The 110,183-nt window shown below is 34.4% G+C and overlaps 13 protein-coding genes across 15 annotated transcripts; 10 read left to right on the top strand and 3 right to left on the bottom strand.

Moving 5' to 3' along the window:
- Positions 1–286: 286 nt before the first annotated feature.
- LOC111778226 (DUF1499 family protein) lies at positions 287–3,528 on the top strand. The gene is made up of 8 exons (XM_023657924.2): positions 287–539; positions 611–667; positions 1,464–1,589; positions 2,519–2,597; positions 2,707–2,799; positions 2,884–2,997; positions 3,113–3,167; positions 3,240–3,528. The coding sequence occupies exons 1-7, from the start codon at positions 388–390 to the stop codon at positions 3,164–3,166; spliced, it is 675 nt and encodes a 224-aa protein (XP_023513692.2). The 5' UTR covers positions 287–387; the 3' UTR covers position 3,167; positions 3,240–3,528.
- A 9,075-nt stretch (positions 3,529–12,603) lies between these two features.
- Positions 12,604–15,190, top strand: LOC111778219 (LOB domain-containing protein 18). Its single transcript, XM_023657913.2, has 2 exons — positions 12,604–13,065; positions 14,383–15,190. The coding sequence occupies exons 1-2, from the start codon at positions 12,709–12,711 to the stop codon at positions 14,776–14,778; spliced, it is 753 nt and encodes a 250-aa protein (XP_023513681.2). The 5' UTR covers positions 12,604–12,708; the 3' UTR covers positions 14,779–15,190.
- A 1,493-nt stretch (positions 15,191–16,683) lies between these two features.
- LOC111778218 (uncharacterized) lies at positions 16,684–25,060 on the bottom strand. The gene is made up of 23 exons (XM_023657912.2): positions 24,818–25,060; positions 24,516–24,733; positions 24,315–24,420; positions 23,157–23,258; positions 23,015–23,074; positions 22,849–22,927; positions 22,624–22,771; positions 21,888–22,011; positions 21,621–21,801; positions 20,925–20,953; positions 20,698–20,846; positions 20,520–20,622; positions 20,340–20,435; positions 19,376–19,431; positions 19,083–19,269; positions 18,923–18,982; positions 18,669–18,836; positions 17,825–17,898; positions 17,663–17,756; positions 17,452–17,588; positions 17,140–17,220; positions 16,950–17,055; positions 16,684–16,846 (listed from the first exon to the last, which is right to left on the bottom strand). Exons 1-23 carry the CDS (start codon positions 24,977–24,979, stop codon positions 16,775–16,777), a joined length of 2,592 nt encoding a protein of 863 aa, XP_023513680.2. The 5' UTR covers positions 24,980–25,060; the 3' UTR covers positions 16,684–16,774.
- A 9,918-nt stretch (positions 25,061–34,978) lies between these two features.
- On the top strand, positions 34,979–36,234 carry LOC111779138 (AT-hook motif nuclear-localized protein 18). Its single transcript, XM_023659214.2, has one exon. It carries the CDS (start codon positions 35,210–35,212, stop codon positions 36,074–36,076), a length of 867 nt encoding a protein of 288 aa, XP_023514982.1. The 5' UTR covers positions 34,979–35,209; the 3' UTR covers positions 36,077–36,234.
- Positions 36,235–41,017: 4,783 nt separating this feature from the next.
- Positions 41,018–42,620, bottom strand: LOC111779137 (fasciclin-like arabinogalactan protein 10). The gene has a single exon (XM_023659213.2). It carries the CDS (start codon positions 42,543–42,545, stop codon positions 41,271–41,273), a length of 1,275 nt encoding a protein of 424 aa, XP_023514981.2. The 5' UTR covers positions 42,546–42,620; the 3' UTR covers positions 41,018–41,270.
- A 2,507-nt stretch (positions 42,621–45,127) lies between these two features.
- On the top strand, positions 45,128–46,366 carry LOC111778978 (early nodulin-like protein 18). Its single transcript, XM_023658997.2, has 2 exons — positions 45,128–45,329; positions 45,758–46,366. The coding sequence occupies exons 1-2, from the start codon at positions 45,128–45,130 to the stop codon at positions 46,198–46,200; spliced, it is 645 nt and encodes a 214-aa protein (XP_023514765.2). The 3' UTR covers positions 46,201–46,366.
- Positions 46,367–50,393: 4,027 nt separating this feature from the next.
- Positions 50,394–55,678, top strand: LOC111778841 (calcium-dependent lipid-binding protein). 2 transcript variants are annotated; one of them, XM_087119276.1, is made up of 12 exons: positions 50,394–50,700; positions 50,803–50,919; positions 51,321–51,422; positions 51,789–51,839; positions 52,134–52,254; positions 53,018–53,139; positions 53,237–53,335; positions 53,455–53,535; positions 53,623–53,708; positions 53,820–54,045; positions 54,129–54,293; positions 55,117–55,678. In XM_087119276.1, the coding sequence occupies exons 2-12, from the start codon at positions 50,815–50,817 to the stop codon at positions 55,468–55,470; spliced, it is 1,512 nt and encodes a 503-aa protein (XP_086975402.1). In that variant the 5' UTR covers positions 50,394–50,700; positions 50,803–50,814; the 3' UTR covers positions 55,471–55,678. The 2 variants fall into 2 exon arrangements, with proteins under 2 accessions (XP_086975402.1, XP_023514591.1); XM_023658823.2 differs by having other exon boundaries at positions 50,396–50,700; positions 50,786–50,919.
- Positions 55,679–60,454: 4,776 nt separating this feature from the next.
- On the top strand, positions 60,455–62,854 carry LOC111779295 (receptor-like serine/threonine-protein kinase At2g45590). Its single transcript, XM_023659416.2, has one exon. The coding sequence runs from the start codon at positions 60,598–60,600 to the stop codon at positions 62,434–62,436; it is 1,839 nt and encodes a 612-aa protein (XP_023515184.2). The 5' UTR covers positions 60,455–60,597; the 3' UTR covers positions 62,437–62,854.
- Positions 62,855–64,486: 1,632 nt separating this feature from the next.
- LOC111779294 (Nucleotidyltransferase family protein) lies at positions 64,487–70,840 on the top strand. Its single transcript, XM_023659415.2, has 6 exons — positions 64,487–65,910; positions 66,291–66,647; positions 66,953–67,176; positions 67,396–67,459; positions 68,277–68,476; positions 70,439–70,840. The coding sequence occupies exons 1-6, from the start codon at positions 64,669–64,671 to the stop codon at positions 70,647–70,649; spliced, it is 2,298 nt and encodes a 765-aa protein (XP_023515183.2). The 5' UTR covers positions 64,487–64,668; the 3' UTR covers positions 70,650–70,840.
- Positions 70,841–75,498: 4,658 nt separating this feature from the next.
- Positions 75,499–81,068, top strand: AGL20 (AGAMOUS-like 20). Its single transcript, XM_023659419.2, has 7 exons — positions 75,499–76,398; positions 79,668–79,749; positions 79,815–79,885; positions 79,982–80,081; positions 80,153–80,194; positions 80,283–80,324; positions 80,849–81,068. The coding sequence occupies exons 1-7, from the start codon at positions 76,217–76,219 to the stop codon at positions 81,002–81,004; spliced, it is 675 nt and encodes a 224-aa protein (XP_023515187.2). The 5' UTR covers positions 75,499–76,216; the 3' UTR covers positions 81,005–81,068.
- A 1,712-nt stretch (positions 81,069–82,780) lies between these two features.
- On the bottom strand, positions 82,781–84,873 carry AGL6 (AGAMOUS-like 6). Its single transcript, XM_087118852.1, has 8 exons — positions 84,448–84,873; positions 83,987–84,062; positions 83,725–83,786; positions 83,549–83,648; positions 83,407–83,448; positions 83,274–83,315; positions 83,034–83,179; positions 82,781–82,940 (listed from the first exon to the last, which is right to left on the bottom strand). Exons 1-8 carry the CDS (start codon positions 84,627–84,629, stop codon positions 82,877–82,879), a joined length of 714 nt encoding a protein of 237 aa, XP_086974978.1. The 5' UTR covers positions 84,630–84,873; the 3' UTR covers positions 82,781–82,876.
- A 6,562-nt stretch (positions 84,874–91,435) lies between these two features.
- On the top strand, positions 91,436–96,126 carry LOC111778305 (polygalacturonate 4-alpha-galacturonosyltransferase). The gene is made up of 10 exons (XM_087119253.1): positions 91,436–91,971; positions 92,350–92,384; positions 92,485–92,544; positions 92,668–92,796; positions 92,905–92,968; positions 93,052–93,098; positions 93,290–93,624; positions 93,760–94,117; positions 94,774–95,361; positions 95,486–96,126. Exons 1-10 carry the CDS (start codon positions 91,824–91,826, stop codon positions 95,759–95,761), a joined length of 2,040 nt encoding a protein of 679 aa, XP_086975379.1. The 5' UTR covers positions 91,436–91,823; the 3' UTR covers positions 95,762–96,126.
- A 2,279-nt stretch (positions 96,127–98,405) lies between these two features.
- LOC111778323 (phospholipase D gamma 1) lies at positions 98,406–108,913 on the top strand. Of its 2 annotated transcripts, none has more exons than XM_023658073.2 (11): positions 98,406–98,592; positions 98,688–100,624; positions 100,917–101,033; positions 102,139–102,333; positions 104,845–105,090; positions 105,239–105,307; positions 105,827–105,974; positions 106,434–106,582; positions 107,009–107,185; positions 107,743–107,940; positions 108,434–108,913. In XM_023658073.2, the coding sequence occupies exons 2-11, from the start codon at positions 98,951–98,953 to the stop codon at positions 108,725–108,727; spliced, it is 3,267 nt and encodes a 1,088-aa protein (XP_023513841.2). In that variant the 5' UTR covers positions 98,406–98,592; positions 98,688–98,950; the 3' UTR covers positions 108,728–108,913. The 2 variants fall into 2 exon arrangements, with proteins under 2 accessions (XP_023513841.2, XP_086975409.1); XM_087119283.1 differs by having other exon boundaries at positions 98,911–100,624.
- Positions 108,914–110,183: the final 1,270 nt, after the last annotated feature.

Raw genomic sequence — 110,183 nt, forward strand, 5'->3', positions numbered from 1 at the left:
TTATTTATAATTAAAATTTAAAAAATAAGAAACAAAAAACAAAAAGTAAAGAGGTTACCAAATAGATTTAGATGTAAAATTTAGAGTTAAAATAAATAGGAGAATTCCAAGGACTAAATTGTAATTTACTATATTTTTTTTTATCCCCTCGGCATTTTAAACACGCGTCCATTCTAAATTCTATGGCGTGGAACGCTTTTGCTCTGTTTTTGTATTTTTCCAAGGTCAAAAGAGAAAGACGGTTCGTCTGCGCGTCAAAAATTATGTGGGCTATAAATATTAAATGCCCCTTCATACCATAATTCAATTCAATCCCACAGTGAATGCCCACAGATTTCGAGCAGGTGGACGGTGAGAAACCAGTTTTTCCCTCTCAAGCTTTTCACAATGGCTTCAATGGCGTCTTCCAGCCCTTATTGTTTCTGCAATCGTTACAGAAATGTTCGTTCACGCTCCGTTTCCACTCCCACCTTCCCCCGTATCCTCCTCTGTCACAAGCCGGAAAACCGCGACAAATCGGCTGAAAACATCAATCGAAGGTACTCTCTCTCATGCTCTGTGTTTTGATGTGAACTGGAGTCTCTAAATGTTAATTGTTTTCGTCTTGTAGGGAAATAGTTTTGCGGAGCAGTGAGTTAGCTATCATTGGAGCGATTTTTAACTTGAGGTATGTCTCGCTGTTTCCGATTGCTGCTCATTTCAACATTATCCTTTTCCCTTTTGAGTAATCATAATTCGAGCGGCCATCTTTTTAATCGGACGAATTGCTGAAATTTGTTTCTGTTGCTCCTGTAATTGAAGCTTAATGATTTGTGCTAACTTTGTTTGTGGCTTTGAAACCTCATATTATCTAACATTGTGGTGTTAATTTATCAATTTGTTCATTCATGTTTCTTTTTCAATTAATCGCCCTTCTCTTTGCAACATTAGAAGATTTGTTCAAATTATACGCGTTTACTGTCCATTTCATACTCTTGAAACTTTCAATTTGCTAATTTTACTTACACTGGTCACTACAGTACCCGTCGAGCCCACATCACTGTTGTGTCAATCTTCAATACCAGACTTTTGAGTCTAATACACTAAATTATTGAGACCAAACTATAAATTTTGAGAGTATATGTTCTAGTTTCACACAAACATAAAAGTAGGAAGACTAAAGTTATCTTCTAAACCAAAACCTAAGACCCTCTTCGATCATGATTTTGTTTTTATAACTAAGATTGTTTCCTCAGCTCATTTCTTCCACAAAAAACAATTGAATTCTATGCTAAATTTCAAAAACTACTTTTAAATTTCAAAATTTGGCAAACGTTTTTGAAAAGTAGGTAACTAAATTAAGAAGAACATAGGTGGAAGTTAAGTATTTGAAAAAAAAGGGGAAGTAGATTTTGGGAATTTGGCTCTAGTTTTAACCAGGGATAAGAGTTTTGTTTGAGCAATGTAATCTGTGTTTGATGCAGTGGGAAAAAGCCTGAATATCTTGGTGTGCAGAAAGGCCAACCAAGTTTGGCCCTGTGTCCAGCAACTAGAAACTGCATCTCTACTGCAGAAAATGTCAGCGATCTCACCCATTATGCTCCACCATGGTAACTCCATCTTCCCACTTAAATACTGTTCTTTAAGTTTCATTCAAGTTTTGAAAACACTTCTTCCAATTAAGAGATATTGACCCTTTTGTTGTTATCATTTTTATTGATTGGGTAAAATACATTAACACTGTTCATCACATGTAATCATATGTTATGCTGTTTGAGACCAGCTACAGTGTCAATTTTCTCATTGTTTGTTTCATTTTAATCATGTAATGTAAACTGAAAAAATCAATTTCAACTACAAAATCAAAATTTGCGCCGTAAGTTAACGAATTTTCTCTTCCGTAGAACACGTTTTCTTACTTCCACCAAAAAGTGAATAAACTACTTGGTGGTTGATAGTGTAGTACAAGTTTGACTCTATTTTAGATAATGGACTCCATATGTCTGCATCAAACTTTTTCTTAAAGTGATGCATTTAAAATGTGATAATTTAAAAATGGATCTTGATAGGACCAGGCAGTCTATTGTCATATGATGGATATATTGGCCAAACCATACTAAAGCAAAGCCAAAATTAAGCACAACATATTAGACCTTTGTAGTCCATATTCTATAGGACGGCGCCACTTTCAGTTTTCACATGCAAGGAATTAGAATTCGCTTCTTTTTGGAACCCAAAACTCATGCCTTTTTATGAATAATAAGAAAAATTGGATGTGATCAATAGTGGTATGATGATGCACGTTTTTATTATTATATTCTGATATGTTTGAAAGGTACTGTGCTTCTGATACTGTTGTTAGATACAATCTCAGGCGAAGCCTAATGACGAACATTGAACTATGTGATCGGGAATTTATGGACTAGATTCTGTTGATATCTTAATAGTTCTAGATTGATGAGATGCAATCTTGTTGTATAATCGAGGATCATCTCGTGTTGTGATTATCAAATTCGTTTTAACTTTTTAATTTTGGTAGGTGCTACAATCCAGAAGAAGGAAGAGGCAAGAAAAACCCTGTTAGCAGAGAAGTGGCAATGCAGGAACTGATCCAAGTGGTAAAAACCAAGAATCTCTCCTTCCATCTTTAATATTTCGGCTTATTTTTCTGTTACGAAAATGCAAATCGATTAGTAACAGTATATGAAATCCTCTGTTTCATTGCAGATAAAATCAACGAAACCCGATAAGTTTACGCCGAAGATCGTAGAGCAGAAAGATGACTATTTATTAGTGGAATACGAAACTCCCATAATAGGGGTATGTTTAAGTTTTAAACTCATCTGAAGTATAGACAACCTTTTGGCACTTACTGAAAATGACCAACTTCTTTGAACAAATTAGTTTGTGGACGACGTCGAGTTTTGGTTTCCACCAGGCAAGAAGTCGATAGTAGAATACCGATCAGCATCCCGAATCGGGAACTTCGATTTCGATATCAACAGAAAGAGGATCAAGGTGAGTGAATCCCCGGCAACAAAAATGTTCCATCTTTTGTTTGTTTTTGTAACTCTGGGATCTAAAACAAGCGTTTGCTAATCCACTGATTTATGGGTATGCGTAATAATTTCAGGCTTTGAGATTGGAATTGGAGAAGAAAGGATGGGCTACAATAGACAGTTTTTAAGGTGAAGGGAATAACTCCTTTACATAATTCTTACAAACTTTCCATTCATTTCATATTGCAATTCATGTTTCAGGAAAATTTTATATTTCTTGAGGAAATGTTAAATGGAGGGTGGTGTTCTTTATGCAATCCCTCCTCCATCTCAATTTGTTTATATAATGGGCCCAAAAAATTGGCTCCCACAAGCTCGTATTACATATGTGCACCCTTTGATCTCCCTCTTGGAGGAATTTAGCTAGACTATGTATTTTGAGAATCGAGGAGATAAAAGATATCTAGATAGAATCTATGGATATACATGAGAAAATTAATCTCCATGATGAATTCGAGTATAACTCAATAAACAAAATATTTAGATAGAATTTATGAGTATCTTGTCTATCGTTTTATGGTTGAGAAAAGTAATCTCGATGATGAATTCAAGCACAACTCAGTGAATAAGATATCTAGATAAATTTTGTGTATACATTGTCTACCATTTTTAGTTTAATACTTAGATCTTGATGATGAATTTGAGCTTGACTCGGTGGATAAGATTTCTAGATAGAATTTATGTATATCATGTTTACCAGTTTTTAGTTTTATATTTGAGAAAATTAATAATGATGATGAATTCGAGTATAACTCAGTGGATGGTCCCCTTATTTGTGGTATTATTATTATCTTTTTTTATTTTTTTCTTTAATTTGGATGATTTTGTTTTCTTTCTTTTTAAGAAATCAGAATTTTCACACCAATCAAACCTTTCTCTTTTTAGTTTTTTTAAAAAGACAAAAATTAAAGTTTGTTTGTAACCCTCCAATTTATTCAAATTGAATTTTGGCAATAAAGTTTGAAATAAAATAAATTGCCTCTTTTAAAAATTGGATTTTTTTTTCAATTTATTCAAAGTGAGTTTTTGAAATAAAATATTCAAAAATTGGATTTTTGAAATAAGAACCTTTAAAAAATTTTAAAAATTGAATTTTGAAAATAAATTTTGAAATAGAACAAATGCCCAAAATTATATATATTTCTTTTAAGTAAGGACCCTCCAACTTTTCAAAATTGCCTCCTTTCAAAAAATGAAGTTTCTAAATAAAAACCCTCCGTTTTTAAAGTTTGATTTATAATAATAAAAATCCTCTAAAAATCAAGATTTTAAATGGAAAAGTTTGCTTGAAATTAAAAAAAAAAAAAAAAGAAAAAAGAAAAAAAAAGATTTTCTAAATTATTGAAAGAGGAGCTTTTCTTTAAATTTTAAATAAATTCCAAGATTTTTATAATTGCCTGGAGACCACTCATAATTATTAAAAATAAAACACAAATATTTTTAACTAGATCAATAATAATAATAATAATAATAATAATAATAATAATAATAATAATAATAATAATAATAATAATAATATTATGGGATAAATTAAAAATAAATGAAAGTGACGTTAACACTTTTTTTTTCTATAAGTCTGAGTCTTAAATTTAGTTTGGTAGATTTTATTTTAAAGGGGTACCAATCCACCCTAAGATAATTGGTAGCGATTCTAAATCTTTTATCTCAAAAGAAAACTTTAGAGAGACATCAATTATTCTATGTCACGATGACGTTGCAATATCTAATCAGTTCTACTCAAAATTTAGGGAGTCAAGTCGCTGAATTTGTCTCTCTCAACATGTCCATAAATTTAAAAAATATTCATAAGGTTGTCTCTCCTAAAAAAAAATTGTTGTAATATAAAATATTTTAGTCATATCTTTCTATTGAACAAATTAATATTAAACTATATCCCAACCAAAAAAAAAAAAAAAAAAAAAAAAAATTATGAATCTATGCTTATCTTATTGTGTATGAAATTTTCTAATATTTAATATTGTATTAAAATTAATGAGAGGAAGTGACATTTTAAAAAAAAAAAATCAATAATAACTTGAGTTACGCTCGAATTGAAAAATAAGATTATAATGTAACCATAATAATCAAATTCATGTTTTAATTACATGATATAAATATTAGAATTAATAATCAATGTCGAGAACTAACAACTTTTTTATTTTTATTTTTTTCATTTGTGTTGGTGAGAAAAACAAACAAGAACACAATATCAAATCTTAACATTAATGATCAATGAACCTCGAGAAATCTGTCACAAACCAATTCTTCCCTCCAAAAAGAGTACATCATCTCAATAAACTCTTGAGCTTTCTTCTCTAAATCATCTTGAAACCTTTCATTACCGTCTTCATCGCAACTATCATAAACATAAATATGATGAGTGATCAGTTCATCGTCACGTCTATCATGATCTTTATAGCTCTCTACCTGTTCTCCTATCTCCTTTTCTTCACTCGGTGACTGCTTAAACTTCTCGCCAAAGAGGATGAACATGATGGCGTTAAATGCAAGAAACGCCGACCCACGACTTGATTTCACTACCCGAATGATTTCGTACAGTTGAAGGACGGAGTTTCGATGCTTCGAACTCTCATAGAAGAAGAGGAAGAAACTTAGTGTAATAATGATTGAAAGAAGCATAAAAAAGAATATGGGAAGTTTCTTCATGCCTCTCTTGAATACAACATACAATTGGATCTTTGATTATGGCTGTTGGGTTTCAATTTTCAAAGGCAGATATATTTATAAACATATTTTAATACTTCATTTTCAATGTCAAATAAAACCTTCACACGCAAGAAATAAAATTTCCCACAACGTTACGCGGCTTTGGAGAGAACCTAATGACCAAAACATTGCTGTTTTGGAGATCAATTGAATGCAGCTTTGGATCGATCGGGTGGGCGGGCACTGGCCGGTCTTTCGGTTGAATCCCTTAAAAATCGTACGTGCGGGTCTCTCTGTATGCAACTCACGCTATGAATGTAGATTTGGAGATCAATCGATGACCGAAACATTGCAATTTGGTGCAATTACAAGTGAGACGAATAGATTCTGCAGAAAAACTATAAAGTTTTCGTGTTCAAATTTGAGTTAGGTTGTGTTTTGATGTACAAGTATACATGTGAACTTCTATTTATCCTACCATGTATACGACACTAATAAAATAAAAAATAAAAAATTATATATTTATTATTATAATTATTCCTTAAAATTTTAACATTTTTTTAAAAATCTTCTTATTCAATCACAATTATGCCTTTACAGATAAACAATTTTAACTAATTATATTCGTATTAACAAATTATTAATTAGTTTATAAGACTCCATTTTTTAAATCTAAAAAAACATTATAGACTAATTATCTATTTAGTCTAGAAATATTAATACGAAGAAATTACCATGAAAAACCAAAACAACAATTTTAAATTATTGAAATGATTTAGTCGGTGTTTTGTTGTTCATGACGATATTGACTTGGTAAAATTCAACTTTAAAAAATTATTATTTATAAAAGTAAATTGCATTGAAAGTATATTGTTCAAGTTATCTTCGACTCTTTCACTATCACCATGATTTTGGTAGCATTTTCGAGGAAGTTTAACATTGATTCAAATAAGTTAAATATTTTATAATATTTTGAATGAATTTTAAATACGTAAAATATATTTTTAATTAAAAATATTATTTAATTTTTTGTAAAAATCATTAAATTACTATCAATTTGACTTTTTTGATCGAGTCAAAGAATCATCGTACACATCTTCTATAGGAAAAAAGGAGAGAGAACCACCAGGCCCAACCACTCGATATTGGGCCTCATAACTGAAAGCAATTGTAGGCTTGGACCAAGCCTGCCTAAGGGTTAGCCCACGAAGCCCAACAGCCACGGCCCAGCCCATTTACACATGGTCCAACTCGCTTAACCCATGATCTAGCAGAGTATCTCGCTATCTCGTACGGAATTCATGTCATGAAAATTATGGCCCATATATGCCATGATTTTAACTATGGATGTCATGCATGTTATGTGTATTGAGCCTTAAATATAACTAATAATAACATGATGGTGAAGCCCATCTTAGACAATTTAGAGAAACGTCAAGTACCGATATACTAGACTTAGGCTTAGGCCGAGCAAAGTCAAGTTGAATAGGGTCGAGTCTATCAAACCCATCGTAGAACAAAGCCCAATCCATGGCTGAGGAGCGTTGAACTAGCCTAAGCTCAACCCTTCTTGAAAATCCACTCTCCCGAAAACGCTAATTCAATAGGATGGGAGGACACCTCTCGAAGGTATGCTCACAAAATCCTAGATGACTTAAGGATCGAAGCGAGTGGGGTTGAGCATCAGTCTATTTTGGAAGTAGTCTCATACATTTTGTAAATTGAGTTCGTGCATATCTAGGTAAGTTAGCTCACGCATCAATAAGAGCTAAAGATTTTTCGATACTCCCAATCAATATCAACCTTAAAAATAATCTCTATTAGATAATTCAAAGTTGTACGGTACGTAGGTTATATGGTGTTGATTAACATTGTGAAAGTTGCATATATCTGACACAAAAGCAACGTTGGTTTGGTACTCATGGATCACAAATAGATACCCTATAGGGTCTCTAATATATATGTCCTAACTCTAAGCTTCACAAATAGATAGCCTGCGTCACCTCAAACAGGTACCCAAAACAATCATAGAACTACTCAATTTCAATTTCGTCATCATTTAAATCAACACAATTTAGTGCTCGACACAAATTTATTATTTTTTTTATCATCGAGTTCTTCGTTGGGGTTGAAAATCAAAAGAACAATATTTTATAGTTTGATAAAAATTGATAAATAGGCTTACGATTAAAAAATTAATAGCAGATTAAATATTTAGATCGTATGGGTTAAGTAGCACTAACATATTGAAAATTAGCAGCTCGATTAGGTTATTATCTAGTAAACGACTTAGCTCATACAATTAACTATAGACAAAAATTTACTTCATCGACACATAGATAGCTAATTAGCATGTACTCAATCTGTCATTGATTTCTGACCGTAGCACTTATTATAATATGTCATTACTTGACCTGTACCACTCAACGAGATTGATACAATACAGTTGTTTCTTTAAAATCGTTGCGTGTAGACCTTAAATTCTGTTGGTCTTATAATAATTACGAGAAATAAAAATTGTCAACCGCCAAAACTATCAGTTTGATTGTGTCAACCTCCTCGAATAATTTCTCCCGACCATAGACCCTTCACTTTTGCACCATGCAACATTGGTGCAACCTTAATTTCCCTCCTTTGAACCAAGTTAATCATTTTGGTTTCGATATTTTTTATCAAAATGTTCGATAAAATTTAAAATTGGTCTCGTTAGTTTTTATAAAAAAAAATTAGATCAAACCTTGGAGCCTACTAGATATTGTTCGCTTTGGACCATTACATATCCGTATGTATAAAAACACGTCATTCTAAGTTACGCAGCGAAACTAGTACTCATTCCGACACTGTCCTCTTTGATTTCTCCATACACGTCTATTAGAGAGAAGTTTTTATACCGTTATAAAGAATGTTCCGTTCTCTTTCCAACCGAGATGAGATCTCTCAAACCTTTTCATTTCAAATTTGTAACGTTTTGTTTAAAAAATGTGACGGAGGAGGTGACGAGTTTTAGATTATATTTGGTAAGTTTTTCTTTACGACAAATTGCAAATTCAGTTCATGCACAATTAATTAATCTGTCAAACTCGTTGAAGGAGTTGGTAAATCACGTCACTTCCCAAATTTTTAAAAAATATGAATGTAACGGCTACATTTTATCAATTGGTGTTCCTAATAAATTCCGCTAAGCTTAATTACTAATTAAATTAATTATCTAAAAAAATTAATAATTCAAAGAAAAATAATAAATTAAATATATTTGTGCTAAAAAAGTAAGAAATTTGATTTTTTTTTTCATTTTTATATTTCCATTTACACAAAAACACACATTTTAATGCATGGAATGGACTAATTAGCAAATTGGCATTAAAAAAAGCAAATAATAATAAATAAAAAAATCCAAGGGACCTTTATGCAAACATGCACAATAAATATATTTGCAAAAAGTTTTGACCAAAAGGGACTATTGAAGTACTAAATGAAAAATGTAGGGGTTAGATTTAATTATTTATTAGTTTAGGGTCTAAATAAATATATTTCATTGACCCCTTTCCCATTTAATTAAACTCAAATTAATTTTAAAAAAATTATTGTCTTTTTTTTTTTTTTAATTTATTTTTGGAAGTTTTTATTTGACTTTTATTAACTATATTGGGAGCTGAATTTGCCGTTTGCTTAGGCGACATGGTTTAATTTAATACACATTTCTTAAGCCCTTAAATTTGGGGAAGTAATCATAACCCAAAGTATTTTTATTTTTACATGCATTTTAGGGACCATACTTTATGAATTCTAGGTTTTGGTCACACGGTTTGGGAACTCGTGGGGGCGAATTTTATTTATTATATCTCAAATGTTTTGTTGAAAAACATTTTTAGTCTATATCGATTCAATCTTTGAATTTTAGATTATAACGTTTTAATCCTATACGTTAATAGATAACTGTGATGTCCCACATTGGTTGGAGAGGAGAACAAAACACCGTTTATAAGGGTGTGAAAACCTTCTCCTAATAGACACGTTTTAAAGCCTTGAGGGGAAGTATAAAAGGAAAGCCCAAAAACAACAATATCCACTTGCAGTGGATAGTTGGCTAAAGCATTAGATAAATACTCGATAATCCCACATGGATTAGAGAGAGTAGCGAGTGCTAGTGAGTGTTGGGCTTCAAAGGGGGTGGATTGTGAGATTCCACAGTCCCACGTCGGTTGGAAAGATGAACGAAACATTTTAAAAATTTTGAGTGGAAGCCCAACAGTAAAATCACAAAGAAGATTATCTGATGGGCTTGGGCTATTGTACTGATCATCTAACCTAATTGATTTGGGTTGAGTTGAGTTTAAATAAATTTTTGCAAATTTTAATTCAATGTTTAAAAATAAATAAATGTTAATAAAAATAATGAATAATCGACATGAACAACCTAACGAACTCGACTCAAATATTTTATAATTAGGTTGAGTTCGGTTCATTATAGGATAAAGATTAAAAATTTACCACTTTGAACATCAGATTTGAAATATATAATATTATTTAATCTTTTTAAAAGTTTAAAATATTAAAATTAATATTAACAAATTATGACATTATAACAAAATACACATAATAGGCTCATAAACTTATAAAGGATTACAATTTTTTTAAATTCATGTATAATACCTAAATCAAAACTAATTTATATTTATTCTCTATTTAAATTGAGTTTTTATTGGATAAATTTTAAAAAATTAAAATTTTGAACGTTAGGCGTTTTTTCCTTATAATGAGCTTAAATTATGGCGTAAAGCTACTTTAGCTGGTCTAACTTCAATAATAGCAAGTTGTTCGGGTACTGATATCGATATTAAATGATGCGCATAACTATTGGGATAGCTTCAAGAACAGTAAAAGGAAACCAACTTTATTGAGTAACCGTCGCAAAAATTCAAACTTTCTGAGCCTTCACGCTTTCATTACACATATTCGTCATGGACTTGTTGCATATTTAGAAATTTGTTTCAAAACCTCCACCAGAAAATGCTCGGGTGCAATTTTCTCGTGAGTCCCAAAAAATTATTCCAAATGACGTATTATTTATGACATTCATACGTCTAAATATGTTAATAAAATAATAATTTAATAATACTTTAATGTAAATTTTCAATTTACTGTAAATATATTAGAAAATTGAGACGGTGATTAAATATAATAAAATTTAAATTAAAGGTAAACTATAATTTTAAAATTAATTTCTGAAAATTTAAAAATTTAAAAATTAGGGGTTAATTTTAAAAATAAAATATGAAGATTTTTGTTAATATTTGATAAATTAGAGAAATGGAGATTTTTCACATGTTGCGACGTGGCGTAAATAAAAGGAGTGCGATGACGTAAGCGAAATGAAATCAGAGAATGGAATTGAAGGCATGAGATTGTGACACGTGGAAATGATCTGATGGGATCGAATACAACATGTCTGTCACTGCTTCCTCTTCACACCGCACGGATTGGACAAAAGCCGGACAGCGCGGTGATGCGCCGTTACGAACTGTTTACATATTTCTTTTTCCTTTTTCCTTTCCAGAGATAATGATGAAATTAATTATTTTTTTTTTATTTTTCACCATATATATAATTCCTAGTTAATTTATTTTTATTGAGTTAAATTATTAAACTAATTCTTAATTTAATTTTCATTCATTAATAATTATTTTCAAATAAATGATTTTATAAAATTATATATTTTAAAAATTAAATATAATTAATTTACTTGTATATGTCTTTTATATTTATATTTGACACCTTTTTTTTACCATATCCCTAAAATTGATTAGAGGAGTGTTAGAGAATTAGGGGAGCATGTGTATAAAGGCTAAGCTTTTTATATATTTTTTTTTTTTATATTTAAATAGAAAGAAAATGATTAGGTCAAATAGTCGCAATCAATATGTCATATAGTTGCCAACCTTGCTTTTAAGTCTAATAATAATAATTATTAATTAAATAGAAAAATATATAAAATTAAGAAAAATAAATTATAGTTTTTAAGCGAATTTTGTTGTTGAACTCAGGTCAACCACATTATAGATAAGGTAAGACTTAAATTATATATTTTTACTGATTATTGTAATAAAAAGTAAAAGAAAATAAATAAAATAAATAATTAAAAAGAAGAGAGACGTTACATTATGCATATATATCGTTTAAACGGCGCGTGGGGCCCTTACTCTGAATGTGAGGTAATCAAATAACCCGGCCGTTACATGGTAGTCACCGACTCAGACGTGGCGTCCGGAAATTGGTACAGCCTGTCTTATGGACCCCACTTTGAACGCCGAACTTCTCCTATTTTGACCTTCTTCATTGGCCCCCTCCTCTTAAAATATTAAAAAATAATAAAAATATTAAAAAATAAGAAAAATAATAAAAAAAAACAAAAAATGTTATTTTCTTTTCCCTTTTTGGCTGTTTATAGTAAATGAAAATAAAAAAGGTGAGTCATATTCAATTCACCCCATATGAAGAAAAATAAAAATAAAAAAGAAAAAAGAAAATAAAGTTGACGTCTTTTGCCCTCCACGCAGCTTAAAACACGCAGTGTGGCAAAAAATAGACAGTCTGTTAGACACGTCGACAAACCTACCAAATTCAGATTTTTATTTAAATAAAAATAATAATAAATTAATTTTTATAGGCCCAAAAACTCACGAGGGATTTCAAGCTAGAAAAAGAATTTAAAAAAAAAAGAAAAAAAAGAGAGTAATATTTAGTAATAGGGCTTATCGCATGTTTGCTTCACGCAAGCAGCTAAATGTAGGAGTTAAGGCTTTGCTCTCTCGCGTGGCTTTAAAGACTTTCTTATTTATTTATTTAAAAAAAAAAAAAAAAAATTGCTGTTTTTAGCTCTTTATAAGTCCTCCAGTTAATTTAAAACATTTCTTGTGCAAACACCACAATTTACCACCAAACCCTAAAAAGCCCTCTTCTTCTTCTTCTCTCTGCTCCTTTTCACTCCATCTCCTCCTTAAAAATGAGTGCCAACCCTAGTACTAGCGGCGGCGGAAGTGGCGGCGGAGGAGGAGGAGTAGGTCTGGGGAGTGGGAGTGGGAGTGGCGGCGGGGGAGGGCCATGTGGGGCCTGCAAGTTTCTTCGAAGAAAGTGCGTTCCAGGGTGCATATTCGCCCCATATTTCGATTCGGAACAAGGCGCCGCCCATTTCGCTGCTGTCCACAAGGTGTTCGGAGCCAGCAATGTGTCGAAGCTCCTCCTCCATATCCCTCTCCATAAGCGCCCCGACGCCGTGGTCACAATTTGCTACGAGGCCCAGGCTCGCCTCCGAGACCCTGTCTATGGCTGTGTCTCTCACATCTTTGCCCTTCAACAACAGGTAAGTAAATACTACCCTACTCTACCCTTCAATCGGTAAAGGATAAAGCTACTTAATTCTACTACCCTCCCACTTTAATTTATTATTATACTATTACCAAATCATTTCCCCGGCGGTTACCACGGTAATATACCATAATTAAATTCCTTTTTTTTTCTTTTTCTTTTTTCAAATAAACATTTTCTGCCTATTTATTTATTATTTGCAGTTATTAAGGAAGTGGTCGGGCTATTGCCTTAAACTTAAGCTTTTCATTACAAACAACACTCATTTCCTACGTTTCCCCCAATATTCAGCTTCCTGTCAGTGTATCTTCTAAACCAAATCATAATTTTTTAAAAATAATATTCTCTACAATTTTAATTCTTATAAGTTTTGGTCAAAATTTGAATTTTATAATCAATTAAATGATTTTTTGGAAACTTTTTTAAGTAAAACAAAATATTTTCCTTTTTATTCTTTTTTTTTTCTTTTTTTAACAACCTTTTCTAAAAATTAAAAACCAAAAATAGTTTTTATATAGTTTTGATTATTTAATATTTTTATTTTATTTTTCTATTTTTTTTTTTAAATCTATGTATGTATACTGCATATATAGCAATACCTACTACGTAAGTATCTTTGTACTATTAACAGTATGGTTGGTAAATGTTTGTTTGAGATGAAATAAAATTAATTTTAATACTTTATAATTTCCATTTTTTAAAATTATTTTAGCTTAAACCACAATAAAAAATACCTAATTTTACTAATATTTGTTTCTAAAAATAAAAAAGAACCTTGGCGTTAAACAAGCCCTAAGGGTATTTTTATATATTTGAAAAGAATTCTAGTAAAATAGAAAAAGCTAAAACTAGTTCAATTTCCACTTTAATTTTGTTGTTTTATTATTTATTATTTATTATTTCTTTTTATTCTTATTTTTAGTTGAGTGTAATCTACTCTCAATAATTTATTTCATCTTAAAACTCTATTTATGCTTAATTTAAACCTAATATATATTAATATATTAATTAGTTGAATTTTTTAATTTTATTGTTTATCATAATACTAAAGGAGTGACATGTATTTCTTTACTTGAATTATGAAATTTAAAAACATTATGATTAAGATTTATATGTTAGTTATGTATTTTAAAATTTATTTATTTTTGTCGTGTAGTTAAATTAGTTTATATTTAAATTTATTTTAGTCCTTGTATTTTTTTTAAACTTTGATCTATTTTTGTAGTTTCATAATAATTTATGTGAAAATAATAGTAAATATAATAAAATTTAAATGTTTATAATGTTAATATGTAAATTAAAAACTTTGCAGGTGGTGAGTTTGCAAGCCGAGCTGTCGTACCTCCAAGCCCAACTAGCATCACTGGAACTGCCGTCGCCACCAAACCCGCCACCTCCACCTCCACCACCAAGTTTCCAAGGGCTACCGCCGCTTTCCATCTCAGACCTGCCATCCCCCCCCTCCCTGCCAGCCACTTACGACCTGTCGTCCCTCTTTGACCCAATGGCTCAGCCTGCCTGGGTCTTGCCACAGCAGCGCCTCGACCCTCGCCAGTTTACCGGGGGTGGAGGAGGCGGCGGCGGTAGCAGCGGCTTGTCCACTGTGGCCGGAGAAGGCGATCTTCAAGCCTTGGCCCGTGAACTCCTGCATCGACACGGCGCTCCACCAAGCTCCGGCTCCTCATCGCCGCCGTCCGTCTCTAAATAAAATCAAAACCCTTCATTTTCTTTGAATTTCTTGCCTCTTTGATTTCTCTTTTGTCAAAAATTGAAGGGTTCCTGAGTTTTAAGTTTTTCTAAAAAAAAAAAAAAAATTAAATTTTTTTTTTTTTGATTGGAGTTGAAGGGCAAGAAAAAAAAAAAAAAAAACACAGTAGTTTAGACATGTAGCTATATTAGTTTTTCAATTTACATGTCAAAACTGTTGCTGTTTTTGTCGACCACAGTTAGGTTAGTTGGTGAGTCTCAAAAATAATGATCTCAAGAATGGTTCAATTAAATAAATGTTTTATAAAACATTACTCAAGACTGGTCTATGTTACTCTATTTCTTGGCATTGATTGCCTATAATGCTTGAGATACATTGTTAAGTTCCGAGATTACTCGGGATAATTTATGTCTCTTGTTTGTTGAATTTTATTTTATATTCTAGTTTGAAATGGTTTTTGTTGATAATTTTATTGTGAATTGTTCTAATTCTAATTAGTAGGAGCTCAACTGGACCTGTCCTCGACGAAGGAAGCTGAAGTATTTGGAAAAAGTATTTGGAGAAATTTGGGATCGAAGGGACTTGATTTTTTAGGGTTTGATTAAGTCAATTAGGGTTTAGGAAAGAAGAAGGCATTTGGTTTTAAATGTCTCAATCAGCCACCTCTCTCTCCCTTACTCCGGCCACCGTGCTCCGCCCTCCAACGGTTGGCGGCGTGCAACACCGTCCTTTGATTCCTTCTTTGTCATAGAACCCTAGTGTTGCTGCCTCCCCTAGTTTACCATAGGTCGGGTTCGGAATGAATCATCCAACCCATACATGTCTCCAATGAAGCAAGAAGCCTAAGCCCACACGTGCATTCAGCCTTGGTGTATGCACGACCCGACCCAACCCAACCTATGCGATGACTCGCCTAACGAGCAACCCTCGTCCATGCCTCAGTCCTTGTGAAACATAGGCCTAAGTCCATGACGACACTAGCTCAAATGTAGAGACTTGTGAGCTTGTGACTTAGGACTAACTCACCTCTTAAGTAGTCAGTGAGCATCTGACTCGCCTCTAGCCATGGCTTCCTTAGTAGCTCAACAGCTTCGGTGGACTGAGTGTTCAGCTCACCTTGGCTTGTGGTCGGCTTGACTCCAATTCACCTTCGGTTTAGCTCGATTCGAGTTTTCAGCCTTTGTTCAGCCATTTTTGGGCCGATTCAAGGTTTTTCCAGCTAGTTCAGCCATTTCAGCATGTTCTAGACCATATTAAGTATGTCAGTCTAACTCATCTTTTAGGCAATTTAGTAGCATATTTCACTATTTAAGGCTAGATTACGAGTCGAGTAATTAGGTAAGGCTGCAGTTAGGAACGTCAACCAAAGAGAGCTTACGAGCACTAAGTTGAACTTCAGCTATAAGTGAACTTACTGTTGGAATGCTTACGAGCTAGATTGGATGAAATTAACTAAGACATGTTATGACTTTTATGTATGTGTTATTAATTTTTAATGATGACGTACGATTATTTGATGCATGTGCTTCTATATATACTTACTGTTCATGACTGTTATGATCATGTATATGATTTACAAGACACCATGATGTAAAATGTGTTGTGAATAGGATTGAAATGCCTAAAACATGTATGTACTTCTCCTAAAGAATTTCGTCGTGTTATATATGAAAGTATTATGTGTATTATATTACTTAACTATAATTTTATGTGGACCATCATGCATATTGTATATTCGTATGATCGTGGATTACTTCTCGAGTTATATAATATATAGATGTCTACACTTAAGATATTATTCTCGTTCCTTTCTTTTTTACTTGTTTTAGCTGCATGAGCGTGCACTTACCCATAATTAAGTTTAGGGGTATGTTATCGAGATTGTCGATGTTATGTAATTAGATGCAATTTATTCACCTTTTTTTTTTTTTTGTGCGCCAAATCCAACCAAATTATTTCCAATAACAGTAGCCAAAGTAAAAAAGTAAAACCAAACTCAATTTGCTGAAGGTACTCCTTGATATGGATTGGTGAAAGTTGTAACATTACCAGGTCTTGAAAACACGATCTGCATATGTCGACGTATAATTATTGGATGAAGCTCATGATCGAAATATGTCGAAACAATAAAAAAGAATTAAAAAGTATAAATGCTTAAGATTCTTCCGTACCTGATAATCTCTCATACACCGAGATTTAAAGCCCGCAGCACAATAATCAAAATAGTATTCCCAAGTTCGTATGAAACGTTCATCAAAACCCAGTTCAAGAATCTTGCTGAAACAAACAAAATTTACAATGCCTTAAAAGGGATTGAACTTCAATATGAACCAACCCACACTGATTAACTTGGCTTCATACCTCTTATTCTCTATGAAATTCTTCTTCCAACACCTCAATGTTTGATAGTAATGAATACCAATGTTTTCCACATGTTCCACGCTGCAAATTAAGGGATTAATCACGGATTTATAAGTAACAAATACTATCTCCATTAGTATGAGTCCGTCTTTTGGAGAAATCAAAAGCAAAGCCACGAGAGTTTATGCTCAAAGTGGACAATACCATACACATTGGTCAGAGTAGAACTAGACCTTCTCCATAGTAGACGCATTTTAAAATCACGAGACTACAATATCTCCTAGCAGTGAACTTAGGCTAATATTTGCTTACCAAAGCCTGGATGCTTTAGCCATGGCTGTCGTTAGCCTACTTATTGATGGTAGACATCCTCCTGGAAATATATATTCCTTCATAAAGTCGGAACTCAGTCGATGCTCCTCGTAACGCTCATCCGGTATTGATATAAACTAACACGAACCAAAAGTTACATGAAATCAATGTAAATGCTCACCAAAATTCGTGCATTTATAAATTTTCTAACCTGTAGAACGAGAAGACCATTCTCTGCTAATACTGATTCACATGAACCAAAGAAATCTTCCATAAACTCATGACCAACAGATTCTATCATCCCGCTGAATATATAAAAAAGAATCAAACAAGTTCATAAACATAGCTAAATGACTTCCTTTCACTCACTCACCATGATATAATGCTATCGTATTTGATATTATTTGGCAATTCCCGATAGTCGCAAAAAAGAAACTTGATCTGATCCTGAAAGAAAAGTTTGACCGAAATGAATGGTTAATGAACGGAATGAGTGTTATGCTAGGATCGCACAACAACACACTCGATCTAGATGAACACAAAGGATAGAAAAGAGAAAATGCAAGGAAGAATATTGGCTAAAATGATTTAAGTATGTATGTTTAGAATACAGAGAATGCAGAAAGAAAATGCTAACAGAAATATTGACTAAAAGTTTATATTAATTAGACTTCCAATATATATATATATATATACCGAGAAAGCAGAAAATAAAATTTCAAAGCAGAGAATATATATACAGTTCAATTTGCGGTATATAATTTTACCAAATATAGTCATCTACTTTATATAAATATATATTTGTATAGTTGAACCGATATAACTTTTTATTGTATATAATTATTTATTATACATAATATTACTATATTTACTGTACATCATTTTACCATGTATAACCATTGACTGAGCTACAAATAAGCATCAGCGTCCATAACCTAACATACCCATTTAGAAAAGTTTTTTTTTTTCTCGTTTTGGTCTAATAGCTATATTCACTCGAGGTTCTACTAAGACTAAAATGAGAACCTAAAATAACTTGTAGCTATTACACGAGACCTTACCATCCAAACCTGAATGCAAAAACCATATTCAGGGCATTTGAAGCATCAAGTGAGAAAACTGAGTTACGATCAATATTTTTTAACAATTTTTTACTCTGGAGCCATTATCGAACCATTTTCGATAGAGGTAAAACTCAAATTACTGCATATTTTTACCTGAAGACCCAGATCCAGATATTTGACTTTCTTCTCAGCATATTTGAATTGTTCTTCAGACAAAGTAATGCCAGTGTAACGACATCCAGTTTGTTTCACAGCTTCAATAGCAAGGCTTCCCCAACCACACCCAATTTCTAGGATGTGATGATTCTTATTAATTCTTGCCTACCAATTATCAAAATTAATTAATGAAGAAAAAAATTCTAAAATATGGTAATAATTGAATTTAATATTTGAAGCTAAATAATTACCTTCTCTATAAGAATTGAAATTTTTCTAAGTTGAGCAACACTTAAATCTTCATCCTCCCTCTATTAAAAAAAATGTTTAGAAAAACACGACACAAAAATTAGCATATGAACACATTATTAAATGTTTAAGGATGATAGTGTCTGTCTGTCGTATAGAAACCTTAAAGATAGCGCATGAGTATGTCATTGTGTGATCCAAGAAGAGAGAAAAGAGTTCATTGCTTAGATCATAATGTCGAGAGATGTTCCTACGAGCTTGTGTAATAGTGTTTTGTCTTAAAGAATGTTGGAAGAAGTACTTTGCATATGCAATACTAGCTGTGAGTAATGGAGGCGTCCACCATCCCCTAAAATGTAAACAAATGTTTTTGATTTAAAACACTTTGAAGTCATATCGAACGGGTTCTTAATAGTTTAACGAAACGCTTCAAGGATCGATACAAATATGTATACCTTTTCTTCTTTATAGTTGTAACCGATGAGTTTGCATCTCTATTGATTATGAATATCTGTAATAGACATTAATACGAAAGAGTATTATGAGTATATTGTAACAGTTCAAGCCTAACGCTAGCAGATACTTCCCTAAAATGCGTACACTAGGGAGAGGGTTCCACATCCTTATAATGAATGTTTTGTTCCCCTCTCCAACCGATGTGGGACCTCAAAATCCACTCAAGGTTTTAAAATGCGTCTACTAGGGAGAGATTTCCACAATCTTATAAGGAATGCTTTGTTCCCCTCCCTAACCGACGTGAGATCTCAAAATCCACTCAAGGTTTTAAAACGTGCCATTAGGGAGAGGTATTCACACTCTTGTAAGGAATGGTTCGTTCTCCTCTCCAACTAACGTGGGACCTCAAAATCCACTCAAGGTTTTCAAATGCGTCCACTAGGGAGGGGTTTCCCCACCTCTATAAGGAATACTTCGTTCCCCTCTCCAACCTATGTGAGACCTCAAAATTCACCCCCTTTTGAGGCCCAACGTCCTCGCTAGCACACCGCCCAATATCTAGCTCTAGTACCATTTGTAACCGCCCAAGCAAACCATTAGCAGATATTGTCATCTTTGGGCTTTCCCTTAACGTTTTAAAACGCGCTCACTAATCAAAGATTTTCATACTCTTATAAAGAATGTTTTCGTTCTCCTCTCCAACCGACGTGGGACCTCACATGTAGTAATATTAACAATTTCTTTTCAACTCTTTCCACCATAACACTATTCTATACTCATACTTGTTTAAACAAGAGAAATAAACAAACATAAAACTCTTTAGATATACTAAAAATATGATTCCTATAATAAAAGGGTTCATGAATTATACACAAATAGTACGAGATAAATTGGTCAGACTTTCATGATTACTTTATCCCATGCAAATCGTTTCTCGGTAATTATTAAAAAATATAAGCTCACCAAAACAAGATTAAGAAGACCTTCATTTTTATCGACAAAAGAAAAATCTCCATCGATATATGAATCAGCCAAGCCTACATCAGCTCGTGTCATAATCTGTAAGCCAAAACAAAATCTTTGAAGAATTTGAAACTAAATAAACATTCCTCTAATCATAATTAATATCAAAACAATTCATACCTTCCAGTAAAATTGGGGGTTATGAACTCTCAAAACAACCTTGGGAAGGGATTTATCATCAATTCCTTTAATGGTAAATATTCTACCACCTTCCTCCATTATACTATATGATATATAATAACCAAAATTAGTTGTTGATTTATTTTTATGGGACATAATTAGAATGTATATAACTTACGTTAATGATCCGATAGATATATAACGAGCAAGAAATGTAGTGACTAGACGACGAGCTCCAGTTTGTAGCAAAGAAGGCACCATATGGTTTGGATTGCTCAAAAGAGTATAACTTTTACCAACCATATGTTGTGCTATCAGGCTGCTAGCCTGCAAATGTTTGTGTTGAAGAACTTCATTTAAGTTTCAAATGAGTTATCCAAATCCAAAAAGGCCCATATTCATTACCTTAAACCCATCTTCATGGCAGCCATAACCTGAAAAAAAAAGAAAAGAAAAAGCAGCATTATCAGCATAGCATCGAATGAGGCGGATCGGGAATTTGGGTGGCGATGGAAACAGAGAATATAATTGTAATGGCTCAAGCCCACCGCTAGTAGATATTGTCCTCTTTAGGCTTTCCCTTTCGTGCTTCTCCTCAAGGTTTTCAAAACATGTTTACTAGGGAAAGGTTTTCACAACAATGCTTTGTTCTCCTCCCCCAAATGTCACAATCCACCTCTTTCAGGGAACAGCATTCTCGGTGATACTCGTTCCCTTCTCCAATCGATGTGGGACCCCCCCAATCCACTCCTTTCATGGCTAGTGTCCTTTGCTAGCACACCGCCTCGTGTCTACCCCCTTCGTGGTGTAGCCTCCTCGCTAGCACATCGTCTAGTGTCTGGCTCTAATACCATTTGTAACAGCTCAAGCCCACTGTTAGTAGATATTGTTCTCTTTGGGGTTTCCCATCCGAACTTCCTCGGAAGGTTTTTAAAACGCTTCTACCAGAGAGAGGCTTCTACACTCTTTATAAAGAATGTTTCGTTCTCCTCTCCAATGGTGTGGGATCTCACAATAATCCTTGTCCCCGTCTCTCTTCCCTTTTAGCTAACCGAGATAAATTTTTTTACTTAAAGTGAAGTTGGAAGCAAGAAATCTCACCTAGATATGCTCCACAAAACCAAAATTTTCTCTTCCCTTGAATGCTATCAAGCTCATTTAAAGCTTTTGATGCAGCAACCGATGGAATTAGGCGACCAATTGAGGACTTAAACAAGACATGTTTTGGCTCTTCTTCTGGATTAATAGTTACAAAGAAGGGAGGACTCGTTTGCCCAAGATTCTATATTCATTCCAAAGTTAGGCACATAAAATTAATACATATATGATATTAGATTCATGCATCACTAAACCGTATAAAATATCAACCTGAAGTACATTGAGCCAATATGTCAAACAAGCTTTATTATCTGTATTTTGAAGAAAGTTCCATGAACTCCATGCAGCTTGATTTTGGGGCATCAAATTTTTGTCACGATGAAGGAAGATATCACTGCCAATACACCAAAAATATAACAGTTATATGCATTTTGAAGTTGTTGTGCGATAATGCCACAACCTTCCAATGATCTGATACCACTTGTTGTACCTTAATGCCACAACCTTCAAACACTCTATACCAATTGTTGTACCCAAATGCCACAACTAAAATGTTCTGATACTCAATTGTTATAGTAGAATGCCACAACAAAAAATGCTTTGATACCCAATTAGGAGGAATTTTGTAACGGAAACTTTGTAGTGTGAGAGATACACATTGTAAACATTTTGGTTAGAGTGATTGGCTACCACTCATGGATGCAGGAGTCCGAACCACGTAAATCTTTGTTTAATTTCTGTTTGTGGATGTGTGAGTGAGATCCATCTTACTTCTTCTTCCGCTACAACAATTGGGTATCAAAACATTTTTTGTTGTGACATTCCGCTACAACAATTGGGTATCGAAGCATTTTTAGTTGTGGCATTCCGCTACAACAATTGAGTACGATAACATTTTGATGGTAGCATTTAGGTACAACAATTAGTATCATAACATTTAAAGGTCGTGGCATAGGTACAACAAGTGATATGAGAGCAGCATTTGAGCTTGATATTCATCTCTTACCTATAAACGTATTGAAAGGCTCCAAGTACTCTTACTTCTTCTGGGGTTGCTTGATTCCCTAATAGTTCTAGAGTATCAGCGGCAGGAATTGCTAGCACGCATTGATCAAATATTTCTTGAGAATCGGCCTCGTAGCTTATAATGCACCCTGTTCAACGTTATATCAAATGTTCAAAATCTTTAACTAAAACAGCTCAAGAATCCTTCATCTTTTCAATTGCTCACCTTTCATGGTTGATGAGATTGAATGAATTTTAGAGGAAGTTCTTATTTGACATCCTTGAATCTCAAGAGCCTTTTGAATCTGATGTTTTGAACACCAATTTGAAGGTGAAAAAGGGTGGAAAACACAAAAGAAAATTAATAAAAAGCACTTATAATCAAGGATCACCTTGTTTAGATATGAATCTGAACTCCGTTTAATGGTAAGCCATTGTGGATGTCCAAATAGCTACAAAGAAAACAAGGCCAAAAAGGCTATTGATAAGCCCTAAAGATTAAAAAGGGAAAGAAAAAAGTGGTGTGAAAATCACCTGAAGCAGATGATGATTTTGAAGAAATGAAAGAACTGAGATAGCTGAAAAGTTGAGAACTTTTTCTATGGGGTGACACCAAATTGAACTGCACATTGGAGCCTGAAGAAACATTATGAACATTATGAACATGTGTTTAGTAATGCATTCCATTGGTCTTAGATTTTAGAAAAATGGGTTGTTACAGAAAATTTGTGAGATCCTAAGTTGGTTGGATAGGAGAACGAAATCTTTATAAGAGTGTGGAAACCTTTTACAAGCAAATTTTGAGGGGAAGCTCGAGAGTGAAACTTAAAAGAGGACAATATCTATTAGCGGTGGGCTTGGGCTGTTACAAATTATATTAGAGCCAAACACTGGGCGATGTGCTAGCGAGTTGGCTGAGCCCCGAAGGGAGTGGACTCGAGACAGTGTGTCAGCAAGAACACTAGGCCCTGAAGGAGGTAGATTGGGGTGTTCCACAACGATTGGAGAAGGGAACGAGTGCTAGCAAGGAAGCTAGGTGCGAAGGGGGGGTGGATTGTGAGATCCCACATCGGCTGTAGAGAAGAACCAAACATTAAACATTATTTATAAGGGTGTAGAAACCTCTCCCTAACAGACAATATCTGCTATCGGTGGGCTTGGACTCTTACAAATAATATCAGAGCCAGACATCGTATGATGTGCCAGCAAGGACACTAGGCTCCAAAGGGGAGTGGATTGGGGCTTCCCACATCGATTGGAGAAGAGCACGCGGCCCCAAAAAAGGGTGGATTGGGGTGTCCTACATCGATTGGAGAAGGAACGAGTGACTATGAGGACGCTAGCCTTCAAAGGGGGTGAATTGTGAGATCCCACATCGGTTGGGGAAAAGAACATAACATTATTTACAAGGGTGTGAAAACTTCTCCCTAGCAGACGCGTGTTAAAAACCTTGAGAGGAAGTAGTGTCCCACATTGATTGGAGAAGGAAACGAGTGCCTGCAAGGACGCTGGGCCTCAGATCCCATATCAGTTGAGGAAAAGAACGAAACATTTTTTGTAAGGATATAGAAACCTCTTCCTAGCGGACGCGTTTTAAAAACCTTGAGGGGAAACACAAAAGAAAAAGCAAAGAGATGACAATATCTACAAAAACTTTGTATTCATAAAGTTGATAAGAAGAAAAAGTCTCACGAGATAAGCCGTATGAAACAATTCGGAATGCTCCCTCGACTCGAGAAATTGTCCCAACGTTTGATCTAGATGAATTCCACGATTGTTTTCCATAACTTCAAGATATCTATACACCAAACAACCAAAATTTAGCATCGTAGTTAGTTTAAGACAAGTTTGGTGTATGTATAAGGAGCCAATAACCATATTGGTAGTACATACTCCTTAACTTCATCCTTAAATTTGGTTATTTCTCGAATCATCCGCCAGAAATATGGATTGAGAGTATTCTTCTTTTGTGCAAATAGGCTTCGAATACCATTTTGAGTACCCCATTCATAGCCTCCTCCATTGTCTAAACTCACCGACAATGACATATTTGAAGCTTCCATTTCAACTCCAAAGCTCTCTAAAAACTCCATAATGTTTGGATATGTGACCTACACAATGAAGAGCATGCATGAGAGATTCAAGTCCAAAAAGCTCACAAAATGCTCAAAAATAAAGAGAGGATGAGAGATTACTGGATTGAAGACCATGGAGCTGAGCTCCAAATCAAAGCCATTATCCAAGCTTACAATCTTACAATCTTCCTTCTCAAACAACACAACTTCTACTCCAGATTTTGATAGAACATAAGCCGAAACCAGACCGTTGATCCCTGTTCCGACCACCGCCACCTTCATCGTCTTCGAACCAATCTTTTCTGAAGGAAGAAATGGAAAGTTAAGGATCAAAGAACTTAAAAGGGGATGTTAGAAGCTGAGTTCCTTGATGGGTTCTTATTCATGTATTGCAATATTTATAGTGAGTTGAGAAGATTTTTGAGAAAAAAAAAATAATAATAAAAAAATTTTAATTTGGAAACTTTCAAGTTCTTGATAATAATCTTTCAAAAGAGTCTTTAAAAAAAAAAAAAAAAAAAAAAAAAAACACTTAAAAAATACATTTATCATTAATTAAATACCCTTTAACTTTTTATTTAAAAAATACTTTTCTTAATTTTCAAAAATATTTAAAAATACTCTTTTCTAAATATTTTAAAATTTCATTAATACTCTTCAACTTTTTTTAAAAAAAAAGAAAAAAATTAAAAACACCTTCATTAATATCCTCGGGCTACTGTTATGGCTACTGCTACGACTATTGCTATGGCTACAGCTACTACTACGGCTACTACTACGGCTACTACTACGACTACGACTACGGCTATAGAGAAGGTCTAGAGTTATTTTAAAATTCACTTTTTTTTTATGATTTATTTTTCTCAAATTTACCAATTATAGGTAAAAAAAAAAAAAAAAAAAAAAAACCTATTGAAGGTTGCCTCGATTAACTTTTATAATTATGGAGAAATAAATACTTAGACCAAGTACCACATGTTTTTGTAAAGGAAAGTGATATTATTAGCATTTAAATTGGCTATACCCTTATTAATACGGAAGGTAAACAATTATTGATTTTTTTTTTTAGATCGAGATATTGGTCACATATACTACACTTTCTACTTAACCTAAAGTCGTTATTGTATACATATCATGACGTTTAATGCTTTATTGAAAACTTTATAATAAAAGCGTGATCTTGCTCTTATATATCTCTTCGAAGGCCTTTAAATAAAATAATGCATATTGGAATAACAAGAAATAACATAAGGTCATGCTTTATACTAACCTATATCCTACTAAATGAAAATGCAACTAACCTATACTAACCTACCATCTAAAATTCAAATTACGAAACTACGCTAAGCATGTGTCGCGGTCTCCTAATTGTGATGTCATTATCAGCCGTATAGGGTGGCCTTTCCTTTACTTGAAAAATGAAAGTAGCACATGGCTTAGTATTTTAAGAAATATTCAGTAAGCAATCTCCTTATCGGGGTTAAATGCAAATACATACAATTTCATGAATGAGACCTATCATAACAATCTATTTTCCTATGGCAATTATCCTAAACGGGCCATTGGATGTTTACTTAATTTCCCTACACACGGTCCACACGTGCGAGTATGGACCCACTAGTCGGTTCGCACACCTCCTGGGCCTCTTTCTCGTCGGGTGAACATTCTCTGGTAGCTATTAATGTCAGACATCCGTTAGGAATAGCGACCGTCATGGCAGCATTATGGTAAACATAATGATCGTTTTCCTATCTCATGGCATACACGTTCGTACTATCATGAAGGAGAGTGGTTTCCTATCTCGAGCATGAACACACAATAATGCATGAGATCTCAACATTTTTCCATTTTCATTATCATATACTACAACCTCGCTAGCGTCTTCCTTCATATCATATCATATCAATTTTATCATATCGTTTGTCATATCTTCCATGCATGTATCGGGGTTGTATTTCATGTCAATTCGTCATTTTGCATGTCAATCATATCATATCATTCATGTTACTGTCATATCATAACGTTTTCATACTTCCAAACGCAACAATTCACATCTTGCACATATCATATATCATAAGAGTCACATAACATATCCTGAGCATGCTTTCAACATATCATATCTTAAACATATCAATTCATCAAATACAACATAACAATCACGTATCATAACATAAACATATCATTTCATAACAGTTTGCATATACGTGCATATGACATGTACGAAGCCACGAGCACGTGTAATCATACAACACACAATTATAACCAAACGACTATAGGGCAACTTACTTGATTGGTCTTAGCCGGCGCTTTTTCTGATTCTAGTACGTTTGCTCTCGTTCCTCAAAATTGCTCAAATTATCGCCAGTTGTCGTTTCCTATTAGAATATCCATCTCGTTTCGTTAGCAATCTAAGAATTATTTTTCCAAACCTTTCAAACATTCGGATCTTGTCGGTGACGACGTAAAACATGTTAGACGAACACGACTCTCCACAATGGTATGATATTGTCCACTTTGAGCATAAGCTCTCATGTCTTTACTTTGGACTTCCCCAAAAAACCTCATGTCAATGGAGAGAGTATTCTTTGTTTATAAACCCATGATCATCCTCTAAATGAGCTGACGTGAGACTTTCATCATCCAACAAAACAAGGCTTGGTGTGCTCGTATGTGAGTATGGTTAGTCAATGGGCTGAAGTTGGTCCAATAGGCCCATCATTGAAGGAATTTTCTAATTAATATAAATTATTAATTGATGATATATAAGTTTATAAGTTTAAAAATAGATGATATATATTATTATGTATATACTTTTTGAACTCAATTATTATATGGGTATTAATTTTGTAAATGAATGTGTATTTGATAGTGCAATAGAGCATGCCAATTATAATATTATATCTATACACTTTGGAACTCAATTATTATTTTGGCATTCTATAAAGTTAGATGAGCTTAGTTTATAATTGACTCTATATTTATATATTTTCATATTCTAAAGTATTTAGCATAATGTATAATAATGTTAAAATTAGAACATTCCCTTAGATAATGGACACTTCCAACCAGATAGGAACTCAACTTAACATAATTATATAATTAGGATACCCTCTAAGCCTTATCAACTATATATTAATTTTGTTTCCAAAAAGAAAAAAAAATTATATGTCAAATTTGCCCTTTATCTTTCTATTTTTATATAATTTATGAGTGGCAGCTGAGGTGGAAGGGTGGAAAAAGAAAGAAGGAAAAGAAGTAGCTTGGTTTTTAATGGGCAATTTAACTAACCTTTTTCTTCGATTTATTTAAGGTTTACTTTTCAAATATTACTACAAATTGTGGGATCCCTCCTCGGTTGGAGAGGACGTAGAAACCTCTACCTAACATACACGTTTTAAAATGGTATTAGAACCAATCATCGGACGGTGCAAGACACTAGTCAGAGTAGGGGCCTAGGTGAGAGGCGCTGATTAGAGTAGAGCTAGACCCTCTCCATAGTAGATGCGTTCTAAATCCCTGGACGGTGCGAGACACTGGTCGGGAGTAAGGATCTAGATGCGAGGTACTAGTTGAAGTAGGGTTAGACCCACTCCATAGTAGACACGTTTTAAAATCATGAGGCTGATGGCGATACGTAACGAGCCAAAGCGGACAATTTCAACTAGTGGTGGGTTTGGACAAATCGTGAGGCTGAAGGCGATACGTAACGGGCCAAAGCGGATAATATTAACTAGTGGTGAATTTGGGCAAATCGTGAGGTTGATAGCGATACATAACGGGCTAAAACAGACAATATCAACTGGGGGTGGACTTGAGCTATTTAAAAAAAAATTATTTTGTATTTTTAAAATTTGGGCATCTTGATTCTATATTTCAAATTTAAAATTAGGGGAATTTTTTTGAAAGGTGGAATGAAATGGCTTAATTAAAAAATGATTTAACTCTTGATCAATCATTATCCAAACACATGCCACGCCAGAATTTAGTCGGCTGTGTATACATTAAAAAATAGTGTCCTAATGTTCTTGAAGCCCTTATATATCTATAATTAAACTTTGATTAAAAGGTATTAAGTTTGGACTTTCTCTCCATCAATCACTATACTTGTTCATGAACTGGATTAGGTTAAGCGTTTTTTTTATAAAAAAATAAATTACAACTAAATGTTCGAGTTCTTCAATTCAATTATTTCTGTAAAATTTAGGTCAAGAGTAAGTTAGCTCAATTTTAAGGTTTATCAATTAAAATTTAACCTCGAACTTTCATTAATATATAAAGCCCACTGCTAGCAGATATTGTCTTTTTTTTAGATTTCTCTTTCGGGTTTTTCCTTAAAGTTTTTAAAACACGTCTACTAGGGAGAGATTTTCACACCCTTATAAGAAATATTTCGGTCTATTCTCCCACCGATGATTGATTCATTGACAATTTTAAATTGCATGACCTAATTTTTTTCACGTATAAAATTTTTGAATTTAATGGATAGAATTATAAGTTTGGACACGTGTAAATTACTTTAAGTAGGTTAAGCGAGGTTTTTAGGATTAAATAAATGATGACAAAATATATATAGCTATTTGACAACCTTTTAACTACTCGAACAAGACATGACAGATGGATGTTGGGAGTACAAAATAATGGAAGAACATTAGTGAAAGGTATTGAAATAAATTAAAAAGAACATGGAAGCTTATGCAAGATTCGAGGCAAATTAGGTGGTTTGCACATGATGTCTCTCTCTTTTTAGTAGTTCGATTTGTTTAATGTTAGATAATGGGCTTCGATTAGTTTAATGAGAAAGGGAGTTAGCAAGAAAGGCGTCAAAATTTAGAATTTGGATTGGACAGTTAATAGCTCTAACAATCTTTGACAATTCCTGCAACATGGTAACGTTACTCATTTAGGGGATGTCGGAAATTGAAAGTCGCTATCTTTACCCGACAATCTCCTACAATAGCTTGATCTTGAAGTTCCTATGATTGAGTCACCAAAAAGGAAGGTGCACGCTATTGGTATAGGTAGCGACTTTTAATTCCTTTAAACCTTTCTTAGTCATCCTATCCTTAGGATCGCTCTCATTCAAATGTGGCTACGATTCATTCATGTACCCGTCACAGATAGTCATCTCAATTATTGTGATCTACCAATGATAGGTTACTATCATTAGAAAATGTCACTCATCTACCGTAATATAAAGATTATGACTTAAGTGAGAAAAAACTAACTAGCAAGACTTGATTCCTTGACCTTCTCTACTAACACCGTCATCCGTACATGGGCTCTTGCTTTTACCGAAAACATGTTAAACATAGGTTGAGTATTTTAAAATACTTAGTGTGTGATCTTGCTATTCGAGTTGAAAAATACAATCATATGTGACATGGTTCATGGTGGGACATATTTTTCATAACTAATCCTTGGATTTAACTTTCTTTGTTGGATAGGGTTTGATGCATAGTACTTCTATACACGTAGTTCACGTATACGTGTAGGAACCCGCTAGGCAGGCTGTGTACATACTCCTAAACTTGACTACAGAAAGTAAAAAAGAAAGAAAGAAGTGCATACCATATCATAGCATTTACGTTCGTATGCAACATACTAGAGAAGTAACTCATTCTATTCAAATAAAAGAAATTTAAATTTTATTGAAAATTATAAACCAATTTAGAATATTTTAGAAAAATGCATAGGATTCAGTGAAAGTAAGGATAGAGAAAGAGATAGAGTATGAAGGGAGAGACAAGTGACAGGAAAAAGTATTTAAATATAGATATCATATCGTGTTGGCTTCAAATTATATGCTATTGAACGTATATATAAAATAGAGAATATTTCAAATCTTGGTATCAAACAATGTCTGAGGTCTGAATCCGAATGAACTGAACAACTAAACGAGAGTAATCTTAAGAATATGATGATTAGGAAATTAAGGCGAATCTTTCTTTTCGGCATTTCAATAATAAGAACACCAAAATTATGCGTATTTAGCTTGGAACAATCCTACATTAGATGACCTTTACAAATTTTTCTAAGAAGAATATGAGTGAGGACAGGTGTTGGTTTGTGGGTATAGATTTAACTTCAAAACATACTTTAAAATTTGTTTGATGGAAGGTTTTGTTTAAGATGTCGGGTAATAAGATATTTGAAAATCAAATAATTGGTGTATTTTGATCAAGGGTTCCAAAAAGGGAATCGTGTCTCAATTAAGGAGTGGTTGTTCGACGAACTCTATTTAAAAGATAAATGGGTAACTTGATCACGTCGCAAGAAAATGTTAAGGTCATCAGGTACTCAAAGTTTTGGACGCCCACGACCTCGAGCACACCACTTAGCCTACACCCACCTTCTTCAACCATCCTTCTCTAAACCCTTTCTGTCGGCTCTTCACTCAACACTCAAAAAACTCCTTTCTTATTTAATTTTAACCTTCATATAATGCATGGCTTCCATTATTTCGAGTCTCTAAAAACAACAAACAAAGTGGTTTTTTCATTGATTGTTAAATAAAGAGAGGACATATTGTCTATGAAATGGACCATATGGTTTGTGCTATGTTAGACGAACACGACTCTCCACAATGGTATGATATTGTCCACTTTGAGCATAAGCTCTCATGGCTTTGCTTTGGGTTTCCCCAAAAGGCCTCATTCCAATGGAGTTAGTATTCCTCACTTATAAACCCATGATCATTCCCTAAATTAGTCGATGTGGGACTTCCATCATCCAACATGCTATATTATAAAATATCATTCACTTCTATAAACCAAACTACTATGTACCAAAAATTGTGGTATTAATTAAACAATGACCAATTAGAATGCATGCTTAGAAAAAGATATCAACTTGCTTGTCGCCTCGACTTATAAAGGTTCTATACCGAATATCATTTGGAAAAATGAGTATATAGTCTTTAAAATCTTTATAAGACAACGAATTATGAACATAGGTTTTCAGGGTTTAGGGTTTCATCATCATTTTCGATTTTTTTTTTGTTCAAATACTTTTTATTTATTATTATCGTCCCTATTATAATGTCCCAAAGGTACACCCCAAATGAAAGGATTAGCTTGGAAGTTCATTATAAAATATGAGAATGGACCCAACATGTCGTATAAGAAGTGAGCAAACATGATCTCTAGTCAGACCCAATTAACCTAATTCTTTTGACCAAACATGGCCTCCCCATACCCCACTACACTACATTTCACTTAACTTTCTTCTCTCTTTTTTTCATTCATAAAAACTTTATTAAGATGAGGCAAGATCACGATCCCAAATCAGAATATCTTTTTTATAAGGGCGTGGAAAATTGTCCATAATTAACATATTTTATATAAATATTGGTTTGAAAATTTAGGTTTTATGGGGAATTGAAGTTGGAGTTGGAGGAGAGAGGTCCCTTTGAATCCGGGGAGCAATATCTGTTGATGAATTAAAAGCTATCAGAAATTCAGAGAAAGTGACAGAAAAAACCATCATCATCATCAATTCCCTTTCCGACTATATCACGTGTGTTGTGAATTGAATGTGCAACAAAATCCCATCTTTTTTTTTTTCTTTTCTTTTTCCTTCTCCTATCTAATTATTACATTCAGCTCGTATAGTCTTCACTCTTTGAAACGAGAAGTAAGTAATTTAGTTATATTGTAGGAGATGCAAGAAATGACGGGGTCGTCAACCGTCGAATTTGAATTTCGAATCCTTATCTAAATTCTGGACATTGGACATTATGAATAAAGTTTTACCAAGCATATAATTAAGCTTACGAGATCCCACATCAGTTGGAGAGGGGAAATAAACATTTCTTAGAAGGGTGTAGAAATCACGTGTTTTATAAATTATGAGGCTGACAATGATACGTAATGGTCCGAAACGGACAATATTTACTACTGGTGGACTTGAATTTTTACAAATAGTATTAGAGCTACACACTCAGTGGTGTGTCAGCGAATACGCTGGCCTCCAAGGAGGTGGATTATGAGATTGCACCTCGGTTGGAGAGGGGAACGAAACATTCCTTATAAAGGTGTGGAAACCTCTCCCTACTAAAACGTTTTAAAAACCGTGAGACTGACGAGAATACATAACAGACAAAATAATTTGTATTTGAGATGCTCGATTGTTTAATAGAGTTTATAATGACTGTAATGACTCTAATTTTAGAATTCAAATTAAACAATATTTTTATATAACAAAAATTATGCAAAATTAGTTATTTCATCATTTTAAAATTACCATTTAAACACGAATTTTAACGATATAATGTTCTAACATTTCGTTCTTACCATCGTCACTACTGAAACACACACGAACATATTTATTATTGAACTTTTTTTCTCTATCGTAGCTTCATCTTTTTTTATCTGTTCTTAGGATTTTGATTGATTTTAAATTCTAACAAATTTTAAATAAATTTTACCGTTTATTATCATATGAAATTGAATAATAATTTTCGATAAAAAATACAAGATTTTCTAGAGTTTTGACACAATCTACTTAACATTAATATTTTTTTTTAGAAAAATTTTGATTTGAACGAAATGTCTATGGAAAATATCGAAGTTGATGGCTAATTCTATAAAAATTATAAACAAAAAATTTTTAAATTATATATATATATTATCTATTTAAATTAATTAAATAAATATTTAAGACAAACACTAAAAAAGAAAACATGTGGAAACTAAGACAAATTATTTGTTCATTAAAAAATTGGAAGAATTAAAAATAATATTTAATAACTTAATTTTATAAAAAAAAAAAAAAAAAAAAAAAATCAACTACTCGTTTGTCGATGTTATTATAGTCGTCTTACATACCTATTTATTAATTGCATTTAAATTTCCCATTGGCTCAAATTTATTAGATTTTATTAAATTATTTAAAATATTTCTTCCCAACAAAATATGAAAACTTATAACCTATAAAAATAATATATATCCCTTTTTTAATTTATTTATTCAATTATATTATATAGAGTTAAATAAATGATTAAAATCATCCAGTATAATAATAATAATTTATTTTTTAGTTTTGATATTTTTATTTAATTTAATTATTTATTTTCCAACAGCTTTGAAACCCAGAAAATCAAAATGATTTAATGAAGCAGTAACTGAAACATAGAGAAAGAGTGAAAATTAAGCTGAGATTTGGATGGTTGTTCATGTTCTCTCTCAAGAAGGGGGGATGGAGCCCACACCACCGCCCATGCGCACGCCGTCTTACCAAAACTTAACCCAAACCCCTATCATCCATCCATTTCCTTCACCTAATTCCCTTTTACGCTCTAATTATTAGACCGTTTTAAACTGTGAGTCTTGATACGTAACGGGCCAAAGCAGACAATATTTGCTGGCAATGGGCTTACATGATTACAATAGCATCAGAGCCAGAGACTAGACGATGTGCTAACGAAGACGTTGACACCCAAAGAGGTGGTAGTGAAATTATATATCGATTGGGAAAGCGATCGAAAGATTCCTTTCTTTTACATCCAATTGCTTCTTAACTTACATAATTTGACAAGTTTATGTATATATTACTAAATTAATAAAAATATCTCTTAATTTTGGTAATAATATATTTTCTTTTTTAAAAAATATTTTTGACTATTAATAATTTATTTTAAAAATACTTCTAAATTATTATTTTAATTAAAAAAATTCAAAACTACATACCATCCTTAAATTTAAAAAAGAAAGATATATATTTTTTATTTTAAAAATACTTTTAACTTTTAAAATTGTTTAATTTTATTATTATTTTAATTAAAAAAAAAGTTCAAAACTACCTACCATCCTTAAATTAAAAAAAAGATATATATTTTTTAAAAAGTTAATATTAATGAATTTATTTAAAGGTATTTTTTAAACGTAAAATATTTTTAAAACTTTTTTAAGACCGGAAAATATTATTAAAAGATTAGGTATAAAATTTAAAGATAATTTTATTAGTCTAGTTCATATATATTCTGAATTGATCTTTATTTCAATTAATTATAATAATTTTGCTCACCGATATACAAAGAAACAAATCGAAAGAGAGTACTTCAATTCTCTTGTCGGTACATATACACAAAACAATTTACGATCTGATTGTGTTTTAATATCGTTAATTTAGATTCGACATATACTCGTAATAATCATTAAATACACATTACTTTTGATTATTTGTTCCTCCTAATTAACGACGTAAAATTACCAGTCACATTGTTTGAGCGTGTTCAGATAATTCCGAGCCCTAGTACATATACACATAACTCATCCCCTCTCTCTCTCTCTCTCTCTCTCCCTATGCCATTATCTTCTTCCCCCAAACCCTTAGCCCCCAAAACACTACAAAAAGCTCCTCATCCATGGCTACCCAATTCATATCCATGGCTACCCACATCATTATCAAGAACAACAAGAACAATCTCATGATTTAGGTCTTCAAAAACCCTCAAAATTCAAACCCATTTACAAAATTCCTCAAAGAAAAAGAATTTTTGTTTGAATTTTCAAAATGGATGGAATTTCACCCCACAATCGCCCTCTTCCTCCTCTTTTTCTCTCCAAAGATCTCCACCTCCACCATGGGTTATTTCACCACCACCAAAACTCCGACGATGACGCCGCCGCTGGATCTAGTGGTTCTAAGAGAGATCGGGAGGAGGAAAACCCAATCACGGCTGTGGCAACGGCGGCGGACAGTAAGGAATTGTCTAATTCCTCTTCTCGACGGCCACGTGGCCGACCAGCTGGCTCCAAAAACAAGCCGAAGCCGCCTATTATTATCACTAGAGACAGCGCCAACGCTCTCAGATCCCATCTCATTGAAATCGCCTCCGGCTCCGACATCGTCGACGCTCTCACCACCTTTGCGAGGCGGCGTCAACGCGGCGTTTGTATTTTAAGCGCTACCGGAACTGTCACCAACGTCAATCTCCGGCAGCCGGCTTCTCCTGGCGCTGTCATCAATTTACATGGCAGATTTGAAATTCTCTCCCTCTCTGGCTCCTTCCTCCCACCGCCGGCTCCCCCGGCCGCCTCCGGGCTGACCGTTTACTTAGCTGGCGGGCAGGGGCAGGTGGTGGGTGGGAACGTAATCGGCCCATTTTTGTCCTCCGGTCCGGTGATTATTATGGCGGCTTCTTTTGGTAATGCGGCGTATGAACGACTCCCGATTGATGACGACGACGAAACTTCTCCGGCGGCGGAGATGACTGGACAACCGGCGGTGACCCCACCGCCGCCGCAATTGTTGGGGGATCCTAATGGGGGATTGTTTCATGGGGTGGCGCAGAATGTTGTGAATTCTTCATGCCAATTGCCGACGGAGGCGGCGGCGGCGGCGGCGGCGCTTTGGAGAGGAGGTCGGCCACCGTATTGAAAGTGTAACCTTTTGGGGTTTGATTAGCTTTCTTTTTCAATTTTATTTCATCTCAGCTTCTAAATTTCTGCAAATAATTATCAATTTTTGATTTGGGGTTTAGTTTTTCAATCATCAATTTTTATCCAAATCTAAATCAAATCCTTCTCCATTCTCTAGTTTAACATTCCATTTCAATATTATTTATGATGGGGTTTTCAATATTTACCCAAATTAATTAAATTAATCTCTCTCGGATTTTCCCGAAACCAAAACGGATGACATCTTCATATGCTCGATGTTTGTTTCCACGATTTGAATAAAAATTATAAATTTGATTCATATAGTTCAGAAAATGCTTCATCCCCTGTGATTCACTGAAAGTGTAAATGTTAGGAATTAGTGATCGCTCTCATACCATGTTATGAATCATTCATCACTCTGATACCATGTTATGAATCTCTATCACTTTGATGCCATGTTAGAAATCACTGATAGCTTTGATACCATGTTAGGAATCACTAATCTCCACGATAATATGATATTGTCCATTTTGAACATAAACTCTTATGGATTTGTTTTTGGGTTTCTGGAGGCCTAGTGCTATACGTATTCATTTACTTGTAAACCCATGATTATTCTTTAAATTAGCGAACGGGATGAGTGACCGGAAAAGATGGAGGTTGGCGGCGGCCGGAGAAAGGGGAAATGGGTGGGGGAGGGAAATGGAATTATATAAGGAAAATGAGGTCAGAGTTTGCGTTGTTTCAAAGTTTTTATTTTTATCTCTGAAAACGGGAGAGGAGAGAGAGAATTAGGGTTTTGTTTATGGGGAGAGAGAGAGAGAAATGAGCATTGGAGATTGGGTCACACGTGCAAACAACTCGTTTCCGAGGCAACAAACCAGAGGCTTCTTCATTTTCAGTATGCGTTAAAGAAACAAACCAGACCATTGTTATTGGCGCCATCAAAAAGTAAAGAACAGGATCACACTCCCAAATTTTTCTTTCTAAAGCCGTTTTTTTTTTCCCTCCTTTCTTTCAATGCTTTTCAGAAACCCTAGCCAGCTTTTGAGAAACCCGAGCTAGTTTTTGAGAAACCTAGCCGCCGCTACTATCCGTGAGATTCCATATTGGTTCGATGAACCACCAAATATCTTTTATAGGAACGTGGAAACCTCTCTCTATTAGACGCACCCATACGAACCATATACTTTTGAACTTAAAAAAAAAAAAAAAAGTAAAGATAGATTTAATAAAGACAATAATGTTTAAGATCTTATTAAACAAGAACGAAGTTAAATAAATATATATTTTGTTAAATATAAAAATTATTTAACCCAACCCGATCCAACTCATGACCTGAATTCCTTTAGATGCAGATGTTAGAGATACTAAATTATATAGTCATAATTCTCTTACTTTGAATTAATTATATGATAGTTTGTTCTCGAAGGAGAAAATAAACATATTACTAATGGATTTGAGAGTTTGACTGAGGGGTTATAAGGTCGAGAGAAGATACACGAGAAAAGAAATTATCGATCAAGATTTAGAAATTAAGATGAATGATACAATTATTGAAAGAAGAAGAGTCGTATCGAATGTAAATGAGCACGAGATAGTAAGATAGAGTGTTGTGAGCGTTCGTTTTCAAGTAGCTTCTTAAAAGTGTGGTACACTCCACATGTCATCGTTCATAATTTTTTCTATCAAAGTTTGGATATTTTTTTAAATTGGAATATCGTGGTTCAAGTAGGAGACAAATAAATTTTGTTTCGCTTAAACAAATAGTGAAAAAAGTCAACCATCGATGGTCAAAGCTCGATGGTCGTTTTAATCATTTATATACTTTCTTCCGGTAGGAAGAAGTTTAGTGAGGTAACCGTTAAACCTACTTAGACCCGACTACTTGGAGTCAGTTTTCAACAAAGGTTCCTTCACAAAACTTGCTTAGAAGGTTAGTACTACCACATTCTTATTCTGGATACGTTCTATTGCTATTTGATTCTATCAAACACGATTGCTAATTTTTCGATCTGTGAATAGTGAATGGTTCCCCTCAAAGAATTTCTCGTTTTGGTTTCGATTTGAGGTGTGTTAGGTTAGATCGAATGAGGGTTTCGGGTGTTGTTTTCCTCCGAAAATAGCGGTTGATAATTTTGTTTTTAAATAACGATTCCGACTAATACGTGTACGAAAAACTGGACCGATAGCTATACAAAAAAAAAAAAAAATGAAATGGGCCATGTCGTGTAAGGATCATTATGATGATGGGCAGCCCTTACAGTCTCAATCATCATACATTAATATAAAATTGTTGGGATTCTAAAGTAGCTTTTGGACACATTATATTCTAAATGAAATGGAAGGCTAGGGTTTCAAATTCCTTGTACAAAGGCCTAAACAATGGAATTAGGTTGGAAAGTAAAACTTTATGGAACACTAAACATTGTTTAAACGCTCGAGTCTCCACACTGTTCGATGTTGCATCTAACAAAGGAGGAAATCCTTATTATCGACCTTTCATAAAAGTTTCAAAACTACTATTCGAATAGAAATCTATTAGAATATTGAAAAAACATAGCGTATTGAAAACTTAAAATTACGTGACAGTGACTACAAAATTTATTATGGGATCACACATCGGTTAGAGAGAGGAACAAAACACTTTCTTGTAAGAGTGTGGAAACTTCTCGCTAACAAACCCGTTTTAAAAAATCATAAGACTAACGATAATATGTAATGACCAAAATGGACAACATCTACTAATAGTGGACTTGAGCTCTTACAGACCGAACACTCCAACATGTTGACTTTTTGCTCAATATTCTAACGGTTCTTGTGTCCAAAAAGTCAAATTTGAGGTTTTCTAAGTTTGGGATGGGCCAAAATATGGAAGCCCAGTATTTTGGGCTCATAACCCATTACCCAGCACTGGGGCCCATTCATATTGGGTTTAGACCGTTATAAGATTTTATTAGAATCAGGCCCAACGGGTGATCTCGTAGTTCTTACGGATGGAGACGATAGGGGTCGGGCCATCGATTTTCCTTCCTTTTGCCACAGTTTGATCAAAGGGTTGAAAGGAGATAGTGCATCAAGTTGTTCGTAAGAGCCAACTTGATCCTCTTCTCCAGGGAACCCTAAAAAGTCGCCAACTCCAACTACCGTCCATGTACGATCCATACAAAATCTGACCAACTTCTTATCATACCTCTTCTATGTTCTTGACCGCTCATTTTTGTCTCAACAAGGTCTTTCAGTGACATGTTTTGGTTATCTTCCCTATTATTTAGAAAATTAAACATTCCATTCATAATAGCAATGACCCAAGTGCAGTAGACCTGCAATGTTCATGTATAACAAATTATCTTTTCTAACTAAATCATATAAAATATATCTTCCCCATTATTTAGATTAATTTTTTTTTCGGTTTAGATTGGATTATTTCTTTGAAAAATTAAGAATTCGAATCGATTCGTGAGTTAACATTTTTTAGTTGGATCAACCCGACCAACATAAAAACAAAGTTATAATTCAACTGAACCCTACCCCAATTTATATATTGTTACGATGATGAGAATATCGTAGCTGATGTTACTGACATATCGTGACTCGTAAATCTTTGAAATTTAAAGATTTTAGTTATTAATAATTAAAAATAATAATTTACCAACCCAACCCAACCCAATCCAAAAATAGATAATTGGGTCGGCCAGATTGTGAGCTCTATTCAAATTGCTCCGGTCACCAACTCATCCAACTCAAAATTTCGAGTTGATTTAAAAGATTTCTCCGACCCAATCGATACCCAATATGAATATTTACATTTTTCAAATATATATATATATATATATATATATATATATATATATATATATATATTATTGTGGGTTGGGAGCATGGGTGAATCATCCAAGACAAAAGCACATGGAAACATCAAACCCTCTTTACCTTGGAAACATACCAACGATCATTACTTTAATCTTATGGTTTGGAAATCAACTTGACCATGGTTAAAATACTCTTATACTTTTCAAACTCATCTTAACCGTGGTTTAAATTATTGGATTTCTCTGCTACTTTCCTTAAACCTTAAAATTAATTATATAATAATAATGATATTTTTAAATAATAAACCACCCAAAATTAATATGTTGTGTTAATATTATTTTTATTAAACCGACAATAAAAAGGAAATCCCCATTTAATTAATTAAAATACAAATCTTTTCGCCGCAAACGGAGAAGAAAATGCAAAAATAAATAATAAATAAATAAGAAAAACGGTCAGTGGAAGGATCCGCACGCGCTTTCGATTAATAAACATATTATTTAATTAATTTATTTATTTCTAGAAACCCCCAAGTGGGCCCCACGTCATCTAATGGCGCATTTAGAATTCCAATGAATACAACAATCCCACACCGACAGTTTCACGTTATCTTGTGTGAATTTCACATTTTACCCTCAAAATTTATACATATATTTTAGAGGTCAATTTAATTAATTATATTTTTTTAGTAAATTAAAATGTTGAACTGAAAAAGAAATTAGTCTGAGTCTTCGAGTCATATGTGTTAGACGAACACGACTCTCCACAATGGTATGATATTGTCCACTTTGAATATAAACCATAAACTTTATGGCTTTGCTTTGGGCTTCCCAAAAAAGTCTTACCGGAGAATCAACTCCAGAATCAAATAGACAATAGAAAATATTTCATAAAAATTAAAAAAGTGTATTTAAATTTGTAAAGTAATAGACACAAATTGGAGATCAAATTTGTAATCAGATACTCACAAATATCAATGGAAGAAATTAAATTAGAAATATTAAGATAAGGTTAACAAAGCCAATTAAATTAAGACAAATAATCTGAACTTAATACGAACGGAAGTCATTTGGTTATACGTGCTGTGATTTTAAAAGACGATTTTCGGAAAAACAAATGGTAAAAATGAAAAAGAAATAAAATAACTGAAATATTTTTAAAAAATTAGAAAATTAACAGCTCATTCTCCAAAGGAAACAGCAGCAGCCAGCGGGCCCCACCACTACATACACGCACTGTCACTCACTAACTACAAAGGCGTATTCAGAGAATACTAACAATTTCAAAAATAAAATTATATAAAATAAAAAAAAGTACCAATTAAAAAGAAAAAGTGCAAAAATAAAATAAGAGACTGCAGATAGAGTGGAAATTACGATTTAGGACAAGAAAAGAGAGGAAATCACAGTGGTAGCAATGGCGGCAACGACAATGACTGCAGAAGCTTTCACGTGAACGGCGGAGCTTCCTGGAGTACTGGTCTGCGCCTCGGCAGTTGGTGCATTGGCCGGTGAACCTTCTGGAGTGTCCGCCGGAGGAGCAGGCGGCGAAGCGGCGAGCGGAGACGGAGCTTTCGCGGTAGGGGCTGGACTCGGAGCCAGAGACGGTGTCGGTGTAGGCGAACTCACTGGCTCTGGCGCTGGCGCTGGAGAAGGAGACTTCCCGAATAACTCTGACGGAAGTAACAGACTATCGACGGTGAAAATAGCGAGCGGAGTTGCGTCGAGAACTGTATCAGCGATTCTCGAAGGTCCGACTCCGGTGTGGAGAGTGACGGCGTCTCCGGCCGTAGTCGTCGTAATGTCGAACTTTCCGGCACGGCTAGTAGCCAGAGTGTCGATCGGATCTTTCGTCGTCTTCAAGGCTCCGATCGGAGTGTAATCAGCGACTGCATGGTAAAGAAGAAGCGAAACAACTTCAGCATTAGTGAGTTTACTCAGATCTGGAACTCCATCGGCCTTAAACGCCTCATCGTTCGGCGCAAATATAGTCAATCCTTTCTCAACCGCCGTTTCATAAGTCTTAATCACACCACTAGAAACAAGCATCGACGCGAAGGTTTTACATCCAGCTTTCTCGAGCAAAGCAGTGATGTTAACATCGGAAGCCGACGGAGCCTGAGCCGTCAAAATCCCCGGCGCAATGATTGGCGCACTTATCTCAATAACCGAAATGTTGTACGGAATCTGCTTCACAGACTTAGTGTAACTCGAATCGAGTTTAGATCCAGGAACGGCTGAGCCGAATTTGACCTTACCGCCCTGGAGATCGGTTATATTGACGAAACCTAGATTTCCAGGCGCGTTACCGGTGGTCTGGTAAAGCGTCGTGGAAAGAGTAGTTCCGTTGGAGATCTTGTGGAGTTTTGCGGGATCGTAGTAGTCCAAGACAATGTGGAGGCTAAGGAAGTTCTTGATGACGGAGAGAGGATGTTTAGCAACGACAGGGGAGAGAGCGCCATTAGAGACAACGAGGACTGTGATGGTTTGACGGCTGTTGATCTCGTCGGCTAGTCTGGTCTGCTGTAAGTAGCTGCTGAAATCGCTGTACTCAGGGAAGTCCTTGAGAATGTCGGTGATGTTATGACCGGAAACAATGGCCGCGCAGGTGGCGACGAGGGCTAGGAAGAGGAGGAGGGATTTGGAGGTAGCCATGGGAGCAGCAGAAACAGAGGATGAAGATGAAGAGAGGGTTTAGAAAGTAGTGGAGAGTTGAGAGGGTAATAAAAGAGAGAAAGAGTGGTTAAGTTAGTTAACTAGGGTTAGGGGTATTTTGGGAAATGTGGGAAAAAGGAGACTGAACGCTTTTGGGCACAGATGAAAATATCAAAAGTGGTTTATGTGCTTGCCGTAAGCCATAGCGATGGCTTCTTGCTTTCTCTTACTTTTACTGAAATTACAATTCTGACCCTAGAATTTCCACTAGCGTAATAATTAATAATTAAAATGCCTTTTGTTTTTTTGTTGCAACGGTCATAATTTTAACGGTAAACTGAGATGAACGTTGTCGATGGGATTTTTTCTTCTTCGTATATTTGAAATATTTATAATTTGTTTTGTTTTTATTTCTTTTCAAATATATTATTAAAATTTAATTTATTTTTACCTTTACACGTGTTTAATAGATTTATGAATTTTTTAATTCTTAATCCATTTAATAATTTTTTAAAATTTATGAAGTTCCATATCACAAATTGAAAGTTTAAGGTCTTAATCCATATAATTTTTTTTTATATAAATATAGTTGATCTGTTAAGTTAAAAAAATATCTCTTTCACGTCGGGAAACACTTTCGTAAGATCTTTTACTGTAACATTATTACGAGTGATAACCAAGTTGTTTGACCACTCGTTTTACGAATTCAAGAGTCATTCCCAACCAATTCTTTGACAACCTATATCATTCCTTTTAACCGGGTTCAAGATTAAAACACTATGGTTCGATTAATTGGATTTAGAATCAAACCACTAAAATCTTTTTTTTTCGGGTTTAGAATTAAACCCTTCACTCAAACTCAAGGTGCACACACACCTCATTACAAAATTTCAACTATGTTAAGGTTGTTCGTTGGTTGAAATTGGATCAGGTTGTTCATGTTCCTTATTAAAAATTTTCACTTTTAATAAAAATAAAATAATATATATTTTTTGAAATTTTATATTCCAAATAGTTAAAAAATTATTTTTAAGAGTGGTTGAAGAATAAATAATTAAATAGTTAATTATAAATTTAAATAAAAATAAGATAAGTATATGTATATATAATTGTATCGTGAGCAAAAATGTTGTTCCGAACTCAAAGAACTATTTTAACTCATAAAGTTTTCATTAATTTAAATACTTTATAATATTAAAATAAAGTTTCTAAAAAAAATTAGTATTATTATTATAACCATTAAAAATATGATTGCATAAATAATCTTATTTTAGATATAACTTTCTCGTGAGCGGTTCAAAATACATTACAATCGCCTTTGCCATTTAAAAATATTAAAATCATTAATATTTTAAAACAACATTTTAAACTATTGTTTGTTTTTAAAAAAGGGAAAATGATCAAACTATGGTTAAATTATAAACTAAATTCCATCCTATACTTTATTTTATAAATAACAATAATAAGTTAAGTTGAGAATTAACTTAAGGGCAAAATTGGAAATTTGGGAAAGTTTTGAGGGAAGAAGTGGTGGGCCGTTGAGGGCAGTTGGGTGAGTGGGTTGCTTGTGGCTGCACAACCAACTACCCATTTCTTTAGCCAATTAGAGCGGGGTATGCTGTTCATCGCTAAATGAACTAAGGTAAGAAATTTTTACTTCTATGATTTTACCCGCATCAGTAAAATGTTGTTGTAAAATTTTACGAACTTCGAATGACATGGCAATTACTCGTTAGTGAATGGATTAATTGTACCACCGTGATCACTGGTTAGATGACTTACATTTTGGTTCTTGATAATAGATTAAATGATTAGGGTTTTGATTTTTTTACCATGTTTTCGGGTTCGATTAGAGTCATGGGTCAAACCATCCTATTTCAAGCTAGGTCACAGGCTAGATGATTCGATTTTCAATCCCCAGTTGGTGATCTTATTGTGATTATCAAATATATTCTCAATGCAATAAACTGTTCTTATTCTTTCAGTGATCGAAATAACTTCTTTACCCTGAGACCTTTCGTTACAAGGTCCGAGACAATATCAAAATTCTTTGCTCCAATATCCTCCCTAGTTACATTGCTTCCGTTCGGCAGTTGAATAACTCTTTACACTATCAACATTTGAACCCGTGCTTCCTTATAGAAGCAAAAATCTCGTGAAAAATTTGAACATTTTCAAAATTGATTACAATTCTTCATAGTTCTTGCCAATCATCCCGACACTTCCACAACCAAGGATACGCCACCAAATTTTTTAACAAGCTCTTCTCTTTACATCAAGAACTATCGGTAATTCACGGTACATTTTTCAAATAAAAACCAACAATGATTATCTGGTAATCCGTGATTTTATTAGTTATTTAAAGAAATTTATAAACGGGAATTTTACGAGCATATAAGAATTATTAAATATAAAAATGTAAAAATAATTTATAATGAAAAAAATAAAACAGAGTTTAGAGTTGACTAAAGGAAAATGAGATTCAAACCAATTTGTTTTCCAGTCAAATAAAAAGCACTCCAAGTCGGAGAACTTTCTCATCACAGCTATACCATTTCTCGCCTTTTGACAGTCCGAAATCAATGGCGACGGAGACGGCAGTGTTCGCGGCGGTCGTCGCTTTTCTGATCTCGGCGGTGGTGTCTCAAACTCCTCCTATGGCTTATACTAATCACACGGTCGGCGGCCCTGCAGGTTGGTTCTTCAACGCCACCAAGAACATTTCCGCTACTAATTACTCCTCCTGGGCCGCGTCTCAGACTTTCAATCTCGGAGACTTCCTCAGTAAGCTCAATGTCTTCTCCTCCTTTCGATTCTGCTCGTTATTGATTGTTTATTTCTCTCTGAAACCTCCGCTTCGTTGTTGTTTGTTTCTTGAGAAATTGCAGAGAGAAGTTAGGATTTATAGATAGCTATCAGAAGAAATTTGCGCAAGTGTTGAGTTATGATCGGCATCTCGATTCATAAATTTCTTAGGAATCGAACATTGTTATTTCACGATCCAGGAAATTGACAATGAGTTTTTGGTTGATTTGATCATCTAGCCAATGGAATTTCTGCTAACTTCTTTTTATTGTTTGAGATTTGCGCTCGAAATCTAGGTTTCTATTGTGCAATCTGAAATCGAAAATCTGATTACAGTTGTTGTTCTATCTCATCAATCAATTAACTCACAGAAGTTCATCGCCATTTTTTTAATCTGTTAATTTCAGTTTTCAGAACGAATACAAATCAGACCGTGATCCAGACCTCCAACTTGACGACATTCAAGAGCTGCTCCATCGACGACGCCTCGGACAACGACACGTTCCAATACAACGGCGGTGATTCCGACTTCAACAAGCCATTGATCATTCCCGTGGCGCTGATCATCAGCGGCTCGAACTACTTCTTCTCCGACGCGGATGATGGAGTTCAGTGCCAACGAGGTATGGCCTTCGAGATCCAGGTCAATACCGGTCTTGGCTTGCCGCCAAGCCTGAATCAGCCGCCTCCGCCTCCGTACGCGACGCCGCCGGATTCCGATTCGGTTCAAACGCCTCCGTTAATGATTCCTGAGACGAAGGACAACAGCGGATTCAAAACCGCCGCTAACTTGCGCCGATATTTCTTCTTCATCGCGGTGGTGCCGCCGCTACTGCTGCTGCTGCTCTGAGACTAACGAGGTCAGATTTAGAGATCACGCGTTTCCTTTTTTGTCCTTTATGTGGTAGTTTTGTAATTTTATTGCCGTGATTGATTTTTGAAGCATCAGAGGCCTTTGATATATTAAAGAGATTGAATTTATTTTAATAAATGAAGAACTCCTCTAATCTTCCATAGCTACACTTTGCCTATTATTATTTTTTTGCTATAAGAACCAATAGATTATCATGGGTTTGACTTAGTAGCCATTAGGATTTACATTTTTAAGACTATTTCGCCAACCAAATATTGTAAGATGGAAAAGTAATGGTTTGTTTAGGTTTATGATGATTTTGTGATAAAAAAGAATCCTCCCATTCACTTATAATTAGGATTGACAATGTTAGTCAGGCTTCAATTCGAAAAAAAAAATCTATTGTGCTTGAATATTGCACTTCGTTTTTTTAGTTCAACAATTGCAGGATATAGATTGAGCTGTTGACAATTGAGATGGTAATGAGTAGTTTATCTATCGAGTTATGTTCGAACTAATATTTTAGTCGAGAAAAAAGGAAAGGCAAGAACTAGTAGTCTTGGCCAAGAAGTTTGATCTGACTTTTGAAAGAGAAAAGCTTATACTAAGGACCATTTTGTTTACCTACTTGAACTATGGATATGGATCTATAGTTACAACATACCATTCAATATAGGATAGATCAAGTAGGAAATGGGACCAAAAAAGTACTCTCAAGGATAATTTGAAAGGTATCAAATAGCCCCACATCATTAAAGAACCTGACACATTGCTTAGAAGTGTCATATAGAAAGGAACACAAAATGAGAATAGCTGCCTCTTAGTTCTAGTTAGCTAGGGTTGTTTTTCTAGATATTCTAAGGAAATTCTGTGCTAACATCGCCGAAACGAAGCTTATACTGATAGAGCTCTTTCGGTAAATAAGAATTGACTCTCAAAAAAGAGATGTAGTAAGTTTAATGATCATGTCTTAAAAAGTAATCGAAATATACGGAAACCCACTTGAACATAGCCTCCCCTTGAGAGGATATGTGAAGAAGTTCTTGAGAGCTTGGGATCTCAGGTCCCATAGCCTCCCTTCTGATATTTGGTTGCTTAAATTGTTTCTGCTCCATCATGAAATAAACAAAAAAATGTGTGTGATTGTGATTATCATCCATGCTGCCAAATCTGCATTTACCTTGAGTTCCAACAGGCTAACTTGTACGCATAGATCATACAGTGTCGTATTGTAAAAGAAGAGAAGATCTAAAACATTAGAAGCAAAGTCAGCCATGGATTTATGAGTATTCTGCCTATTTCTAGGAAGTTTTACAGTAACTCTTAACTCAAAAGAGCAAAACAAGGTCAGGGGCTTCTGCATAGAAAGAATGTGATTGTGATTGTGAGGACGATCACATTCAAATGAGAGTGATCCTGAAAATATGATGACTAAGAAAGGCTTTGTAATAGTCCGAGACTACCGCTAGCAGATATTGTCTTCCTTGGGTTCCCCCGTTAGACCTTCCCCTTAAAGTTCTTAAAACACGTATGCTAACGAAAGGTTTTCACACTTTTATAAAAAATGATTCTTTCTTTTCTCAAACTCACGTGGAGTCTCATAGGCTTACAGGAAATGAAAGTTATTACTTATACCAAGGTGCATCTTCCTTTTTTAGTGACTCAATCATAGGAACTCCATGGTCAAGTATGTTTTGCTTGGACCAATTCTACTTTGGTGACCTTCTAGAAATTTTCCTACGATGCATGTGAGTGAGGATAAAATATGTTAGAAAGACTTGTATTGGTCTATAAGGATTGTCTTCACTCTAAAAAGCGAAGAGTAAGTAACGTAATCATGTGACAGGAAAATGTTATGATCATTAGATGTCGAATCTGGATTCTGAATCCTGATCCAAATTTTGGGTTAGGATCGTTACAATAATCCACAGTTATGACTTTTGAAAAGTGAACTCTAGTTTTCATGAGATCACATGAAAGCAAAACTGGAAGTGACTTTTGGGTTAGGATCGTTACAACTTAGATTGCCCAACCCAAACTATAAAGGTTGGGTTGGGTTAGAATTTTTTTTTTTTTTTCGGTTTGGATTGGGTTAATTTTTTGGAAAATAAAAATTTCGAGTCGGTTTACGGGTTGATATTTCTTTTGTTGGGTCAACTTGACAACCCAATCCAAAATAGAGGTTGGGTTGGTGACCGAACTCTATTTAGGTTGCTCAAGTCACCAACCCAACTAACTTGAAATTCTGGGTCGATCAAAAAGTTTTTTTTCAACTCAACCTAACCCAACCCGTGTACGCCCCTATTTTGTTAAGTCTATCTCAATATTTAGTTTTAAGTTATTTAGGTTATTTCAATTAAACACATAAATATAAGACACAACTTCACGATACCATTAGCAATTAACGATTAAGATGCAACCCAAAATAAGATTAATAATTAACGATTAGGATGCTATATGGTTAACCATTAACAATTATGGTGCATGAAAAGAATGAAATTTTCACTTGGCACAACTTAAACATTGAATCTTAGTTCGATTTTATTAAAAATTTAAGTACACCAAGCTAGCAAGTACGAAAAGTATCTTTATAGTAATTGTTGTTAGCAAATCTCTTTGGTACATTCCAACCGTATGAAACTTCATCCACAAGATCTTCCTTTAAAGTAATTGTTGTCTGCTAATCTCTTTACTATACTCTGAAATTTCATCCACAAGATCTTCCTTGCCGTGAATATACAAAAATAAAACTTTTGATGATGAGACTTTTGAAACAAATCTCGAGAGAATTTTTCATGTTGTGCATCTTTAGACTCCCTCCAAAATTTTATATTTATATGGAATCTTTTATTTAATTTGAAAAAAGATTTTTTTCGATGTATCTAATATATTAACTATTTTAATTCATAAGATATCAAATAATAATTAAAATATATATATTTTTCTTTTTTATATTTAACATATTAAATATTAATTCAAAAAATTTAAATTAAATATATTTTTGTCTTTTATATTTAATATATTAAATTTTTATATGAATATTTCAAAATTTCTTTCCACTATAATAATAAGATTTAATGATATAAAATTAATTAATCAAATTTTATTAATTATACATTTAGAGTTGAACTCTTGTGCTTGAATATAATTATTACAAACAAATCAATTTTTCACGAATAATTCATAATTACAACTAGGTTAAAAATCTATTTTACCCTTATAATTATATCATTCACTCAAATTTTATTTATTAATTCTGTGACGAACAATTTGTTTATGATCCAACCAATTTCAGTATTAAACTTAGTATGCTACTCTGGGTGATCAAGCTAGATTAATAATACCAAACACAATCAATAAAAGCAAACGATGCTAAGGTATCGAACAAAGTTGTTTATATATTAGATATTTTCTCAATTCTTTCCGGTACCCACATTTTTCTTTGTCTTGAACCCCATACCCCTATAATAATGGTGATTTCCCTCGTCCAGTAATGGGAAGTGGACTAGTCCCCGAAAATGTCCATTCCTCGATTGGAATTGAGAAATTTTTTGTCCCTATTGTTTGGTTATTGGATATTTATCTTGATTGTAGTTCCGTTTCTTGCTCGAAAAATGAAGATAAGTTTGTTGGAAATCGCTGATTGGATTGGTCCAATCAAGAGAGGCACGAGAGTCTTTGGGCATTGTTTGGGTCGGGACTACCCTTCTTTCTTTTTGAAGTGGGCTTCCTATCCCTATTTGTAAGAATTAAATAATACAAACTTAAAACTTTGTAACTCTAACGAGAAACGGAACTAATATAAGAAGCTAGCAAGAAAAGTATCACTTTTTGGGTACGAAGGACGGGAGCTTTAAAAGTTTTATAAAATCATGATTAAATCTTTCATAGTATTATGATTCAAAAAAGGAAAGATCAAATTTCCCCTACCATTTAAGCCATTGATTTAGAAACAAGATGGAAAAGAATTATTGAGAGAGAGGGAAGAAGAAGAGAAGATCTAAGATTTTTTTTGCCTACTTTTTGTTTGTTTTTGCGAAATTGGATTGAAAGATGAACACGGGAATTTGAATTGAATTTGAATTAAATTTGAATTAAATTCGACTTAAATGCCTAAAAAGTAGAATGTGAGACCTAAGGGTGAAGATTTTGGTGGCTGTCCTACCATTTTCATCTGTTCATCAAGTCCCATGGCTACCGAAGTCCACTCTCTCTTAAACAGCATCGACCCATTTGAAGAAACAAATCAACCGTTTCAGAAAACCCATCAAAACAAAGAACCTTTACGTTTCTAGAGAGAGAGAGAGAGAGAGAGAGAGAGAGAGGGGTGGGCTAAGGATTTAATTATTATCCCTTTTGAAACCGGTGCGAGAGTGACCCAGTTCCTTTCGCTCACGAATCTGCTTCTCTTTGTCTTCACTCAATCGCTCGAAGCTCAGTGACCCATCTCCCATTTCTGCTTCTTCTTCTTCTTCTTCTTCCCTTTCCTATTTTCTGGTACTTTTTTGTTGTTGGGGTTTCGTTTTCTTCTTCAATTTGTGTGGTTCTGTTCTTCGATCTGATTGTTTGTCTCCCTTTGTAGTTGGAGTTGGGTTTAAGAACTCCGCGAAAATGGGGTTGCTGTCTGGGATCTTTATGGGGGTTATCTTTGGGGTTTCATTGATGGCTGGGTGGCAGCATATGATGAGGCGCAGAAGCACCAAAAGAATTGCCAAGGTAACTCGTTTGTTCTATGTATTTTAGGATGTTTTTGGTGTCTCTTCAGCTTATCATGCTCAAATTTGTGTCAATTTTGGTTTATTATATGAATTTGTAGCTTCTTCGATGAGTTTCTTGTGATATATACTGATATTGGGCCTGGAACTGTCGCCTTTTATAGACTTGACTTGATTGAATCATGGCTTCATGTCCAAATTTTGCAGTGAAAATGATTATTTGGGGCTTTTGGGAGCCTATAATTTTCAATACGTGTTTTTTTTAGAAAACTATATGAATTATCTGGTCAGTGAAAGATAATGCATTTTGATTGACAAAGAAATGTTTTGTATGAGTTAATAGTATATAAAGTTTGGCCATCACTTCGATTTCTGAGAATATGTGTTCATTTCATTGCACAGGCTGCTGATATGAAAATTCTCGGGTCTCTCAGTCGAGATGATTTAAAGAAATTATGTGGAGATAATTTTCCCGAATGGATCTCCTTCCCAGTTTATGAGCAGGTTCCTTTTCCTTTTATGTTTCTCCTTTCATTCTTTGTTGATCATTATTGTTGTATTGTTCTATAATTTAAAATGATGGTGCACGTGATAGAAGAACGATAAGTTACTTTTTGTTTGTTTTAACACTAATGGTAACTCTGGGAATTCGATGAAACTTGTTTTGTTAATGACTCCATGTTTCCTCAAGAAGATATTTTGATAATTGTGCAGGGTCAGCTTTGTGTAGATCGTTTAGTTGAAAAAGAACACGTGTTTTCTGTTGTTGTTGTTGTTGTTTATCTATCTTTGAGCAATATACTTATAACTCATAGTGACTTATCGATACAAAATTTTGTACTTCGATTATGTTTTTGTTTATCATTTTAGGTGAAATGGCTTAACAAGCTACTCAGCAAGATGTGGCCGTTCGTTGCCGATGTAAGTTTCTTTGCCATGTTAAACTTTCTTTACACATTCTCCTTGTAAAATCTCTTCTTAAATCATGGTATTAGCAACTTGTGTGGCTTGTATTATACCGTTTACGAGTTTATCACTCAACTTTCTTTTAGGAATTCCACGAAAATAATGAAGGTATATCTTGCAACATTATTAGTTGTTTTAGTACTCGAGAATTTGCTAGTACGTTTAAATTCTTTTAACTGTTCGATCATAATGCATTTTGATGACTCCCTGTGCTCTTTGAGTTTCCTGAATTCGTCCCCCGACTTGCAGGCAGCAGAGTTGGTTATAAGGGAATCTGTCGAACCTCTGTTGGAAGAGTACCGACCTCCAGGAATTACGTCGTTAAAGTTCAGCAAATTATCTCTTGGCTCAGTGGCACCTAAAATTGAAGGTATGGTTCAAATTCTGTCCTTGAAAGAACCAGTCTTTTATGTCGACATGTCTAAAAAAAAATATGAACATAGTTCAACTAACTGTCGTTAATATGATTTGTGTTGTGTGAGTCGGCAAGCGTGATGCTTCAATTTGGGAACTGCTTTGAATAATGGAAGTTTGTTTTTTCATAAAAAAAAAGAAATTAATTGAATTTACATACATTTATGTTGCTATGACTACAGCTCCTATTCTTCCAACTACCCTTGTTGGCTCTCTCTCTCTCTCTCTCTCTCTCTCTCTCTCTCTCACACACACACACGGTGAGATCCCATATCGGTTGAAGAGGGGAATGAAACATTCCTTATAAGGGTGTGGAAACCTCTCACTAGCAGATGCGTAAAATCGTGAGGCTGACGGTGATACATAACGGGCTAAAACAGACAATATCCACTAGTGGTGAGTTTGGGCGGTTACAAATGGTTTTAGAGCCAGACACCGAGCAGTGTGCCAGTGAGCGTTGGCCCTCAAGGAGGGTGGATTGAGAGATCCTACATCGGTTGGAGAGGGGAACGAAACATTCCTTATAAGGGTGTGGAAACCTCTTCTTATCAAACGCGTTTAAAACTGTGAGGTTAATGACGATATGTAACGGGCTAAAGCCGACAATATTTGCTAGCGGTGGGTTTGGGAGGTTACACACACAGGCTGCCTATATCCGTTTGTGAATTCTATGAAGCAATATTCTCATATTGGGTATTAGAATTTTCTTATACTTGCAGGTATACGTGTTCAGAGTCTAAAACAAGGACAAATCACAATGGATATCGACCTTCGATGGGGTGGAGATCCAAGCATCATTTTAGCTGTTGAAGCTGCACTTGTTGCTTCAATACCCATTCAGGTAAGTGCCTGATACATGTTTAATGTTACCATGCTGCCCATAAGTTGGACCTAGTAGCCATTTATTTGACAAGTATCACATCTTTTTTCTGCTACAGCTGAAGGATCTTCAAGTTTTTACAGTCGTTCGGGTTATTTTTCAACTTGCTGAAGAAATACCCTGTATTTCTGCTGTTGTTGTGGCCCTACTTGCTGAGGTACCTTTTATTGTAGCATTTCCAGTTGTTGGATATTAATTAACATAGTAAATGAGAGTATGGCTTAAGTGATTGAACATTAAAGAATGGTATTTTTTTATTTCTATGTTTTCAATCAGCCGGAGCCAAAAATTTTATATACTCTGAAGGCTGTTGGTGGAAGCCTAACTGCTGTTCCTGGACTTTCAGATATGATTGATGTAAGTTTCTTACCATATCAGTTCTTAAAGTTTAAAAGTTTTTACTTTTTAGCTTGAGCTACAGTGTTCTACATTGATTATCTGCAGGATACTGTGAATACAATTGTTAATGATATGCTCAAATGGCCCCATAGGATTGTTGTTCCAATCGGTGGCATACCTGTCGATTTAAGGTTACATAATTTTACCTATTTTGCTTCGTGGGTCGAGTAACATTTGGATGATATTGATCGGTTTATGCTGGCGTTCCTGAGCATTTGTTTTCTGTTTTAATGAATTTGCAGTGAGTTAGAGCTTAAACCACAAGGAAAGCTTACTTTGACTGTGGTGAAAGCTAACAGCTTGAAGAACATGGAAATGATAGGGAAATCAGATCCTTATGTTGTTGTGCATATTCGGCCGCTGTTTAAATTTAAAACAAAAACTATCGAAAACAACCTCAACCCGGTTTGGGACGAGAAATTTGAGCTGATTGTAGAGGACAAGGAGACACAAGCAGTCATCATTGAGGTTCTGGAGCTTTCCATCTCTCCTGTAGACGTCGATTCGAACTGGTTGTGGTAATTTATGATGTTTGTTTAATCTTTGAATAGGTTTTTGATAAGGACATTGGTCAAGATAAGCAACTGGGGATAGCGAAATTACCTCTGATTGATCTTCAAGCAGAGGCCAGTAAGGAGGTTGTGTTGCCATTGCTTGCATCGCTTAACACGTTGAAAGTGAAAGACAAGAAAGATCGAGGAACTGTTACGATCAAGGTAGAATTCGGTACTTCGATGGAAATATGTTTGGTTAACTATTTCTTCTTCTTGTACTTTATTTTGTTCTACAAGGGGTCTATCATTTAGAACTACTAAAATAGTTCTTAATCTTTTGAACCACTGGAATAGTTCTTTGAAATTATTAGATCCTACATTGGTTGGAGAGGGGAACGAAACATTGTTTACAAGGGTGTAGAAACTTTCCCCTAGCAGACGCGTTTTAAAAACCTTGAGGGAAAGCTCAAAGATGACAATATTTGCTAGCGATGGGCTTGGACGGTTACAAATGGTATCAGAGCCGGACATCGGTGGTGTGCCAGCGAGGACGTTGAGCCTTGAAGGGCGTGGATTGTGAGATCCCACATCGATTGGAGAGGGGAACGAGTGTCAGCGAGGACGTTGGGCTCCGAAGGGGGTTGGATTGTGAGATCCCACATCGAGTGGAGAGGAGATTGAGTGCTAGCGAGGACGCTGGGCTGTGAAGGGGGGTGGATTGTGAGATTTCACATTGATTGGAGAGGAGATTGAGTGCTGACGAGGACGCTGAGCCTCGAAAGGGGGTGGATTATGAGATGTCACATCGATTGAAGAGGGGAACGAAACATTCTATATAAGGGTGTAGAAACCTCTCCCTAGCATACGTGTTTTAAAAACCTTGAGGGGAAACCCGAAAAGGAAAAGCCCAAAGAAGACAATATTTGTTAGCGGTCGGCTTGGGCTTGGGCTGGGGCTGTCACGAGCTCTTTGATCAAAGTTTTTAAAACAACTCGACTGATTAAGCTGCCAAGCTACTTATTTTGAATTCGGGTTGTGTGCACAGGTTCATTACCATGAGTTTAACAAGGAGGAGCAGTTGATAGCTCTGGAAGAAGAGAAGAGGATCCTTGAAGAGAGAAAGAGGCTGAAGGAGGAGGGAGTTTTAGGTAGCACAATGGATGCACTGGACGGAGCAGCATCTTTTGTTGGGTCTGGTGTGGGCATGGTGGGCACTGGCATTGGCACTGGCGTTGGCATGGTTGGAACCGGCCTTGGTGCTGTTGGCAGTGGCCTCTCAAAGGCTGGAAGGTTCATGGGGCGGACCCTCACCGGCCAATCTAGTCACGCCAGAAAGAGCAGTTCTTCTTCAACCCCAGTAAACAGTGTCCAGGAAAACGATGGAGCGAAGCCATTGTAGTTACATTCGTCGGTGTGCAGCGTGACAGGTAGGAATTGTGTAATATCAACTGGGTTTGTATCGTTTAAGATTCTTGTGTGTATCGTTCTTCGACCCGTAGTGTTCATGTTTTTTTTATTTATTTGAACTGGATATGAACTGGAAATGTCTGCATAAACACTGTAAAGTTCTTCCCTAGAATGTGAATTTGTTGAGATACTGGTGATGACATTGATGTGCAAAATAGATTTGATAGGCTCTTTAAAAGACAACACCTTAAATAAGAGGTGACGGTCCGCCATTCTATAGCATTCTTTCTCCCTCGACCTAAGGCAATAGGTTCAATCGACTCTTCGTAGAGCCTAGAGATGTTTGTTACCCCGTCCTAAACTGGGTGGAGAATCCTCTTTTAAACAATGAAAGGAGAAGGGAGCAATGAGAGATTTTTTCGTTCACCCTCAGACCCCACCACAACCCTTTGTCCCGCTCACTTTAGCTCACTTTATGTATATATATATAGTGTGAAAGATTATGTTGTAATATTGAAATTTGACATTATAGAATTATCGTGACATTGCGCCCTAGTCCATGTGTTGGAGGTTGGATTATACACCTGCTATCTAGAACGTATGTAGTAAATGGTTTAGCATGGACGCGAGAGAGTCCCATGCTCGAGTGAATCTGAATGGATGGATGTTTGGAATGTCTCGATGAGATGATCGACATATGAGTAAGTTCCCAATAGATGTGCCTGAGCAAGCCAAGATGTTCGATGCGTCTCGAGACATGGGACAACATCACGATGCATGGATCGTATTGTCGGGAATCAAGATGACAGTAAGATGCAACGTTGCTATGTTGCAACGATTGAACATGCATGCACAAACAGCGTATGTGGCCGAACAAGCTTAGATTTCGCACAAGCGATGTTAGGTTGGCGAAGGCAAACCTTGCCGACAGTCCGATGAAGCCACAAAACTGGGCGCAAAATGAATATGGGAATTGAGTTCCCCTCAAGACTTATCGTGAGTATGTCAATATCTCAACGATGTACAGTTGAAGATCTACGACCATGACAGTTGGAGAAGGCTTTCCCACTGTTGCTCCGCCCAATGGACATCTCTAATAGAGCCTCATCATAGACTCAACTCATTAGAACGACGTATCTATCAGTGAGTTTAACGAAGTGTCTAACCCATTAAAAAACACTCATAATCTAGGACAAAACTTTTCGTTAGCCACCTAACATGATCCACCCGAAAATCACTTGCCGTAACCACACAAAGTTCGTGACTAAACCACACATTATTAAACCTAAACAACAAATAAGTAATTGAGAAGTAAAATCAAGCTTTTTTCCTTAGCTTCGTCTATAAATAAATGCCTTATATGGTAACAAGATCAAAATCATTGATTTATTTTGTTAGTTAGCTTAGATTTAAGAGTTGAAAGTGAAAGCTAATACCATATTTAATCATATTTTTGTTTGTTTCCTTATACTCTTCCTTCTCACTCAAACGCCTAAAAAAATCTCCTTTGCTTCCGTGAAAACCACGTCTCTTCTTTCTTTAGCTAAATTTTATATCGTTATAGTTCGATATACTGAAAATTAGACGTTGGGCATCTAAAATTTAGTTTATATTTGCTTATTAGACATCGAGTTATGTGGATCTATGCCTAAGATTCGAAATCTGGATTCAGCACCTAATGACCCCGACGTTCCCTTGCATCCCACTCTGTTACCACTCATATGTTTTCTAGAAAAATTTATAGGTTCTTTCAAGTCTATCTGGATTCAGCACCTAAAGAAAACTTTCGGTTCTTTTAAGTCTTTCTTTGTCATCCTATTCTTAGGAACACTCTCATTCAAATATGGTCCCGAGTCATTTATGTACCCCTCTTTCACTCAGGTATCACAAGCGGTGACTAGAATGCTTATTTGGATGAAGTCCAAAAGAACGACATTTAGACATGTCAACTCTTCGTCCAACATTATAATATTTTTTATTCCTTTAACAAAAATTAAAATGGAATATTTTTATATATAATTTAGTCGATAACTCTCATAAATATAGTTTGTACAAACTATATATTAAAAAGGGCATAATTGTCAAATGGGTTTTGAATAATTAATGTCTAAATTAATTTAAGAAATTCAAATAGAATGTCTCTATTGCCATGTTGACTCTATTTAATTTTTTTCATTTATTTGTATTATTATTAATATTTTATTTAAAAATGGAAACTATATGATATAATTGTTTTTCATATGAAATTACATCATCCAATTAAATGATTAAAGAATGTATTTGTCAACTTTGATGTGAATATTAAATGAGTTATTGACTAAATTTTAGTTTATATTTTTTTTATGATTATTCTTGTTACTCGAATATATGATTGGAATTTAAAATGTCTTATAACAATTAAAATATTTGAAAATTTTCTTAACACATCCCTTTCCCTTGCTTTTTAAATTTAATGATTAATTTTTATTTGCATTATTTTTTAGGCTTAATTTAATGTCTTGACCCGATGCCGACCCGCCACCTATTTCATGATCCGCACATCGACTTGAGTCAACTCTAGCGCCTCGGCTCACTCCCAGTTGGCTTCATGCGATCAACTCAGTTCACTTTCTCGACTTAGGTAACTCATTTTGAAATCTAACCACTGTTTGGTCTATTTAAATTATTTTTTAGCCAAAAGTTGAATTAATTGATGTCGTTAGATGAATTGAATCATATGTTATGCTTTAACTCGATATTGTGAGTTTACGTAGGTTGATTTAGATTGCAAAGGTCAGTTTCAGGCTGGCACCATGGCTTACGCGGGACTAAGTAAGTGATTTTACTCTTAGCTTGGTTGGATGACTTGTTTGCTGTATGAACGACGCATGTTCTATGACCCCTACATGTGTAATATTTTATGATTGTTTGATGTGTGTTATGTTACGTTTAAGTTATGATAGTGCCGTGATTACAAGTTATGTTATGTTAAGTTATATTATGATGTGATTACACTACGTTGTGAAACTATATTATGTATATATATCACATAAAAACGCTATGTCATAAAAAGAATGGAGTTGTACATTGCATCATAAGTGTATGTCATGATTTAAAGTTATAGAGATCTCATGCATTTTTGTATATCATGTACATCATAATACTTCTTACATGATAATTAGTACGAACATGTACATTGCGATATCTATATACGCATGATTTTATGTATACTCCTTTCTCTTCGTGGCTCTGACAGCATGAGCGTGTGCTAGCTGAAAGACATGCCTAGTGGGTACATATACACCAATCTAGTGAGTCCATGTGTGCATGCGTGGGTCATGTATAAAGAAGTACTAAACATATAATTTTTGCCCGACTCCAAAAATTACCAATCAAGGTCATGATGTTTTTATGAAAAAATAAGTCCTATCATAATCATATGTGATTGCATTTCTCGATCCCAATGTTAGAGCTACTTACTGAGTATTTTTAAATAATCAAGCCACGTGCTACTTCATTTTCAAGTAAACATAAGACACCCCTATACAGAAGACCGCATCACTGCGCAGGCCATGGTAATTCAGTCAACGTAATTATATTTATATTAAATTGTAACTTGTAGGGTTGTTACACCTGAGCTTTTGTTTATCATACTTACATATCTTCAAAATCTCAAATTAATTTCAATTCATTCGTATACGATTTCTTAACTCAAACATCATATATCGAAACAAAATGCGACATTCGAGTAAAAGAAGAGTACATAAATGAACAGAGACCACAACGCCTTAAGAATATTGCACTCTTTTCTAGAGAATAAAACTTGATGCCTCTCTCTCTCTAAATAATTATTATTATTTTTTTTTCAAAAAATAAATGATGGATTTTAAAGTATTTATTATACAGAGAAAAAAACAAAAGTGGTCGGATGAAATGTACTTATATATTAACAATTTATATATTCTTTTAATTTCCTTAGTTTTTAAATTTTATATATGTTTTTTTCAAAAAAAAAAAAAAATTAAGGTCCAATTTTAAATGATTTATAGAATTAATAAATTAAAGAAAATACATTTAATTAAAATTGAATTAATATTTGTACGCTTAGATTGCAAGATAAGGGTATGTTTCTCCAAGAGAATATCTCGATAATAACCATCGGGAAATTAAATTTTTTAAAATTTCCACAAAATGTAAATAAATAAACTATTAATTTCCTACGCGTGGTGCAGATGGCGCGTGAGGAAAGAAGGCAAATTCAGTCACGTAGATCCCACCACCGTGTATTCATTGAGTACTTTATTTAGGGAATCACAAGTCAATCCCACGCTCATAAATAGACGCTTGTACTGCACCTCCTCCCTTAACTGCTTCCTTCGTATTCTCTTCACATGCGGGTTACGGAACAGCAAAAACCAACCAATTAAGAGGCGGACACGTCTTCCGTAAAATCGGGCTCTTTGACTGTCACCGTCTCAGAAAACCACGTTCCCGTGAGCGAGTACCCAACTCTCTCTTAAATTAAATTAGTAATTTAATCTACCATTACAAAAAAAATTAATATTAATTCTTTTTAACTGGTTCCCTTTTCTTTGACTTTCCCTTTTATTTTTTAAAAATATTTATTTTAATCATTATGTTATTTTTATTCTAACGTCTCGTCTCACGTTCCAAGAGACATATTAGTTAAAAACGTCTATTTAATTTATGAGAACTCACTCGAAACAGAGTAAAAAAATAGCTAAAAATTTTAGTTAAATGAGTCTAGGACAAGGATCCAATCTCGATTACGTCCAATTTTATAAATAATTTTTAAAAAAAATATGAAAATTTAAACTTTCGACCGTCGGAAAAATTAGACACTTTAATTATTTAATTATAGTTAAGTTGATATATAAGATGAGATATTCGACCTATTACCAAATTTTTAAATTTTAATTAAAAAAAAAAGTAATTATTTTATTTAAATTTAAATTTTTAAATAAAAATTCACAGTTTCAACAGAGAGAGAGAGAGGACTTCTTCTTCCCCTTCGGCTCAAATTCTCTGTCAGAGTTCAGTCTTTACGCTCTCATTCTCCATAACAATGGACCTTTCACTGTTCTAAACTACCCTCTCTTCTCTCCACTATTTACCAATTATGCCATCTCCCTCCGCCGCCGCTCCGCCGCTCACTGCCGACCACCACCATCACCCTCGCCCGAGCCATCTTTACATCATCTTAGCTACATCCTTAACAGCATCGCTCATCATTCTACTCTTAACCATTTTCCTCATCTACCGGAAACTCTCCCGCAACCGAACTGCTCCTTCAGAAACCCACCAAGAAAATCCCCCAAAACTCCCCCGCCGATTCTCCTACTCCCTCCTCCGTCGCGCTACGGCGTCGTTTTCCCCCTCCAACCGTCTCGGCCATGGCGGCTTCGGCTCTGTCTACAAGGCTGTCCTCGACTCAGGCCTCTCTGTCGCCGTCAAAATCATGGACTCCCCCGGTTCTCTTCAGGGCGAGCGCGAGTTTCACAATGAACTCTCCATCGCCTCTCGTCTTAATAACCCTAACATTGTCTGCCTTCTCGGTCACTCTTCAGACCGGCGCCGCCGTCGACTGATTTTGGTTTATGAGCTTATGCCTAATCGTAGCCTACAAGATGCCCTGTTCGACAGAAAGTGCCCTGAACTCATGCCATGGCGTAAGAGGTTTGAAATTTCTCTTCGTATTGCTTCTGCTTTACAGTATCTTCACCATTTTTGTACTCCCCCTGTGATTCATGGCGATATTAAACCTAGTAATATTCTGCTCGACGCCGATTTCGAGGCTAAAATTGGGGATTTCGGCCTTGCGAGGCTGAAATCGGAGGAGGAAGATGGCGGTGGCGGAGTTAGAGATGTTGGAGATAATGGATCGATTTTGGAGGAAACTGAGAGTGTCATAGATCGTTTGCCTGATAGTTGTGTGGTTACGATTCTTGATTCACCGGAGATGGTAGAGACACGGGCGATTGATGATGAACAGATGGTAGAAACACAGGAGAGGAAGAAAGGTGGGTCTGGGAGGGATTGGTGGTGGAAACAGGAAACCGCCATTGATGGTTCAGAATCTGGCAGAGTTAAGGATTATGTGATGGAATGGATTGGGAATGAGATAAAAAAAGATAGACCCAAGAATGAATGGGTTGAATCTGAAAGCTCCATTGCTTCTTCAAGTGGGAAAAAAGAGCAGAAGAAGCAAACCAGGAGATTGGAATGGTGGGCTTCTTTAGATGATGGAAGAATGAAGAAGAAAGAGAAGAACAGGAAGAAGCCAAGGGAATGGTGGAAGGAGGAGTTCTGCGAGGAGCTTGCAAGGAAGAAGAAGAGGAAAGAGCTCAGCTCAAAGAGTTGCAGGGACTTATGGTGGCAAAGAGATGAAGATTCAACCAAGATGAAGAAGGTCAATAAGACCAGTAAAGGCAGCATTGATTGGTGGTTGGATGGAAGAAGAAACAGCCTAGATGGAGGAACGAGCGACATCCCGAAGAGTGGAGGAATCAGCAGCACGCCTAGTATGAGAGGAACCGTTTGTTATATCGCCCCAGAGTACGGTGGGGGCGGGCAGATATCCGAGAAATGCGATGTCTATAGCTTTGGAGTTTTGTTATTAGTTCTAGTCTCAGGTCGACGACCATTACAAGTAATGGCATCACCAATATCAGAGTTCGATAGAGCAAACCTCATCTCGTGGGCTCGACAACTCGCTCGCAATGGCAAACTCTTGGATCTCATCGATCCATCCATTCATTCCTTGGATAAGGAACAAGCCTTACTTTGTATCACAATTGCATTGCTATGCTTGCAAAGATCACCATCCAAACGCCCTACAATGAACGAGATCGTAGCAGTTCTTTCAGGTGAGGCCGAGGCACCTCTCTTACCGTTCGAGTTTTCGCCATCCCCACCGTCGAACTTCCTCTTCAAGTCTCAGAGGAAAGCCACCAGGTGAGTGAAAATTAGTTGCTGTATACCATTTTCGATTCATCGTAAACTCTCTGCAAATGGTTATGGCTGATGATCTGAAATGGGTTCAAAAGTGAATGGCAGAGGCCATGATTTTGCCAAAAAGCTTTTCCATGATCTTCAAACTTCAAAATGACTTCTTCACTTGAAAAAGGTCATCAAAAGTTGACATTTTTTGCCTTTTCTGTGCTCTGTGCAACTTTTTAGGCCAAAAAGTGTTAGTGGTGGTGGGGAAAGGTCCATTTGGGTCAGCCAAGTTCATAAAATCATAACCCATTCAGCCTCTGAATTGTAGGGTAGGGTACCCTTTGAGGAATTATTGAATATGGCTGATATATGTAATTATGTTATATGGTCAGTTTTGCACTAAATGTGTCGCCAATTTTAACATTTTGTATTTGAACTATATAGTAACATTTTTGTTACAATTTAATGCACGTATTTATTTGTTGAGTATTGTAGATTGACGATAATTGATTTCTTTTAAGATCGAGGATCTTAATCTCCATATTCCATTTGTTATGCTCAAGTAATGTTTTGTTACGATCGAAACTTTCAATTTTATAATTAATTATTTCAATAGTAAATTTTAAAAACACAAATTAAAAAAAAAAAAAAAAAAAAAAAAAAAAAAAAAAAAATTCTTTTTGAAGTCTTATTAAATATTTACACTAGATAAAAATTGTAATACTTATTTGAAGTTAAGTTATAATTTGGTAAAATTTAATACATGTGGTCAAGTTTAATAATGAAAGAATTTTGAATGCAATTTTTATTTGTTTAATTTAAATTGATTTACAACAAAAATTAATTAATAAAAAAATACTTTTAATTTTTTAAAAATTTCAATAATACTCGCTGCTATTAGCTTCGGATGTAAGTGCATTTTGTTTCAAAAATATATTTTAACTTCAAAAAGTTACTTACCGTATTATATTTAAGAAATATTTATGAATATTTAAAAGTATAAATAACACTTTTTATCTTTATATAAAAAAAAATTATGGTTAATATATAGACGAAGACCATTTATTAACACTTCAGAGATGATGTCCTAACTTTTTAATGTTACTTTTAAAAGTTTATAAGTATTTCTATTAAAAGTATTTTTAGATGAATTTGGATGGTAATCATATTTTATTTTTTTTTTAATTAGGTACTTTAATCATGGTTTAGTTTTTATCTAAAATTTATGATAAATAATTTTTAATTTTTTTCAAATAGAAGGATATTATTGAACTTTTAAAATTTAAAATTTAAAGACATTTTTATTAATTTAACCTTAGAGATATTTTCCTTAATTTAACTTTTAAATAAAAATTACCATTGGATAAATATATTGTTAAAAATTAATTTAGCCTTTATTTGGATTTTTGTTAAAATATATTGTTAAAATATATATTTTTAATTTTTTTTATTAGCATTCTCCAATCATTCTCAAAAATAATTTTTAACTATTTAAAAATAAATTTTTTAAAATATATATTAAAATTGAGTAGTAAATTAATTAAAATTTTAAAATTAAATAAATAAATGTTTTATCGAATAACATTTTGATTTTATTAAAAATAAAAATTTGAATAAATTATTCAAAATAACCCATAAAAAAATTAGGATGGAATTGGATTAATTATTTAATCAAAATTATTAGAGAAAAAATTTATAATGGAAATAATTTGGTTAAATCTAAAAAAATATAGTCTCTATCAGACCGTTTATTTTAAGTCGTATTAATATTTACGATTAAAAGTTTATATAATTTTATTAAGGATAATTATTAAGATTTATTATAAAATAAATTGAAGCTACAAAATTAAATAAAAAAAATTTTTAGTTAAAATTGTTTAAAATAAAATAGTGAAGGATAGTAATAAATTATTATTATTATTTGATTTTGAGGTTAAAAGATATGATAAAATTAAAATTTGATTAATAAAAATAAATAGAGGTTACGTGTTGTTAATTACTTCATGTTCTTATTTCGAAAGGGGGAGAAAAAAAGAAAAAAAAAAAAAAGAGAGAAAAAAGTGATTGGCAGCAAGAAGTTGCAAAGCAAATCGGATCCCAAATTTTGCATAGTCAATGAAGATTTTATGCTTTGATATTTCCTTCTTCCCTCCAATTCTTACTCATTCTTTGTTGCTTCTCCTTCCACTCGCCCTCTCTCTCTCTCTCTCTCTCTCTCTTTTGTTACTGACCGCCGCTGACTCGCCCTACCATGGCCGGCGACGCTGGTGGCGACGGTCACTCTCCCTTTCCCCCACCTTCTAACGGCGGAGAGTTTCTTCTCTCCCTCCTACAACGACCCCCAAATCGCCAATCGCATCTCAACATCAATCCTCAGCCGCAGCCTCACCTTCACCCTCCCCCTGCCCTTGATCCAGCCGTCGCCGCCGTTGGTCCCTCCCTTACCTCCCTCCCGCCGCCCTGGCCTTCCACTGGCTCCGATCTTCTATACCCAATTCCTCTTTCCCCTTGGTCACACTCCCACCAGTCCTTGTCTGCTCCTATTGCTTCTAACTTTGTGGGGTTTCAACATCTTCAGCAGAACCCTTTTCCTCTTCCTCGGAATCAGTTTGGGGGAGCCCAATTTGCGGCGAGTCACAGTTCGGGTGACCTAATTCAAGGGGGTCTTGGGGGTGCAGACGATTTGAAGAGGTTAGGGCTTCGTGGAAACCATGATAGAGCGAATGGTACTGTTCATAACCTTTCGCAGCATAATGAACTGGAGAATAAGCTTCAGTTTGGCTCTTTTTCTCCCACTCAATTTTCTAGGGTTTTGGTTAGTGGGAATAATAGCTCTGCCAATGATTTAAACCGCGAAGTAGGGTTTAGGGAGACAATCCCTAATGGGATGAATAGAAATCAGGGATTGGATTCTCATGGGAATTCGAATTTCATATCATATGGGAATTCGATTTCCAATGCCAATGTTCATTCCTTTCGCCGTGGAGAGTTTGATTACTCAGAGCAAGAAAGAGGGCGTGTGTTGGGTGAAAACTACAATTTTCATCCCTTGGTGAAGGTGTTGGAGCCATCTGGTTTTATGAGCAAGCCAAAGGGAGGAGGGCATTTGGATTCTGTGAACATTAGAAGGAGAGATTTTGATCATGTAGTAAATAGAGAGAGAGCTAGTTCAAGTCAACTTGGGGAGGCGTTTCACAGGCTCGAACTTGGTGCACAGCTTCATGACCCTGTACGCCCTTCTAGGAGTGATCTTCATTCAGCATCAGCATTGGATATGGAAGAACGTGGTTTGAATTTGCATCCCGATTTTGCTGAAGGCAGGCCCAGAGATAGTCATCAGGGGCGTGGTTGGATGAGAAAGGATGTTGATTCAACTAATGGTAATGATAGCCAGGAACTGGAGAACAATATAGGTGAACAGCTTGCTGATTCCTTGTTGCACGAGGAGGAACCTGATGAGAAAAGCGATGCTAAACACGTGCGTCGTGAGAAGGTTGAATATTCTCTTTTCATTTATCTTGTATTTTCATACAATGCCTTTTTTTGTGTGGAAACATCACTGTTGAAGTCTCATGTATGAATGATAAGATACTAAAAATGAATTTTGTTGAAGGAAAGAGGCATACCATTTTACTCATCATCTTAACGTTGAGATTGTATGCCCCATGAATTTACAAACTTGCATCTTTTCTAGAATATTGTACTTATGTCTTCAAAGGAACAACATGTGAGAAAATTCACTATATAAGTTTGTATTGAAACATTTGTGGATAGGGTCACTATATAAGTTTGTATTGAAACATTTGTGGATAGGGTATTATTAATATTAAAGGTCAGATTGGAGACAAAATTTATGTGAAATTTTCTACACAGGATTGCAGGGGGAATCGGCTACTTACACACAGGGAGAGGATCTCTCGAAGACATATAAAGTGCCGTGGTGACATAGATATGTTGAAAGTTCCTCTTCTTGCAATTTATGAATCTCTGATACCACCTAAAGAAGAAAAGGAAAAACAGATGCAGTTATTAACATCACTAGAGAAGTTGGTTGTTAATGAATGGCCTTGTGCTCGTCTATGTCTCTTTGGATCATGTGCGAACTCCTTCGGTGTTTCAAATAGTGATTTAGATGTGTGTCTTGTGCATAGAGATGCTGATATTGACAAGGCTGAGATCTTACTGAAGTTGGCAGATAGACTGCAATCAGCTAACTTCCAGAATGTGCAGGTACTTGGATTATCTACCATTCAGAATATTTTTCTTGATTGAAGTTGAAATGTCTTGGTAATGATGTCAAGATGTGTTTATAATTGTATGTTATATTTTAGTTGCATGCGTCATACGAGCTTGTCTTCTGTTCTCCGATGTACGTGTATCCTTTTTAGGTGATGAAATAGGCAGTATGCATGTATGAAAATAACAAAATGGTGACGTAATGTTTGGATACAACTTCAAGCGACATTCACTATCATGCACACAAATAAAAGCTCTTTAAATTTCTATTATTTGACTTCAAGTTACTATGTTTGTAGGCCCTGACGCATGCAAGGGTTCCTATTATAAAGCTCAAGGATCCGGTGACTGGAATATCTTGTGACATATGCATAAACAATGTTTTGGCTGTTGTAAATACAAAACTTCTCCGGGATTATGCACAAATAGATGTGAGATTACCACAATTGGCATTTATTGTGAAGCATTGGGCTAAGTCTAGAGGAGTGAATGAAACATACCAGGGAACACTTTCTAGCTACGCGTAAGTTGTCAAACTTTATGGAATTCTTCTACTGTGCAGTATGATCATGTTGTATTAATTAATCTTCTATCATGATTAGAGATTAGTGTCACTATGATAAGGATACGAACACGTAATTTCTTGGTTTTTGAGAGTTGCGAACACTTCCTACATTGTCAAGTTTTCTAATTTCACATGTTAACTTGATGGAGTATGCTAATATGCCTATTATCAATTCAGGTATGTTTTGATGTGCATCCATTTCTTACAACATCGAGATCCTCCTATCCTGCCTTGTTTACAGGTTTGTATCCAAGTCTCTTAATATATGCTCACAGTCCGAATTTGGATTTTAAATACTCCTTTTATGATGACCATCCATTCTCATGGGTGGCTATTCTACTATCTACATATGCTTATCTGTACAAATAAACATTTTAGATTTCTTTTATTCAAGCCTCTAGTATGAAATAGGTAGATAAGAAGCAAAGAACTAAAAAGATGAAAATTGAGCATAGAGGTTAAGTGCATCCCTGTTCATGTCAGCAGTGGTACAATTCTTAACATGTACAAGACACTGGAATTTTATGCACTCCTTAAATAAATGGAGCTCTCGTAACAAAATTATTTCTGAGACCCAAATGACCTGCAAACCGTAATTTTATTGTGTATATTGAAATCACTATTATAAACTTGATTTTGAAGGCAAGAACAACTTTAAGGAAAGGTCATCATTTAAAACATTCTACAAGAAAATAAGAAAAAACAATTTTTAGAAAACAATTATTAAAGTAGACTTTTTGTTTAACAAAAGGTTTTGGAAACAGTTCGAAAAGAAGCCCTAAGCTGTTGATGTTGTACTATAGGAGCTACTTCCTTTTTCTATTTCAGTTATTTGTTATGGGTATTAATAATTGTTGTTGAGTTGCTCAATTAGTATTTAATTTATGTCCAATAGTTTTAGTTTGATATGTTATGTTGTTTGGATAAGATGGCTGTATTCTTGATAATAGATTAGCTGACCAACAAAAGTTTCACCTTTGATATTTATATTTATGCAAGTTTATCTGGTCGTATATTTATTATTTGCATTTAGTGATCAGTATATCCCTCCACCACAGGAAACGAAGATTGTTACTTATCATGAAATTGTTGATAATATTGAATGTGCATACTTTGATCAAGTTGAAAATCTGAAAAGTTTCGGATCCAATAACAATGAAAGCGTTGCTCGACTCGTCTGGGGATTCTTCCATTATTGGGCATATTGTCATGATTATGCCAACACCGTCATATCCATTCGTACTAAAAGCACTATCAGGTAAGATATGTGATATAATATTTGTTTCTATCATTATATGAAAGAGCTTTTAAATTCAGTGTAACTGTTGTTAAGGAATAATAGACCCATGATAGTTTTTTGTTTTGGTACTAAAAAACATGATGCTGGACTGGATTAAAGAGGTAGGTGTGCGTGATTCTTTCCTAGGCAAAAAAGTAGTGGTCTTAAATAGCTTGAGTTGGGACCTTTTACAAACTGGTTAGCATCAGAAAACTCGTAAGATTGTGGTATTCTTGTTAGAAAACCACCTATCTTGAACCTATGACTTCAAAGTTCCTGAACTTTGTTCGGTGGTTTTTGGTTTTGCGCTTCTGGAAGTATGACGCTTGGAATAAGAGATGGATGGGGACAATTCTTAGAATATTTTTTAGCAAAAGATTGAAGCTATTCCACCCGCCATTTTGAGATAAGGAGACCCTTTGATTTGCAGCCTTTTTGGTTAATTTGTGGAATATTTGGCTCGACAGAAGTATGATAGTGGCATATTGTATCTAATTTGCACCCCAATTTGCTTTGCAAATTAGAGGAAGGGTGAGCATAGACAAGAGAGTTAGTTATGTAAAGAAAAGATATGTATGGTCGTTTATGAGCAGTAGTATTATATACAAGCAAATGAGTTAGAAAAGCGAAGAAGGTCGTTGTGAGATCCCACATCGGTTGGGGGAGGAGAACAAAACATTCTTTATAAGTGTGTGGAAATCTCTCCCTAGCAGTCGCGTTTTAAAAACCTTGAGGGAACCGAGAGGGAAGGCCCAAAGAGGACAATATCTGCTAGCGGTGAGCTTGAGCATGTTACATTCGTTGTCACTATATAGTGTCTCTGTAGAGATTACATTTCCAAATGGGAGAAGTTTTTAGAGATGTCAAGAGAGGTCTTGAGGAAGGTGTGAACTTTGGTTAGATTTAATACCCTATTCCGAGTATCTTTTGGTCATTGCACTTAGGGTATTATGCCTGTAGCAATGTCGAGTTTCATCATCGTTTAACTTTTAGTTGTAGTGATTCAGTTGAACTGCCTTAAAACCCCTTCTAGTGAAATTCTTATCAGTTGATTCTCTGTTTAGGCAAGATAATTGACAATCCTCTCCACTAGCTGTCCTTCTGTTAGGGGCATAGGCCTCATGTCTAGCAAGTGAACAAAGCAAGATAAACAAAAATGAGATTGTAGTTGGATCCACTCTGTTCTTCTTCTCATTACAGGGATTCAAATGGGGAAAAGGAAAAGAAAGAAAGACCTACAACTAAATCTCTCTCTTTCCAGTTCTTTGTTCTTGTTTTGATAATACCCTGTCTTGAAAAGGAAAGGACTAGAGGCCTACAAAGGTAGTGCTTATTAGAAGAAACCAGAGAATGTTCAAATGGATTGAGAGTGCCCATGGAAGGTCTGTTTTATACCAAGGTTTCATGCCTCTCTTCGATGTCCGTGACCGTGTCAAAGAGTTTTCTCATCTTCTTAATCTCGTAATTTTTTTCAGTGGTATCGGTCGTTTTAAGTCCTTCTGTAGCGTTATCCGTTTGTTTTCCTTTTATTTATATCAATAAAAGCTTTTGATCTCTCTATTCTCAATATGTTTCTTTGCTTCCTAGTATTAAACTTGCAAGATATTAAAATTTTCATCATTTTAGTCTTTGTATGCTTTCTTTATGGATGGTAAAAAAGTCTGAATTCTGATGAAGGATCCAAGTGACACCTGGGGTTCTTTTCATTTAACTCTAGTTAGTTGACTCTGGTTAACTTTTGTTCTTACTTTTATTCTCAGATCCGGCCCTCTTTTGAAATAGCATTGAAACTTCTACTTTGTTTCTGAGTAGTTAATGGGCTTTAGCTTATTGTAGCCCAAAATTTTAATCTGGGGAGGAGTATGCTGATAGATATAGATATGGCTCTTCATCTCATTGTTGTCTTTCTTATGTTCATCTCATTGTCAACTGAATATGCAGCAAGAGAGCAAAAGATTGGACGAGGAGAATCGGCAAGGATCGTCATTTGATATGCATCGAGGATCCATTTGAGACATCTCACGACCTCGGTCGAGTTGTCGACAAGTACAGTATCAAAGTTTTGAGGGAAGAATTTGAACGTGCTGCTACTATTCTACAAACCTATCCAAACCCGTGCGAGAAGCTCTTCGAACCCTTCATCCCGAGTTAGCACTTCTTTTTTTTCTTAATTATCAGAGAGCTATTTAAAAACACAGTCATTATTATGTTCATAGCTAATCAAGGTTGTAAATTGCTTGCTATGGTTTTTTTTTTTTTTTGCTTATTTATGTCTCAAAGTTTGTTTGGGTTTTTGTAAAAAGATGTTGTGGTGATCTTTATACCATCTAGAATTTTGATTTTCCCAGTTTGTAATATTATTTCTAGCAAGAAATTCCTTTTTGTTTTTTTTCCTGCTGACTTGGCATTTTTCTAATTAAAAATTAAGTATTATTGTTTATCACTTTTATGCAATATTAAATATATGAAGAAAAATAAATTTACTCTTAGGATTGAAAATTAATTTTTGTTTTTTCTAAATATATTTTAAATTAGCTGTTTTTCAAATTAAGAAACAAAATAATAATAAGAAGAAATGAATTATCCGGAAACCAAAGCAACCATACCCTGAGAGAAAGAAATGAATTCCCCAAATCTTCGACAAATCCAAAGATTTTTCCGTACCCAATACACCCAATGCCAGATAGCTGCTAAGAAGCACAATCCAGAAAACACAATATGTGCTCCGGCCACACCTTCCTAACTCCAAATATCCGGGGATTCGTTTATAGTCCCTCCTGTGATACTCCAACCAACTCCCCCCTGAATTGGTTATTCCTAAACGAGTCATGAAGGGTATAACGAACAGACCTTGTCTCCACATTGGATTAAGACCAGGATTAGAGGGATAAAAAACAAACGGCTAATTCGTATAGGGCCATTGAACTGACCCAACCAGCAACTAATTCAGTATGCATTATATGAACAGAAAGCAAACGACCGGGATCTTGCTTCAATGCCCTTGCTATCTTCAAAGGCAGAAGAAGGTTAAGGAAGAACAATGCTTACCTGATTACCATACACTTAGTGAGTGGATTGGTCCTTTGGAGCTACTACTGATTCCTGGGATGATTAGAGTTCCAAAGAAAGGTCAAAGAAGGGAAGGAAGAAAAGACATGCAATGAATTGAATAAAGAAGGCCGACAAGGTAAAGAAAAGATAGAGCTCCAGACATAGTTTTGAGTTCAGGGCAAGGCGAGCTCTCATTCATATATGCTTGAAAACAGCGGAACCTTGTGATTCATCTCGCATCCTATCTCCACACCTACTTGTCTCGTTACGAGTGCTAGGACCAATCAAATCCGAATCATTCTACCAAGAAAGATCTTAACCAGACATTTAGTAGTCACACTCTTGTTTATTCTGCGGGTCGACGAGAGAGGACATTCAACAAAATAGGTGTTCAATTTTTTTTTAAAAAATCATTAAAAATATATTTTAATTCAATTAGTGAGCCCAAGCCCATAGATATCTTTATTATTCAATAATTAGTGAAAAACATTTTTTTTTTCTTTTTTGGGAAGGTTAATTCTTGTATTTTCAAAAATAAATAATAGCAATAAGTTTAATTTTTTTAATTATTATTTGTAAATTTAAATGAAAAAAAAAAAAAAAAGTAATTGGGGCCTATATAATAAAAGTTTTGAAACATGACAACTAACTTTGTATTACTAATAATAGTAAGTTTCCTTCCACGGAATGTTTTAGCCGTTTTCTGTTTTAACGATTTGACCTTACTTTTTGCTCTGGAAAATATTGATTGGGGCAATTGTGGACCCCATAACTCATTCCAAATGTAGCTTGTTTCATGATATATGTCGCCTCCACTATCGCTTGCCCCTTCTCCATCCACCTCATCCTAACACAATCCTTGTCCTTTCTTCATCCACGTCATCTATCTTCAGAACTTCAAAATTAAGCGTGTTTGACTTAAAACAATTCTTAAAAGCACTTCAAAACAAGCAGGTAAGCCACCCTAGGAATGCAATAAATCTCCTTTAACTCCGAGAGATGACCAAGATTATGTTTAGAATATGAATTTTGTGCTTTTGTGATCAATAGGTATATCTCCCTAACACGCATGCATGAGTGAACCAACTTAAGACTAGAGCGCTAGAGCTAGAGCGGTTTACATGTTGAACCAGGTCAGTAAGTTTCTAGTAGACCTAGCACCTTAGGATAGTGAGAGGTGATCAAAGGTCTAGACCTAAACATATCCAGAGATTGTATTAGCCCCAAGAAGCTAACCCCGAGTGTCTTGAAAATGCGAGATGAAATTTAAACCGCCTAGACGCTCCTAAGAACCTAGTAGATTTCCACGACATCCAAGAATGACTAAAGTAGCTCATCATACAGTTAGTAGTATGACAATGTCATTAAAGTATCCACCTCCTATCTCCTCCGATACGCCCTTAGAGTTAACAACACCCTACAAAGCAGTAGCAATACAAGTATTGTCGAGCCAGGCTTAGGCCGAATAATGTGGTGCGTCGAAGCGACTGGGTGCACTTACAGACCATGGAAAAAATGAATAATTAAAATAAAAATAAAATAAATATGAAAATTTACGAAATTAAAATGAATAATTGATTCTCGAGTAGGTAGGATATTAAAATACAATTTATATGCACGTCAAAAAGAAAAATAAATAAATAAAACAATTACATTGAGCCTCATCCCGAACCCAAATTAAATGGCCTAAGACATAGTTCCATAGACTCCACCAACCCTTCTAGAATGGATATCATTTTTGGTTTATGATAAATATCACGTAAATGAGTCACAGAGTACGTGTCATTCATATGTCATTCAAGTCATCAAACCAAATTCAAAAGCGTTTCAAGTAAAGGTAAGATTCCTATTTACAAATGACAGTATCACCTATAGTGATCATGAATCAAACGTCTCGATACATTAAAAAATTGCAAATACGATCATCAATAATCAAGGCATAGAACTGGAGTGTTATTATTCAAGTAAATTAACGTACGACATGATCGTTTCGAATACCAAAAATTAAATGAAACCAATATTAGCCACACAAAAGCGAGATATTCAAGAAAATAATGATTTTTAAAAGGGTCCCTACAAATGAACCATAGCCATACACATCAAATTCTTTGGAATTTTATGCTTTTTTTTTTTTATTATTATTATTTTTACATGACATGATATCCCAATACCTTAGCCTGAATTAAGAAATATTGTAAAAAAATTCCACTATTTATTTTAAAGTGAAATAATTTAAAAATAATTTATGTGTGTTTGTGTTTATCAACAAGAAAAGAAGATTATTGGTTCAAAACTAATTGTTATCTCAATGTATGATATCATTCAAAATAAAACTTTATTATTATTATTATTATTTACAATAATTATTTTCACTAAAGTAGTAAACAAAATAAATTTGAATTTAAAATGCTTAACCTAACTTATAATATATATAAATGTTAAAATATTAATATAAAAATAATTCAAATAATACGTCTACGCTCATTCATTTCATATTATTATTATTTTTAGGTACAATTACTGTATATTAATATAAAATCATTTCAACTCGATAAATAATTATAGATTTAATTGGTTAATTGATTTTCTTTAAAAATATTTCAAACCCAATAAACTAATTAAGGTTGGTTTAAACATTAATTATAAAATAGAAATCGATATTATTTATAAATTCGAGCATTACATGAATTTATGAAAAAGGGTCCAATTTATTCTATTATTATTCTTTTTTGTTGGTTGAAAAAAAAAAAAAAAAGCCTGATTGGACATTATTAGAGATAATAATAAAGGTATTTGTATGATTCGATAACTCCATCGGTCTAAACTATTCCATATAAATTATAGAAATTAAGTTACACTATTTTTTTTTTTCGGGTTAATTTTTGAAATTTTGAAAATTTGGCTTGTTTGAGCTCAAACCTAACCAACCCGAATATAGGGTGGTAACCCAACCCTACCCTTCTTTTTAAAAAAATTAACGTATTTAATATTTGTAACATATGTTAGTGATGCGTTGTGACTTGTAAATGTTTGATATTTGAACTTTACGTGATTTTAGTTATTAATGTAACATATATTATGGATAGGTAAGATTTTTTTAAAATAATTAAAAAAAATTGACAACCAACTGAACCCGAAAAATAGAGGTTTGAGATCTTATTTCTATTGGGGCTACTTTAATGACCAACTTAACTATCCAAAATTTGGAGTTAGTCAACTGAGTCCATATGCATCTAAATATTATTTAATATCATATATTTTTTAAACTTTAGCTTATTTTTGGTAAATGTGTATTTTTTTATTATTATATTTTAGTCTTTGGTGTGTTTCTATTAAGGTATCATTTCTGTATTTATTTTCAAACCATCTTTTTTGGTTCTCATACAAAATAATAATAATAATAATAATAATAATAAATTCATAGTCTCATTTTTGCAAAATACTATGATAAATTTAATATTTAAAGAAAATCCTTTAATAAAAAAAAAAAAATATATATATATATATAAAGACTAAAATGACCAAATTAGTTTTATTTATAGTTTTAGTAATATATTCATTAACTTCAAAAATATTTTTTTGTATTTTAAATTATCAATTTTGTATCTGATTATTTTTATTTTGAAAGAATTTGGGAATTAAAAAAAAAAAAAAAAAGAAAAAAAAAAGAAAAGGAAAAAGAGAAGGCGCGTGGAAGACACGCGGGAAGGCGGTTTTGGAGACGAGTGAATGTAATGATGATGGCCAAACGTTGCCGCTCGGTGATTGGGTTTCAGTTATGCAGACCGTACGGAGCAATGTGGAGGGGGGGTTCTAACATAGTACTGCCCGCTACCCACTGCCCACTGCCCGCTACCCGCCTGCCCTGCCCCCCTCTGTAAAAACACAATCTGTACGGACAAATGAATTTTTATTTCCATTTGTAAGCTTAGCTAACAACTCCATTTCACTCTCTCTCTCTCTCTCTCTGACTTTTCTTCCCATTTCCATTTCCATTTCCATTTCCATTTCCTTCCCTGTTCGTGATTCTCCTCTTATCCTCCCCCTCTCCTCTTTTCATTTTTTTCCCAAATCAAGAAACTTAGGATTGGATGAATCACCCTCCTTTCTCTTTCCTCCTCTCTCTCTCCTCCTCCTTCTTCTTCCTCCTTTAGCTTTTGGGTACTCTAATTCCTTTCCAAATATTCCTCCTCTCCCTTTTTTAGCTTTCTCCAGCAAATTTGTAAAGTGGGTTTGAAACTACTCCACAAAAGGAAAGGTGGGTTTGCTTTGTTTTCCTCTTCTCTCCTTTGTGTTCTTCAAATTTTGTTTCTGATTCAACCAAAATAGCCCCTCTGCCTCCTTTTCTCCTTCTGGGTTTTCAGGTTTCTGGGGTTTTCTTTTGCTTTTAGATTGGTTCTGCCCTTTTGTGCTTCTATTTCAAGGTTTTCTTGTCTTCTTCTGTTTTTTCTCTTAGTTTTTGGGTTTAGTGGGGAGATTTCAGTGCTTCTGCTCCTTGTTTGATTACACTTTTGTTTCCTTCTGTGGCCTTCCCTTCTTTTCTTGATCTATAAATTCATCTTTTCCTTTGTGGGTTTCTTGAGATCCATCTCTGTGTAAGGGTTTATAGTGTTATTTAGGGGTAATTCCTCTATTTCTTAGTGTAAAGAGGTTTCAAATCGTGAGAAAATGGTGAGAGGGAAGACCCAGATGAGGTTAATTGAAAACGCAACAAGCAGGCAAGTCACCTTCTCCAAGAGGCGAAATGGGTTGATGAAAAAAGCCTTTGAGCTCTCAGTTCTCTGTGATGCTGAGGTTGCTCTTATCATCTTCTCTCCTAGAGGAAAGCTTTATGAATTTGCAAACTCAAGGTACTCTTAACAACTGCTTTTGCTTTAATCCATTCAGATTGGATGCCTTTAATCTTGATCTGCCTATGAATCTTTCCATTTATGAATGATTTCTCATAGGTATTAAGTAGCCTGGTTTTTTGCTGTTGTTTTCAATGAAACTATTGGGAGAAGTGAAAAGGGTTTGTACTATATAACCATAGTTTAAGCACTCATACTGTTGATTACTGTTTGGTTTATATTAATTTATCAGTTGATTCCTTATTTAGATTATGATCACACCCAAAAGCCTGCAATGGCTGCTCCTTTTTAGAACCCATGTCTCAGTTTAAGGATTTATCTAATTTTTCTTCATGTCCCAAGAACATTAATATGTTCAAATGTCTAAACTGACCATAAAACTTTAGAGTTTTCTAAGAAATGATATTGTATTTTTGTCATTTGCCACTCTTGACATTCCTATAATAATTTTGTTCTTCACTTTCAGCTTGTTTTTTTTATTGTTACAACAATTTAACGTTATTGATAATTATTGGATGTCTTGGATTTGTATTCTGTGTTCTATTACTATTGTCTAGGTTTTGTTCCTAATGGTGGAGAAGATTATTGCATGCATGCAATATAGAAAGATTTGTATGTTGATTCAGTGGTTTACTGTGTTCATATCATTTTTTTTGTTTTTCATTCCCAGTTTTTGCTGAATAGATTGTAATTCATATGTTATTTGTGACATCTAAGGTAGGTGTTGCTTTCAATCCTAGTTGCTATATGGATGGAGATTTCTCCAATAAAAAAAAATAAATAAATAAAAATAAATTAGAAGTTTACTGGTTCGACTTGAACTTTTACCTAGATTTGAGATAGGTCTCTAAACTTTAAAAAGTTTCTAACCGGTAGGGGTGTATATCTAACCCACTAACTCGAGAACTCAACCTGAATTATAAGGGTTGGATTGGGTTTAAAAGGACTTTCAGTTTGGGTTGGATTCGTTTTTTGGAACCTGATCCAATTTAGGTTGGGTTTGGATTCGAAATTCAAATTATTGGGTCAAGACCCAACTCAAAAGTCTTAAAAAAAAAAAAAAAATAAATAGGTCCAAACCCACATAGCACAAGCCCTACGCAATTCAAGCCCATGAGTCATTGTCTGCATCTGCCCCTACCTCGAGGGTAACTAGGTATGTAAAATGAAGTCTTAGACTCTCGCCCTCGCAATCTTACCACTCACATCACAATGTTCGTCTTCATCGTTCGACTCATCTTTTTGTGTGTTGTCGTTCGACTTCTCAATTCTCATCTCACTTTCGTCTCGTCTTTGTGTGCCGTCGAACATCGATGTTCCTCGCCTTTTTACTTCTCCGTTGGACTCTCTTCTCAGTTCTCATTTCTTTGCTTGACCTTGTTTGTGTTTCTTGTCGGATGTCGCTGCCGAGTATCTCTTTGCTCGACACTTTGTTCCACTTCTGTCCGGCTTCTCCGCTCTCTACTCAACAAAATTTTGGAGAAAGCCTGAACCCAACCTGAAAATTTTCAGGTTGGGTTGTGAAAATTTTCGAGTTGGATTGGGATACCAATTCAACTAACTCAAATTTTTGGGTTGGTTCAAAAAAATCACGTGCACCCCTACTAATAGATCCCTAAACTTTTAATTTTATATTTAATATATCCTTAAACTTAAAGAATATCTAATAAATCCCTAAACTAAACTTTCGATTTTGTGTGTATTAAATCTTTGAACTTTCAACTTTGTGTTAAATACATCACTCAATTAGGTAGGTCTTAGAAGCATAGGTTCATGATTAGCAACCCTATCTATTACACTCAATTTCCTATCTCAAAATACACACAAACTTTCTATTTCTTTTATCCTAATTTAGTTCTAATTATTTAGAAAATCAATTAAAGTTGGTCAAAAGTACTTGGAAACTGAATTTTGTGTTAAATGCATATAGTATGTTTATTTACATTGGGTTACATACTTATTTATGATGATGAGTACGGACGTGTACTCTATGATGATGATGATCATGTCTTGCATGATATTCGAAGTTTGTTGTACCTCCGAACGTCGGTGGACACAAGGGGTGTGCGAATTGCTTGATGGGTTCATGTGTGGGTCGTGTGTAGGGAAGTACTACACACTCAATTTGTCGGGACTGGAGGATACATTTTAAATGATATGTCCCTGATCATGATTGCATGTGTTTGCATTCCCTGATCCCAATAGCGGGGTCACTTATGTGCTACTTCTATATTTCAGGCAAAGACAACCCACCTCTGTACGGTTGATAGTGGCATCACAATTAAAAACCATGACACATGCATAGGCTAGTTTCTTTTAATTTTGTAGATCTTAGGTTAGTATAGGACATTAATAGTTTTATATTTACTTATGTTTATTTTAATTTTTGCTCTGTATGGTTTTAAGACCTTTTTCTTATAAATGTAAGTCCATGACATTGTTTTATGAAATCATTTTAAATGGATATTTCCGACAAAATGTTACGTAATGCATATGGTAGCGTCTTTAAGCTAGAAAACTAGAATCGTTACAGTTGGTATCAGAGTTCTAGGTTATATATTATGTAGACTAGTCTACGAAGTAGACTTGACATGTTCTATGGTCCCACCATCGATGTCCCATCACTGTCAATTATGTCATGCACAACATGTTATGCTACGAAGATCGGTAACTATTTTAGGTCAGAAGAAATATAGGAAGATACCAAATTGTATCTAAGAAGTTTTGTAGGTAGATTATGATAAAATCTAAACCTAATTCAACTTTAAAAAGAAACAATAACTTGTTCCTTGGGATCATAGCTCCAAGGCTTTAATGTTTCTAGAACTTATTGAATCTATCGTTTGGGCTCATAATAAATTAAAAGTTTCTCCTGCTACTCAGTCTAGAATCTTGAATATTGTCCAACGACGTGCTGTAAGAGTAGTTCATTATCTTCTAGGTGGAATTACCACAGCATGAGCGTTCTCCTTAGCAACAATTATTGCAGTCGAATAATTGTTAGGAGGATTTGAAAGACATTATAGCACTAAGGTTTAGCCAAGGCTTAGCTCAAGACTCCACTACTCGTCGTATTTAGTATTGAAGACTTGTGAATATGGGAAACGACACAGAAGAAATACGGCGATGGGTCGATATAGGAAATGAACAGTAAAGCAATGTGAATTTTGTGTGGGATCTTATTTCAATGAACTCATTCAACAAATATGAATATTGATCTGTGCATGAACTCATTTAATTTGCTTCCACATTTCTGCTCTGATCTTCAGCATGCAGGCAACTCTAGAGCGGTACAGAAAGCATGCCAAAACCAAAGAAGCCCTCGACCCTCCATCGGTTAATGATATCCAGGTTTGTCCCCAACATTATTCCTAGTTTTAACCATTTGATGATCCACATTCAATAATCTTCTGCAGTTGGAGCATCTGAATCATGAAGAAGCAGCCACCCTGATGAAGAAAATAGAGCAGCTTGAAGTTTCAAAACGGTTCTAATGACTTAATTTCTTGTTTTCTTGGTTAAATCGTTGTTCTAATGCTGAAATCTGGGCTTTGTCTTAAAACTGTTCATAAAAAAATTGTAGGAAAATGTTGGGAGAAGATCTGGGTTCTTGCTCCATTGATGAACTTCAGCAGGTTGAACTTCAGTTGGAGAAAAGTGTTTGCAAAATTAGAGCCAGAAAGGTTTTTGATTCAATCCCTTTTTTCTCTCTCTAAATTCAATTCTCTCTCTAACCCGGATTTTTATATTACAGGTTGAAGTGTTTGAAGAACAGATTAAACAACTAAAGCACAAGGTGAAAGGATTCAAACATTCATCTGAAAACTGTTTCCATTGGGTTTCTTTTTTTATAAAATGAATCTTTGGGCTGAAATGAAATGCAGGAGAAACTCTTGGAAGCTGAAAATGCTAAGCTACTCGAAAAGGTAAACGTCTTAATTTGTAGAGACTTGATAGAACAACAAACCTCCACAACGATACGATAATGTTTACTTTGTTCGCAAATATTGTTCTTTTTTAGCTTACTCTTCCGAGCTTATCTTTAGGGTTTTTAAAACGCGTCTACTAGGAAGAGATTTCTACACCTTATAAGCAATGCTTCGTTCCCTCTCTAACCAATCCACCTCTTTTAGAGGGCTAGCGTTCTCGTTGGCACGCCACCTACACCATTTATAACTTCTCCTCTCCATCGATGTAGCTCGAGATTCCACGTTAGGAGAGGAGAACAAGCATTCCTTATAAGAGTGTAGAAACCTCTTTCTAGTATATATCATACCTATATGCCCATGATTGTGATACTCCAACAAGATTTGCACGACCTCTATCAAAGATATATGATATTATGTTAGTTAAGCTATGTTCTTGTTGGTTCTTGACTCGACGAATGTCGGACTTTGGTTATAGCCGGGTATTAACAGCTAACATGGGTATGTTTTATTTTCATATATAGTGGGAAAGTGAGGCAGAAGGGGGAGTAAAGGAAGTAGAAAGAGGGGAGAATTTAATGAACTATGCAGAAAGTAGCAGTCCAAGTTCAGAGGTAGAAACAGAGTTGTTCATTGGGCCACCTGAGACAAGGCCAAGAACATTTCTTTCCCTTAACTGATTCAATTTGTAGCCCTAATATTACTTCATGTTTATAACAATAATAATACTCTTTTTCTGTTCAATTTCTACTCCATAAAACATTACACACACAGAGGGAGAGATTTTGGAAAATGTTTGTAAATAATTCTCATTTTTCATCTCTTTATACCTCTTCACAGACATGCTGATATTGCTTGTTCTTCATTTTTTTTTTCATCTCTTTTTTTTATTGAAGATACGAATATTTAAAAATGTTTAATGAGTGACCCGTGTTGGGGTTAGAAATGATATATATTTATGAGTGGTTTTGGACTCTACGTTCATGATTCGGGTCTAATTAGATGTATAATACTTCTCTATATATAGTCTATGTATGTTTGCATTGACCCACTGGGTGAGCTTGTTAACGTACTCTTTAGACTTGACAATAGGTTAGAAAATGATTGAAAAAATGGAATGTTAATATATCGTATGTACGTACTTGTATACTGCACGACTAAAAAAGTGATATGTGACTAACTGCTTCATATAACATGGAAGAAGTCCCACGATATAAATCATTTAGGGATATGATATGAATGAATACTTTAAAATGAATGGTGCACAGAGTTGATTAGCCAACTATACTGTGTCGAGACAAACGTGTGCTCGAAGTGAGGAAGTGATCCAATTGCAAGTAGTGGTTTGGTTGGAATCGTTATACAAAGTTTAGGTTCAAACTCGTACAGTCAAACTAGTCAACGATCAATTGTTTTTTTTTTTTTTTTAAAAAAATAATGAATGCTATCTTTAATTTTAAATATGTATATATATGCTCGTGTGATCAGCGTAAATGTTTTATGAAAAATGAATGGTAGCTATTAAAGTCAACTTTAGGGGGTATTATGGTCTTTTCAGCTCCCATTTGGGTATTCTGGGCCTTCACTCAGATTCGAACGCAGGAATTGACGCAAGGAGAAAATACTTCTTGCGTTGAATTCATACAAATAATAATAATAATAATAATATTTTTTTAATAGACACCGTAAAAATGTTACAATTACGATGGTTAAATAAATAATCCTCTTTGATAATTTAAATGGGTGACAAAATCAGAAATTATCTTTTAACATTAAACATTATATTATATTTTTTTCTTATTAAATATTATGATTTTTCTACATTTTTTAATACAAATTATATTAAAAAAAAATTAAAGTTATTCGGAAAATACTTCTTTAAAATAAATATTGTTTTTAAGTTATATATTTAAAAAAAAAAAAAAAAAAAAAAAAAAAAGAGTCTCAACGCTCATCCTCACAAACATAAATAGAGAATTTTGAAGAGACGGAGAATGAAATAAGACGTAAAGATGGGGATGGGAAAAGTTTCCCCTCTTGTCGCTCCCTATGATAAACCAAATGAACGGAAAACTTTCACCTGTTTCAAAAATATTTTTCAATTTTTAAAAGTTTTATTAATATTCTTAATTTTTTTTAAGAATTAAAAAAAATTAAACTTTTTTTAAACTCAAAAACAGCTTTAACCTTTCAAATAATTATTTTTTTAATAACAAAATTACAATAAATACTAATAGAAAACAAAAATTACAAATATAATAACAAACAAGCAGTACAAACGGTCGTATAAGATACATTAGGTCTGTCACTGACATTAATGATTTTTCATATTAATAATACGCCACACATTATTAGAAATAATAATAATTTCATGAATTTAAGGGATTACATAAACCAAATGACATAGAATGGGTAGGGGTAAAAACGTAATTAAACCACATTACAAACACCACATATTTTCAAATAAACGAAATATAGACAATAATATATTTAGTCCAAACATTCATTCAAAGATAAACAAGAATTTAAAGTTCTATGTTTTTTATTTTATTTTAAGTGGAATTCAAATAACCCATATGAACAGATGGCCCCTCTTCTGAGAAATAATTTTGGTACCTGTTAGTCCAAAATAATCATCATCAATAATAGTAATAATGTTTTTTTTTTTCTCGACGCATACAACGACCCGAAAGAGGGATTTAGAGATACCCGATTTGTAAGATAGGTTCGTGTTGATACTCGATGGTGCTAACTTGTGAAGGATACAACGGGAAGGTGTTGCCATGTTCAGCAGCTGATGAACTTGAGCTCCAAAAACTTTGGATGGCTTTAAGATTTTGTCCCTCTGTCTCGAGCTATAAGTATCACTCAAACACATAGTACACTAAGTAGTTAGATATTCAATATGTTCATAGTTCAATTAGGCTAAGTGTTCTTCAAGTTACAAACCTTGAGCTTCAGCTCTCGATTCAGATCTCCGAGTTGTCGTTCCTGCCATTAATTAGCATGTTTTTTTAAAAGAAATTTCATTATATAAAAATAATTAATGATAAAAAAATATTTAAACTTTAATTTGTTTTACCTTTCTGCGTAGATCTTCCATCTGCTCAGTCATCATCTGAGTCTGCAATGGATAATAAAATTAAAAATGGAAATTTAAGGAAAAAATAATTTTAAAAAGGGAGAGAAAAAGTTGGTAAGAAAGTGAATAGTAACAATAATACCTTCCTTTGTCTAGCTTGAGCAAGAGCTGCTTCAAGTTGCTTTTCAAGATTTTGGAGCTCCTTAACACTCAATGGTCCAAGATCTTCCCCAAGCAAATGCCTATCATCCAAAACTTTATTATATAACCTTCTTAATTAATCATTCATACACGCGATTTCGATACCCTTTTACGAACCTATGAGTGCGACATAGCGATTCATATTTAGCTTTCAGTTTCGAGATTTCCACGAACCAGTTCTGCACATTCGTGTCATCAAACACATCGTTAACTCTACAAACATTCTCCAGTAACTCACTCAAACATAATTCAACTAGTTAAGACACGTAATCCTCGAACTCAAAACAAAAATTATTATCCATACATCTTTGAATCATATTCTAATCCACAATCGTAATAAGAACACAATGGATCGAGATCGGAGGAAAGAAAGAACAACCTGGGATTCTCGTTCGCTGTAATTGTCTTGAGGAGAGAAGCAACAACGTTGGTATCGCTCCAGTGTCTTGGTCGTACTACAAACATGTCAAAAAACACAAATCAAGTACTAAAATTCATTAAAAGAGAGAGAGGGAGAGGGAGATTTCCAAAGGATTGAAGGATGAAAAGAGAAAGAGACAAAAGAGGTAGCAGATTGAGTGGGAAGAGCAAGAATCGTAAGTATACACAAAGGTCTGAATGATGAAATTAAGGAACAGAATCTGTGTGTGTCTGATGTATGAGACAGGAGATTAACAACCTAGGCAAGGAAAAAAGAAAAAACAGTTTTCCCCAAAAACTAGGTAGGGTTTTGTTGATGTATAGAGAAAGCGCGTGGATCTATGAAGGCGTGAAGAACATGATTAAGAAAAAGAAATGAGGCGGTGTCAGATCTGGAGAGAAATGAAGTTAGTTAGTTACCCGGCGCTGCCGAATTCATAGAGCTTGCCGCGGCTGGAGAAGATGATGAGAGCGACCTCAGCATCGCAAAGAACAGAGAGTTCATAAGCTTTTTTGAGGAGACCATTACGGCGCTTGGAGAAAGTGACTTGGCGGTTGATTTTGTTCTCTATTCGCTTCAGTTCAACTCTTCCTCTCCCCATTTTTGGCGGCTGTTTGTGGTGTTTTGGGGAAGTGGGAGGAGGAACAACAAGATGATGAAGAACAACAACAAGAACAACAACAAGATCTTCCTTAACAATAAAATGGAAACCTCACCACTGCTTTGTTTATTCCTCTTTTCCTTTTTAATTTCCCTAACCAAATGCCTTTCTCTCTCTACTCTCCTATTTGGGGTTTTAGATAGAGAGAGAATGTAGGGTAGCAAATAGGAGTTAGGGCTGCCTTGCCCTTCAACTACAGGGTAGGGTTAAAAAAACCATGCATTCATATCAAATAAAAATTCTCTATCCCTACCAGATATTATCTGTTTTTGTTTGTTACATGTCATCCTCTATGAGGCGAACAAGTTTTCATACCCTTATAAGAAATATTTTGTGTACCAGTCCAAACACACTCCTAACAAATAATGTCCGCTTTACTTCCTTACACAGCTTCACGATTTTAAAACGCGTCTACTAGAGAGAGGTTTCCACAGAATACTTTTGTCTGCTTTGACCTGTTACGTATCGTCGTCAGCCTCACAATTTTAAAATATGTCTAGTAGAGAGAGGTTTTCACACGTCTAATATGTTGAAAAAATAATTATTGAATCTATTAAATATAAAAATTTATTGAGACGTTTGAGACGTTTACTCTTAACCCTTATTCTATAGTTTCGCGTGTGATTTACGGTCTAAATAACATAACCTTTTTTAGTACTTCAATTTATTGCAATACGAGGTATTGTATTGGGTTTATATTAGATTAGATCGTAATATATAATATTATTTTAGGCTCAATCATCTCCGTTAAACGCAATATTTTATCGAAAGAAGCTACTAGTATGTCATCAATCACTTAACGTATTTCAATTAGAGATGTCTATTGTCAAGGATCTGCCTCGAACGAAGAGGGAGTGGGGAACATTTTTTTTTCGTTAGATAAATAGGTCGGGGACGAGATTATACTCCCTGTCTCCATCTCTGCCTGGAAAATGTTATTCTCAATATTTTGACGTCAAAATTAATAAAAAAATTATAAAGAAATATAAAGTTTTCTCTAATATTAATATTTTTGGAAAATTTTGTACAATTAAAAGAGGGCTAGAAATGGGTGTGTTTGGTACGCACAGTAATAATGATTACAGGAATAAATTAAATAAAAATAAAAACTCATTATTTTATGAAAAAAAAAAAAAAAAATTATTAACATAATTGAAAACTGGCATTTATAATCACTTAATTTCTTAGTTCTAATTTTTTAAATCATTTATTGCTTATCAAAAAATAAATTGCTAGCTTAATTTTTTAAAATGTTATATCTTGAAGAAAAATATATATTAATTTTTGCTGGTGTAACTATTCATCTCCATACCCAGTATTTGGATTAGGATTCGGGATCACGCCCAAGATTTAGATTAAGATTCAAGATTTGGATTTAGCACTGATGGCCCTGAAACTCTCCTTCATTTCCTGCTAGCGGTGGACATGGACTGTTAGAAATGGTATCAAAGCCAAAGACAGGACGGTGTGTCAACGAGGACGCTGAACTCCCAAGGGGGTGGATTGTGAGAACTCATATTGATTGAAAAGGGACGAAACATATGCGTTTTAAAACCGTGAGGCTGATAACAGTATATAACGAGTCAAAGTGAACAATATCAGCTAGCATATTGACATATAGCTTTGAAGCCCTTATTAGTGTGGATAATATATGTCTTAATCAATCGAAGTAATTAAAAGAAAGTTATTTTGAACGTCAAATACAATAAATAAATGACGTTATTCTCATTCAATGTATTGCCATTTTTGTGCACCAAACCATTGTTGTAAAAGTCCAATTGCCGAATAGATTTCATGTGCAAAAGGCAATAAGGTCCGCTAGAAGAGATAAGAACAATGAAACATAGGACAATGAGACTTAAGGGGCCCTAATTTCTTTCAATTTAATGCCAAGTTTTTATTATTCATTAATAAAATAATAAATACAAATAATAATAATTCAATCCCATTCACACCTTTTGTCCTTGAAATGACTACACTCTGATTTTCCATGTGCTCTCCAGGGGCATTTTTGACCTTTTATAAACAATTACGAACAACTTATCACGATACATCACAGAAAAACACGTCAATTTTGCCGAACAATTTTGATTTGTGATCAAAACCCTAAATCAATACGACATCGTTGTTTTTTTAACTCTAAATCAAGTCTCGAGCTCATTTTGGTGGACGTAAATCGTTGATATGATGCAAAATTAGTGAGATATTATAAAAACTTAACCCGGCAACTAGAAGGTTGGTCTTGTCGAGATGACAACTCAAGAGAATAATCAGGACATTGAACGACGATTTAGGCTTTATCGCATCTTAAATTTTGGACGTTCAAAAGTCGTGATATTACCCTTAATTTTCCATAATCGTTTCAAAAGTTTTATTTAGAGTAGAAAAATATTAAAACGCTAAATAAAAAGTCGATGGTTCTAAATATCATGTTTAAACGTAAACCATCTCGTCGTCGTTCTGGGTCACGTTTAATATGTTAAAGGGTTCTAGTTTAAGGAAATTTTGAAACGTTTTCAAAAGATTAGGGATATTATTGTAATTTTTTAAAGAATAATGTTTTTTTTTTTTTTTGGACGGTTTGGATTAAAAGCCAAAAATATTTTTATTTTAATTCAGACAATAGGCTACAGTACACTGCCACTCTAAAACCTTTTCTCTTCTAGTCCATACATATAAGTATCTAGCTTCTCCCATTTTTGGACTCACTTTTTCATATTTCTAAAAAATATAATAATAATTATTTCAATTTTATTTATTATTTTAATTACTTTTCATTCGTGACGTGAACGAACCGAACTATATGAATTAGAGTGATCGTGAGAATATAATGGTTAAAAAATATTTAAAAGAATTGATACTTACTATTTGTACCAGTAACGTGTACAAAACTCTAATGTTAAATATGCTTAGTTAAGAGTGAATTTATGTTGGGTAGCCGATCAGAAAGAACGAGTGCTTGTTTATGAGGATTGTTTTCCCAAGTCCACTGCTACCAATATTGTTCTTTTTGGGTTACTACTCAAGGTTTTAAAACAAGTCTGGCAGAGAGAGGTTTCCACACCATTATAACGAATGTTTTCTTCCCCTCTTCAACCGAAGTGCGATCTCACAAGTGTCTTCGCTGGCACACCGCCCGGTGTCTGGCTCTAGTACCATTTGTAATAGTCCAAACCCACCACTATCAGATATTGTCATCTTTGGACTTTCCCTTCTAGCTTTCCCTCAAGATTTTATAACATGTAGACTGGGGAGAGGTTTCCACACGAATATTTTGTTCCCCACACCATTTAAATTACTAATAACTTTTTTTTATAAAAGAATTGGTGTTGGTTTGTGGGAATCCACGTCACAAGGGATTGTAGTGGTCGAGGTGTCATATCAAAACCCCAAGTCCTAATTCAACTTTTGGAGATGGAACGTTACTTCATTTAATCTCAATTTATTTGAAAAACTATGTCGGATAACCCACGAATAATTTTTGATAAAAGAATCAGTGTTGGTTTGTAAGAATAGTCTTCACGAAGAAATACAAGAACCGAGGTGCCGAATTAGAACCCTAGACCTTAATTCAAATTCTAAACACCAAGGGTTAAGTCATTTAACTTCAATACGTAAATCAAGGGAAGGAAAATGATTGTATATCGTAAGTAATTTAAACCAAAAGTCGTCCCAAAATTTACCCACCCCTACATAGTTGCAGTAAAATACAAAAGCTAAAAAATTACCACAAAGGGTGTAGGAATAGGAAAATGGAAGAAAAAGGCAAATGAAATTATAGGGTGTCTCAGTACATTCAGTGGGAGATAATTATTTCCTGTCTTGTTGTTGAACCAGTCCACAGTAAAAAAAAAAAAAAAAAAAAAAAAAAAAAAAAGTTACCTAACCCTAGAAATAATGGGGCAGTTGGGGTAGAATTTGCCATTAGGAGAAAGTTTTAATGGGTATGAAAAGGAACATTTTTTAAATGCAGTATTGCCACTCCTTTTCACTTCCCTTTCAAACCCTTCTCACCACCCATGATGATGACTTTTGCCTTTGTCTTCAAGCAATGAAGTTGCAATATGAACACGTTTAGAGAGCTAACCCTTTTTTTTCTTTGCTTTTCACCTCCTTCATCCAACATTTTACCCTATTTTTACGATAGGGTGTGATGGAAAACCGAGTCGAGATCGTGAATTATTAAAGGTACTGAGTATGCACTGACGTGTAACAGACAGCTCCAGTTAACGTGTTAAATTTTTATCGAGCAGACAGCTGTAATTAACGTGTTAAATTTTCGTTGAGACTTCTTATATTTCTATTCAAACTAGCTGGTTGTTCACAAGTTCAATGACATCGACATGTAAAAAAAAAAAATCAATAAGATATAACACCGAAACCTAATATTAATATATAATAACAAATTTTAGTTTATTTAAAAAATGTGAACTTTTTTTTCTCGAAATATTCATCAATTTCGATGTGACATGCAAGTAAATGACGAGTGCATGAATGAATCTAGACCACTTTTGAATAAGAGTGATCTTGAAAATACCTTAAAATTTGAATATTTCTTCGTATACTAAATGACGTCTAGTGTGCTTTGCATGGAGCAATCCTATACTGAATGGCGTCTCAAGATTTTTCCTAAACAGCATGTAACTAAAGAAAAAAACATACTGAAATGATTTGTGTTGGTTTGTGTGGATAATCTTATGTGAGACCCCAGATCAAGCAGAGAATGGGACAACTGTCGGCGAGGACGCTGGCTCCAAAGAGGGTAGATTGTGAGATCCCACGTCGGTTGAGGAGGGAAACGAAACCTCTCACTAGCAGACATGTTTTAAAAACGTTGAGAAAAAACTCAAAGAGGACAATATCTGTTAGCGATGAGCTATTCACTCTTAGAAGCAAGTACGTTACGTGGTCATATCGCAAGAGAATACTGAGAATTCCCAAATAAGATACAATTCACATCTAAGCATTCGAGTTCCTTCGTTCGGTTTTTATAGTCAGGAGCTTAGGGTTTCTGATTCTTTTCCTAAATCTGGTCGATACTTATCGACTCTCGATTCATACTTATCCGCTCTCGATTCTGTTTGATGCATAGATCTTATCCATCAATACAAGCACTGTACTTGACATTGAATAATTAGGTACCTCAGTTTTTAAAGTTGCACGTTTTGTCCCTCTTCAAAGTGGAGAAAGAAAGATTTTATTTGATTTATTTTTATTTTTATTTTTATTTTTTTTACACCAACTCTTATACATATTCAATAAAGCTTTTTGTCGGGACGTATAGATTACTGTTGAACTATGTTCATTTTACCTGTGATTTGGAATTATTTTATACTGTTGTAATACTAGGACATTGTTTTGTTTTTTACTAACATGTGTCCATATGATCTGAGTTAGAGAACAACGAGAGAAAATTTAAGCTTAATTTAATGAATTATTTAAGTTTGAAAGTGCGACATTCAAATAGTTTGATTTTTCGTTCTGAATATTTTTTTTTTATTGAAGTAGTTTTGAAACATTGTAATATTAAGATTTTAAAATAATAAAAGTATTTTTAATTTTTACTTTATTTCAATTTTCTTTTAAATACTTTATTTCAACCTTAAATTTTGGATAACTTGCGCCAAATTTGGGCTTTTCCAAGTAGGTGTCACATGTTCCAGCCCAAAGTTTTGGTGGGCCAGAAGCTACTAGCCCAATGGAGTTGTTATAACTTATGGTTTCTTGTTGGGTTCATATGACGCGTGATCCGTGATCCCGACCAATGTAGACTACCAAATCTAAAATTGAAAATTCAGTTCGATTTGCGGGTTGACATTTTTTTTACTGGATCAACTCAAAAAAATCGAAAATAGAGTTATAAGACAACCTGATTTAAAAAAAAAAAAGATGCTCCCGTTTCTAATTGATGTAGTGTAAATGTTTAATATTTTAGTTACTAATGTAATGTGTACTATGGATAAGTATGATTCTTTTTATAAAAATAATAATTAAAAAAATCTGACAATCCAACCCATCTGAAAACAGATAAATGGGTTGAATTGTGAGCCCTATTCGAATAGTTAGAGTCATATACGAATATGGAATTGATCTAAAAGATTTTTAGTATTAGATATATATTATTTTTATTAGAAATTGAAGGGTATATTTTATTTTAGAAGAATTATACCATTTTTGCAATTATTTAGGCTTTTACATTATTAAGAATAGCTATTGTGAGTAGATATGGAAAAAAAAAAATAATTTATCCAAATCTGCACGAAATTAATTATGAATAATTGTCTATTATCTAATAGAAAAAATAGAGTTAATAAATTAATGAATAAAAAAAACTAAATACATAATTATACGATGGAATATATTAAAACCGACCAAAAAAAAAAAAAAGGACAAAAAAAAATTGAAATATGGATCTTATGTTTAATTGTAATAATATTTATGGATAATATGGAATTATATAATTTGAATAAAATAATTAAATGAGGAGGGAAAATAAAAAATAAAAGCTGAAATTGTAAGGAAAATTAATCTAGAAAAAATAAATATTAATTTTATTTCGAATAAAAATAGTGAAAATTATATTTAAGTAATTTATAAGGTTATTTTTTTTTTTAAGAAAATGACAAAGGGAATACGCGGCTGAATATGACTGATGGCCAGGTGGACTCCATATGGGTAAAAACGACGTCGGGTTATCCCTACTTGTGAATGATCTTCCTTGAGAGAGAAAAAAAAAAAATAATAATTACAATTAATAGTAATAGAGAGAGAGAGGAGGAGCGACGAGCTGAAGCTAAGCTAAATCTTGAAATCCAGACCACTCTGCAAATTTTTTTTTTTCTTTTAGGGTTCCGCAATTTTCGAGTCTTCTGATTGAAGATCACTCTTGGATTTGCTGATGCCTTCTTGCATTTCTTCTGAGATTTTTTGGTTTTTGTTTCCTCAAATCTCACTCTCTTTCCGTGCTATATTTTGATGAATTTCCACTAGCATTTCAGGGGATTTGTGATAATTGTATGTAATTTGCCGAGATCTTGTTGTAATTTCGGCTTGTGATTCGCTTTGTTGATTGTTTTCCGACTGGATCGTCCCCGACAGCTGGTTTTTGGGGATTTTAAGGCATCCCGATAGTCTATGGCGTCGAAGAGGGGATTATTGTCCGTTTCTGCTTCACAGAGAGGTAGAGCTGGTGGTGGATCTCGACTTCCTGTTATACTTGTCATTTTCTTCTTGTTTCTCTCTCCTGTGATTTTCGTCTTCAGTCGAACTCTCCGTGGTGCAGGTTAGTTTCGTTGTTTTTGCTCTCTAGATTTGTTTGTTGTTCTTGCAAATTTGCAATGTAGCTGTTTCCAGATCTTATTTAATTGAATCAATAGATGTTATAGGAATATTGATGCCGCCGACACATTTTGGAAGCTGATAGATGGATTATATTGTTATTATGTTGCAAAATTTAATCACTGATTGTTGAAGAGAATAAATTAATCTGGTCGTGATAAATGTTTGTCGGTGGCTTGGATGTTTTTAATTGCACTGGGGGAAATTTAACATAGTTAGAAGAACATAAATATGGACGTTAGATTTTGTCAATCTGAGTTGACCTTCTTACGGTTAGCGGAAATTTGTCTTTGAGTTGATGCGATGGTTGATGATTTTGCAGATCTTGAAATTATTTCGAGTGGTTCTGTTCAACAGGTATGTGGTTGATTTTTTCTTATAATTAGTAGAGAGTCTACGACATTGTGGTTTATGATGTGTCTGTAGTTATCATAAGACATACTACTTGAGAGTGCAGGATGTTGGATGGAGAGAAAGAATAGCATTGCAACAGATTAAGTCTCTTTTCTCTAAGGAGGCAAGTGGTTGCTGGTTCATTTGATTATTACAGTTTTATTCTAATTCATTAGATGGTTGAAACAAAGTAGTTTCGCTATTTGTGGCACTCTCACAGGGAAAGATTATTGATTTTATATTTCAGGTCATTGATGTGATTGCTGCTAGCACAAATGATATGGGTCCCTATAGTCTTGATCATTTTCGGAAAAGTAATTTGTCGGCTTCATGGAAAATAGATGGTCTGGAGACTACGGTTGATGGCATTTCTGAGGTTGGTTGGGCCTCTCTAGCATTTGATATACCTATGATTTGGTGCATTCTTCTTGTGTAACAATTTTCCTTCTTGTCGTGATCATTCTCGTGTGTCTCTGTTTTGTAGAAGAACCAAGTTGTTGTCGATATTGGGAAAGAAATACACGACAGCAAAGAGGTCAAAAATACAGGTGGGTATTCGAAATCTTTTGTGTATTGTCATAAGTTTTACTTAGATGTTCTTTTCTTTGATGGATTTAGTTGTCTTGTGCAGATGATGTTTCCCAGTTTATGGATAGTCCTGCAAAGCGGTCTAGGAGGGTAACTCTTAATCTTAAATGATTTGCATTTCCAATTTTCTGTCATTTTTTACATTGAAACTAGTACTAGGTTTACATCAATGGAATATCAATGGGAAGAGACTTTGTTATTTTAATTATTGTATCACTGTCAATTACTATGTTGGATCAGCATTTACCTCCGATTTTATACTTATGTTTAGCTACTTGCAGCAACTTCGGGAAAAGAAACGTGAAAAGCGTGCTGCTCAGTTGCTTCAACAGGATGACGACCTTCTGATAAAACTTGAGAATGCTGCTATTGAACGCTCAAAGTCAGTTGATACCTCGGTTTTGGGTAAATACAGTATATGGAGGAAAGAAAATGAGAATGAGAACTCTGATTCAACTGTACGCTTGATGCGGGACCAAATGATCATGGCAAGAGCATACCTAGGTATAGCAAAGATGAAGAATAAGCTTGACCTGCATCATGAACTCCAGATTCGTTTGAAAGAGATTCAACGTGCCTTAGGAGAGGCAAGTACTGATGCCGATCTCCATCGAAGGTAGCATAATCTTTTCAACATCCTCTCTTTTTCTAGAGAATTGTGACTCGAAGGAATTTCTTTACCGCTGTCTGCATCTCTTGTTTTCTACTTGTGGTTTTGACATTATAATCTGTTGTATGTTACTGTTTGCAGTGCCCCTGATAAAATAAAATCCATGGGCCAAATTTTGTCAAAAGCAAAAGAGCAATTATATGACTGCAAGTTGATAACAGGAAAGCTAAGAGCAATGCTCCAATCAGCTGACGAAGAAGTCAGAGGCTTGAAAAAGCAAAGCACATTTCTCAGTCAGTTGGCTGCCAAGACCATACCTAATGGAATTCACTGCTTATCCTTGCGTCTAACTATAGACTACCACCTTCTTCCTCCAGAGAAGAGAAAATTTCCTAGAAGTGAAAATTTAGAAAATCCAGATCTTTATCATTATGCCCTCTTTTCAGACAATGTCTTGGCTGCATCAGTCGTTGTCAACTCAACCATTGTGAATGCCAAGGTATCTGAACGTCTCTTGCACCTGAAGCTTTTTGTGCGTTTGTTTCAAAAGAATGGGTTTTGATAAACATGGTTTTTGTATTATGATCCAAATTCCATAGTCCATTTTTTTAAAAATTTTAATTCAAAATTTAGGTTTAAATCCTATTTTGTTCTTTGTTTGGATGACTTACATTTTTGTTTATCTGCTTTCAAATGTATTTTTCTTCTTGAATTTTGCGTTGAAACTGAACGTAGGCACTTTTTTTTTTTTGTTCATTTACCCCCGTAAGTAATTATCGGTATAGAAAATTTAGGTTATTCATTTTTGTAAAATGATTAATGAAACATTGTGACAAGTATTAAACTGGTTTTCATACAAAGTTAAGGTACTAAAATAGAATATTTGACTGTTAAATACTAAAATAAAACGTTTTGAAGTCCAAGAATCACAAGAATAAGTGTGAAACTGAAAGAATTAAAATAGGATTTCAACGAAAAATCTATTTCCTTCCCTTCAATGTTTTTGTTACTGCAACCCCCATATGATGATGTTTACCTTTTTGTGTTGGTTGGATGCTAAGGGTGAACTAATACTACCAATTCATAATCATGTATTTGCAGGTCTTTTTTTTCTGTTGTTCCTGACTAAATTATGCATGGTGGAATTTATTGCAGGATCCTTCAAAACATGTATTCCATCTTGTTACAGATAAGCTTAATTTTGGTGCCATGAACATGTGGTTCCTGTCAAATCCTCCTGGAAAAGCCACAATTCAAGTTGAAAATGTTGATGAATTCAAGTGGTTAAATTCATCTTACTGTCCAGTATTACGTCAACTTGAATCTGCCGCAATGAAAGAATACTATTTCAAGGCTGGACATCCGACCACCCTTTCATCTGGTGCATCAAATCTTAAGTACAGAAATCCAAAGTATCTTTCTATGCTTAATCACCTGAGATTCTATCTCCCTCAGGTATATCCCAAGTTGGAAAAGATACTGTTTTTGGATGATGACATTGTTGTTCAGAAGGACTTGTCTGGATTGTGGGATGTGGATCTTAATGGTAAAGTTAATGGTGCAGTCGAAACCTGTGGTGAGAGCTTTCACCGTTTTGATAAATATCTTAACTTCTCCAATCCTCATATTGCAAGAAAATTCGATCCCAATGCATGTGGATGGGCCTATGGGATGAATATGTTTGACTTGAAGGAGTGGAAAAAGAGAGACATTACAGGCATATATCATATGTGGCAGAGCTTAGTAAGTTTTCAATTATGTCTACTGAGTTTTTTGTATCAATATTTATCAAATTTTACTATACATACATATATTTCCTCAAAAAACAGATTCAGATATTCATTTTTTCCCTTGCATATGGTGTCAGAATGAAGAAAGGTTGCTCTGGAAGCTAGGAACATTACCTCCTGGTCTGATTACTTTCTACGGACTGACACATCCACTGGACAAGTCGTGGCATGTGCTTGGCCTGGGTTACAATCCAAGCATTGACCGGTCTGAGATAGACAATGCAGCAGTGATACACTACAATGGAAACATGAAACCTTGGCTGGAATTGGCTATGACAAAGTACCGTGGTTATTGGTCCAAGTATGTCAAGTACAACCATCCTTACCTTCGCCAATGCAAGTTAAATGAATGAGAGGCTGGTTTTAACACTTAGATATTTTACTATGCTGTGCTATTTCTCGCTGAAACACATTGGTTGGTTCCGACATTAGATTGGTGGGGGGCTAGGGATCTCCTTAACATGGTTTTACTATGCCCCTCTTCCCTCTTTCTCTCTTTATAATTCATTCCATTCATTCCCATCTCATACCCTCTGGTACAAGATATGATATTCATTCCCTTTTTAACATGTAAATCCACTAATTGTATTTGCTGTGTTAGCCAAGCTTGATCTGGATTACTGAGTCCATACCAATTCGCTGTAATTTTGGACAACAGACGATCTGCTTCTTTAAATCCATATCCATGGTATAAATTATAGATTCAGAAGTCTATGCACTATAACCCTTTTTGAACCGAGCGATATTGTTCCAATTCCTTTAGTTTCAGCTCTTGAACTGAAACTGCGAAGTATCTTACCAAAGAATTACAACTAGGAAAGATATTCTTTTCATCTATTTTCTTAAATTAATCTGCTCTCCCCCTGTTCTGTTTTATAATGCCTGTTTCAAATCATGGAGGTTATTACTTAACTTCTATATAGCACAGCTAATCTTGGAGTAGAGATACAGTAATATGAACAGAGATTTGTTCTTGAATCACCTCGTATTAGGAGAGGTTTTACTTTGATAGCATCTGTAATGTCACAAGTCCAAGATTCAAAATTTAGATTTGGCATATTACGGTCTTCTCTGCATTTCTTATGACTTGTCATACTATCTACTTGTCTTAAACTGCTTTGAGGTTGAAGATTATCCCCACGGGTCTATATGTATATATATTAACTTGGTTTATCCCTACTCATGTGTTTCCAATGAAAATTTGAGGAGCTTACCCACGTCTAACTTTAGAGTTTCTACATTTGAGGTACTGAAAAGAAAGGTACACCATGTGTGGAATAGGCAGTAGCTATCAATTTTCTTTAAAGTGTTTCTTAACTATGTCTTGCATACTCTCAAGATCCATTCATGTACCACTTGAACTTAGGTGTCATAAAAACTCATGTAAAGATCACTCCAAGCATCCTCGAGATCAAAATATAGTGTTTTGTTGTCTCCTTTTTAAGTCTTCTTTTTAAAGGATAATCTCCCTTGGAACATGGTTTTTCTTTAGAATGACAATTTAGATATCACTAACAATGATGAACATTTGGTTAACCTATGTGAGCCCATGACCATCCATGACTTCGACTAAAATGTTTTATTAAATTTTTGTATATGTTATTAGAGGGTTGCATATAGTGACGTCTCTAATTTAGGAAAAAAAAAAAAGGCGTTACATTGTACTTTTCGAGCTCGAAAAATAATTTCAAACGTTTTTTAGTTTGTGAACTTACGAATCATATTTTCATGTTAGTTTGTTTTTAGTGGAATCAATACCCTAGATTTAAGTAATGTGTATCGATTTCATTAAGGTTAACGATTGAAACATTAACGATTGAAATTATAATAGGATTTGATGAATGAGGAAGGTTTACAATAATTTTTTATGTGATTTGTAGAATAAGTGAAATAGGAGTATGAGATTGTAATTAATTAAGAGGTATTTGTATAACTCTATGAATAATTTATTTTTGTATTTTTATTGATTTATTATTCTTATTTATCTTTTTTTAAAAAAAATATTGCATTTTTTTGATTTGACAAAGGAAATTATGCCAACTTGGACCCGAAAAATATTCAGCAAACAACTTCAGTCACTTGTTTTACGTCATACGTGTCCTTGTCTTCACTTGAAATTTATTTTTTTTAGAAAATATTGAATTTTTAAAATATATAGCGAGTGACCTTTGTTGAGGTCATAATTTGTAACTATATGCAATCGTGACCTATGCTAATGGACTATAGTAATACCTAAAACTTTATTTTTTGGTTTTCACTTCTCTTTTTTCTTTACAATTTCATTATCCGGAAAGGAACTGAATTTATAGTTGTATCATAAATAAATTGTTCATAGGAGAATCTGATAAGGAATCACTATAAGAAAAATAAGATTTGGACTACGATCAAATATCCAAATATCAAAAGGCAAGAACATTTGTTTGGGATTCGAATCCTTTACTCAACTTAAATGTTAAAAATTTGGTTGAGCTAGATTTTTTTTTTAATTTTTAATTTGGGTTGGCTTAAATTTGTGGAAAAACAAAAATTCAAGTAGGTTCGCGGGTTAACATTTTGACTCGACCAACCTGAAAATATGGTTATAACCCAACTCCACTTCTAAGATTATTACGAAAATTAAAAATATTTGACGTTTGTAATTGAAGTTAATAAGTACATCCTATCTGGAGAATATTTGATATTTGAATTTTATAAGATTTTAGTTATTAGTGAAATATATTTCATAAATAAATATAATTATTTTAAAAAATATAATAAAAAAAATAATCGAGGATCCAACTTAACCCAACCTAATTATAAACTTTATTTGCATGGCTCCAATTACGACTCAATTAATCCAAAATTTTAGATTGATCTACAAAATTCAATAACCCAACCTAATCCAATTCATCCCGTACCTTAAAACATTAAATAGAAAATAAATAAATAAATAAATGAGGAAAAAAAAAACACTGTTTGGATTACCAACAAAATGTTTCCACTTGGACGAACCAGTAATTCATTCTCGCGCGCTTTTCAATCAGATGAAGGAAAATGGAAGAGAAAACAAAGCTCAAACCAAATTCCATGGTTTATTTTGAAATCCAGATCCCAATGATTTCTTCCTCAATTTTTCCTTCCCCTGTTTCCAAGTTTCAACGATCATTCATTCCTTTTCTTCTTGCGTAATCAATCCCCCACTAAGGTAATTTTCTCACTTCACACCGATTTTCTTCGACGAACATTCTCTTTTCAGATTGTTTTTGTTTCCCGTTTTCGGTAATATCTTTCCGTTTTCAGGATCCAATTTGTCCCAAACGTGTTCATTCTCCCGCCCTAAGATCATATACCACTTCTGCTATTTTGTAATTACGTATTTCATCCGTTCGTTCATTCTCTTTTGGTTTCTTTTTCTGTGTTGAATCCAATCGGAAGCAAATTTCGTGTTTGGTTTGGAATCATACTGTCTGATCATTTCTATTTTGTTATGTTAATGTTCATCTTCTCGAACGAACTGTAACAGGGGCTGCTCTGTGTTGTTTATGAATTTATAACTTTCCATTATGGACAATTACGGTTCTTCGCCATCGTATCCATACCACAATCCATATGCATACCCTTGTTCAGCTCCCCGTCAATACCCACCTGCTTCTCAATATCCACCTTCTCAATATCTACATCCTCATTATGCACATCCAAGTTTCGATCCATATGGTCGTCCTCTTTACCCTTACCCCTATAGTCCTTCACATGTCGCTCCATATGCGTATCCCCCACACCCATCCCATTCTGGGTTAATAGAGTATATTCAACATCCACCTTCGTATTCTGGTCTTGTATCTTACCCTTATCCTTACCCTGATGCCTCATCGCCTAATAGTGGTGCTAGGCCATCCATTCATTATCATAGCAATTTCCAACATGGTACATCCCCATATCGGTATCAAGAATCTATTGCATACCCTTCACCAGAAACTCAATACCGACCACCCCCTTCACGAGTAAATAGCTTCTCTAGTCACTACAGGATTGATAACACTGATTCAGGCTCTTCTGCTCACCTGCCTATTGATGACCTTTTGTGCAATGTACATTTGTCTGATCATCAACCAACTGCCCCTGCTTCACCTCCTGCACCTGCTGCTGCACCTGTACCTGCACAACCTTCAGCTTCGTTATTGGCGAATTCTCCTCAAAGTATGAGATATGATCGGCGCGATCGATTTTATGGCTTTCCCAATTCATCCTTTTCTAGTTTCGATGTGGGGAATTCAGATCAATTGACTGCATCCAAGCAACCTTTGTTTTCCCATTCAAGCTCATTTGGTGGGTCTCAACATAATCAGAACTTGCAGATTGTTCCATTGCACAGTAAAACATCATTGAAAGTTTTGCTGTTACATGGAAACTTAGAAATATGGATTAACGAGGCCAGAAATCTTCCAAATATGGACATGTTTCACAAAACCTTGGGGGATATGTTTGCTAAATTACCTGGCAAAATTGAAGGACGCGTGAGTCATAAGATCACTAGTGACCCTTATGTATCGATATCTGTAGCAAATGCAATAATTGGGAGGACTTTTGTTATAAGCAACAATGAAAACCCTGTATGGAGGCAACATTTCTATGTTCCCGTTGCACATTATGTTGCTGAAGTACTTTTTTTCGTTAAAGACAGTGATGTTGTTGGTTCACAGCTAATAGGAACTGTAGCAATTCCTGCAGAACAAATATATTCAGGGTCTATAGTTGAGGGAACCTTCCCAATCCTAAATAATGGGAAGCCATGTAAACCTGGAGCTGCACTGAACTTTTCTATTCAATATACCCCAATGGAGAGGCTCAGTGCTTATCATCATGGAGTGGGAGCTGGTCCTGATTATCAGGGAGTTCCTGATACATATTTCCCCCTCAGAAAGGGTGGAGCTGTTACTCTTTATCAAGATGCTCATGTTCCAGACGGTCACCTTCCAAATTTGATGCTTGATAACGGTATGTACTATGTACATGGGAAATGTTGGCATGACATCTTTGATTCCGTACGTCAGGCTCGCAGGTTAATTTACATAACTGGGTGGTCAGTGTGGCACAAAGTGAAACTAGTTCGAGATACTGGCTATGGGACAGAGTGTACCCTTGGAGATCTCCTGAGGTCCAAGTCCCAGGAGGGAGTGAGAGTTCTGCTTCTTGTTTGGGACGATCCCACTTCTAGGAGCATTTTGGGTTATAAAACCGTAAGTTTTGCTCCCTGCTCTGTATTCCTTTTATATCTCCTGCTTATCATAGTTGCCTTTTCCAAACATCCTTTAAATTAGAAGCTGTCCACACTAGATGTTCATATTCTACGATCGTTTCAGTTCAACTGTTAGAATATGCATGTAATTACAAGCTACCTTTATTGGATCACAGAAGTATAAGATAGAGCTAAGAGTTTTCGATTTGTAATCAAGGTTTTCAGTTTACATTGAAGTGGTTTTGAAGAATCTATTGTCATACTCTGCTGAGAACACATGTTAATTCTTGCAGGATGGTTTCATGCAAACCCATGATGAGGAAACTCGCAGGTTTTTCAAACACTCCTCCGTTCAAGTGATACTTTGTCCTCGCATGGCTGGAAAACGACATAGTTGGGTTAAGCAAAAGGTTATCCTTCTTCTTCTTCCTTTCTTTTTTTTTTTTTTTTTTTTTTTTTTTTTTTTTTTTTTTTTGAAGTTTGGGGTAAGAAATGAGATTACTTCAATGACCAGATGGCTAAAAGTTTAGTCTTAACTAATCACTTCTATCTCCTGTCAGATTTTTGTTGTACTTCAACATGATTATGCCAAGAAAATTGGCAAATCAAACCTGTACAAACCTCCTAATCCCACTAACCAACTAACTGCTGCTGATTGACCTTGTAACCCCTTTTGGAGTTAGTTTGTGTAATTGGAGGCCTTACAACATCATTAAGGAACCATACGATCTTGATTGCAATATAAAGAGAATAATCCTCTACTACATAAAGAAGTTTGTATCAGTATCATGGCTGGATTGTTGAAGCGGTCAAATGAGAAGTCTTTTTCTGGGCAATAAATAACAATTTGAAAGACCTAATCGGTTCAGCTTCCCTGATTATTTTATTTTTTTAATCCATCTTTTCCTTTGATGACTTAAATAAATATCAACAGAAGAAAGATTTTTTATTGTGCTAGAAACAGTGATATGTTTAGTCTAATGAATAGTTGACAATCTTCTATTTTGAAAATTACTTTTACACTTGTTTTCATCTTCGGGTATTAGAATCTTCACATCATTTTATTCTTGTACTGCCTTATTGGACGCTATAGGTTTGAGCATTCTGGTTTCAGCTATCTTGTGACCATTGTTGTACTTGTACTTGCTATCAAACTCATTCTTTAACTATTAGATTGTATGTATTTTTCATGTCCATTTGTATTTTAATTTTGAGAATTAAGCTCATAAATCTATTTAATTATTAAAAAAAAAAAAAAAAAATCTTGAACTCGTCCTTATGATCAGTATATTTCGTTTGGAATGTCTTTGTTAATTTATATCGTCTTTGATGTAACCGCGAACAGCAACGCCAGGGGGAGTAAAGAAAGCCACTCTTTTGGATAAATTAGGAAACTCCTCAATTCATTATCATATTGGGGACTTTGGAGGATGTTCAATTGTCTCTTCTCTCTTTTCTGATTGGTGTGGAAATATTTCCTTTCGCTAATTCTTGCTCATCTTTCTCAATAATCAGGAAGTTGGAACTATTTATACCCACCATCAGAAAACGGTTATTGTGGATGCTGATGGTGGAAATAATAGAAGAAAAATCATAGCTTTTGTTGGAGGACTTGATTTATGCGACGGCCGGTATGATACTCCATCACATCCCATATTTCGGACACTTCAAACAGTACACAAGGATGATTACCACAATCCTACATACACGGTAATCTGTTTACTATGTCTCACTTGTCTGCTACGCTCATATTCTGTGGAAATATGATGCAGGAGGAAAAGGTTAATATGTGCCAAAAATTTGAATACCCTAAGTACATGCGCCCTGTTTTGCTGACCCAAGTATTTTCTTAAGGGCATGTTAGTTTCATCTTCTTCTAGATTGTTTTTCTTTTGCGTTTTCATTCAACGAAGAAACAAGGCTTTCATTAGATTGTAGTACATGAGATGAAAACACCAAAAAGGAGAAAAACTTGAACAAATCAAAAGGCTACCGTAAACATGAAATTGGCATCCGTTAATGAACTTAATTACAAAAGAATCTAGAATAAAAGAATGTCCCTAAAAATGAAGAGAAGCACTGGACTCAACTAATATTATGGCAGTAGGGCAAGCTGCCAATTTTTGCCTTCTAGATTCTTGGGAAAATTAAAGGGAATCTCTAGGGATCTCAAAAGCCAAGATACAGACATAAGTTTTGCATGAAAAAGGAACCCGAAGAATTGAGGCTCCAAATCCTTTGGAAAATTGTGCTGTACTGTCTGTTAGAACTACTACAACTATATGGCACTGAATTGTAATAGTATAAAGGGTGAGAAAGTATCTTCATCGGTTATTGTCATTGGATTTCCTCCTAAACAATGTAAGAAGATCAATCCCATATCTAGAATTGAAACAGAGTACATGAATTGAAAGCGAATTGTAGAGCTATTGAAGATGAATGCAGCAGGAAAATCGTTTAGAGGATTGATTTCTCCTAAGTTGTTCTTGTCTGTTTTTCTAGTTGGTCAAACCAGTCAATCTTGCACTAGGATATAAGAATCGTAGATCAATTTTTCATGTATTAATTTTCAGTGAGTTACTTGTCTTTTAAGAAAGACTTGTTAAATCCAGTTATTGGTAACAATAAATCTAAATAAATCCTTAATTAGTAGGTAATAGTAAATTCGAATTAATCCCTAGATCAGAAAATTTAAATAAATCCCTAGAGAATCTTTGATACTAGATAACAATAAGGGATTATACAAATATCTTCTAACTGAAGTTAATACTACAACAGAGACTTCTTTTTAGGAAGGATCTACTGGAGAGGGTGGTATGCACGATATAAATTGGGAGAAAACTACCTACCTCAACTCTTTGGAGGTCTAGGCATTGGCAATTTTCAGCTTAGGAAGTTAGCTCTTTTGACTAAATGGATTTGAAGATTTTTGAATGAGGGAGATGCTCTTTGGCGCAATATCTTTGTTTTGGTAAATGCTACCATTGGCAGAGCTTGTATATGGCCAGGATAGATTCTCCGAGGTTCTTATAAAGCTCCTTGGCGCTTCGTTTGTTACACCGTTGAGCTGGTTGCTAGCTATGTTCACAGGTGCCTTGGAAATGACCTTTACACATTTTTTTTGGAAGGATTCTTGGTTGAACTACGGGATTATTGCAGAGGCTTTTCCAAGACTTTTGCGTTAACTACTCAACCTAAGATTAGGGTTGTACAAGCTTGGAACACTTCAAATGCTGCGTGGGATTTGAGTCTTCATCACCATCCTAATGATTTGAAGGTGATTGAATGGTCTAATCTTTTCCAAATTCTTAACCTCATAATTATTTGGCGAGAAAATGACTCTTGGAGTTGGTCTCCTGATTCTTCCAACTCCTTTACGTTTAAATCTGTAATGAATAATCAAGTTCCTGCTACCGTTCCTCGTTCAATCCTTTACTCGGCGATTTGGAAAGAAGTTTATCCCTAGAAAATAAAATTTTTTTGTGGGAGCTTAGTCATGGAGGAATTAATTTGTCCGATCGACTACAAAGGAGAATGTCTCATTTCACCCTCTCTCCTTGTTGTGTGATGTGTGTTTTTCTAGCTCAGAACACCCTTGCCTTCGTTTTTGTTACTAGTCTTTTGCCTCTCATAATTGGGTATTCATGCTAGATGCTTTTGGTTGGTCTTTGGTTTTTCCGAACAACATTCTTGATATTTTGGATTCACTGTTTCTGGTCCACCCTTCCCATGGTGTGAAAAGTACTTTATGGTTAGCTATGAATAGTCTGCTTTTGGTATCTTTTGTGTGAAAGGAATGGAAGCATTTTCAGGGAGTTTTTCTTAATATTTGATTTTGGATCGGATGTTGTTTCATACTTTGTATTGGTGTAAGCATAAACACCCTTTTAATGATTCTAGTCTCTCTATTTTTCCCTTAGATTTCCAATTGAAAAACCCTTTTGTAATTCTCCTCTTGGTGATGAGAGTATTTTTTTAACTATTCGTTTATAAATAAATGAATAATATGATGTGTTGTCTTACTCCATGCATCTTCAGTATCTGAAAATATCTATAGATTGAACATATGAAATCAATAATCAGTTAGACAAAAGAGCTGACTAAAAGCTGTAATACCTTTCTAAATTGATTTTAGGAGTGAAAAATCAATATATTATTGAATCTAGGATTGTTAAAATTTGAATTGGTTTTATGAAGTAACAAAATCTTTCAGTTGAACAGGGTAGTGCTGTTGGTTGTCCAAGAGAACCGTGGCATGATCTGCACAGCAAAATTGATGGTCCAGCAGCATACGATGTTTTGACGAATTTTGAGGAGAGATGGAGGAGGGCTTCAAAACCTCATGGGATAAAGAAGTTGAAATCATATGATGACGCTTTGCTGCGGATTGAAAGAATTCCCGACATAATTGGAATTTCGGAATCTTACTGCACTAATGAAAATGACCCTGAATCATGGCATGTCCAGGTAAGGTTTTAATCCCTTCTTGGATATGTGGAACTCTACCTAGGTGATAAAAGGTTCGGCAATTGAAACTAACGGTGTACAAAACTTCTTAATGATTTCTCTATGTTCCTTATGGCAATTTTTCTTGATGAGTTATCTAATACTGCAGATTTTTCGCTCAATTGATTCAAGTTCTGTTAAAGATTTTCCAAAGGAACCAAAAGATGCCCCCAGCAAGGTGAAGGACATTTATGCTTGCTATACTTTTATCAAGTCTAATGATAGGTTGAATTTAGTCTAAATTAAATTTAAAAAATGAACCTCAACTTTGCCCTTTGTTTCAAAAATACCTCGCTACTTTCAAAAGTTGTCATGGTACTCTTAACTTTTCATGAACGTTTAAAAACTATCCTTGAAGTAGAAAATCTGTTAGAACGGTGGATGAAAAGTTGATGTGATTAACATAATTCTTTCGGTCTTAATCTAGATGAACTTTTCAATCACTGTTGCATCATTCCAAGTCACCACCATGTTGACTTCTTGACTAATATTTTATTAAATTTCTACTCCAAAGGTATCATATGTTTATGAAAAGTTAAAGAGTAATATTGTAAGTTATGAAAGAATAGAGATATTTTTTAAATAAAGGTTAAGAGTATTTTTTATAATTTATCTTTAAATTTAAATATAAAATTGACGTGTATTTATTTTGTATTTGCGTCTGTGTAACATGCTTATTGCCTGATATTACTCGCAGAACCTTGTATGTGGAAAGAATGTGCTGATTGACATGAGTATACACACAGCATATGTGAAAGCCATCCGAGCTGCCCAACATTACATTTATATAGAGAACCAATATTTTATTGGGTCATCCTTCAATTGGAACTCAAACAAAGATTTAGGTAAAGCCCATAAAAATTATTATTAAAATAAAAAATAAAAAAAGCTCACATGAAATACAGCATTAAAATCTCATTCCTATGATATTAAACTGTAGTCTGTTATTCTGCAAGTTCTTAAAATTCAGCATCTTCTTTATTTAGATTGCTTAATAAGTTGGGTATATGGATTATACTATTTAAAGCAAAAAAATACTGAAACATCACTACCCATAAGTTTTCTTTTTAAAGTTGACTAAGCGTTCAGTTTGTGTGACTAGAAGAGAAAATGAGAAAAAATTATGGGAGCACCAGCATGTATCTGATAATATGTGACAATAGGGTCATTTAGAAAGCGTGTTAAGGCTTCGGGACTATAAATCTATGGCTGGCTATCAAGCACCAACTTTTTTGCTTTGCTTGAAGGAGTTAACTATGTCATGCAGTTCATTGACCTGACATGCACGTTTCTGATGTTTATAGGTGCCAACAATTTGATCCCAATGGAAATTGCACTAAAGATTGCTGATAAAATCAGAGCAAATGAGAGGTTTGCTGCATATATTCTCATTCCCATGTGGCCGGAGGGCGTTCCAACTGCTGCTGCCACTCAGAGGATATTATTTTGGCAGGTAAACTCACTAGTAGCTTAGGATGAATTCCATAATTTTTCATTATTAAATTTAATGGCATGATACTATATGAATTACTGTTTGCATATATTGGCTCTCAGTAAATATTGTATGACCCCATGATGATTTCAAGAGAGTTCTGAAGTGGAGTAAATATATGAATTACTGTTTGCATATATTGGCTCTCAGTGAGTAAGCATGCTTCCTTTAAATAAGGATTCTTCGGATCTAACAATTTAAATGGGGATACCTACGGGGGGGAGTTAACTCCCTGCAGGCAACCTGATCCCATCTTGGGCCCCGCTAAACTTGATAGGAATTCTCGCATCCCATGTCCACTTTGCCTCATAATTGAAATGCCAACAAATGTTCTGATCTATGACAATTACACTTCTGATTTACTTCATCTTTTCTTGCGTTGCTCAGCAAAAAACGATGCAAATGATGTATGAAGTCATCTATAAGGCTTTGATGGAGGTTGGTCTTGAGGATGCATTCTCTCCTCAAGACTATTTGAACTTCTTCTGCCTGGGAAATCGTGAGGCTACGGAGGGAAATGATTCTTTGTGTTCTGAAAGTCCTAATGCAGAAAACACCCCTCAGGTAACCTATATCCTTAAATCAGTACTTGATTTTAGTCTTATGTATTTTTTTACTTTTAGTTTGGGTTTTGAGTTGTTATTTTAGGCCTTGTTTGATGACCATTTGGTTTTTTAATTTTCAAAAACCAAAAACCAAATAGTTATCCAACTAGACCTTAATTCTTGTTTTTGTTGGAAAGTTTGTGCTCTTTTAATGGAAGTTACCTGTAACTTCTGCTATAAATTTCCATTTATCATCGAAAAATTTACTTTCCCTTTGTATATATATAAATATGTTGATAATTTTACAACATTGCGGAACAGTCTTCCTATGTTAAGTTCTTGACAAATAGCTGTATATTGTAGGGAGAGAACTTGTAGGAAAAGAAGGAGAGATATGATGGAAACAACCTTGCATATCAGTCATCCATAATTTTACATCAAAATAAAGGAAGAGCCCATAAATTATTTTGAGAGTTTCCATGCAAAGAGCAAGTAATAGAAGAAAAAGTACCAGTAACTTGTCGCTCTGCGTGTTTTTTTATTAAAATCAGAAATGATTGAATGAACTGACTGCAGGCACTTAGTCGGAAAAGCAGAAGGTTTATGGTATACGTTCACTCCAAAGGCATGATAGTTGACGACGAGTTTGTGATTTTGGGATCTGCTAACATCAACCAGAGGTCCATGGAAGGAACTAGAGACACTGAGATTGCTATGGGAGCCTATCAACCTCACTATACGTGGGCAAGGAAAGTTTCACGTCCTCGTGGACAGGTGAGTTTTAACTTTAAAATGTCCTAATCTGGAATTTCTTGAAATAATGCTAGTAACTGTAAGCTTTTGGACTGTACAAACGGTTGGGAGTCCCATATTGACTAATTTAGGGAATGATCATGAGTTTATAACTAAGGAATAAATCTCCATTGGTATGAGGCCTTTTGGAGAAGCCTAAAAACAAAGCCACGAGAGTTTATGCTCAAAGTGGACAATATGATATCATTGTGGAGAGTCGTTATTCCTAACACAAACTAGAGTCAGTCCATAAAGAGTCCAAATTAAAATTGCTCAAATACCCTGAGGAAGACATTTTTTTTTATGAATTTACAAAACATATGCTTGAAACAGGAGAGTTCCACATCTTGTTTTGCAATCGTGTTCAGATACATGTTCATTTTGTGGGAAGAATTTGTTGAGAATTGATTACATGTTCATTTACATAGAACAGCATTTCTGAATTATTCTGGGATCTGAATGTCCTGATCTGTAGATCTATGGATATCGGATGTCGTTGTGGGCGGAGCATACAGGAACTATGGAAGACTGTTTCAACCAACCAGAGAGCCTGGAATGCGTGAAAAAACTTAGAACAATTGGAGAATCAAACTGGAAGCAATTTGCTGGAGAAGATGTAACAGAGATGAGAGGACATCTTCTGAAGTACCCTGTTGAAGTTGATAGAAGAGGGAGAGTAAGATCTCTTCCTGGACATGAAAACTTCCCAGACGTAGGAGGAAAAATAGTTGGTTCATTTCTTGGCATTCATGAGAACCTCACTATCTAAATATAGCCTCTGGTTGCATTCCAATACAACCACTAATGAGCCGGGAAGCTGTCTTTACAGGTTACAGTAATGGAAGATTTTGATAGGTACTTATAAAGGAAAAATAATGGAGCAACACCCATCGTTTCCTCCCTTTTTTGGTAATGGCGTGTAACCCCAATACATGGGTATTTTTTTTTTTTTTTTTTTTTTTTTTATTCATTTAATTATGTTAATAACATCTATTTTTTTGGAAGTATAGTTTTTCTTTTTTGTTAATGATTTATGAATTATAATCGTTCGTAGAACTGTAAAATTTGAATCCTTCCACTAATACAGTGATGAAATGCATCTATAGATCGTCCACGTGTATCATGCTCGATTGGAAGGATTGTACACTAATCGAGAGTTTAACATGTAAATTGACATACTTATAAAAGTTTAGGATTTAAATTTATACTATTATTAGGTCAAGATTTTTACTCAAAAATAATTTATAATCATAGAAATTATTTTTGAACTACAATTAAAATGTATGTTCTATTATTGATATTATTTAAGGGTTGACATGAAAATCAAAGTCAGATTTAGGTTGGACTGAAAAAGAATTAAAAAAAAAAAAAAGTTGGTGGTGAGAATTATTTGGACATAGAGGATGAGAATGGAATTCACTGTTGTTCCCAAAAATGATGTAATGAATAAGAATAATTCTTAATTTTAGTGTAATACACATCATTCCATGTTCATTTCTAGGTGAGAATAAATTATTCATATCTCTTACTTTTCATTCTTTTTGACGTTTATTAGTAATTACATAAAAGGGATCTTTGTTAGGTACGGTGAAAAAAAAATATTGTTCAAATTATCGCAAGATGTTGCATTAAAAATATTCATTTGTTCTTTCCTGTTACAAATTTTAGGCGGATAATTATCTAGAGTTATTGTGTTTCTTTAATTTATTTTAAGATTTTTATTTACTTTGAGATTACCCGTATTAGCTAATTATGGTCATAAAGTATGAAAGTTACAACTATTAGAATGTCTCGTGTAACATCAATGATTTTCATTTTGAGGCTATATGATTTTCATTTTGAAGCTATATAAAGTCATGTATATTATATTTGTAAAACATACTTAAAAAAAATGTAGTAAAAAGCATATTTGTGCTTTACTTTAACTAAGGCTAAGTTTCTTTGCAATTCTATTAAGTTTAGATCGCATGTTTAGAATCATTTAAATTTGACATAATCAATCTTATTTATAGAGTGATTCGAATCTCAAACAAGTATTGTTGTCATGAGATATTTGATTAATAAAGTAATATGAGTCTTATGTTTCTTGTAGTGAAATCAAATTGATTTGAGATTTTAGCCTTTGTAAACTAAGGGTTTGCATTTTTAGATGCTTACGAGGGTTCTTAGATTCAATTGGCTAAGGTTTTCTTATTACTATTGTTCTACGGAATCAAAAATAATTT

The sequence above is a fragment of the Cucurbita pepo genome, chromosome 17 (assembly GCF_057944985.1).
Source record: "Cucurbita pepo subsp. pepo isolate OVF chromosome 17, ASM5794498v1, whole genome shotgun sequence".
NCBI classification, from domain to species: Eukaryota; Viridiplantae; Streptophyta; class Magnoliopsida; order Cucurbitales; family Cucurbitaceae; genus Cucurbita; species Cucurbita pepo.

Bases quoted from the DNA above. Each gene is read 5' to 3' on its own strand.
- LOC111778305 (XM_087119253.1), top strand. From the start codon at position 91,824: ATGGCGTCGAAGAGGGGATTATTGTCCGTTTCTGCTTCACAGAGAGGT. The intron at 92,797-92,904 runs GTTGGTTGGGCC...TCTGTTTTGTAG, and splicing joins CGGTTGATGGCATTTCTGAG to AAGAACCAAGTTGTTGTCGA. The intron at 94,118-94,773 runs GTATCTGAACGT...AATTTATTGCAG, and splicing joins CAACCATTGTGAATGCCAAG to GATCCTTCAAAACATGTATT.
- LOC111778978 (XM_023658997.2), top strand. From the start codon at position 45,128: ATGGCGACGGAGACGGCAGTGTTCGCGGCGGTCGTCGCTTTTCTGATC. The intron at 45,330-45,757 runs GTAAGCTCAATG...TGTTAATTTCAG, and splicing joins CAATCTCGGAGACTTCCTCA to TTTTCAGAACGAATACAAAT.
- LOC111779294 (XM_023659415.2), top strand. From the start codon at position 64,669: ATGGCCGGCGACGCTGGTGGCGACGGTCACTCTCCCTTTCCCCCACCT. The intron at 66,648-66,952 runs GTACTTGGATTA...CTATGTTTGTAG, and splicing joins CTAACTTCCAGAATGTGCAG to GCCCTGACGCATGCAAGGGT. The intron at 67,177-67,395 runs GTAAGTTGTCAA...TTATCAATTCAG, and splicing joins GGAACACTTTCTAGCTACGC to GTATGTTTTGATGTGCATCC.
- LOC111779138 (XM_023659214.2), top strand. From the start codon at position 35,210: ATGGATGGAATTTCACCCCACAATCGCCCTCTTCCTCCTCTTTTTCTC.
- LOC111778323 (XM_023658073.2), top strand. From the start codon at position 98,951: ATGGACAATTACGGTTCTTCGCCATCGTATCCATACCACAATCCATAT. The intron at 105,091-105,238 runs GTAAGGTTTTAA...CTAATACTGCAG, and splicing joins CTGAATCATGGCATGTCCAG to ATTTTTCGCTCAATTGATTC. The intron at 105,308-105,826 runs GTGAAGGACATT...TATTACTCGCAG, and splicing joins CAAAAGATGCCCCCAGCAAG to AACCTTGTATGTGGAAAGAA.
- LOC111779295 (XM_023659416.2), top strand. From the start codon at position 60,598: ATGCCATCTCCCTCCGCCGCCGCTCCGCCGCTCACTGCCGACCACCAC.
- LOC111778226 (XM_023657924.2), top strand. From the start codon at position 388: ATGGCTTCAATGGCGTCTTCCAGCCCTTATTGTTTCTGCAATCGTTAC. The intron at 540-610 runs GTACTCTCTCTC...TTCGTCTTGTAG, and splicing joins GCTGAAAACATCAATCGAAG to GGAAATAGTTTTGCGGAGCA. The intron at 2,998-3,112 runs GTGAGTGAATCC...TAATAATTTCAG, and splicing joins TCAACAGAAAGAGGATCAAG to GCTTTGAGATTGGAATTGGA.
- LOC111778218 (XM_023657912.2), bottom strand. From the start codon at position 24,979: ATGAAGGTGGCGGTGGTCGGAACAGGGATCAACGGTCTGGTTTCGGCT. The intron at 24,421-24,515 runs GTATGTACTACC...TTTGGTGTATAG, and splicing joins TTTAAGGATGAAGTTAAGGA to ATATCTTGAAGTTATGGAAA. The intron at 20,623-20,697 runs GTAAGTTATATA...TATATCATATAG, and splicing joins ATATCTATCGGATCATTAAC to TATAATGGAGGAAGGTGGTA.
- LOC111779137 (XM_023659213.2), bottom strand. From the start codon at position 42,545: ATGGCTACCTCCAAATCCCTCCTCCTCTTCCTAGCCCTCGTCGCCACC.
- AGL6 (XM_087118852.1), bottom strand. From the start codon at position 84,629: ATGGGGAGAGGAAGAGTTGAACTGAAGCGAATAGAGAACAAAATCAAC. The intron at 83,787-83,986 runs GTTGTTCTTTCT...ACGAATGTGCAG, and splicing joins ACAGCGAACGAGAATCCCAG to AACTGGTTCGTGGAAATCTC. The intron at 82,941-83,033 runs GTATCTCTAAAT...TTGGACTAACAG, and splicing joins GAACCTATCTTACAAATCGG to GTACCAAAATTATTTCTCAG.
- AGL20 (XM_023659419.2), top strand. From the start codon at position 76,217: ATGGTGAGAGGGAAGACCCAGATGAGGTTAATTGAAAACGCAACAAGC. The intron at 76,399-79,667 runs GTACTCTTAACA...TCTGATCTTCAG, and splicing joins TATGAATTTGCAAACTCAAG to CATGCAGGCAACTCTAGAGC. The intron at 80,082-80,152 runs GTTTTTGATTCA...TTTATATTACAG, and splicing joins GCAAAATTAGAGCCAGAAAG to GTTGAAGTGTTTGAAGAACA.
- LOC111778841 (XM_087119276.1), top strand. From the start codon at position 50,815: ATGGGGTTGCTGTCTGGGATCTTTATGGGGGTTATCTTTGGGGTTTCA. The intron at 54,046-54,128 runs GTTCTGGAGCTT...ATCTTTGAATAG, and splicing joins CACAAGCAGTCATCATTGAG to GTTTTTGATAAGGACATTGG. The intron at 54,294-55,116 runs GTAGAATTCGGT...TTGTGTGCACAG, and splicing joins GAGGAACTGTTACGATCAAG to GTTCATTACCATGAGTTTAA.
- LOC111778219 (XM_023657913.2), top strand. From the start codon at position 12,709: ATGAGTGCCAACCCTAGTACTAGCGGCGGCGGAAGTGGCGGCGGAGGA. The intron at 13,066-14,382 runs GTAAGTAAATAC...AAAACTTTGCAG, and splicing joins TCTTTGCCCTTCAACAACAG to GTGGTGAGTTTGCAAGCCGA.